General features: G+C 38.6%; 1 protein-coding gene and 1 pseudogene across 1 annotated transcript; both read right to left on the reverse strand.

The window, feature by feature from the left end:
• Nucleotides 1–9,268: 9,268 nt before the first annotated feature.
• Nucleotides 9,269–92,508, reverse strand: BARD1 (BRCA1 associated RING domain 1). The gene is made up of 11 exons (XM_030326622.1): nt 92,296–92,508; nt 80,758–80,814; nt 76,126–76,274; nt 61,531–62,483; nt 53,799–53,879; nt 51,967–52,139; nt 30,937–31,042; nt 23,781–23,913; nt 23,158–23,250; nt 13,023–13,120; nt 9,269–11,709 (listed from the first exon to the last, which is right to left on the reverse strand). Exons 1-11 carry the CDS (start codon nt 92,436–92,438, stop codon nt 11,377–11,379), a joined length of 2,319 nt encoding a protein of 772 aa, XP_030182482.1. The 5' UTR covers nt 92,439–92,508; the 3' UTR covers nt 9,269–11,376.
• A 24,853-nt stretch (nt 92,509–117,361) lies between these two features.
• Nucleotides 117,362–117,781, reverse strand: LOC115521413 (annotated as a pseudogene).
• Nucleotides 117,782–144,179: the final 26,398 nt, after the last annotated feature.

Consider the following 144,179-nt stretch of genomic DNA (forward strand, 5'->3'; position numbering starts at 1 on the left):
TTGTTATTTCCTTCCTTCAACTAATTTCGGGCTTCCTTTGTTCTTTTTTTAAGTTCCATTAGGTATAAAGTTATTTATTTATATATTTATTTATTTTTGAGGTAGACTTGCATCCTGTGAACTTTCCTCTTAGAACTGATTTTGTATAGATTCTCAAAAAAAAAAAATCTTTTGAGTATCTGCGTCTCATACATTTTGGTATGTTGTATTTCCATTTTCATTTGTCTTAAGGTATTTTTCTGATTTCTCCTTTGATTTCTTCATTGACCCATTGGTTATTCAGTAGCATGTTGTTTAATTTCCACATATGTGTGATGTTTCCAGTTTTCTTCTTCTAATTGATTTCTAGTTTCATACTACTGTGGTCAGATAAATGCTTGATATGATTTCAGTCTTAAATTTATTGAGGATTGTTTTGTGGCCTAACGTAGGATCTATCCTAGAGAATGTTCCACGTGCACTTGAGAGGAGGGTGTGTCCTGCTGCTTCTAGATGGAATGTTCTCTTTGTATCTATTAGATCCATCTAATGTGTCACTTAAGGCAAATGTTTATTTATTGATTTTCTGCCTGTATGACCTATCCATTGATGTAAGTTGGGTATTCAAGTCCCCTATTATTATTGTACTGCTGTCAATTTCTCCCTGTAAGTCTGTTAATATTTATTTAGGTATTCTTATGTTTGAATACTTATAGTTACAAATGTAATTTCCTCTTGTTGGATTGACCCCTTTATCATTAAGTAATGCCCTTCTTTGTCTTTTATTACAGTCTTTGTTTTAAAGTCCACTTGTCTGACATACGTATAGCTACCCCAGCTCTCTTTTTGTTTCCATTTGTATGCAATACTTTTTTCTATCCCTTCACTTTGTCTGTGTTTCCTTACATCTGATGTGAGTCTTTTATAGGCACATACACACGAGTCTTGTTTTTGTTTGTTTTTGTTTTTTAATCCATTCAGATATTCTGTGTCTTTGGATTGGAGAATTTAGACCATTTACATTAAAAGTAAGTATTGATAGGGGCACCTGGGTGGCTTATTTGCTTGAGCTTCTGATTTCAGCTCAGGTCATGATCTCGTGGTTAGTGAGTGAGAGCCCCATGTCTCTCTCAAAAATAAATAATTATTAAACAAAATTTTTTTAAGTAATTACTGACAGGTACATACTTATTGCCATTTTGTTCATTTTCTGGCTGTTTTATAGTTCCTCCCTTTTCCTTTCTTCTTCTCTTGCTCTCTTCTCTTGTGGTTTGATGACTTTCTTTAGTTCTATGCTTAGGTTCCTTTCTCATTATATTTTGTGTATCTGCGATAGGTTTTTGCTTTGTGGTAATCATGAACCTATCTATACAACAGTCTCTTTTTAAGTCAATTGTAACTTAGTTTTTATGAGGGAGCTGCTCAGCTAGTTTTCAGGTCTTTTTCAGAGGGAACTGTCCCACACATAGCTGTAGATTCAGTGTGTTCTTGGGAGGCAGTGAGTTCAGAATCTTGCTAGGCTGCCATCTTGGACCACCCCCTCCACATTCTGGATACTTGCCATTTTTTTTTTTTTAATGTTTATTTATCTTTGGGAGACAGAGTGCAAGCAGGGGAGGGGCAGAGAGAGAGGGAGACACAGAATCTGAAGCAGGCTCCAGGCTCTGTGCTGACAGCTCAGAGCCTGACGTGGGCTTGAATGCACGAAGCACAGGATCTTGACCTGGGACGAAGTTGGACACTTAGCTGTCTGAGCCACCCAGCCACCCCTGGATACTTGCCAATTCTTAAGAAATTATTATAGTGTAATATAAAAAGACAAAAAACAATTATTCTAAATATTTTAATTTGTCCTTTCTTCTTCCTCAACCATGGTTATAGGAGATTAATACGGTTTCCACTTAATATTCCACCAGCCAAAATGCCCAATTGGTCATCATCAATTGACCTTATCTTTTTGTGTTATCATTGATAGCTCTTTCTCTTATACTTTTTAAAAACTCCCATTACCTCCCCTACATCTAGATGACTTTCTTTTAGATCTCCTAACTTTTAGATAGATCTTTTAGATCTCCTATCAATACTGCTTTTACTTTTAGGTTAGAAGAGTTATAAATCCCAACAGTTCTACCTAAAGAAAAAAGTCCCTGGCCAAGAGACATTAGATTGAAAGGCTAAAAAGATTATCCATGAAGTACTGATATTTTGTATATAGAGTACTATGAATAGAATCAGTGGGCTTATCAGGGCAGGAAACGATTCAACCATTTAAAGTCATCATTCAAGGGCCCAAATCGCATTCAGAAAAGAAACTGTTTATAAGTTATGTTAGTAAGTTGTCCTAAGCCCCACATGACTAACCTGCCTTTTTTTTTTCATCAAACATTATCTCAAAGGGTCACATTATACCATTTAAGACAGGAGTATGTCCAATTATTTCCAAATGGCATAAGTAAACCGAAGCATCATTTTGTTAACTTTATGTAAAAGGTAGAGTTATATATAATTATATATAAAACGTTTTCAGAAGAATGAGTACAAATGTGCTTGCAGCTACCTCTGGCTAAAATCCACTGAGTAATCTGACTGACCCCTGGACACAACATATGGTAGGTGAAAATGGCTTCATAGATAACAAAGGTCAAAACCAAGTGCCTGCAGACAGGCATAGACAAGAGATGCTAATTCACTTCTCAAAACCTCACTCTGAGGGAAAACAATTGCCACATAAGAATTACTTGCCAAACCAAAGTCAAAATCACGAGGGATAACAGAATGAAAACATTTTCAGTCAAAATATGTGCACATTGTATTCTTTCTCATGAAGCTGCTGGAGGATATGCTTCATCATGATAAATGTGTAAAGCAGTGAACAGGGACCACCCCACCCCACCCCCCGCCCAATAGAGAAGAGAAGCAAAGGGGTTTTCCAGGACCTGGGAAAGCAGGTAAGTCTCAAGATAAAAGCTTTGCAGTAGATTTCATTGGCAAGCAGTCCAGTCCACACTGAAGAGAGAAGACAGAAGCCTTCATGAGGAATGCTTCTGGGAAGAACTGAAGCTAGTCTGTTACCCAAACAAGTTTTTGTCTCAGAGAAAAGTTATATTGTGAGACTTTTTTCAAAGATGTCAGAAAGTAACTGAAGATGTGGACATAGGTTCAAACCTTTAGACAGACATTTAAAAACTTATAAAATTTGGGGCACCTGGGTGGCTCAGTCAGTTAAGCATCCAACTTCAGCTCAGGTCATGATGTCACAGCTTGTGAATTTGAGCCCCATGTCCAGCTCTGTGCTGACAGCTCAGAGCCTGGAGCCTGCTTCAGATTCTGTGTCTCCCTCTCTCTCTGCCCTCCCCCACTTGCATTCTCTTTCTCAAAAATAAATAAACCTTAAAAATTAAAAAAAAAAAAAACTTACAAAAATTTAAGAGAAACAAAAAATATTTATAAAAAGGAAATGCAATCACTATAAAAAACAAAAAAACAAAAAAACTTGGAAATCAGGGAATATGTCCCATAGCCATCATTGTGAAAGTCCAAGAAGAAATTTAAGTTACCTGTTTGGAAAGATTTGGAAAGGAAAGAAGCATCTTGGAGCACAAAAATAAATGAATGAATGAATGAATGAATGAATGAATGAATCAGCTACCATAATAGATCACAGATGTCTAAAATAGATTAATCACAAGAATGCAGTACATACGTACTTACTCATGTAGAAGGTAAATGCCAATATAAACTTCTAAAAGAGTACAAAGTGATTGTTTCTGAGTAGAAACTCAGAAATATAGGAGACTGATGCATTTTAGTCTAAACCTTTTAGTACTACTTCACTTTTTAAAAACTATGTAAACAAATTAATTCCCTATAAAATGGAAAATTTCAAAATAGCAACAATTCATTTAAAAATGTTTTTTACATTAAAAAAGAGAAAATCTTCCTTCTAATGACTACATCTGAATTCATAGAAAACCAGTATGAATATTAAAATGATGCATCTTTTTCAAAAGGTAGATGAAATAAATCTAGAGAGCTTCAACTACTCTTTAAATTATCTTGAGATTAAACTTGCTAACTTAGCAAATTAAACACTGATAGCAAAAAAACTCATTTCCTATTCATGGCTTCAGCAAGCTGCATTTCCTATTTCTGACTTGTCTTCCTAATTAAAGGAAAAAATAATTTAAAAAATCCCTCTAATAAAATATGGATAAAATGTCATTCTCCTCTGCAAAAGACAAGACATATCACTCAAGGGGAATCAAAAAATGCTTAGTGAATATCATGGCAAATATTAAGTCATCTGATCCTAAGAACGAGTCCTCAGTACCCTTTCAAAAAATACTTGATTATGTCCAGAACAAGCACTGGTTGTTTCTTCTGCCAAGTAGGTGAGGTAGACTTTTAGAAGTATGTCCTGGGGCGCCTGGATGACTCAGTCAGTTAAGCTTCCGACTTCTGCCCAGGTCACACGGTTAGTGAGTTTGAGCCCCGCCTCGGGCTCTGTGCTGACAGCTCCGAGCCTGGAGCCTGCTTCAGATTGTGTCTCCCTCTCTCTCTGCCTCTCCCCTGCTCACGCTCTGTCTCTCTCTCTCAAAAATAAACATTGGGGTGCCTGGGTGGCTCAGTCAGTTGAGCATCAGACTTCAGCTCAGGTCATGATCTTGCAGTTCGTGAGTTCAAGCCTGCCATAGGGCTCTGTGCTGACAGCTCAGAACCTGGAGCCAGTTTGGGATTCTGTGTCTCCCTCTCTCTCTGCCCCTCCCCTGCTCGTGCTCGCTCGCGCTTGCTCTCTCTCTCTCTCAAAAGTAAAAACTATAAACAAACAAACATTAAAGAAAAAAAAAGTAGAAGTATGTCCTGACATAGACATGCCCATTGGTGTGCAGGACTCCACCAAGGCGTTTCTCCTGCATAGGTCTCAGGGTCCTGCTTCCCCAAGAGCAATGCCTGTGCAATCTTTACTTTCTACTTTACTCCTTTACTTGTTTGGCTCTCCTGCTAGAGCATAAGCCCCTTAAGGGTTGTAGCCATGTCTTATTCATCTTAGTTGTTCGAAGTGAACAGAGCCTGATATCCAGTAGCTTCCCAATAAATATCCAATGAATCAATGTACACATTAGTGAGTAGACCAGTATCAGACTCTTTTTCAACCTCTTTTGAAAATTTAAAGCCAGATGTATATTTTTTCAAAAAAAGAGAAAAACTCCTGTGCATAATGCCAGTGAATCTTTGCATAGCCCTTTAAATAAGAGGATACTTACTGAAAGTCAACTGCCTACTCTTCATGCTTCTGTCACATAGCTGCAAAAGAAAGGTTAGTAGAAGAAAACCTTCAGACTTGGTTTACTTTTAAGAATGTATTAATTCCCGGGACGCCTGGGTGGCGCAGTCAGTTAAGCGTCCGACTTCAGCCAGGTCACGATCTCGCGGTCCGTGGGTTCGAGCCCCGCGTCGGGCTCTGGGCTGATGGCTCAGAGCCTGGAGCCTGTTTCCGATTCTGTGTCTCCCTCTCTCTCTGCCCCTCGCCCGTTCATGCTCTGTCTCTCTCTGTCCCAAAAATAAATAAACGTTGAAAAAAAAATTTAAGAATGTATTAATTCCCTTTTAAAATAAATTAAATATCACCCTTGCTAACCATTACCTCCACCACCCAGAAAAATAATCCCAACTTACCACCAGCTGTCAGAACATCAGCACTCACAGGAAAAGAAGGCATTATTACGATGGGAACAGTAGCGATGGTGAGGCATATGCATCACTGTATTCTCCATCAAAGTCCACATACCTCAATTTCAGAAATGCTTGTCTTAGGGAATCAGACACATTACATACAAAATATATGGTCACGTTTGGACATACACACACACACACACACACACACACACACACACACACGTTTTGCATTGCACTAGGTGCCTGAATCAGAAATACAATTTTGAAAGGAATTTTCCAACAATAAATGGTGCCAGGCAATGACTTGCAGCTGTGGTAAATGATGGCATTAAAAATCACCTAGAAAGCTTTTTCAAATATATTTCTCCTTCCTACTCTTTCCTTATCTTGGAGTATTTTGTTTTTGTTTTTGTTTTAACCCCTTTAACTCCCAACTAAGAGGACATGCCCTGCCAGTTGAGAACCATTTCTGTACCGAGCCACAATTATTGACTGCAATATGTCCCTATACTTTTGGCATGCTGTGGGGAAAGTAATAAACACATGAAGATCACTTCAATTTTTAAGGCATGGTTCAGTTTAGTGATGGCAAAAACGTCCTCTGATAAACCAACTTCACCAATTGGTTGTGGCTGCCTGAAACACAAGCTAAAAAAGATTTTAAGACTCTTTTTGTTCTCAAAACAGATGTAGTAATTAATAATGTTTGCTGAGGTAAAAGTGGGGGCTGCAGCCCATTTGGGGTAGATGCCATCTCGCCTTCTGGATGTCCAGACCAGCCCAATAAGCTCACTTAAGTACAAGATGACAGGCTCCTATAATAGCAAACACTTCAATCTACTTAAAGCAATGTAGCTTGGGAGGTGGTTTGGCACAATAAAGCGAACACGCACACTTAATCTGGGCCCTGCCAATGAAAGGTTCTTGAGTTCCCCAGGCCTGTTTCCTCATCTTAACACAGGCAAGGTGATCTCTGAGGTCTCTACCGAAAGGCCTAAGATTCCTCTTTTTTTTTTTTCCCCTTCCTTTTTCTGTTTTTGTGTTTTTTTTTTTTTTTAGGTTTTTTAACATTTATTCATTTTTGAGAGAGAGAGAGAGAGAGGGAGAGAGGGAGGGGCAGAGAGAGAGGTAGACACAGAATCTAAAGCAGGCTTCAGGCTCTGAGCTGTCAGCACAGAGCCTGATGTGGCGCTCCAACCCACGAACCACTAGATCATGACCTGAGCCGGAGTCAGACGCTCAACCGAGCCACCCAGGCACCCCTTCTGGTTAGTTTCTAAACCGTAAGAGTGGGAGTGTTTTGAACCTTATGTGTAAAGTCTCAGCAATTCATGAAAATCATAGCAATCAATTAAGGCTCATTTTCTAATTTTTGTATTTTAAGTGTAACTACAGGTCTTAATTTAATTGTGTAGGGTGCGCACTGCATTTTTTAGAGATAGTAACGACAGGTGGTAACTTAGCTTGACATTGTAAAGAAAACCTCCTCCTTCCCCCAGGACCTATGTTTACCACAACAATGTTTATACAGACTTACCTATAACTGAAATAACCCAAATATACAATAGCAGGGATTTAAATTATCATCATCCTGTTGATAGGCTACAACTATTGGAAATTACATACAAGAATATTTAATCACGTGGAAAAATATGGGAAGTCAAAGTATATTCAGGGTTTTATTCCTTAGTTATAAAAGCTGTGTGCACTTGAAAAGGGGGAAAAAAAAAGGTAAGAATGGTAATAGCGATTTTTCTGGGTTGTAGATTAACTTAGTATGTCCAAAACCCAAGTAAATGAATAAAGGGGTGTGTATCTCAAGTGTGGAGACCCAAGCAATCCTGGTACCCAAAATAGACGCATCCACGGGATGAAAGCTAAATCAAGTGTTCGCTGAATGGGCAGGATAGGCCACACAGATGGGGACACTTCAGAGATGGGGAGAGAGGTCAGAGGTGAGAAATTAGACAGGCCAGGTCCTCATTGTTAAGACTAACCCCAGCAACGTGAAGACAGGACAGCAAACAGTAGAGCAGAGGCTGGGGACAACAGGCAGGACTACTCAGGACTGAGATGAGCCTTGCTACCCAAAGCCACCTTTTAATGAGCTGCTTTTAGAGCGGCCTCTGATGTATATTGCTCACCAAGGTTTCAGGAGGTTGATCCTGTGAGTGCCACAAACAAGGTGCTCAATGCTTTTTCCATCTTTACGTCTACGTGAGATGGGGAGCATTTTTCCCACTTCATAAACGCAGACACAGGTTAGCTAAACTAGTAAAGGGATGATACACAAATCCAGGTCTAACAGACTTCAAAGCCTGCACAGGAGTCATGCCCTCTCACCACCCCCCCCATCCACACCCCCCCCCCCAGTATCTTTAATCCAATCTCCAAGCCTGACAGTAGGCTTACTGACCTTCTGGAAGTGGCCTGCACAGGCATATGGGAGCACTGAGGGCCAAAGGAATCCTCCTTGGGTCTGGAGAGTTAGTCATCAACCTTCTAAGCCAGGTCACAGAACAGTCTGGTGCCTTCCCCACTTCTCCCACAATGCCATCCTAATTAACAACTTCCAGTTATCAAAAGGTGCAGTATGTGCCTTAGAAAGGCACACAAATAATCAGCAATCCTTAATTCATAAGACAGTATACAACTAAGTAGCCAAACATAATATGTGTTAGCTGACTGAAAAAAAAAATTATAATTGCTTAGTTTTTACTTATTGGGTGATTTGATGACAAAATCATACGTCAAGTTCACAATTTGTAGGGCAGTCCATCTTCAAACAAAAAAGTGGCTTACAGTCTTAAATATTATTTCCTGTCATTTTAATGTGTTCTGGTTATAGAAGAGAATATACATCTGTGACTGTGATGAGGTCCATGAACTTTCAAATCACAACGGACACTGTTTTTGCCCCAACCTAAGGAGATAATTACAGGTAATGTGCAACGTGACTGCCCCTCCCTGAATCTTCTTAGTCCCACAGGAACATCAAACCTCCCAAAACATACAGAGGTCACCTAATCACCAAATTCACAAAGCAGTCTCTAAAGAAGTCAAGACAGGTAGAGTAAATGGTAAATCTTATCTACAAAATTGAAGTATCTAACTCATGGGTGAATCACCAAAACCCTCACACATTCTTTATCCCCATTTTGCTCGTAATTCTAGTATAGTTCCCACCTGGTTTTCATTCCTTAGCAAGTCAAAAGAAAAAAAAAGTTAGATAGGGTAAAGTATTAACGGGAACAGATAAGTAGTAACAAAGTAGCGGCTGCCAAGGGGGAAAAAAACTACAAAACGCAGGCAGAACTAGAAAGCAGCCATGTGTAATACTGTGGCCAAGCCACCTACCCTCTGGCTTTAACGGAACCATGAAGGAATCATCCTGTAATAACTGATGCCCTTAATGAGGATTCCAACTATCAAGGTTACATTGTATTCAGACAAATTTATGTAACGTAATAAAGTGCCTAATATACTTTAGAAATATTTCTATCCAAAATTAATTGCAATGCATTAATGTCCCAAAAGATAAGCTTTTGTTAGCACAGGTCTTGTAACCTGTGTTGTTCTTCAACGGTGCAGAATGAGCTACTTCTATAGAAGATGCAGAGACACAGAAACACAAGTAACTTTAATGATTTGTAGTAAATAAAAAAGCTGGAATCTATGATCAAAAAATGGAAACAGTTACAAGTGTATCTATACGGAAATCACAAGATTTAACAGCTTAACATCAACCAACTGCTGTCAAAATATATTTAAAGAAACCAAAGAAAAACTACAAAACAACTGCTTACTAGTGGTAGACACAGTAGAACGAAGGGAGAGGGAGGATAAACCCAGAAAATGACTGAAGGAGAGTGAGCGGCAACCATCAAAGTTGTTTCACAAACAGGGATTCAAATCAGAGGAACACACACAAACCTGTCTAGGAAATGTGACCAATGAGGCAATAGAAAGTGACTAAAAGTCAGTTATAAGTCAAAAATGACAACCCAAATCCCAGAGAGTCTTAAATTATGTAATCCAGACATTATCTAACCCCTCAGATTTGTTTGGTGCTATGGTGTTCATCATTCTCCATTAGGATGAAATGTGGGACAAACACATTACTGGTTGGAGAGCTTTTTCAGAGCCGATTCATCCTTGAAGGTCAGGGTCCACAGTTTATCACTGCATTTACATAATGTATTTCTTGATATGGAAAAGTAACATGTCAAAAGAGGAATTACAGTAAAATGTATTTTTAAATAATCCGCAGAATCTCACTTACAAATAAATGAACTTTAATAGGTTTATTAACTTCACACTCTCAGTATTCTCATCCAGGACTTAAACTGTTCTCTAGCCCACCAGGAACCAAACCTGGCCGGGCCCACAGTGTCTCCCTTCCTAGGTCTTTAATATTAGCACTAGATTCAATTTCTAGGGAGACTTACTCAAGAATTCTGCTTCTTAAAGAATATTTTTAAATGATCTCATTTACCTTGTCGATTCATTCACAAATGAGAACACTTCAATCAGAGGAACCTCCCCCAGGCCTCCCGTTCTCAGGTGGTGTCCTGTCCACTCTTCTCATCAAACCTTAACTGTCTTGGTATTAGAAGTAAGTCCTTCCCACTCCTACCCTTAGACTTACTGTTAGAGCCTTATGTATCACATGGACAAAAATCTGTTCTAAATCAAGTAATCCCCCACTTCTGCCTCCACAGCAATCTAAAGTGGAGAAAAAAAAAAAAAAACTTTACAAAAAAAGAAATTAAGACCTTCAAAAACAATTATTTTAGCATATACAGCAAGGTCTACCAGAGAAAGACTGGTTCCTAATTTGTTAATATTTGATTGACAATTTGCTAGTCTAGTAAGACCTTCTAAGCAATATTGATACTAAAATGTGTTAAAGAAAATGCTCTAAGTGTGTATATGTATTTATATATATGTATATATACATTCATATACTCTAAGTGTATCTATACATACATATACTGCAGAGAAACACAGTTACAAAGTGATAGCTAACAATAAGCAAGCATATACAATAAAAATATGTACCATAAGCCCAATGTTTTCACCACCAAAGAATAATGTTATGGTTTAAGTCATGATTTCTTGATGAATAGATAAAAAGGGATAAAAATGTAGGAACTGACATCCACGTACATTATAAGAAACTAAACACAACGTAAGATGACAATTGTAGACAGAAGAATTTAACACCTGTGGTGGTACATTGGGACCAGGTACTCTACTTTCATTACAATAAAGCCAGAATCAATTATTTGACAATATTCCTTGTTCACCAAAGGATGGGAAGTATTTTTGCTGGTGGCAGCAAGTGTGGATTTTTTTTCATCAAAGAACATTAAAAGGCTGAGATGATAATGATACTACTTGTATATTTAACCCATAGTTCTGAAACTCTCTCCTTAATCTTTAATAGCTGATAATCTGAATAAAAAGACATGATGAATCAAAACATACACCAGTTTTAAAAAGAAACATCCTTCAAAGCAATCTCAGCATCTAAATGGCAAACACAGAATGAATTCCTAATCTGGCATAAGTTTTTTTTTTTTTTTTTTTTTTTAATTCAAGGAAAAAACGTGCATGAATGAGTCTACCTATTTGTAAACATGTATATGATGAAAACAGTGCAATGGCTGGTTCTCACACTGTGTAAGTTCAATTTGAAACATTAATCCGGTGCGATATTTAGCTGTCAAGAGGGAGCAACTCAAAGGACATCACACAATCTATAAACCAGCTGGAAGGAGCCATCCAGACTTTGCCCTGCCGCACCCTCTCTGGGCGATGGTTAGACAGATCCTCATAGATGATATACTGCGTGCAGAAGCGCTGATCGGAGTCAGCTTTCGCATGGTACGCGACAGTATTGATGGTCTGAGTCACGTCGCTGTCCGGCTTGGGCTTTCTACTGAGAACCTGGCCCCCAGCTGCAGTGACAAGCTTAACAAGGTTGTCCTTTGGATGGTGTTTGAAGGCTCCCCCAAAATAGAAGTAGCAGCCATCAAACAGCTTTGGCAACTGAAATAACAAGAAAAAACTTGTTAAAAGCAGATGAAAACATTTAAAAACACTGCATAGGAATGAGGAAAATAAAGATAAATAGTCATGAGCAGTTAAGAAGCTGCCTCAAAGAAGTGCTGGGATAAGCTGCATTTCAAGTACACTATTGGGTCAGGAAAAAGACTTCGCTTTATAGATTTCCTATTTATGATTTCTTCCTTGAGTCACCATCTCAGGTAGTTTCCCCCCTTCAGATTTTAGGTGTGCTTCGCGTATGCGTGTGGGAATGAGTGTGTGCGGGTATGTATTTTAAAAAGCAAACAAACAGTGCTCATCACGCTTCTTTTAACAGAATGTTATTCATATTTGGTGGGACTTAAAGCCTCAAGAATTCCTAGGGTATCTGAAATGTGCTTCAGGGATCCTGGGCTACATTTAATAAAATTATAGGAGTAACATCATTTCTCTGGATCTTTATCCAGTTCTGCCCATCCTTACTCAGGTCTCTATATGTTACCAACCTCAGGTCTCCAGGACAGTCCTGGCGGGAGGGTGGCCTCCAGGGTTCCAGATACATATTCCTTGGGGTAGAGTATGTTATGATGCCATGGCTAGGGATCCAATTAGCTATGAAACAAATTTCTTTGTGTTCTATTGAATAAAGAAGTTTCACAGTTGCCTTCTGCGAAAATTCTTCTTTGTCATTTCTTTTTTTTTTTTTTTAATTTTTTTTTTTCAACGTTTATTTATTTTTGGGACAGAGAGAGACACAGCATGAACGGGGGAGGGGCAGAGAGAGAGGGAGACACAGAATCCGAAACAGGCTCCAGGCTCTGAGCCATCAGCCCAGAGCCCGACGCGGGGCTCGAACTCACGGACCGCGAGATCGTGACCTGGCTGAAGTCGGACGCTTAACCGACTGCGCCACCCAGGCGCCCCCGTCATTTCTAATATATATATGTACACAGGATAATGGAATAGCATCCATTAAACCTGCAGTATGTGGCAATAAAGACATATGGGAACTCAATCCAAGCAGCAGCCGTAAGTCTTCTTTCAAGTGACTTTCTGCATCTGAGACTTCTCCCCAGATTCTGAAAGGTTTATGGGAATGTTCAAGATGCCAACAATCCATTAACAGTATGAAATTATCACCTTCTGGATTTTACTGCTCATTGTGATCATCTCTCAGAATCCAGTGCTTGAAATAAGCACAATTAAAATTTTAATCAGTCACCTGTACTTGTTGAAAGGGCAAGAGAAGTTTTTCCTGATGGTGATGATATAAAGTTATAATAAGAACAATGAAAGTAGTAACAAAAGAAAAATACCAGCTGTTCTTTGTTGAGCCTGCTTCGCTGTGGTCCTTCAGGAATCTCATACTTTTCCTCCTGTTCACATGCTTTTCTTTGTAGACATGCTTTCACCCCTAACAAAAAAAAAAAAAAAAAGGATAAAAGGAAAATAAATATCAAGTGAGTATTTGTTTCTTACTGAAACAATTTACCTAGATGACTTTTCTTCTCCATCACTGTTTTAAGTATTGTTCTGAAACAGAAACAGACACCTTATTTATGTTAAAACAAAATATGATTAAAAATGTTTTCCACATAAAGAAAATATAAAAAAATCTTTCCTTCAGAGGACTGAACAATGAAGTAGTACTGAACACGAATTTTAGTTTCTTTTCTGAGAAACCTACATCAATACGCTGTTCACAGCAATTATACAAATCTAAATTTTTATTTATACCAATTACCAAAATGAAGGTGAATAAAAAGTCCCTCATGTAGTGCAACCCACAATGGTTTGAACCTGAGGGCCTACCAGCAGCACCTCTCATTTCCAGTCCTAGGTCTACCCTCCTGTTAGATTCTTCAGTGGGTCCACACACCTAGCTCAGCTGGCCACCCAGTAGGGACACTACAGTGCTTGTCCCAGAGCCTGGGACAGGTCTGGGATTTGACAGGTACACAATTGAAGTCTCCAGTCCACGGACGACTTGGAGAATATGCCAAATGCTTTAGAGATGTTTCAATAGAGATGATCCAAGATGCTGCTTTAATATATAAAAGTCGGAAGATTTTAACAACCGAATTCTCCATCTCTCCAAAAGCAGAGCTCTGTCAAGAGACTGAACTTTTTTCTTAACCTGGGACTATTAATAACGTATATTCAAATTCAACATTCAACTCTGGGATATCTATAATTCCCTATCATGTGATTATTAATTTGTTAGTTTTGCTTATGCTTTGGTGTGCCTTCTCCCAATGTTTTTAATACAAAATTCATATTTAGCCAAGTTTGTTATGATGAATTTCTGAATCTTATTATTCTCACTAACTTATCATAAATATAATGGTTCTATAAAAACTGTTGGGTTTCTGCATTGCATAAAATTGCATTTTAAAAATACTGTAATTTTTAATAATTGCCCACTGAGTAAAAAACTATCTTTCTAATGGAGCTAATATTAAAATATGTACTGTCTATTGAAAAGGAGTCTCAAAAATTTTGACTAGGTCAAAGTATCATACCAGAGACACTGCCAGTGTGCTTACATCATATACTGTTTCTATATTAAAAACCAACCTAAAAAACATTAGCAATCTAAATCGTGGACTTACCTTAAACTCATTATTTTACATGTGAATATTTTTTTTTACTTCTTATGTCTTCAGCATGAGCCACCCCCCCGCTTCCTAAACCTCCTTTCCTATAGCTCTGCAGAACATTCCTATCAGTATCTTTAGATGAACATGCCAGCATATAAAGTCAAGGACTGAATACTCCCATGGTAACTACTGTAACAAGTGAATGGCAAATGTCTAACTACAAGGATAGATAAATGGGCTGTGCCTATGCCGGCTGCTTACCCATTTTGCAAATTTATTTGGTTGATTATTTAAACTGTCAAAAAAGCCTTATTTATTACACTGGTATCTTTTGATCCTGGCACCGTGCTGGCATTAGTATCAATCAGCAGACACAAGAATGTCACAAACTGCCCAGAGCAGTCACAAACAGGGCAGCATGGCCGTTTCAGTGCTTCTGTAGTGGGAAGGTGCCCCAAATCATAAAACTTACAGCTTTATAGCAGATGCTCATACAGTTCTATAGGGTAAGACAGGAAAATCCATTGCTCTAATTAGTGAGTTGAATTAAGAATACATTCCTCTGATGTTCTCTTATTCTAAGCAACAATCTGCCAACTCTCTGTGCCACTTATATCAAGTTAAAGAAGAAAATAAAGCATTTTCCCCCTGAAAATTAAAGAATAGTGTCCAGGTCTTTAATAACATGTTTGAATGATGACTAAGTATTGTTAATTGCTGTCACAGCACAGAAAACATCAATTTTTGAAAGTCAGGAGTGACATCTAGTCCAAGGGTTGCAACTCGAGTGTCTCCGAGGGCCCTCAGATTAGGTAAATGTGTGAGGAACATCATGTTAAGTGGTAGGAAGCTGGGGAGACTGCAACCACTAGGAAATGTACAGGAAACTTGAAACTTGAATGGCTACATGGGACAGAGCTGGTCCACATAAGTCGTATCTGCTCTGGTCCTCAGGCTGCCAATTTGAAACTCTTGATGCTTTTGTCTAATCGACCTCTTCATTTCAGATAGAGACTGAAGTCTTAAGAGATTTAAGCAGTTTTCTCAGTGACACAATGGAGATGAGAACTCTGATATCTTCCAATTCCTAGAGCAGTTTTTTTAATCTTTTTTCTTCTTTAAGCTTTACTCTTTGTTTAAAAAAAAAAAAAAAAATGAAGCATCTAAGGAAATGCCAGGCATTTTCTACACCGATTTAAGGTATTGTACCTCTCTTACAATAAGTCATATAACCACTTAATAGATGACTAAGTAGGAGGATCCATATTTTTTAAGAAATTAGCAAAAAGTATAACAAATGGCAAAAAGTGCCAACTATCCTGGGGGAGGGGGTATGGGGCGAACAATGCATTTGGCTTTGTTTTCAGTGAATCAATGATTTTACTTAATCTGATGCCTAAGTTGCTACTCTTCTCGACATTTACAAAAATTACAAATTCGTATCAATTTTCTAGTGAACCTCTTTTGAGGTAAACCAAGATTTACTAAAAAAAAAAAGAAACTTTCAGCAATTTAAAGTGAGACATTAACATCATCAATGAAATGGAAGAATCTACCAGGCAAAATATGACCTAATTAACAAGTCAAAACAATGGATGGTATTTACAAATTTTTATTTATTCAATAAAAAGTTAAGCAAACTGCAGCAAAAATTCTTAAACCCATCTTCCATGTTAAACAAAGTATCAGAACTTTCATAACATCCACTGACATAAAATCATCCAAAATACAATATATATATATATTGTAATGCTTATTCTCTCTATATGTATGTCAAAATTTAAAAATAGACCACTTTCTGGGGCACATGGGTGGCTCAGTCGGTTGAGCGTCTGACTCTTGATTTCCGCTCTGGTCATGATCTCGCAGTTTGTGGGTTCTAGCCCTGTGTTGGTCTCTGTGCCGATATCGAGAAGCCTGCTTGGGATTCTCTCTCTCACTCTCTCTGCCCCTTCCCTGCTTGCTATCTATCTCAAAAATAATAAACATTAAAAAAATTTTAATAGGCCACTTTCCTCCAATTAAAAGATAGTTCTTAAAATTCAACCAAAAAATGTTTTATGTTTATACCATGTACTTGGCAAAGTCGTCATTATTCCACCATCCATCACTAAAATAGTTCAGCAGAAAGAACTTATCCTTTATCCTCTCTTTTGAAGAAATAAGCAGCATATACAAGACCACTTATTAGCTTTCTCAGCTAATAATTTCCAAACTGAAATAACTAGGTGAATAAGCTATGTTATTTATGTAAACACAGATTTCTACATATGCCGGAATGATAGACACTTTATAATGTGTCCAGCCACTATCCTTATAAAAAGTTTAGATCCTTTCTTCCTTTTCACATGTTCATTGTTTTGGGATTTTGACTGAAACTACCATTTTCAGAAATATAGGAATGAAGTACCGGTTTTATTAAAACTCAGAAATTCTTTTAGCCCAGATATATTCCTGATCATGTCTACCATTTCAGGTAAGCTTTCCTTTGGCCCCGATCGTATTACTTTTTTATATATGGGAAAGCAGCCCAATTCCCCAAGTGCTGCTTAACTCAAAGTCATTAACTCAGTCATTAAGGTAGCTCTGGCTACCTTAGTAAAGCCTGGAATCTTTGCATAGTAATGCAGCCTATGGATTCTGGGCTACAGTGGCATTAAGAGAAGCTTGTACTATACAGAAAAATATTCCTTCATTCTAAATCTCTAGTAACCACTCTTAACCTCCTACATCTCATAACATCACATATATCAATGAATGTGTATTTTCACAAACCGCTGATGATGTTTGTGAATCTATACTAAGCTTAATCAGCTTTATCTTAATCTAGTTTTAGAAGGGGGGAAAATCTAGTTTTACATCATGGAAATGGGAAGGAGTAGGAAAAAAGGGGTCCTTGAAACCACAGCTATACACAAATGATTACAGAATACAATGAAGATGGAATAAAGCTTTGACATGGAGGTCTGTTAAATGTCCAGAGGGGGAAACTACCCCTCCATGAAGGGCTATAGAATCTGCTCTTTTTCTTCAAAACCTAGAGCAGTAAATAAACCCTTATTTTAAAGAACTGCTATTTTTCTGGAGCTATCCATAGCTGAAATAGCACTGAAAATTTCAGAATTAAAGATCACTCTCAGCCAATATGTAATGTCCTAAAAAAATAAACAAATAAAATACAGAATCAAACATCATTCTATGTCAAAATTAAGTCCTAATAAATATGTCATTATATCCAAAGTGGACACTTATGGAACTCAAAATATTAGTAAAATAAATATTGAAGAATTTACCCTCTGACTCTATTAAAAATGAATATCCAAATTGTACAAACAAAATAATTTATTTTTCAAATGCTTTTCAATTGGGCTTTTTAAGCAAAGAGCCTGTGATATCACTAACCTTTAGAAAAAAGGAAATCATCACAGGAAACCTTACACAACTGTGACAAAAAAATGGAAAAACAACTTATGCTCTCCCTGCAATTTCTGAAAACCTGGGTGGCCAGTACAAGAAGAAATAAGTCCCATATTACAAAATGCCACAGAAAAGAGTGGAAGGGCAATGAAATGAAGGCTGAAAATATAAAATAAAAGCTCAGTGTTCCACTCAGGCCATCATCAACATCTAGACTTGGGATATCACAGGAACCACTACTGCAGATCATTAGGTTTTGTAATTCTACATAAATACCAGTTAACAACTGGCTATTTCTGGCTACTTTTTAGGCCAGTATTCTAACTACAAACATATTTATATATAAAAACAGATTTTTTCATGGGATAGTATGCTGAATTTATTTATTTTACTTAATGTATATTGAGAAGCAGGTCAAATTCTATCTTAAAAATGTATTATAGGCTGTATCATAAAATTTTCTTAGGCAAAATATGGGTATCAATTCTAAAACCCTGTATTATTCATAATATCAAAATAATTCCCTTTTTAGAGTTGTGGTTAAAGATCAAACTCAGTCTAATATCCAAAATCTCTTCTTAATAAAATAATTTAAAAATTCATACTTGGTATTCTTTTTTAGTCATATATTTAAAGTTTATGTATGTAGGAATTTCCTCTTTGATTGGCAGGACAATCACCATAACAAAATGTCCTTGGTAGTCTAGAGAACAGGTGTAAAAGATCTGGCATGTTAGACTACAGAAATATACACACAGGTTCTAATTTCCCTGATAAACACTGAAGCTCTTACCTATACAATTAATCTTTGGAAAGTTGAAAAAGAAGATATACTTTCTAATTGCTATTCAAATTTGAGAAGCTAAATTTCTTCCAGAGAGCATGGATTTCACCCAACCGACACACATTGTTTTCAAAAGTGTTACAAATAGGACTCTGCCTATTAATCCACCAGTTTTCTTTTGATTGTTCCTTTGCCTGTATGCTTTCACACATTTACCTAGGGTAAAAGTGAAGATATAATTGTTTTTTGCTTTTTTAAAATGTAAACAATCCTTTTTTATAATACTTCAAATGTAACCATTATCATATAATAACATGATTTTTTTTTCAGAAACTATCTTTAAACTTTTCTTAATTCTTTCATATTTATTCCCCCTATGTCCTGCTATTAGAAATAACAATGAAAATGTTATTTTCCATATTTCTAGCTTAGGACAAATTCTCAGAAGTGGGGCTATTAGATCAAAAGATGTTATTTCTTTTTTTTTTTTTTTTAATGTTTATTTATTTTTGACAGACAGAGAGACAGAGCATGAATGAGGGAGGGGCAGACAGGGAGAGGAGGACACAAAAACCGAGCAGGCTCCAGGCTCCGAGCTGTCAGCACAGAGAGCCCGGTGCAGGGCTCGAACTCACGAGCTGTGAGGTCATGACCTGAGCCGAAGTCAAAGGCTTACCTAACTGGACCACACAGGTGCCCCGAAAGATGTTACTTCTTAAAAAAAATAATCCTCAGAGCATTTTTGGTGAAGGATTTCTGTAAGCATGAAGTTGCCTATCAATCTTAGTTGATAGAATGCTTTGGTATATTTACTTTTTGGTAATTAGCAAACTTTAAATAGAACTGAACAGATTCTATTTTACTGAAGTGAATAAAATTTGAAGAAACATTGTAATGGAAAAGTGTGAGTCTGTTAACCTGACTACGAGGTTATATGATGGTATAAGGATTGTCTTTTAGGCTCCATCATCCTCAACTAAAACAAAAACAAAAGCAAAAACAAAGTACCCTATGTGGTGCCTCCTCACCTCACAGACGCCAGCCCAATGTAAAATGTTGGGCACGTTCCCCGAGCAATGCCCTCTGGTGCTAAGGAATTTCAAACCTTCTCCAGCAGCAACTGTATTTAAACTGAGATGAGAGTGGGCAAGAGAGAGAGATTACTAAAGAAAAGATGACAGCCATCTGCTCTCCTCTTCACACTGAGATGAGAAATGAAGAGGCAAAAGAAATTTTTTTTTTTAAAGGTTAGGCTGGAGGAAATTTTGAAAGCAGGGTACTACAAGGACAGGTCAGTAAAAGATGTTTCCCCCTTTTGAAGGCTAGGTTACATCTTTAGCATGCAGTTCCACCTTACAGTCTAGAAGGACGATAAAAATTACGTATTCACGCATCTTGTGTTTTTTTCATTCTAGACATGTTTTAACAACCTTTGTACAATGATGGTTCTACGTTGCCTGTGAGGAACTGGCACCAGACCAGGGCTTAAGCCCTAAAATTTAATCTTAAGGAACTTTTCCTATCTCTATTTCCCATTTCTACGAAATAAAAACTACAAAACAGATGGCTGGTACAATAGTATCACTATGGCTTAATCTCAGAATCTTTGTTGGTATATGCATTAACTACGACACTGTAATATACTCTCACATATCACATGGAAAAAATAAGAGATGGACCAAGTAAGACAAAACATGGTTAAACAGAAAATATCCAATAATTAAATTTAGCAGTAATTCTTTAGTGTTCGTTTGTTTAAATTTGTTTAATTTGTTAAATGAGTCAATTATCCACAGAGAAAAGTTTAGATAAAATTTCCTCTTGACGACTCTTGGGTAGTTCAGTTGTTAAGCATCTGACTTTGGCTCAGGTCATGATCTCATGGTTTATGAGTTTGAGTCTCACATTGGGAGAGCTCAAGCCCTGTTTTGGATAAGCTTGAGGCCTGCTTTAGGTGTACATGAGCCCTACTTCAGGTGAGCCCTGCTTGCTTTTTTCTCTCTCTTTCTCTTTCTCTTCTCTCCCTCCCGCCCTTGTGCCACTTCCCCTCAAAAAAAAAAAAAAAAACAAAACAAAACAAAACAATCCCACTTGAATCTTCTTGGTTTATGGAAAATCCCATAAAAAGATAATAGTGACATTTCTGTATAGTTAAGCCAATAAAGATTTTGTCTACAAGCAAGCTAATGGATATCTTCAAACACAAGACCTAGTTTTAATAAGTCATAAATCTTTACAATTAATTTTGAAAGCTTTGGTCCACCTCATCTTTCTTCAATGTGGATGTTTTCAGACAGTTTTGAATAGATTTGAACATTTTTAAAAATCAAACTGACGCGTCTGACACTAAGATCAATGTAGTGAGAAATAAAGACTAGAAGAGAAGGTATTTGCAGTTTCTTGCCTTCTGTTGATACACCCAGTGACTATTTACAGTAACTGTCTTAAAATCTGACCCTATTTCTCTTTGGATTCTGTGTTAGAAAGTACAAGCATATGAACTTCAATAAGAGATCCCATGCATCCCTTATCCTACAGAAGCACTGACACTGGAGTGTTATTCACGACTGAGAATCACCAAATAGCACACTATTGAGTCAGTCTGAGTCCATGGTGATTCTATAAAAATGACATGGCTAAGCCATTAAACTGACAAAACTTCCATTTCTTAAAGGCAGATTTTATGGAAACCAATCACGTAGCCTATATATTTAACCAGATGCAAGTTGAACATATTCACAAGAACTAGACTTAACCGGCAATGCCTTAACATTCAAAATTTCACACGACTTCTTCATTGTTAAGACCTTATTATTATGAAAACCCACTCCTTCTGATAACCACTGGCAAAATTTCTGCAGCAGGTTCGGTAAAACAGCATCTACCATCATGGAACCATTTTAAATCAATGTTTTAAAATGACTGAAGCCCAATAAAACTTGCCACAGATTTGAAAGGTAAAAAGAGGTTCAAAAATAAGAGTAAAGCAGAAATTTTTTTTCTATGTACGTAATAACCCAGTCCAATTGCTTATTATACTTCTTAAATTGGCCATGACCAGGAGAGACTAAAGGAGAGACTAGTAACAGTTAGGGACGAGAACAGATGAGTGGCAGTGCTAGTCGTAGCCTCAGCTGGGTCTGACCCCTGGGTGGACACGGGCATCGCAAGGAAAGTGGCGGCTGCCTTTAAAAAGGACATGAATACCAACTGCTAAAGGGAAACTGTTCTACAAACCAAATTAATTTCAAACTGAGATTAAATTAGTAACACAATTAAGATCTTGGTAAATCAAGCATTTCTATCATAAAACCTTCAAAGCACAAAGCCATAACATAAAGTTTCTTAAAGCTAATTCTAATCCATCATTTGCTTCTTACAAAGAAAGTTTCATTTAAAATACTATTCTTTTTTAACTTTTTAACCTGAAATAATTACAGATTCATAGGAGGATGCAGAGATGTCCATGCGCCCTTCCTCCAGTGTCCAATGTTAACACCCCACACACTACAGAAGAATCTGACACTGATACAACCTATAGGGCTTATTCTGATTTCATAGTTATACACGCACTCAGCTACATGCGTGCACACGAGTGTGTGCAGATCTATACAATTTAATCACATGTGTAGCCCTGTGTGATGTACCCACCACTGGGGTCCAGACGCTCAGCTGCATCATCACAAGACTCCCTGGGCAACCTGTTTACAGCCATTACTCTTTTCTAACAAATTAGTTAACAGAAAAGGTATACACATTGTCCTACTTCAGCCATCGTATCAAAAGTAGATACTTTAGCTACTGAAGAATAGGAAGTAACTCCATATGAGCTTTCTTTTTGTCTGAAGTCCTAAGTGAATCCAAGGTCAGGAAAAGCAAACAAGTGAGAGCAGGGGAGGCAGAAGGCAGCTCTGCAGGTGGTGGTGCTGGACCAACCAGAAGCAGGTAAGAGTTTGGATAATGGCTGGTGCAATCGCCCCAAATCAGGGAGTACAAGGCAGTCTAACTCCTAACAGCTTCCTAGAATATACTGGATCACTAAGAAAGCATGCACAGTTTTTAGAAATCATAAGGCAAAAGCAACAAATTATTTCATGTCATGGTAGTATATTTAAAATGTGTTTAAGTTACATATATTGTTGGATTGCTGGAAGCTTAAAACCCATTTACTCTTTATTAAAATAGTTCCTATTGTGAAAAAGAAGACTTTAAAAAAGACTAAAAAATTCTGTGGACACTCACCAAGAACATCTAAACAATACCACCAACATAGGAAGCTTTTTCAAACTGCAGCGACTAACCGGAGGTAAGAAAAATTAGCGTTAAGTTCCTTAAATAATTATTGGCAGTAGTACACCATAAAAAATGAAATTAATTGGGGTGCCCGGGTGGCTCAGTCAGTTGAGCATCCGACTTCAGCTCAGGTCATGATCTCACAGCTCGTGAGTTCGAGCCCCACATCAGGCTCTGTGCTGACAGCTCAGAGCCTGGAGCCTGCTTCTGCTTCTGTGTCTCCCTCTCTCTGCCTCTAACCCACTCACATTCTGTCTCTGTCTCTCTCAAAAATAAATAAACATTAAAAAAAAAATTTTTTTTAATGAAATTAACCTACTCAATTCATTTTGTAGTTCTCCCAAATCTAATACTTACATTCAAATTTTAAGATCCAACATCCATTGAGAATCCCAAGCATACATTTTAGGGTACTTTGAACTGTATCTCCAGGAACAATGACATGAGTTACTAGAATACAAAAAAAGAAGTAACAGAAACAAATATATACCAAAAAAATTCTTCAATGATTATAACTAGTCTGTGCTTCATAAAATTTTCTTCAAAAGCAACCATTTGTATACTTAGATATAAGACTTTTTAAACTAAGTATCACTCTCCATCCTGGCCAACAGCATGAAAAACCAGATCATAAACCATGTATCTTAAAGCCACGTTAACATATATTTTTCTTTTATTTTCAAATTGTAACTAAAGAATTAAAGCATTACATTGTACACAATTTATTTGTCATTAGCAAACACATAAGTTTGCCCTTCTGACACACTGTTCTGTCCTAAAATATGTGCAAAGCTTTAAACTTTACATTTCCTGACTAAATTAGGTCTGTAAAAACATTTTAGATTATAAGATTCAAAGTATACTGCCATTCCCCAATGATTAAAACATGTAATTGATGAGGGGAATTCTACAAATAAAATAGGATTGCCTATTTAAAACTTTTTTCAGACAAAAATAAGTAAGTATATAAAAATCCTCACCTGTACTGTCGAATTCAGCACATTTTTTAGCCTTAAGAATCACTGCAAGCTCACTGAGCATTTTTTGCTGTTCTGAAGAAAGCCCACTGCCTATAAGCACGAGAGGTCCATCCCTACGCTGACCAGTGTTTGTCTATTAATGAAAGGGGAGATACCACAGTGTTAAAATCATTTAAAAACTAAAGAAACCTATTAACTTTCACTTGATAGAAGCTTGAATCTCAGTATTTATCTTCCTCTATCTAGTAATTCCCCATAATTTCCATCGAATTGTGGCTCAGAACCTAATGCTCAATGCATTTGAATAGTTAATTCATAGTCCTTCCTCCCCACCTCACCCCAGAATAAAATGCTAAATAGTAATGTAAACGCAGGGCATCTTGTTTCCTTGATTCTAAACTGGATCTCTCTAGAATTTTATAACTTCATTCTGTCACCAGTAAGCCTTTCTTAAAAAAAATTATTTATAATCTCTGCACCCAACGTGAGGCTCGAACTCACGACCCTGAGATCAAGAGTTGCATATTCTACCGACTAAGCCAGTGAGGAGTTCCACCTTCTTTTCTTAAGTAACCCAAAACACCCACTTAAAATTATTAATTCCTTATCTCCCCTCCACTAACTTATTCTACTAAAGTTAAACTTGGTTTGGTCTTTTTTTTTTTTTTTTAATTTTGAGATAGTGTGTGCAAGCAGGGGAGGGGCAGAGAGAGGGGGACAGAGAATCCAAAGCAGGCTCTGCACTGCAAGCATGAAGCCTGATGCCAGGCACAAACTCACAAACCATGAGATCATGACCTGGGCTGAAACCAAAAGTCAGGGGCTTAACCAACTAAGCCACCCAAGGCACCTCTGGTCTTTTCATTTTAAACTGAGATTATGTAAAAAAAATCAAAGAACACTAGAGGCGCCTGGGTGGTTCAGTCAGTTAAGCGGCCTACTTCGGCTCAGGTCATGATCTCGCTGTTTGTGAGTTCGAGCCCCACGTCAGGCTCTATATTGACAGCTCAGAACCTGGAGTCTGCCTCAGAGTCTGTGTCTCTCCATCTCTCGGCCCCTCGCCTCCTCATGCTCTGTGTCTCCCTGTCTCTCAATAATAATTAATGTTAAAAAAAATAAAAAAATAAATCAAAGAACACTAAAGCGTCTAACAACACTGAGCTCAAAAACAGAAAACAAATTCTTTTTTTTTTTTTAATTCTTTTTAATGTTTATTTCTGAGAGACAGAGGATGAGTGGGGGAGGGGCAGACAGAGCGGGGGACACAATCTGAAGCAGGCTCCAGGCTCCGAGCTGTCAGCACAGGGCCCGCCGCGGGGCTCAAACTCACAGACCACGAGATCATGACCTGAGCCGAAGTTGGACGCTCAACCAACTGAGCCACCCAGGTGTCCCAAGAAAACAAATTCTTAACATCAAAACAGTTACCTATCAAAACCAAGACAATTAAAACAGACAAGAAAATACAGAAGTTAGACCAGATCCACCAACAGTAATAACTCAATGCAGCTATGAAAAAGAATTGCTCTAACAAAGACCAATATTTTCAGTTGTACAGAAAGAACTTCCAGGAGACAAAAACAACAAGTATAAAGAGAAAACACCAATGGATAGCATTAAGTGAAAGATTCAAAGAAACAATGAGCTAATGCCTTCAACAGCAGCCAAGAGAATTTAACAAATGGAATTGGAATGAGAGTCAGCCAAAAGCTACCTGATAAAAGACAAGCAATGTCCCGGCAAAGAAGAAAACAAAAAGTAAATCAGCACTATTGTGTTAAAGAATAAAAAGCCAAACACAGTACTGTAATTTTCAAATACAAGACAGAAGGCCCTCCGATGTGTGTGACTTTGTATGCATGGGATTTTGGGGTTCTCAAAAGCTCTGAAGAACAAAGTGAAACAGTAAGGTCTGATCACCAGTGCAGTTCAACAACTAGATTAGAGAAAGTTAGTGTTTAAATATTCACATATCAATGTAGTGATAATTCATAGTCTGATGCCCTACCATATAACACTAAGCTGTTAGCTACATCTATAAACAGATCGATTCCAATCATTCATTCGCTCAAAATATATTCAATGAAATTCTGCCATGTATTAAGTAAGTACATACACAACATTTTAAAAAAATTTCTATGAAAGGTTTTTCTAATGGCAATATTCAGCACTTGAGTATTGAAACTTGAAAACTATTTGAAAACTGAAAGTTGATGTCCAGTTTCCTGGGGCGCCTGGGTGGCTCAGTCAGTTGGGCATCCAACTTCAGCTCAGTTCATGATCTCATGGTCTGTGGGGTTCGAGCGCCGCGTTGGGATCTGTGCTGACAGCTTGGAGCCTAGAGCCTGCTTCGGATTCTGTGTCTCCCTCTCACTCTGCCCCTCCCGGACTCGCACTCTGTCCTCTCTCTCAAAATAAATAAACATTTTTTTAAAAATTAAAGAAAAAAAAAAGTTCCGTTTCCTAAGTGCACCTGGGTGGCTCAGTTGGTTAAACGTCTCACTCTTGATTTCTGCTCAGGTCATGATCTCATATTCATGAGACTGAGTCCCACATTGCTGAGCATGTAGGCTGCTTAAGAGTCTCTCTCCCTCTTGCTCTGCTTCTCCCTGACTCGCATACACATGCTCGCTCTCTCTCTTTCTCAAAAAAATGTTGTTTCCTGAATTATTCACCTGAGGTTCACGTTGCAAAGGTCTGACTGGACATGCTATACACATCACACACATATTGACATCACATTTCTGTATATGTTATCTTTCCTATTCACTAAGTTATAAGGTGCTTTAACCATGTCTAATCTAAACACTGTAAACATTCCCTAAGATGAAAATAGTGCAGTGCACTTGATGGATCATTCAATTACTAAATAATAGTAAAAAATAGTGATTCAATAATTGTCAGTTATACAAATACATGCCATAAAAATAGCTCCAAATGGAACACATTACTTTCCAGTTTATGTAACTCCACTTCAGCAAAGTGAGTTCTCTGTACAAAATACAAGAGTGAAAAGATATCAATTCTATATATATAGCATATGATACTATCTCCATCAGCCCAAGAAGAGCACCAAAGTGGGTCAAGCATTTTCCTATCGTTTGTAACTCTGAACAAAAAATAGAAACCGACACTAATTTCTCATAGTTAAGGAATACTATTAACAACAACAACAACAACAACAACATAAAGCAAACAGCCACCAAAGCCACACATCTGTTGGGGGCAGGAGGTGCGGGTGAGGAGGCACGTGGTTTGAATAAGCAGAGGTTATTCACCATGAGGTTCAAAAGATGTTCAGAACACATCCAAGGGTTCAATACCCTGATTTTATAGATATTAGTTGCTATGTACATGGCATTAAACTCTTATGAAAATTTTTCTTAAATTCTTAATTAATGTTTATAAAAAATAGGGTTTGAAATTATGAAAAGAAAAAGGATAAAAATGCTACTCAAAAGGATCATGGGCAGAGAAGTAACAAAATGAACACAGCAACAGCCTTTTAAGTCACTAGAGATAGCTTCTCAGATTTCAAACAATGCCTTCCAACAACCATGAAACAAAAATTCTAGATTGGAAGTAAAGACACTCAAACCCCACACACTTATCACCCAATTCCTTCCACATGATGCTCTTCCTGAAGCAGCTCCCAGGACTTGGAAATCACGAATCTGAAGGAATTCAGACTCAGCTACTAAGCACTTATCCTGGTTTTAGGAGCAAGCATGTATCAGGGAGGGCCCTCCAGTACTTTCTCATGCATTTAACATACATTTATTGAGCACCTACTATTTGCCAGACACTGTTCTCAGTACTGAGGTTGCTACATTAACAAAAGAGGCAAGTCCTTGACCTCATGCAGGTTATAGTCTAACTGGAAGGGAGGGTGGAAACCCAATAAAATAAAAATGTATTTTGTCAAATGATCAGTGGTGAGGGAAAATAAAGCAGGGTTGGGAGGATACGAAGCCCTGGGAGGCTGCTACTTGAGAAACAGTAGTACAGAACCCTCTCGGATAGGACGACACCCGAGTGGGATTTAAAGGGAGTGATGCAGAGTGCCACATCTATGTCCAGTTCCCTACAATTGTCCCTGTCAGAGAAAACAGCTGGTGCTGAGGACTTGAAATGGGAGCCATGTTGGTGGATTCTAGAAACAGTAAGGCGGTGCAACGTGGCAGAAAAATGATGAGTGAAAGGGGGTCTGGCAGCAGCTGAGGGAAGACAGATTCCAGAAGGACACAACCCTTTCACCTTAGGACTTACCATATAACCATTATCTTTTCCTTCACCAGAAATCTACCATGAAGATAGTAATAATGATACTGTGAGGCCATGTCCATGAGACATGCAGAAGGTACAGGCTTCTTACACTTTATAAAAACACAGCAGTAACTGGGTAGAACTGAGGGGGGGGTAAACAACTTCCTCTTCTCTGAGGACATCGCCATGTTCACACTCCAAGACCACCATAAAGGTATCTTTGTTTTTGACACATTTGATGTAATTCTTCTCCAGCTTTTCATAAAAGGAACATTGGCAAATGACAACTCAGTTATGCTATGTTCTGCCAGTAGAGTTCAAGTCCAAACGAATAAATACATGCCAATTTACACTGTTAAGTATGGTGGAACGGAATGAGTACTGACCTAAGATTTTAAGAAATTCAAGTTCTCACTGATCCATTAAAAAAAACCCTACTTTCTTTCTTCCGTTTTTTTTTAATGGCTTGTTAACCATGAGCAAATCATACTAGGTTTCAGCTTTCTTCTTTGTAAACTAGTAAATTTCTACTAGTAAAGTAGAAAGATTTCTACTTTCTCCTGCAGTTCATTATGAAAACCACCTTGGTGCACACTTGCAGGGCTGACGTCCAGGAGAAGGCAGGAGATAAACAGTTGTCAGAGCACAAAGGTAACCAGCCTGCGACAGCAGCTATGACCACATCTTTGACCTGAACTCATCCCTTTCTCTCTTCTTCCCCTATCTGAGCAGCTGAGTGCACCCACCACACCCCTCTCTTGAAAAACCCTCTTCTTCTCTCCCTGCCCACATCACACCACCATTTCCCATCAGAGTTCTGTTTACCACACAGCCTCCTAACCAGGTTTTGGTCTTGGCCCACTCTCGGCTGTCCTCTGCAGTCCCAATACACTGAAAATGCACAAGAGTGCCCTGTTGCATAGTAATGTCTAAACTCCTCCTGGGGGGAGCCAAAGCCTTTTACATTCTGAGCCCAACTTCACTCTTGACCTCTGGTTCTTCTCTAATAATATACCTTGTGCTCCTCTCACACTAACTAGTTTCTCAGATTTCAAAGATTCTTTATGCTTCCTTGTCTATGAGTTCTGTTTCCTCAGATTTGGACTGCCATCCCCACTTTGTATACCTGACTGCAGTGCGGCAATGCTCACTTCCTCCACACTAACAGAATCCCATTTTTCCAGATATCCACTCTTCAAGAACCTTCCCTGCCTTCAACCATGAAGTATGTCAACACGAACTGTGTGACCAGTTCTGACCAGTAAGACATAAGGGGAAGTCCGGTGGAAGATTCTAGGAAGGGTTTTAGTCCTTCTTTTAATGGTGGACACAGTCACATGTGCAGTTGTGGCTATCACCCTATAACCACTGGAGGGAGATTGGTGAGGACAAAGCCACCAAGCTGAGGATGGCAAAGCAGAAAGACAAAGAATTTGGGTCTCTAGCGCAGCCATTTAATTGCTGAACTCACCAAAGAAAGCTATTCTAAATTGGGATTACCTTTACATAAAAGAATATATTGCCGTTAGGCATTTGAGTAAATGTTTTGTTATCTGCAGCCAACAGCATTCTATTAGATACCTTGCTAAAACTTTTACCTTTAAAAGTTTACAAGCTTTCTTGTTACCTTCTCTGTGAAGCTCTTCTGATCCCTTCTGGAATCAGCTTCTTCCTTCTCTGTAGATCTCCTGTACATTTTTATGGCTTCTATTATAAATTTATTACAGTATGTAATGAACTTTTTTATATCTATATTCACCATTAAACTGTAAATTCCTATGGAATAAGCATTCTTTTCACTTTCTCTAGCTTGTAGCTCTTTCCTGAACTACAGACTCACGTGCCTGTTCAAGATCTCCATTTGCTGCCTTAGAGGCATAAAATTGGTCAAGAGAATTATTGATTTCCTTCCCCCACAGCAGGAAACGGCCCTACCATCTACTATCCCTTTGCTAGTCATATTAATTCTACTCTTTATCTACACTTCACATATAATCCATCAGAAAGTATGGTACCATTAACCCAAAAACAGACACACAACTTCATACTTCTCGTAATTTCCACTATTAACCTTAATCCAGGAGGTCACGATAACTCATCCTGTCACAATGAAACAGTCCTCAGTGATCTCCCTGCCTCCACTCTTGCCCCACCTCAGTCTCTTTATTACAAAGTAGCCAGAGTGAACTTCCTAAAACATAAACCAAATCATATCATTCCCTTGTTTTAAATCCTCTCAGTGGTTTCCAGTACTCTTAGACACTGACTAGTCAAGTAGGACCTTCTCTCTAACCTTCAAATATGCCACACTCATCCACTAAGGGACCCTATACACTTGCTTGGAACACCTGTCCTCCAGATGTTCACCTGGATACCTCCTCCTCCTCATTCAGGTTTCAAATCAAACATCAGTTCTCTAAAGGCCCTCCAATGACTCCAGCTAATGCAGTGCCTTTTCTGGAGCCCTCAAGCTCCACTCAATTATACTCTACAAAATCTTCAAACCACACAATTTAAGTTCCTGAAATTATTTCATTTACATTAGTTTACATATTTACAGAGTGTCTCTGTAAGAGACATCTGTCTTACAGACATCTTTGTCTTACAGACATCTCTATTAGAATGTGAGTTCCTTGAGAGTAAGAGTTCTGTCACACTGATTGCAGTATGAATGCTCCCTAAAATATATATGGGAGTCAATAAATATTTGTTGATGGATTTATTCTGATTATAATAGTCTTTGAACTCACAGTAGCTAATACAAAGAAAATGTTGAATAATTTTTTGGTGATTGAAAGCAACTTGCTAACTGGAAATTGATGTATTATGTTCCTTTCATAATCAATTTCAATAAAAGACCTAAATTTCCCAAAGCCTAATCCATACTTACTACTGAGCAATGGCGAGTTGATGATGATTCATTCTCCTCTGGTAGCAATAGTGACTTCATATTTTCACCGTCTGCATAATCCACAGGCCGCAAACCAAATATGTTACTGGTAAAATAAGTGCAGATAGGTTTAAGTAAATAGAATGTGTGACTTGATATTTAACTAAATGGATGCACCAGGGGATGAATTTTTTCAACTTCCTTAATAATACACAACTTTTATACTAAAATAAATGACTCAGAATTCATACAAAGCATAAGAATCAAGTATCACAAGCTGTTGAATTCAATGGAAAAAAACATGTGAAATTTCAATTTGACATCACACCATTCTAGGGAGTATTTTAATTGGATATATTGTTACTTACACATGAATTTTTTCACAACTCTGTATTCTTCTGTATTCATATTCACATTTTTAATATAGCTTTATAATCATTAATCACCAAGGGTAGGATGCTTTCAAATGCAAATAAAAATAATTTACCATACTTATTATAGTCTCTGTATTCTATGTCAACAAATACAGAAATTAGATAAATACACAGGACAAGCATTCAGATCCACTAGAAAGAAAACCGTGCCACATGACAAATGAATAAAGTAGTGGACAGGGCACTTTTAAAATTAATTTTAATACGTACGTACATTATATAGTAATCACAGCCATCAAGAGAACCAACTGTGGTTTAGGGAATAAGTGGATGCAGACTTCTCAGCATGTGCTAATTCATAAGTCACTGAATATTACACTGGAAGGGAATTCAGAGACCTGTAGAAATCTGTTATTTCATAGATAAGAAAACAAAAAGGTTCCAGTGACTTAACTAAGGTTGTGTTTTTCCTTGTTTATTCCAATAATATTCAATACTGCCCATCATTCATTTTTTAATTATAAGTAAATTGGTAAAACTGTACAACTTTTGTCTACTATTCCACTTCCTTACACATGGTTTCAAAATAATTTTAATATATTGTATTATGGTAAAAAGTTTTCTAAAATGATAGAGTTAAGATGGCGGAGAAGTAGAGGGGACCCTGGGCTTTCCTTGTCCCTCAAACACAGCTGCTTTGAAGTCAGAGTACTTGGAACACCCCGGAAATTGATCTGCAGAGTGGCAGAAGGACCTTCACAGCTGTAGGGAGACAGCTTGGCAAGTACGAGGTACATGGATGTGAATCAGCAGAGAGAAAAACAGCTTAGCTGTGGAAGAAAAGGGAACCTTTCCATGAAGAGACAGAACAGAGAGGTGTTGAGATAGTGCAGCATTGAGATAGCACAAGAAGAAAACCTCCCATGGACGGGGGAACGAGAAGTACTGAGGTCTCAGTTCTTTTTTGCAAACAGCTTATGGAGCTCAAACTCTGAGGTTGTGGAAGTGCACAGCTCTCTTTGGAGCAGAACTGTGGAGCATGCTCCTGGAGAGAAGGGACGAGGTACTTGAGTGCATAGTGTCGTGTAGTGATCTTTGGGATACACCGGGAGGGAATAGTCCCCTTCCTGGAGTACTTTTGGAAGGGGGTTTACTGCCTCCCTAAGGACAAAAGACCTTGCAGGTGCCAGCCAAGGGCCTTTCTTCAGCAGAGAGGCTCTGCTCTGGAGGAGGAAGAGAGTGAGTCTGAGTGATGCCAGGTCCTTTAAGACTTTGGGTTTTGAGTCCCAGCTGTGCGCCAAAGAAAAAACAGAGGAGAGTTATGATGCAGGGCAATCTGACTGCCCTAGCTATTCTGGGAGGAAACAATCAACAAAACTAAAAGGCAACCGACGGAATGGAAGAAGATATTTGCTAATGACATATCAGATAAAGGGTTAGTATCCAAAATCTATAAAGAACTTATCAAATTCAACACTCAAAAAACAAATAATCCAGTGAAGAAATGGGCAGATGACACGAACAGACATTTTTCCAAAGACATTCGATGACTAACAAACACATGTAAAGATGCTCAACATCACTCATCATCAGAGAAATACAAATTAAAACCACAATGAGATACCATCTCACACCTATCAGAATGGCTAAAATAACTCAGGAAACAGATGTTGGCAAGGGTGTGGAGAAAGGGGAGCCCTCTTGCACTGCTGGTGGGAAAGCAAACTGGTGCAGCAGCTCTAGAAAACAGTATGGAGGTTCCTCAAAAAATTAAAAATAGAACTATCCTACGGCCCAGCAATTGCACTAGTAGGTATTTATCCAAAGGATACAAAAATGCTGATTTGAACGGGCACATGCACCCCAATGTTTACAGCAGCGCTATCAATAGCCAAATTATGGAAAGAGCCCAAATGTTCATTGACTGATAAATGGATAAAGAAGATGTGGAATATATATACAATGGAATACTACTCGGTGATCAAAAAGAGTGAAATCTTGGGGTGCCAGGGTGGCTCAGTCAGTTAAGTGTCTGACTTCGGCTCAGGTCATGATCTCATCGGTCATGAGTTCAAGCCCCACATCAGGCTCTGTCTGGGCTGATGGCTCAGAGCCTGAAATCTGCTTCAGATTCTGTCTCTCCCTCTCTCTCTGCTCCTCCCTCATTAATCCGCTGCCTCTCTCTCTCTCTTTCAAAAATAAATTAAAAAAAAAAAAAAATGAAATTTTGCCATTTGCAACAACATGGATCGAACCAGAGTGTATTATGCTATGCAAAGTAAGTCAGTCCGAGAAAGGTAAATATTATATGATTTCATTCATATGTGGAATTTAAGAAACATAACAGATGAACACAGGGGAAGGGAAGGAAAATCAAGATAAAAACGGAAAGGGAGGCAAACCATACAAAACTTAAATACAGACAACAAATTGAGGGGAGGTGGGTGGGGGGGATGGGCTAAATGGGTGATTGGCATTAAGGAGGGCACTTGTTGGGATGAGCACTGGGTGGTATATGGAAGTGATGAATCACTGGGCTCTATTCCTGAAACCCATAAACACTGCATGTTAACTAACTTGAATTTAAAATAAATAAATTTTTAAAAATAAATTAAAAAAAAATATGCCAACATAAAAAAGTTTTCTTTTTAAAAGAAAAATTTAATATTTATTTATTTTTGAGAGACAGAGAGAGACAGAGCACAAGTGGGAGAGGGGCAAAGAGAGAGACACACACAGAATCCGAAGCAGGCTCCAGGCTCTGAGCTGTCAGCACAGAGCCCGACACAGGGCTTAAACCCACGAACTGTGAGATCATGACCTGAGCCGAAGCTGGACACCCAACTGACTGGGCCACCCAGGAGCCCCCCAGAAAAGTGTCCTAAAATGAGCATTTCTTTTATAAGACTTCATAGTTTTTAAGATTATGGTATGTCTATGCAATGGCCGTTAAAGTGAGCCATGAAAATGCAATGTGTTCAACTAGATATAAAATGGCGAACATGGTACAATACCATCTTTTAAAATTGCACTGAATGTATAGAGAAAGATCTGAAAGGAAACAGAGTGGAAGGAAGAGGGAGGAGGAAGCTGTCAACTCAGATGCTGCATGAAGGGCACATAAATGAGGGACAAAAGCACCAGTTTGGAGACAAGGTCATTAATGACCATGGGGAAAGATGTTTTGATGGCATAGCAGGAAAAGAAAGCTAGTGATCAAGAAAAGAAATGAACCACAGCAAACATTTCTCTAATCACTGTTACTTATCACTATCAGGTTCAGTCACTCTTTCTTTTTGGATTAGCACTGGTAAATATCGATAAATTTGTACTCTCAGATTTCCCTTTAGGCCTAGGTTCAATAACTTGTAACCTTCCTCTGACAACAGTCTTTCTCAACAAGAACTGTATTGTGTTTTGGCTCTCTGATTTACAACAAAGTGACAAGTCATTGTGCTACATTTGGGGTCTTTCCAAATTCCCATACACTTAGAGCAAACAATCTCAGTTTATTTCAAAAGGCAACTAATTTCATCCACTATACTTGATACTTCTCAGTTTCATTCTCTTAAAATACTGTGCTCACATACCAAATAAACAGTCTCCTCACACATATATTCTGTAAGTATGACAATCAAAAAACAGAAATCTGAGATAATGAATCCATATTCTGGGTCTTAAACCACCAAGTGCAAAAATGAATAAACAACAAAAAACCATGTCACACTATAGGCCATCAAAAAAAATCACTGTACACAAAAAGACTTTTTTAACAAAACAACTGAAAATTTCACACTTCACAGACATAAAAGGTAGGAGCCCAATCAAGTGTACTTTAATAAGTAGTAACTATAGCATAGTTGTTTTTACACAGGTATGAATAAAAGTCCATTACGACAACATAGAATAATATTAATGAAAGTACTTCTCAAAGCACCACCATCAGCTTGTGGGCTTCAAACAAAAAGTAACCAGTAAAACAATTGTCTGCACAAGTAAGATGCTTGTACTGAAGTTTTCCTTCATAAAATGACAGGCAGGATTCTAATTTACATTTAGAGTCCTTACTACACAAAGCTTACTATCTCATATGGTCTTTAAACATGCACTTGGATTATGGACAGCTTCTGCTTATACACAGTTCACTAAACCCTGAGCCCTCCTGTATTGCTAATGAACTGGAGAATGGCACATACAAATGCTACAGATTGAAAGATAATCAGTTAAGCCTCAGTCCTGCATCACAGGAGACAGAGCCTATTAAATCCTGTCATGTTTCTCCTTTGTCGTGGACTACTGAAATCTGAAATTAGAGACAAGTTTTTATACGGCACCTTCAAAAAACCAGAGTAAGAGGAGACAGCATATCACATGGGTGATATGGGTACAAGAAAGTCACACCTTTTTCCCCATAATGATATATTTGAATGGACTAACATTTTCTTTACAGACTTAGTGTAAAAAAAATCAGTTTAAAATGTACATAATTGCGGGGCACCTAGGTGGCTCAGTTGGTTAAGCATCCATCCAACTCTTGGTTTCAGTTCAGGCAGTGATCTCATGGTTTGGGAGACCAAGCCTTAAGTTGGGCTATGTGCTGACAGCACAGAGCCTGTTTGGGATTCTCTCTCTCCCTGTTTCTCTCTTCCCCTACTGTGCTCCCGCTATCTCAAAAAAGAACAAACATTAAAGAAAATAAATAAATAAATAAATAAATAAATAAATAAATAAATAAAATTTGAAAAAAAGGTAATACTTGAAGAAAAGTGACATGTCACACGTACAGGAGACTATCACTGTGACTGATTATTAATTGAAGACAGAATAACTCTCCTCACTAGGATTCTTTTTGATCACTAAGACTGATGAGAAGTAAGTTCTTACTAAAGAGTTGAACTGCTGTGTTTAACTATTCAGCTTCACCCCAAAGGCAACAGTTCAGGTCACAGCATTAACCCTTTCATGTCCTTTCTGTCCAAGAATATGGTGGAAACTGCCCATGACTATTCCCAAGAGAAGTCTCACCACTTTTAAAAGGGGAGAAGGAGAGATGGGCAAATTTAGACTTCCATTTGCATACACAGATCATTCAGTCCCAGATACTCATGCAAAAGGCATTTTTACTAATACTAAACCTATCACGCATGACAGGCTACCAAGACAGTCCATGAATGAAATCCTTTATGAATCCTATAAAATTGCAAACACATAGATTTTAATTTTTCAAGTCACTTGGCTTGCTGTGAAGCAGGAAACAGCACAGAAATTCAAAAGAGCAACATTTATTTTTTAAGCTGTACAACATAAATTATCTGTTATAGGAGATTAATTTTTTAAAAAATTAACTAGGGCAATGGGACAATTAATAGGTCCAATGGTCCATATAATATTTTCTAATTACGAATTCTATACGCTTGCAAGGGAAACTATGCTAATGGCAGACCATGTGCCAAATCCTAAACTTTATATATCTCTTAAAAAAAAAAAATGCTATTCTCCATACAGTCAAAATAGTTCTGATGGGATGTAAGAGCTTTGTTTCAGGTTCACATTGGATGCACTGAAGGCAGTAGGGAAGATAGATAGCCACTGAAGTTTTGACCAGTCACCAATATAAATATTCACAGACAAAGAAGAAGCATAGAAGATATGAAACTTTTTATTTGAGGTTAAAACAGAAGTAATTTTCCCTCTTGGGTAATGGACTCTTATTTTAGTACATAAGAGGTAATTTCTCATGCAAAACATAAGTAAAATCAGAGTTAAATGAATTAATATTATATTTAAATGTAAAATGTATTTTTAAAAGTGGCAAAGTTCACATAGCAAAAGGCCAAAGCAAATAAGAAAGTATTGTAAGTAAATTGTGATTTAAAAAACAGTAAGGTATTAGAATAACATTAAGTCTAAACAAAAGATAAAGTTTGAAGTAGATATATATGACCTTCTAGTATACACATATTCCCTCCATTATCATAAAGACTTAGGGCCCCAAAACCTTACAGTAGGAAGTTCACAGCTGAGGATCACAGCTTCCATGAGAAAATACAGGACTAGAAGACTTCACTGGTGAACTTTTAAACGTCCCTGGATTTTTTAAATTAAACAATGAAGACTGTAGATAAAGAATATCAATGATAGTACTATACGTAGTTAATTCCTAGTTACCAAGTCTTACCTTATAAGGTTTCAAGATTTCTTCCACCAGTATTCAACAAATTGCTTTTAAATTCATTTAGCTTTGTGATAAACCATATTCCATTCTTTCTTTTCTCATACCTGGCCTTCCATAAATATTCAATTCCTAATTATATTTCTGAGTTGTTGACTCTTTCCACCGCCTGGGCTATAAAAAGACTTATTTTCACACGTTATAAGCAATACTAAAAAAAAAATGGCTCTTGAGCCTTCTCTCCAAAATTTTAAGTTACATGGTCTTTTTGGTTAATTTTTTTTTTTAATGTTTGTTTATTTTTGATAGAGACAGTGTGAGTAGGGGAGGGGCAGAAAGAGAGGGAGACACAGAAGCTGAAGCAGGCTCCAGGCTCTGAGCTATCAGCACAGAGCTCAACACAAGGCTCGAACTCGCAAACTGTGAGATCATGACCTGAGCCGAAGTCAGATGCTTAACTGACTGAGCCACCCAGGCATGCCAAGTCACATGGTCTTAGCACCATTTATGACAACTTAACAGCAGAACATATCCGAATACAGAACTTTCTAACATGGATCCCTTAGTCCTCATATACAAGCTTTGCTACATTCCAAAGACATCCAAAAATACCCTTAGTCTAAGGCTGGATTTTGTCTCAGGTTTTCTTCTCCCTCCCAAGACTAAATTATAAAAATCTTTTCTCTACAAGTGTGCTTTACACCCAATTGAAATAATTCAAGTTAAATTCCTACAGTAGCAGAAAAGGTATAAAATCAATCAAAATATATCAAATGTCGAGTAAAAAGAACCTACGTTTGGTGTCAAGGACATAAGTCGTTGCTTTCAATAGGAACTATATTAACCACCAATTCCTTGTGTCTATACTACAGTGCAAATCAGTGGACCCAAGGCTGGCTTACATGCCTCCTTAGCTTAAAGGGCCCTGAAGTATGTGGAAATAAAGATAGTATTTTTTAACATTCAGTACTCAAGAACGATCACAGCATTTGACTAAATCATATAAAGGCAGATCCAAACCTTTATGGGTTTGCGATACTCTGCTATACATATAAGAAATATAATAAATACAGTATTTCCTCACAGACCCTGTCTCACTGGTATGCCCTATGCAAAGCATCAGTAAGATGATCTTCATGGGCAGACTCCTAAAAATCACAGTCTCAGATAAAACTGCAAAATAAGTAAACTTTATTTTTATAGTATACAGGGAATATGTAAAGATAAATTTAAAGGGCATCTGGGTGGCTCAGTTGTTAAGCATCTGACTCTTGATTTTGGCTCAGGTCATGATCTTGCCATTTGTGGGTTCAAGCCACATGTCAGGCTCCTTGCTTACAGTGCAGAGCCTGCTTAGGATTCTCTCTCTCTCCCTCTACCTCTGCCCCTCTCCTACTGGCACTCTCTCTCTCTCTCAAAATAAATAAACATTAAAAAAATAAAATATAAAATATATGTAAAGATAAAGTAATGAGACAACAAAAAGTCCATCTTCACTCTAGTTCCTGTATTCTATCAATACGTTACTATTTCAGAGTGGCAACTACTAGTAACAAAACTGGAGAGATTTTCAAATATTATATACTATACAAATTATCAAAATAGATAATGATGTGCCAAATGGAGGGAGAGCTTATTTCTGTAAGATACTCCACGCGTGTTCCAGAGACCAGAGAAGGCAGAAAGCATCCTTGAGTATCTTTCCAGGAAGGGGAAGAGAAGAGGCTGGTAAAATGGAGGAGTAAGAGGACCCTAAGATCACCCTGCCCCACGGATACAACTAGATAACACTCATATCAGTGTAAATAACCCAGAAAACAACCCAAAGCTTGGCAGAACAAACCCCACAATGAGAGAGAAGAGTAGAGGTCACACTTAAGAAGGTAGGAAGGGCATATAAGTGGTAGGAAGCTAATTGGACCACAGCCTCCCTGGGAGGGAGGGAGCCACAGGCACAGAGAAGGACTATCATGGGAGCCTACACAGGTAAGACAAATCCCAAAACATTTGGCTTTGAAAGTGAAAGAAGCTTCACAGTTCTTACAACCAGCAGGACTTAAAGCCGGGAATTTGAATACTCTCCCTCTGGGAGAGCCCAGAGGGCATTAGGAAGTAGAATTCAGGCCTTAAAGAAAGCTCAACATACAGCCTGGGGAGATGCAGCAGCATCTTGCAGCAGCAGTTTGGAAACACCTGGGGGATACGGGAGAGTTATTTACTCATCTCAGAGCAAGGGGTAGGTTTTGTAGGGAGACTACACCGAGAACATTTCCCTCCCCCGTTGCCAGGCATGAACACACAGCCACCTGTGGGCAACAGTGCAGCGCCAACATTTATTAACTTGTCTATAGCAACCCCGCTCCCGCCAGTCAAGCCGGCCTCAGTTCCAGCGCTGTGGGTCCCCTCCCCCAGAAGACCCATGCAAGCCTTGCTAATACCACATCTCCCTACCTGCAGACTTCACAGGGCCTTGGTTGTGGTAGTGGTAGAGGGTCCTCATGGAATATCACGCATCCTGTTAAAACTGTGCACCCCACCCTTGCCAGGGACCCAACACTGCCCACAACTGGCAAAGAGAACCACTGCAGATGACTAGATTGAAGGAAAAAGCAGTCAGGACACAATAGCCGGGCTCACACAACACACACAGGAGACACCCATGAAGTGCCATGTTCTGGTGAACAGGGGACACTGCACTGCAAGACACTACAGGACCTCTTCTTCATAAGGCCATCACTTCACAAGGTAGGAGACTTGGCTGACTTTCCTAACACACAGAAACAGACACAGAGAAGGACACCTGGGTGGTTCAGATGGTTAAGCATCCAACTTTGGCTCAGGTCATGATCTCACAGTTCATGGGTTCGAGCCCAATGCTTTGGATTCTGTCTCTCTCTCTCTCTGTCCTTTCCCCACTCACACTCTGTCTCTGTCTCCCTCTCTCAAAAATAAACAAACATTAAAAAAAAAAAAAAAAAGAAAGAAACAGACAAAATGATGAAACAGAGGAATATGTCTCAAATGAAAAAACAGGACAAAATCACAGCAAGAGAGCTCAATAAAATGGAGATAAAAAAAATGCCTAATAAAGAATTTAAAGTAATGATAATAAAGACATTCACTGGACTTGAGGAAAAGGTGGAGGACATCAGTGAGACCCTTAAAAAGAGCCAGAGATGAAGAATAAAATAAATGAAATTAAAATTAAAAATAAAGTACACAGAATAAATAGTAAGCTACAGGAAGCAGAAAAATGAATTAGTGACTGAGAGTACAGAGTAATGGAAAGTAATCAAGTGACCAGGGGCGAGAAAAAAAATTATACAAATTGAAAACAGACTAAAAGAATTCAGGGACTCCATCAAGTGTAATATAATGCAAATATTAGAGAGACCCCAGAAGAAGAAAAAAAGAGAAAAAAATGAGGCAGAAAATTTAATTGAAGAAATAACTGCTAAAAACTTTCCTAATCTGGGGAAGTAAAAAAGATATCTAGATCCAGGAGGCACAGAGATTCCTACAACAAAATCAAGCCAGGAAGGTCCACACCAAGGTACATAGTAACTAAAACAGCAAAAAGTAATGATAAAGACAGAATTTGAAAAGCAGCAAGAGAAAAGAAGATAGTTACACATAAGAAACTCCATACAACTATCAGCGGATTTTTCAGCAGAAACTTTGCAGGTCAGAAGGGAATGGCATGATATATGCACAGCGCTGAAAGGAAAAATCTGCAGCCAAGAATACTTTACACAGCAAGGCTATTATTCAGAATAGGAGGGGGAAAAAAAAAGTTTCCTAGACAAATAAAAGCTAAAGGAATACATAACCATTAAGCCAGCCCTGCAAGAAACATTAAATGGAACGAAGTGGGAAGAAAAGACCATAAGTAAGGGTAAGAAAAGTAGGAAGCACAAAAGCAGTAAAAATAAGCATGTCTATAAAAGTCAAGGGATTCACAAAATAAAAGGATGTAAAGTATGACACCATATACCTAAAACATGGGGCAAGATAAGTAGAGAAGAGATTCAGACTTAAACGACTATCAATTTAATATAGACTGCTATATGCAGAAGACATTATATACAAAACTAATGGTAACCACAAATCAAAAACCAGTGACATGCAAAAAATAAAAACAAAGGTGTCCAAATATATCACTAAAGAAAGACAGAAAACTGTGAGAAGAGAGCAAGAAAAGATCAGAGAATTATAAAAACAACAGCAAAATAAGTAACAAAATGGCAATAATACATACCTAGCTATAATTACTTCGAAAGCAAATGGACTAAACATTCAAATCAAAAGACACAGGATGACATGATGGCAAGGCTAAAGAAACAAGAGCCATCCATATGCTGACTACAAGAGATTCACTTCAGACCTAAAGACACGTGCAGATAGAAAGTGAGAGAATGAAGAAACATTTATCATGCAAATGGATGTCAACAGAAAGCCTAGGTAGCAATACTTACATAGGACAAAACAGACTTTAAAACAAAGACTGTAACACAAGACAAAGAACACTATATAATTAGTAAGAGGACAATCCAACAAGAAGACAGAACAAATATAGGGGCACCTGGGTGGCTCAGTCGGTTGAGCATCCGACTTTGGCTCAGGTTATGATCTCACAGTTCGTGGGTTCAAGCCTGCATCAGGCTCTGTGTGTCCACTTGCTCAGAGCCTGGAACCTGCTTCAGATTTTGTGTCTCCCTCTCTCTCTGCCCCTCCCCTGCTCATGCTTTGTCTCACTCTGTATCTCAAAAATAAATAAATGTAAAGAAAAAAAAATTATTTTTTAAAAGATAGAATACAAATATTTATGCATTCAACATGGGAGTACATAAAACAGTTAATAACAAACATAAAGGAAACAATCAACAGTGATACAACAGTAGGGAACTTTAATACCCCACTTACATAAATTGACCCATATCAAAAGAGAAAATCAACAAGAAAACAGGGGCCTTGAATGACATACTGGTCAGATGGATTTAACACATATATTCAAAATATTCCATCCAAAAACAGCAGAATACACATTTCTTTCAAGTGCACACAGAACATTGTCCCAAATAGATCACATAGGTCACAATACAAGTCTCAACAAATTAAAAAAGATCAAAGTCATACCATGCATCTTTTCAGACAGTAACACAATGAAACTAAAAATCAACCACAAGAAAAAATCTGGAAAGAGCACAAATATAAGAAGATTAAATAACATGCTACTAAACAATGACTGGGAATCAAAGAAGAAATCGAAGAAGAAAGCAAAAAATGCATGGAGACAAACGACAATGAAAACACAATGGTCTGAGGACCTGGGTGGCTCAGTCAGTTGAGCATCTGACTTCAACTCAGGTCATAATCTCACAGTTAAATCTGAGTCCCATAATGGGCTCACTGCTGTCAGCACAGAGCCTCCTTCAGATCCTCTGTCCCCCTCTCTCCCTTTCTGTCCCTCCCTCACTTGGGCTCTTCCAAAAATAAGTAAACATTTAAAAAAAAAAAAACAAAACAAAAACACAAAGGTCCAAAATCTTTGGAATGCATCAAAAGGGGTTCTAAGAGGGAAGATTATAACAATACATGCCTACCTCAAGAAAAAAGAAAAATCTCAAATAAACAACTTAATCTTATACCTAAGGAGCTAGAAAAAGAAAAACAAATAAAACCCCAAACGAGAAAGCATAAAGACGAGAGCAGAAAGAAATGATACAGAAACTAAAAATGAATACGTAAATGAAAAAGCAAATCAATGAAACCAAAAGATGGCTCTTTGAAAAGATCAACAAAGTTGATAAGCCTCTAGCCAGACTCATCAAAAAACAAAAGACAGTACTCAAAGAAAAAAAAAAAAATCACAAATGAAAGAGGATAAATAGCAATCAACACCACAGAAATACAAAGGACTGTAAGAGAATATTATGAAACAAACTGGACAAACTGGAAGTCATGGATAAGTTCCTAGAAACATGTAACATACCAAAACTGAAGCAGGAGGAAATACAAAACCTGAATAGACCAATTACCAACAATGAGGTTGAATGAGTAATCAAAAAAACTCCCACCAAACAAAAGTCCATGACTAGACAGATTCACAGATGAACTCTACCAAACATTTAAAAGAGTTAATACCCATTATTTTCAAAGTTCTCCAAAACATAAAAGAGAAAGAAAAACTTCCATTTTCATTCTATGAGGCCAGCATTACCATGATAGCAAAACCACATAAAGACATCAAGAGAAATACAGGCCAGTATCTCTTAAGAACACTGACAAAGTATCAGCAAACTGAATCCAACAATACATTAAAAAAAAAATCAACTCCTACAATCAAGGAGGATTTATTCCTGGGATGCAAAGGTAATTCAATGTTCACAAGTAAATCAATTTGATACATCATATCAAAACAAAAAAGATAAAAAACATATGATCATTTCAATAGATGCAGAAAAAGCATGTGAAAAAGTACAACATCCATTCATGATAAAAATCCTCAACAAAGTAGGTTTCAAGGAAACATACCTCAACATAATAAAAGCTTTACATGAAAAACACAGCTAACATTATACTTAATGGGGAAAAACAGAGCTTTCCCCTAAAGTCAGGAACAAGTCAAGGATGTCCAATCTCACCATGTTTATTCAACATAGCACCAGAAGCCCTAGCCACAGCAATCAGACAACAAAAAGAAATAAAAGGCATGCAAATTGGTAACTTTCACTATTTGCAGATGACATGATACCATATAAAGAAAACCCAAAAGACTCAACCAAAAAACTACTAGAACTGAAAAATGAATTCAGGAAGGTCAGAGGATATAAAATCAATGTGCACAAATCTATTGCACATCTATAACACTAATAATTAAACAGCATAAAGTGAAATTAAGACAACAATCCCATTCACAACTGCACCAAAAATAGTAAGATACCTAGGAATAAACCTCACCAAAGAGGTGAAAGACATGTACTTTGAAAAGTATAAAATACTGATGAAAGAAATTGAAGACAACACGAATGGAAAATAAGAAGGCATCCCATGCTCACTGATTGGAAGAACAAATAATGTTAAAATGTCTGTACTAGCTACCCAAAGCAATCTACAGATTTTTAAAAAAATTTTTTTTAATTTATTTATTTTTAAGAGAGAAAGAGCATGAATAGGGGAGGGGCAGAGAGAGAGGGAGACACAGAATTTGAAGCAGGCTCCAGGTTCTGAGCTGTCAGTACAGAGCCTGACGCTGGGCTCAAACCCACAAGTGGTGAGATCATGACCTGAGCCGAAATTGACACTCAACTGACTGAGCCACCCAGGAGCCCCAGCAATCTACAGATTTAATGCAACCCCTATCAAAATACCAACAGCATTTTTCACGAAACTAGAATAAACAATCCTAAAATTTGTATGAAATCATAGAAGACTCAAAGAGCCAAAGCAACTTTGAAAAGGAAAACAAAGCTGGAGGCATCACAATTTCGGACTTCAAGTATATTGCAAAGCTATAGTCATCAAAAGAATATGGTACTGGCACAAAAACAGCCACATAAATCACTGGAACAGAATATAAACCTCAGAAATAAACCCACAATTATATGGTCAATTAATCTTTGACAAAGCAGGGAAGAATATCCAGTGAAAAGAGACAATCTTTTCAACAAATGGTGTTGAGAAAACTAGACAGCAACATGCAAAAGAATGAAACTGGACCACTTTCTCAAATCACACACAAAAAATAATCTCAAAATAGATAAAGATCTAAATATGAGACCTGAAACCATAAAAATCCTCTAAGAGAGCACAGGCAGTACTGTGTCAGACATCAGCCATAGCAACATCTTTCTAGATCTCCTGAGGCAAGGGAAACAAAAGAAAAATAAACTATTGTGACTACACCAAAATAAAAAGCTTCTGCATATTGAAAGAAACAACCAACAAAACTAAAAGACAACCTACAGAATGGGAGAAGATATTTGCAAAGGACATAGCAATAAAAGGTTAGTATCCAAAATATATAAAGAACTTCTACAACTCAACAACAAAAAACACCCACAAATAATCCAATTAAAGGGGGGCCTGGGTGGCTCAGTCGGTTAGGCGTCCGACTTCAGCTCAGGTCACGATCTCGCGGTCCGTGAGTTCGAGCCCCGCGTCAGGCTCTGGGCTGATGGCTCAGAGCCTGGAGCCTGTTTCCGATTCTGTGTCTCCCTCTCTCTCTGCCCCTCCCCCGTTCATGCTCTGTCTCTCTCTGTCCCAAAAATAAATAAACGTTGGAAAAAAAAAAAAAATTAAAAATGGGCAGAAGACATGCACAGACATTTCTGCAAAGAAGACAACCAGATGGCAAACATACATATGAAAAGATGTTCGACATCACTAATCATCAGGGAAATGGAAATCAAAACCACAATGAGCTATCACTGTCAGAATGGCTAAAATCAACAACACAAGACACACACATGTTGAGGAGGATGTGGAGAAAAAGGAACCCTCTTGCATTGATGGTAGAAATGCAAACTGGTGCAGCCCCTGTGTAAAACAGTATGGAGGTTCCTCAAAAAATTAAAAATAGAAGGGTTCCTGAGTGGCTCAGTCAGTTAAGTATCTGACTTCGGCTCAGGTCATGATCTCGTGGTCCATGAGTTCAAGCCCCATGTCAGGCTCTGTGCTGACAGCTCAGAGCCTGGTGCCTGCTTCAGATTCTGTGTCTCCCTAGCTCTCTGCCCCTCCCCTGCTCAAGCTCTGGTGTCTCCCTCTCTCTCTCAAAAACAAACATTAAAAAAATTTTTTTTAATTAAAAGTAGAATTACCCTATGATACACTAATTGCACTACTGGGTATTTATCCAAAGAATACAAAAACATCAAGTTGAAGGGATACATACACCCTGATGTTTACTGCAGCATTATTTACAATAGCCAAACTATGGGAAGCAGTCCAAAGGTCCGTCATTTGATGAATGAATAATGATGCAGTATATGTATGTGTACACACACACGTACATGTACACACTCTCACACACACACACACACACACACACACACACACAGTGGAGTATTATTCAGCCATAAAAAAGAATATAATTTTGCCATTTGCAACAACATGGATGGATCTAGAGAGTAAATGCTATGTGAAACAAGCCAAAGAAAGACAAATAACAAATGATTTCACTCACATATAAAATTTAAGAAACAAAACAAATGAACAAAGGAAGAAAAAAAAAGGGGAAGAGACACAAACCAAAAATCGACTCTCAACTGTAGAGAACAAACAGACGATTACTGGAGGGGATGTGTGGAGATGGGTGAAATAGGTGAAAAGGATTAAGAGTACACTTACCTTGATGAGCACTGAGTAATGTATGGAATTGCTAAATCATTATATTGTACACCTGATACTAATATAACAGTATGTTAACCATACTGAATTAAAAATTTTTAAATAAATTTTTAAAAAGAAACTATGAATATAATTTTAATATAAAAATCTGCGGGCAAAAAAATTAAAAATAAAAAAACAGATAATTTCAACTTATAACTAGAAATGCAAAAATACTAAATAAAATCCTAGCAAACTGATGTAAAGTATTTGCTTAAAGAATAGCACAGTATATTTAAGTTTATCACAGAAATACAACATGGTTTAATATTTTAAAATGTAGGGGTGCCTAGGTGGCTCAGTAGTTAAGAATCTGACTTCGGCTCAGGTCATGATCTCATGGTTCCTGAGTTCAAGCCCCGCATCAGGCTCTGCGCTGACAGTGAGGAGCCCGCTTGGGATTCTCTCTCCTCTCTCTGCATCTCCCCAACTCATGCTGGCATTCTCTCTCTCTCTCTCTCTCTCTCTCTCTCTCAATTAAATAAAAAGATATTTTAAAATGTATTAATGATACCAACAGGCAAAAGGTCTAAGATCACCTCATTATAAGCTAAAAATCATTTAATAAGGTATAGTCTTCTTAAAAAATAGCAAAATAAATAGAATATCTTTATTTTTTAATATTGATTTTAATACTGACTGTAAACCTAGAGTCAATATTTTTGAAAAATGAGAATAAAACAAGTATGCCAACTATCACCATTATTTTATAATATTGTTCCAGAAACACTGGCAAATGCAATAAGAAGTTAGAATTGATAAATGATAATCAGATCCTTAGAATTAGGTGTTGGCTAGATATAAGTGAAATGTACTAAAATCAACAGCTTCCCTATACATCAGGAATGACAAGTTGTATTTATTAACAGAACATCCAGTTAACCAGAGCAACAAAAGAATCAAATGCCTAGAAAAATCTAATAGTTAAGTGCATGCATAAATGCAGATACATATAAAATAGATGAAAAACTTTACTAAGATGTGTAACAGAAGGCTCAAATAAATGGAAAAACATACTGTTTCTCAATGAAAAATCAAATTCCACTATAATCCACACCTTTACCCAATTTTAATCACAACCCTAGTAAGATATTTCTTAACTTATCAGACTTCACTTGAAGGAAGAAGCTGATGAAAAGAGTGAATTCTCTCCCTCCCCCCCCCCCCACCCCCAACACTGCTCACTGTCACTACCTCAGCTCAGACTCACCTCTCCAGGTTATTGGACACACCTCTTCACTGAGGTCCTGGCCCATGAGCAGGAAGAACTTTCCAATGTAACATTTGAACCCTGTGGCACACTATGCCTCTGTCTGCCTCTGCCACCTTCTCCAGCCTCTTATCATTGTCCCTTTAATACCAGTCTTACCATCACTAATCGAAGCTCCTAGAACTGAATAGACAAGCAGTCTTGGCCGTACACCCACCATCTCTTTCTGAAAAGCCCATCCCCCTATTCTTCAAAATTCAGTAGAAGTGCTCCTTCCCCTAAAAAGTCTTTCATGACTTCCTCTAGTCTCACTTACAGTCCCTACTCTAGATTTTCACACAATCTTGTGCACTGGCCTATGAAGGCATGTGTCACATGGCTCTGTAATCAGTTTACTCCACTAGAACAGAAGGAGCAGATAACCAACTGGGGGATGAGGAAGTAAAGGAGCAGGGCAAGAGTAGGAGAAAACCTAACAGGATGTCACTGAAGAACCAGGAAATGAAGGCATCTAAGTAAAACAGACTACTTGAACCTTGAGGGAATGAAGAAGACTGCCAAAATGTTACGGAGCTGAAGACTGCCATTTAGAAACACAGATGAAGCAGAAAGACCCTACCCACCTACAACTTCGAGCAAAGAACTAAGCCATAAAAAGCAAAGGACAAACAACAGCCTTTGCCCTTTCCAGTTCCAAACCTTCTTCCTAGTCCTGGTTATTGAGAGAAAAGTTCCATTCCGTGTAAAAGAGATACAAGCAAACTGATGGTTGGGGAGTGGGACACACAGGCTGCCAGTTATGGAACGAGTAAGTCACGGGAACATGGGAAACAGCACAGGGAATACAGTCAGTGGCACTGCAGTAGCACTATATGGTGACAGATGGCAGCTAGACTTGTGGCGAGCGTAGTGTAATATGCAAACTAGTTGAATCCGTATGTTGTACACCCGAAACTAAAGTAACGTGGTATGTCAACTATTCCTCAAAAAAAAAAAAAAGAGTAAAAGAGATATAATAAGCAGAGAAAATAAAAGTAATATACTTGTGAGTGATGAATCACTGAATTGCACTCCTGAAACCAATATTGCACAGTATGTTAATTAACTAAAATTTAAATTAAAAAAAACAACAGAAAGTATTATGCTTGCCAACTCAGATTCCAGAGTCTGAGATATTAATGGCTTATAAGGTGGCATTAAGGAGCCATCTTACCAGAGAAGAGCTTCAGGAGAAAGGGGGAAAAAAAAAAAAAAAGAGTACTAAGAAGCCCATACAGTTCCCATGCCCCTCCCCATGCTCCTCTTAAATGGAGGAAGTCAAGGAATGAATTTCATCTATAGTCACTTGTCAGTACTTAATTCAAAAAGACAATATATAGAACTCTGGCAGAAAAACAGATCTTAAAAACACCAAGGCTACAGGAATTACTTTGGAAAGCCATGAACCTACAAAAGGTAACATGCTATGGATTATGGATGCCCAGTGGACAAGAGACTAACAATTCTGCCCGGGGAGCACATAGGAAACCAGTTCTACCACCCCTAGCAAAGGTGCAGCTTATGGAAACATGGCTTTAGACTTTCACTCCACACTTATAGTGAATTAGGGAGCAGAGGGAAGCAATTCCTGTTGTCATCTCATAGGACCCTTTTTCAAAAGAGAGGAAAAAATATACCATCTTTTCATGCATTCAAATACTTACTAACTTGCACCACAAATGAATGTCTGAAAGTTTTGAAAAACAATAAGAGGTGCCAATGAAGGGTTTTAAGCTAGTAAGTGATTTGGCCAGACTTGTGTTATTTATTTATTTATTTATTTTTTCAAGTTCTTAGGTTGCAGTAATGGGGAATGAACAAAAGAAAAGCCATCTGAAAAGAAGGAGACCAGTTAGGAAACGGGTGAAGTCAATTCGGTGAACAACCACTACTAGGAAATAAAACAGCAAAAAACACAGCAAATACTTAAGGATGATGACCACCAACCAGTCTGGAAAAAAAGGAATAACAGTATTTAGAAACAGCTATCACACTCTTAAACCCTAGATTCAATCTACTGCTGCATTCTCTCCATGGTTCCCTAACCGTCCTCTACCTAATGTTATTCCCAGCCTTTCCCCAAATAAATCCTTCTTCCCCACTATCCTAACTATATCAACCAGCTGTCCAATTCAGTGGCCACTTGGCACATGTGGCTATTCAATTAAAACAAAATACATTTCCAAATTTAGTTCCTCAGTAGCAACAGCCACATTTTAAGTCTTCAACAGCAGCAGATGGCTAGTGGCTACTGAGTGCTCAGCACAGATATACAGCATTTCCATCAATACAGAAAGATCTACTGGATGGTGCTGGGCTACAGATATACCTAAATCTGCCACTTCGCTAGGTAAGCCTATTTAAAAACAACATATTTATCTGAGGGGCACCTGTGAAGGCAGACTAGGCTCACTGTCTCATGCCCACACCTTGTATATTAATAAGCTTCACAGTATAGTGAAGAATCATGGTGTACAAACCACAAGACAGGCCCTGTGTTTTGGCTCATTAATCCTCACTATACTCTGAAAAAAACAGAAAAGCAGCAGGCATCACCCATGTTTTATAGGTGAGGACACCAAGGCACAGAAATTAACCTGCCTGAGGCTATAAAGTCAATAATGGAGTCACAAATAAAAGCTGAATTCCCTAACGCCCTGACCAGTGCTCCATTCATTAAAGTAGTCATGGCTGATTTAAGAACCCACGGATGGAAACTATTCAGTTTCACCTGACCCAAGTAACCATTTGCTTTATCAAATGGCTGGCTATCCCCCCAGGAGGGTCATATCTGTTAGGTCCATGTGTATATATATATAATGTGTGTGTGTGTGTGTGTGTGTGTGTGTGTGTGTGCACGCACGCGCATGAGCACACACACTCACAAACCAGAAAAATAAAAATACATAAAAATATGTATCCCTTGAGTTTGCCCCAACTATCTCATCACATGTGATAGACACAAAGGATATTAGACACACTTACCAAAACTAACAGCACCAAGATATGGTACATTCCTGCATTATTTATTAATTTGTTTTTCAATTATGCTATAAAAAAATTACAACCTAGAAGTTCTGCATTTTGTAATTCTTATTTGCCTCTGTAACCACAGTAAGCCTGATCTTCAGGTGCTCTTTCTAAACCTATTGAAGCAACGGGGACATGAAGAGGCAATTCTTCTATTTCCATTTCAACTACCTCATTAACTGAAAAGAATAAAATAATATATAGGGAGACATGAACCAAGTTATAGATTAAAGATATAAAATCCACATATGGCAATTGCTTGTGACACTGTTGACAATAGCGATTTTAAAATGCAGCCGCCAGCATTCACTAATGCATCTCTGTGCCCTGACATTGCAAAACAATTTACCCACAGCTTCATTTGAATGATGTGAAAAATCTAAGAAATAACTCAATAGCACTTGCCCAACATCAAAATTCTTACATATTTTAACTAAATATGCAGGAAAATCATAAAAAAATAGAATATTTAAAACAAATTCTGAAATACTGGGAAGCATACAAAACAGTTATTTCTGTGCTTCTAATTCTTTTCTTATTAATAAGTATGACTCAATCTACAGACTCTAAGCAAGTGAATTTGTCCAAAATTACCTTGGCAATTGTTTCTGAATTAAAGGAGCAAATCTCCCTCAAATATGTAAGTATCACAAAGGAAAAGAGCATGAGTGCTGATTTTAAATACAGAATATAATGGTCATGTCTAACCTCAGTTGTAAAAGACAAGAAAGACAGCCACCAACTTCGGTATTCAAGTCCTTGCTTCCTCACAAGAACACAAGTCAACTAAAAACCAGGTTTTAAGTTGAACAACTTACACGGCGTTCCTGGAGGCTCCATAAGAAAGTAAGAGCTTGACTATATCCATGTGCCCATTCTTGGCAGCGTCATGAAGTGGTGAATCATTCTGATACCCAGTGGAGTTCACCAACGCCTTGTGCTGTAGCAACAATTCCACCACCTTCAGGTGCCCATGGTTGCAGGCTTCGTGCTGATTAAATAAGAAGTAAAAAAAGTGATGAGGAAGAATAATGCATCATATCATAATAAAATTGCACTTTAGAAAAATAAATGTGAACTTCAGTCAGTAAATTGGTCTAACCTAAATATTCATACAGACCGTAAGTGTCGGCCCGGAGCAAAAGCCCTATTACCAATCTTAGTGATGACATACATGATGATCAAGATGTATGCAATTCATGGAAAAAGATGGTATTTATTTGAGCCTTCAGTCAACTGCTCATTTTTTAAGAAGAAAATGTAGCTATAAACCAACTCTAGCTCCTCAACTGTTCCACAGTAAAAAATTAAAAACAAGAAACTTAGAAAGTATTTAACAACTAGATCATGCATAAAAGGTGAAATTCTCCAAGGCTGATAGAATCTACTAAATCAGGTACCTAGCCATACCCTAAGTGGTGCACCCGCATGTATACATAACCACCCCACAAAGTGAGTATCCTGGAGAGAGTATTTACAAGACAAGACTATTTGCTGAAGCTACAGATTACTGTATGGCTGGTGTCGATGATAACACAAATAACGTAGAGTAAAAAGAGCTTACTGACGTTAACAGGGCATTCATTCAAGGCATTCAAAGATGCCTCGTGTGCAAATCTTTCCTTATGTCTAATGAACTGTTAAAAATGCCACTATACTATATTCTAATAAACCACTGACATACTGTGCTTTTTAAGAACATCTATTCAATTCATAATGGGCAATACCCCACCGAATATCTGTAGGTCTATTTCCAGGAGAAAATAACAGAAATTAGACATCAGGTGCTCGAATAAATCACTCACCAATCTTTTTTACAACTTGCCTTACTGGCTTTAAAAAAAAAAAAAAAAAATTGACCTTTCTTTGAAAAGGTTAACTAGCCTGCAGAGTCAAAAACAACAAAGTGACTCTGATTCAGACTAAACCCTCCCAGCTTAAAAATTTGGCAAGGAGAAGTCATTCTCTACAACTTTAAACCTTTTTTACACCTGGCTTAATAAGACTCTCTCAATTTTATGATAAATTTCCAGCTTACAGGGTAAGGGCTTCTACCTCCTCTGTTGACACTTCTATAGCTGTCTTCAAATTGCATGCAATTAGCTCACACAGCACTTGTTCCCATGTATTTGTGCTATTCGTTTTCCAGACTATACTCCACATTGCAGTTTTAGTAATAATAAGCAGATTTTTAAAAACGTTCAATGTAAGCAAAGATTTCTACTGCCTCTATATATTTGCGATTGGGTAGGGTATAAATGAGGCTACAATAGATCTTCAGTAAGAATCACTGCCTTATGATATAATCCTATACCCAGTCCCTCTGACCTCTCTTTGTTCCAAGAAATCTGGTTCCAATAATTTGGAATGTGGCAAAATGAGGCCTGATGTCGGCTCCAATAGTTACCTCCATGTTATTAGCTATATTCAGCAATGTGGTGTAACTGGATTCCTAAATCTAAAGGTAGTCAGTGAAAAGGCAGCCAATTTCTTCCCTGTCACAATTGAAAAGCTAGATGAAAAGTAATCATTTTCTCTTGCTTAGTGAAATGTATGTTCTTCAGATTAAAAAGAGAGTGTATAGACAACTGCATACAGTATAATAACTATAAGACATAAAACAAGAATGAAAAAACAAATAGAAAACTACCAATGGTGTCCATCCAGCATGGTCTTTAACATTTGGGTCACTTCCATTTTGTAAGAGGTATTCCACAGAAGGTAGGTCGCCCTAATAGAATGAAAAAATAAAAAGAAATTAAAAATCATCAATAAAAAAAGAAGATATTGAGATTTGAGTTCTGTTTTATTTTTAAAATTTTGTCTTCTTAAAGATAGAATCAAATTTAAATCTCTTCTCTAACGCCTACTGCTCATGAGTAATAAATAATAAGTCATGTATAGATGAAATGTTCTAAGGTACCAAGAAGTCATGAAGTCATATGGTCCATCCTTGAATATCAAGTTCAAAATCTCTAAGATTAGCAACCCTTATCAAAAGTCATTTCAAAATACCAAATAAAGGGCACTAACCAAAAATCAACGGATGATAATGAAGTATTTAAACTCATCACTTCATTTGTGAAAAACATCCTTTTTGAGCATGCATTAAAATGATTTCCAAGTACTGTTTAAAACAAAATCAAGGTCAAGAAGGCCACTCAGTTGAAACTTCCAAATTGTTTTTTTATCGACAGTTACTCCATTTATCCTTAATACATTAATTTAGTTTATATTCGCCTTATTTGCTATAAGATATTTTTCTAGGTAAAAGCAAGGCTATTTTCTCCAAATATTACTGACAGAGTTTACTCTGAAAAAGGCTGAATAAATAAATTACATATGGCAAATGGGGCACCTGGGTGGCTCAGTCGGTTAAGTGTCCAAGTCTTGGTTTCCGCTCAGGTCATGATCTCACAAGCCCCGCATCAGGCTCTGCGCTGACAGGGAGGAGCCTGCTCAGGATTCTCTCTCTCCCCCCCTCTCTCTGCCCCTCTCCTTTTTGTGCTCTCTCTCGAAATAAACTTTAAAAATTTTTTTTTTTTAAATTACATATAGCAAAAGTTACCTATGACACATAGGTGTTCAACTGGTTTTGTGAAGAGCTTCTTTAGGGAGAAGGAAATCTCTCCTCTCTCACCCCCATCCTCAATATTCTAAAATGAGTTTTTCCCCTATTGGTTTGATTATATGTAGAAGTCACTAAGTCTCCTAAAAACAGTAACATTTGCTTTCATTTGATTGTTTTGGGCTGCTGCCTCTCAAGCACAACAAATCTTAAGATGGTAGCTTACTTAGTTTTCTAAAAAATAAAAATAAAAATAAATAATCCATTTGCTTGGGCACCTTGGTGGCTCAGTTAAGCATTATGACTTGATCCAGCCAGGCTCAGGTCATGATCCCAGGGTTGTGGGATAGAGTCCCATGTTGAGTTCTGCACCGACAGCACAGAGCCTGCCTGGGATTTTTTCTCACCTTCTCTCTCTCTGCTCCTCCCACCACACATGCTCTCTCTCTCTCTCAAAATAAACTAAGAAAAAATCCATTTGCAACATACTTTTTTAAGTTCCTAAATTACCAAAATGACCCTAAATATTTAATGGATCTAAAAAATAAACATTATATATGTTTCAAATCAATTGTCCCAGTCCCAATAAAAACATATTTTCCCACAGTTTCTTAGGGGTGCAAATTCTATATTAGTAGTACAAATTACCATTTATTTAGCAACCTTTGCTCTATATTTAAGTCCATTCCCAATGAAACTAGGAATGTCTGTCAAGATACTTGAATTTTTTTAAACAATCCCATGATTATTGGGGCAGATGAACTGCCAGAACCACACACACTTCCAACCTTCAACATGAAAGTATCCACACACAAAACTACACAAAAAGCCTTCTGAAAGATTTCCCCATTCTAATTCTACATAGTAATCACAAAAACACATTAACCTAACAAAGCCCATAAATATAAATACAACTGTGGAATGAAAAGTCACATGAGAACACTCACATAGAAACAGAGACATTTAGAAACTAAAAGCAGATTCTCTTGGAAAGATGCTACACAGTGGTATTTTTCTTTCTTGTAATCTTGCCAAACTACCAAAGGGTCTTCTATTACAAAGCACCCCTATACTTCCCTGGAACATATAGCCCATTTGCAAACTGCTTGTTTTTCATACTCAATATGCTTTCTCTTCCCTAGTACTTAAAAGTTTGTCACATTTTCATTGTTCTACTTTATGTAAATTTAATGTCATGCACATAAATAAAATTATGAAAATTAGACAGAGTTCACAGTAACGGAGTAAGCTTGAACCAATATGGAGTTTCTGGGAAATAAATGAACTTTTGCTTCTAATTTCTTTAAATTACTTTCTTCACTAAAAAAATATTCTCTGAGTAATAAGCACTCACTTTCAGACTCTCCACAACTTAAAAGAGTAACTGAGAGTTTCTTAAACCACAGCAAGAAAAAAAAAAAAAAAAATCATCCAAGGAAAGTATTTACCAAGGCTTACAAGAAATTTTAAATGGATTTGGTATTTTCAAGTAATACCTTAAAGGCTGAAAACAAACGGAACGTGTGTGCCACAATGAATTTTCTAATTGCTAATCTTTCATTCAAAAACAGATTCTTCACACATCCGTTCATATTACAGCAATATAAATTAACTTTCCAACACACACACATTTTTTTTCCTTATTATAAAGGTTAGCTCTTCTAAAATACAATTAAGAATAAATATCTTGATAAAAAAGGTACAGGGCATTACAATGACAATGACTTATCCCAAATGGTTAAGCTTTTCCACATATATGAACTAATCAGTTACCTAGAACTTTTCCTTTGGCAAGTAGATATTGTTTAATTTTTTTTTTTTTTGTCATCCAGAATGAAGCTCTAAAATATATTAAACATTTCCCTAGCTTTCAAGAGTTTACTGAATAAAATAACTTCACAGAAGCTTCTGACAACCTAGTCTGTGTAATGTTAAGCTACTGGTATTAAGAAGGTTCAGTATTATAAAGGTGGTGGTTGACAGAGGGAAAAATGGATACTGCCTCCAAGAGATGTTCTAGAAATTACAATCTTGAAAATATCATAGATGCCAGTTTGCTCGGGAGTCCTCTGCAACTTTCTCAGGAAGCTGGTATGAAGGACGAGCAGTAAACGGGGTTCACACAATGTGACTGCCTTAAAATACGATGAATGACAAAGTCAGACCCTGAAGGAGACTCTTCACAAGGGATGTTCTTTCCACCCAGGAGATCCTCATCACCTTTGCTATGTTAAGTGTATCATGCCTTATAAGTTGCCTGAAAAATATGATTCGTTCTGTCTGCATCAAAAAATATATCATGACATGTCAACGTCAAGCCTTCTATATCATGATACATTCAATGCTGTGGCATGAATTATGAGCAATCATTACCATTTGAAGAATCTGTGCTAGAAATCTGAGGCTAATTCCAGCAACCACAAATCCTACATGATAAAATAACAAATCAAAATTTTCTTTATGTCTAGAGAAATATCAAATACTAAGTTTTCAAAAATTAAATCAGAAGAATAAATGAGTGTTTATCTTAGTTTCCACCTAGGCACAGTAACACTTTCTCATAAAATCTCTCATTTATAACAAAATGTTCTCAGTAGCATTTTAACCATAGGTGACATCCACATTCGAATAGAAACACGGGCAATAAAAAGAGCCAACTGAATCTCAAATTTGTTCTGATTACATGAGAATACGCACAATATCCCAGACATCATATTAATGAATATTCTGCTTGAAATTCTGCAGTATAATAAAATGAAAGTATAAATAAGGAATTCAAGAAGAATCCTGTAGGGTCTGTAGGGTTTGTATTCATACAGGGCTGAATGTCCAAAAAGTAGAATGGCTCACCTGTAAATCCAGGATCCTGAAGGAAAAAAGGATTTGAGAACTGACAGTACAAACAGTATCTGCCGGTGACATAGTAGTGGTCCAACATCCAGCAGCCTGAATTTAGGCAGTCTGGATATTTACCAAGACCCTTCTATTGCCAGGTATGGAGGTTATCAGGGTAAATAAGGTAAGGGATGCTCTACATTAACCCAGAAGTCGACTTCTAGGAGTTTATCCTAAAAATATACCTGGTCACATATGAAACAAAGATTCCTTGCCACAGCACTGTTTATAAAAGCAAAAGAATGGAAACAAACAGACATCCATTAGTAAGGACTAGTCAAATAATAAAAATGTACAGGGGCGCCTGGGTGGCGCAGTCGGTTGAGCGTCCGACTTCAGCCAGGTCACGATCTCGCGGTTCGGGAGTTCGAGCCCCGCGTCAGGCTCTGGGCTGATGGCTCGGAGCCTGGAGCCTGTTTCCAATTCTGTGTCTCCCTCTCTCTCTGCCCCTCCCCCGTTCATGCTCTGTCTCTCTCTGTCCCAAAAATAAATAAACGTTGAAAAAAAAAAAAATTAAAAAAAAATAAATAAATAAAAATGTACAGAAGGCAATGCTACTATAAAAACATACAGAAAGCTGTGTACCAATATGGAATAGACTTGCTTATATTTACATAAAGAAATTCACAAAGGACACACTAGTAAGGTGGTTAAGCAAAAAGGGCTTGTCAGTAATAGTGCAGCTAGGGGCAGAAACAGGAGTGAGGTTTTCTACTATAAATACTTTTATTCGTATTTTTGAAACCTGCAGTTATTACTCATTTTGAAATTAAATTTTAAATGAAGAATATATTCTGGATAACCACAGAAAGCTAAATGAATATAAATGCAAACAAAATAATGTCACCATAGAGGAGAAACTAACTCTAGGAATCCTGAGAAAGACTTATTAAGAAAGTAGGATGTAAACTGGATTTTTAAGGTTACATACAAAGAGCCAGGAAGGAAAAGGGAAGCCGTAGAGGAAAGAATATAAATCAGAGAAAAGAACACGTGCAAAGTATTGGTAGCATTAATGAACATACTGAATAGTTCATAAGGCTAAATAAAGTTCAGTGTGACAGGAGAATGGGGTTCAGATCATGACTGAGTGGAAAATTTGCTCATTTATTCATCAAATTCATCTGCTATGTTCTAGGCAATGTTCTAGATCCTGGAGATCTAACAGTGAAGAAACAGAATTCTTGCTCTCATTCTAAAGAGAGAAGCAAGAAACTAAGAGATCTATAATAATAATGTCAGGAAATAGAGGGACCCAGGTGGTTCAGTCAGTTAAGTGTCCAATTCTTGATTTTGGCTCAAGTCATGATCCCAGGTCAAGGGACTGAGCCCCACACAGAGTGGAGCCTATCTGGGATTCTGTCTCTCTCCCCCCGCCCCTCTCCCTTACTTGCACTCAAAAAATAAAATAAATCTTAAAAAAATAAAACATGTCAGGAAATAACTGAAAGAAAACAAAACAAGCAGGACTGCTTGGTTAGGTAAGCGAGAAAGTCTCTCTGAAGACGTGGCATTTGAGCAGAAGCCTGAAGGAGGAGGATCATACAGGGCTGTGTAGACCATAGGAAGGACTGTGGATTTTATTTTCAGTGGGCTAGGCTTGGCTGCCTGAAAGGTCATCAAATCTACATTCTGTTCAGCAGCAGTAACTTTTATTTCCCTGTTTCTTGTTCCATTTTTAGTATTTTAACTTCAGAGCCACCTCAAATCTTTTTCTAAAGTAGGTGGACACAAAAAATAAAATAGCAGAATCACAATATTTGGTTTTCTAGTATACATTTGCAGCCGCAAATGAGAAAATTAGAGCAGAAAATGAAATGAATACTACTTATAAAAAGACAAATATACTGACAAATCAACTGTTTTTTCACACGTATTTGTTCTACGAAAATCAACCTGGGTGGGGGTTTACATTCAACTCATAACATATTTTTAAAAGAGAGCACTCTTATTAAACAGTGATTTAAAAAAAAACAATAGAAATCAATTACCTTGTCTTAAATGTACTGTATCAGAATCTGCCAACTAATGACAATAACAGTATTTGATAAGTGCAAAAGAATCAAATGGGTAACTTTAATGCTGGCAAGAAGACTCTTCCTAGGTAAACTAGTTAATACGACAAAACTTGTATGAAGCAATCTTCACTAGAGAAAATTCACAAGACGCATCTTATTTTTCCTGTCTTAAGATTCTTTGTCTTTTTTCCACTGCTGAGGCCAAGGGTAGGCAAACTATGGCCTGTAGACCAGATGCATGATTTTGTATGTCAACTTTTATTGGTTTATATATTGTCTATGGCTGCTTTTGAACTATGGGCAGACATGAATAGTTGTAGAGACTACATGGCCTGGGAAGCTAAAAATATTTGCCCCTTTAAGAAACAGTTTGTCAAACCATGGCCTAGGTCTTAGAGATCTTCATTAGTAAACATATGGTTAAAAGAAAAATTCTCTACCCATGTAAATGGAATCCTGCCTGGTAGTCTGAAAATAATTCCCAGAAAGGAAAATGTAGAAACTAAAGCAGTCTACATTCTTATATATTAGTCAGAAATGAAAACATCATTATTATGCTAGCTACTGTGTCTATGAAGCATTTATAGCAATATAAAGTTAAGATTATAATAGCTTATTCGCATATCTATTATTTACATAACAAATAGGACAAAAATATAGTCTGGTTTTTTAAATCAATGCTTTGCAAAAAAAAAATAAATAAATATAACAGGGACCAACTGAAAATTCAAGTTGTTCAAAGGATATGTGTGCAGAAACCGGCATGTAGTCATGTTGCAGTTTCCCTCCTCACTGGTATCAGATATAGAGTACTCTATAGTCATCATTTATTGGAAGATAAAGCAAGAAAAAAAATAAAATTAAAGCCCTAACAGTTAGGGAAGCTCGTTTTTGTGCTTTTCCCTTTCACCATACAAAAATACAGGAATGTCTGGACTCAATGTCTATTCCATATTCTTCCCAGATGTTGCCTGATGCTCATCAGCCTTATATGCGGGGGCCTCCAATGGGTTCCTTCCAGATCTTCCAAAGATCTCTATCTGCGCAAAACACCCAAGGATCTCCTGGTGAACTTATTAAAAGATCATAAAAGCTATCCTAATTTAGTACTAAGCTCACCTGTATTTGATTCGTATAACACTTGCATGAAATCACAAAGTCTGTAAAGCTGTGGTGCTAACTGCTCCCCTCTATGTGCAGTTCTTGAGTCAGTTCCAAAGGTTAACCCTTGCACGTATACTCATGCTTGACAAATGGGCTAGTTTCCAAAAAAACTAACACTGCCATAGCCCTAGGGTTGAGGCAGTAAATAAAGAGAGGTAACTTTAATGAACACACTATTAAAAGAAATGTCTGGCTGTGGGATACAGACACGTTCCTTCAGGGTCAACCACGGGAGCCATTTTTGATAATCAAATTTCCAGGTCATTGGAAAAATGTACAGACCACATCTTTCAACCTTGCAAATTCTGGCAGTGCCCACTACAAGTGTCAAACATACAGAAGTCTGTCATCTCCCACACTGTCCCTAGCTCTTTGGCTGGGTAACAATGTGTTGCCAGCAGTAACTTGGCCCTTGTCTATATTCCTAAAGCATGAGAAACTGGTGAAAACTGAACAAAATCATTATGGAATAGAGAAATGAAAGCCCTTGGCAAAGGAGAAGCTGAAATACTGAAATACTGGTTTTCTCTTACAAGATTATGTTCCTCAGGCCCAGGGGCCACTGCTCTGAGGTAGGGACACAGTCCCTACGAATTCTGCTTCTCTGGTTCAAAGGAGGTATCACATGAGCAGGTTAATTATCCTAGTAATCTCATGTCACTGTTCACAGGCTCCACAGAAATTGTTTCTTATAGTCGGTCTCATTCTAAAATTGTATTTCACAGCAAGCATCCTACCTTAATTGAAGCAATATGAAGCAAAGTCTCTCCTCTATGATTTCTTTTCACAGCTGTAAGACTACCGGGAGACAGCTTCATTGCTGAAGGGCTGAACATCATCCGTCTGTAACTTGGACTATTCAGTGTAGAAGGTGGTGTACCTGGTGAAAGGCTCATGGATTCGTCTGATATATTACTGTTTTTCCTCCTTAATGTGTCACCAACTTTACGTTTGCTTGGAGGTGGTGAAGAGCAGCCAGGCAGTGGTTTGTTTTCTGAAAGCAGCATTTGCTGCCCACTCGTGCCAGGAATGCTGCTTCTGCATCTCTTAGAAATGGGACTGGACCGTCTGCTGCGACGTCCAGGTCGCCCATTATGACCTGATGGCAAGGGCTGCTTAGATGTAAGATGATTCACACAAGCATTCTTCTCGGGAGTCGCGTCTTCATTCCTGCTCTCTGTTTCTGGAGACTCTATTTGCTCAGCCAATGGTAAAGAGACTTCAGTTAAGCTTCTAGAACACTCCGATTCGGTTACAGAGTCACTTGCTAGTAAGTCTATGTCACCATTTGTCTGAGGACTAGCGATAACAGATGGCTGGCTACAGAAAGACACCAGCTTTTCCTTAAATTCCTCTTTGGAGTCAGGTTCACCATCTTCTTTTTCTGCCTCGAAATTCCATTCTTGGTTGATTTCAGCTAAAGTTTTCTTTTTTTGTTTTTTTCCGGACCTCGTGGAAGCCTTTTTAGCCCTCTCAGGAACACTTGTTGGAGGACTTGTAGAGACAAATTTGTACACTGAGGCCTGCTGAGCGTTCCCATCATCTATCACTTGAGGCTGGGTTTGCACTGAAACTTTAGTCACAACATATCTGACCTTCTTACTTCGAGGACTAAACCACATTTTTATTGAATTCTTCTTATTTTCTGCATCATTGAATACATTTTGCCTAGATGTGTCTTCTTTCAAATCTGATAGAAAAAAGGAAAAGAAATCTGTTACACAAACTTAATCTCCCCCATCTTGAGCTCCCAAAGGATTTTGTTCATAGTTCTCCTAAGGTGTATCACACTTCATTTGTGTACCTTTCCCTTGTCCTAGGCTATGAACTCCTTGAGAGGAGATATTCACTCATTCAACAAGTATATACAGAATCCTACTTTAATTCCAGACAACATTCTAGGGACTGGAGATACAGCAGAGAACAAAATATGGAACTTCTATTCCACTGAGGATGGGCAGAACATACAAGTAAATTAGTAGAACATACAGCATGCTGGTGACAATAAGAGCCATGGAGAAAAGATATGCCAGATAGATAGATAGACAGGCAGGCAGGCAGATATGGGATTTAATAAGCAGTAGTAAAAAAAATTAACACTTGTTCATTGAGACTTCTGAAAACCAATCAATAACCAACAATTCATTACAACAATAATTCACTACATCAACAAACTAAAGGAAAACCATGTGATTTTGTGAACAGATACAGAAAAAAATGACAAAATCTAACATTCATTTATGACTTTATAAAAAGACCAACTAACAAGGGACAAAAAGGAACTTCTTCAACCTGATGAAGGGCAAAAATACACACAGCTAATATCATGCTAAATGGTAAAATACTGCAACTACCATTTTGTTCCTATTGTCAAGAACAAGGCAAAGATGTCTGTTCTCACCACTCCTAGTCAACATATACTGAAATTCCTAGATAGCACCCCAAGGAACAGATATAAAAGGCACACCAATATAAAACCATCTATTTATAATTAACCTGAATCACTACATAGAATATCTCAAGAAAAATTTTTTTTAAAAAATTAATGAAACTAACAGGTAACTTTAACTTAACAAAGCCTCAGAATACAAGGTCAATATACCAAGTTCAACTTCAACTATGTTTCTATATGATATATAACAAAAAAATGCAGAATTAAAAAACATTAGTACCATTTATAAAAGTACCAAAAAAGCCCATAAAATACTTAACATAAATCTCACAAAATACATACAAGTTCTGAAAATTATAAAATATTTATGAAAGAAATCCATACAAATGGAAAGACATTCCATGCTCATGAATAATAAGACTCAATCTTGAGACATTGATTCTCCCCAATAGAACTACAGACTGTAATATAATCCAATAAAAATCTTAGTTGTTTTTTTTTTGTAAAAATAGACAAGCTGATTCTAAAATTTACATAAGAAAGCAAAGGAGCTATAATATGGAAAGGCACAAGACCTAGAAAGCTAAATCAATAATGAAGAAAAACAAAATTGGAGGACTCACACAACATGACTTCAACTTATTTCAAACAAAATGAATCTAGGGGATTGAAGACAGTCACAACTCTTTAGGTGTCATCTCATATAATCTTGAGCTATGTAAACAAGAAACTAATGCGAATGAATGAACTTTAACTACATACTGAAATATACGCTTGAGCAAAAGAAGCCAGATACAAAACAATACATAAAACCAGCTGAAACTAATATGATGTGTTAAGTCAAAATACTGACTATCCGATAACTATGGGGAAAGGAGTTAGTGACTAAAAAGGGGCAACAAGAGGCTTCTAGAATAGTGTTTATTCTTCTAGGATACTTGTATTGTTTATTGGGTGAGTTCAGTTTGTGAAAATTCATTAAGCTATACAGTTACAATATATGTACTATAAGAATTTCTTCAACTTTTTACTAATAATCCGAAATTAAGGGCATCTGGGTGGCTCAGTCGGTTGACCACCCAAACCCTTTATTTCAGCTCAGGTCATGACTTCACGGTAAATGAGTTTGAGCCCTGCATGAGTTGAGCCCTGCAAGCCCTGCTTGGGATTCTCTCTCTCCTCTCTCTGCCCCTCCTCAGCTTGCACTCTCTTTCTCTCTTTCAAAATAAATAAACTTAAAAATAAATAAAAATAATTTAAAAAAGTAAAAATAAATAATCAGAAATTAAAACACAAAGAATCAGTAGACTTTAAAAAAGAAAAGAATCACTGTCCCCAAGTAGATAAGGTGCCACAATTTGTGGGTGAGTACTCGTACAAACACTTTGCTGCGTTAGCTCAGGTCACCAAGGAAGGCCTCTCTGTAAAACTCACTTTTGAGTTGAGACCTCATGACAAATTACAAAAGGGAAGCAGTAACATAAATATCTAGGAAAGTGGTTCCCAAGTAGAAGGTAGAACAAGTGCCAAGGTCTTAAGGTAGAAATGAGTTTAGCATATTCAATTGATAAAAAGCAACGTGGCTAGAGCTTAGCATATAAAGAGCTCAGCATATAAAGCACATAAAGAGTTCAGCCACAAGTATTACTTCTGGTGTTCCTCATTCCATCAATCTCTGAGGTGGGAGGGCTTGAGACTTCTTCACCTGCAATCACCTCCTTGGTAATCTTATATATATACATACATACATACACACACACACACACACACACACACACACACACACACATATATATGTAAGATATATATATGTGAACAGATATATCTGTTTATATATATATGTATGTGAACAGATATATCTGTTTATATATATATATGTATGTGAACACATATACATATATATGTTTATATACATATATATATCTGTGAACATATATATGTGACCTCTCCCCTCAACTTCAGACTAATATTCAACTGCCTACTCAACAACTCTTAACATGCACGTCTACTCCTAATAAGTATCTCACACAGAACATGACCAAAACTGAGTTCCTGATCCACATCTTCCCAAACCTGCTCCTCTTATAGTTGTCCCCATTTCAGTAAATGGCATATCATGAATCCAGTAGCCTAGGGCAAAAACCTTAGAATCAAACTTGCCTCTCCTATCTCTTTCATGCCTTATACGCAAAATGCAAGTTCTATAGCTCCAACTGCAAAATACACCGAAAATCTGACTACTTCTTAACTGCCTCCATTCCTGCCAGCATGGTATAGGACACCATCATCATGCACTAGATTAGTAATAATAACCTCCTAAATCATCTCCCTGATTCTGTACTTGCTTCCTCCGCCATAAGTCTATTCTCAACAGAGCAGTCAGCGATCCCTTTATAACTCATCAAATGATGTCACTAAAACCCTCCAGACTTCCACTCTGGCTCTGAAAAAAAGCCAAAATCTTAGTAGCCACCTAACAGGCCAGAAACAACCTGATCTTCCACTACCCTCCTGATCTCCTGTTCTCTCCTTACTTGCCATTCCAGCCACTGGACCTCCTCGCTGCTCTTCAAACCAATAAAATGTTTTATGTAAGTCAGATGGCATGAGTGCATCTGTGTTTTACAAAATCAGTCTTGAGTGGAGCGAGAGAAAAGAGATTGGAAGAAGGCAATCGTTAAGAGGCCAGAATAGGAGTGTAAGTAGAAGGTAACAAGACTGGAGAGGTGGTAGGAGGGAAAAAAAAGAAATCTTTGAAAAGTATTTAGGAGATAAAATTTATAAAATTTGGTGATGAAGTGAATACAAGAAGGTGGAGGTGACAAGGATGAGTCACGTGCTTCAGGCTTACACCACTGAAGGCAACTAGAGAAGAAACACTGATGGGGGGAAGGGGGGAACACGAGCTGCCAGGGGTTCTGAGTGTCCTGCATGTGTCTGCAGGGTGTGCCAAGAAGGCAAGGCCCTGGCTGCTCTGTACCCAGACACTTCTCAGGACTGTGTTTGCAGCGCGCATATCTGAGGGACTGGGCAGTGTCTCCCAGCAGGAAAAAAAAAGCAAGCCCATTTGGGCTTACCACAAAAAGTCAATTCCCTAAGCTTACAGTTCATGTCCTGTATCGCAACCCACTCTGTATATGCAGGAATCCACGATGGACCTTTTGCCAATTACAATCAAAGTTGCAAAACTGCCAAATAAAACATCAGCAAATCAAATCCAGGAATTTCAAAGGCAATATGGTAAAATACTTGCAAATTTTAAATGTATACACCCTTTCACAAAGCAATTTGGCCTCTAGTCATCTATCTTACCAAATAGAAAATATCCATGCATGTACCTGCAAACATAAATGTGTAAGAATGTTAACTGCAGCAATATTCCTAATAGCATAAATCAGGGGGGGAAATCAGTGTTCATCAATCGGCAATGAATTAACTATGGATCATTTACACTACAAGATCTTATGTGGCCACTTCAAGACACTTGTTAAGTGTAGCACAATCTCATTTATGTTCTAAAAATTCTATTGCGGGCGCCTGGGTGGCTCAGTCGGTTGAGCATCCGACTTCGGCTCAAGTCATGATCTCACGGTCCGTGAGTTCGAGCCCCGCGTCGGGCTCTGGGCTGACAGCTCAGAGCCTGGAGCCTGCTTCCGATTCTGTGTCTCCCTCTCTCTCTGACCCTCCCCCATTCATGCTCTGTCTCTCTCTGTCTCAAAAATAAAAATAAACATTAAAAAAAATAAATAAATAAAAATTCTATTGCATTTATGTCCAAATATCTTCATAAATTCATGGAACTAGAAAACTAAACAATGAAAACAGCACCTCTGTAAAAGAAAGCAATTTCTACTTTTCAGTTGAGGTAAAATGGTGGAGGAGGACTTTCACACTTTACTTTTATATAGCTTAATCTGTTGTAAAAAGAATGCTCTCTTATATTTCTTATATAAATTGAACAGAAAACAAAACTTGTTTAAGGTCATACACCTAGTTGCTGAAAGGGCTGGCATTTGAACTCATACCTATTTTCACAAAACATTAAAACTTTTCACCAAGTATCACTACATGCGATATTGTAATTTAAAGTAATAAAATATATTAGGTCTTCATCTACAGTTCTTGGTACAAAGGTCCAAAAACCTTTGTAATTTTCCAAGAGAACCTATAGGGGCATCTTTTGTTATAAATATTTAGTTATGTTTCCAGTTTCTAAAATAGTATGAGTGATAAAGAGAAAATGGGTGTCTTTTCTTCGTAACTGCTTCTTTCAACCACACCTAAGCTTACATTAATGAGGTGACTTCTCGGAGTCCCTCTAAGGATAAAGGCTGGTTGCCAGGGGAACCAATCAAGATGAGAAAGTTAAAGCTTTCAGTCCCACTCCCAACCTTCAAGAGGAGAGAGGAGTTGCAAGTTGAACTAATCACTAGAAGCCAATGATTTAATCAATTATGCCCAAAAGGAAGGGTTTAGGAAGCTTCCAAGTTGATGAACATATGGAGGTCTTGGGAGAGCAGCACACCCAGAGAGGGCAATAAAGCTTCACACCCCTTCCCACACTCCTTGCCCTATGAATCTCCTCTATTTGGCTGTTCCTGAGTTACATCCACTTATAGGAAACAGTAATCTAGTTAAGTAAAACATTTTCCTGAGTTCTGTGAGTCACTCTAGCAAATTAATCAAACTCAAGGAGGTCCTGGGAACCTCCAAGATACAGCCAGGTAGCATCTGAAGGGCGGTGGGGGGCAGACTTGTGGGACTGAGCTCTTAACCTGTGTTGGCTCTTAATGCTATCTCCAGACAGGCAGTGTCAGAACAGAGTGAAACTGTAGGACACCCAGCCAGTGTCACGGAACAACTTAATGTATGGAAAACCCACACATCTAGTGAAGTAGAGGAGGCACACAGGAAAAGTGAGCTTTTCTTTCCTCTCTATATATTATCATCTCTATATGTATTGTATTTTTTTAGACCTACCAATCTTGTCCATTAACAGATGAGTAAGAAATAGTCAGTGAATGAGTTGTATAGTGATCTACTTTCGGATTCTGTCAGTGATCCTCCTTCAAGTTGTCTGTCTTATTTAGTTTTTGCCTTTCAGCCCATTTGTTTTTCTTTAAAAAAATATTCCCAGGGCACCTGGGTGGCTCAGTTGGTTAAGCCTCCAACTCTTGGTTTCAGCTCAGGTCATGATCTCACAGGTTTGCAAGATCAAGCCCCACATTGGGCTCTAAGCTGACAGCAAGAAGCCTGCTTGGGATTCTCTCTCCCTCTCTCTCTGCCCCTCCCCAATTTGTGTTCCCCTTTTCTCTCAAAAATAAAAAAATGTTTAAAAAATATATATATTCCCTCAAAATTCTTTCCTCCCACCCCACACAGGGGTGGTAAAACCAACCCAGGTCAGCCCAGCACAGTGGTGAGCACAATCAGTGGTGCTCGAAAAATACTGGCGAATAAATTATTTGATATCTGCTCTTAAATCTTGAGAAGCATTTATATAAGAGAGGTTACGTTTTAAAGGCTAGAAGAAAACTTGAGAGTCACTCAATTCTCTCACTTAAAGAATTAAAGCTAAAAAGAGAGGAGAGGCAGGGAGGTCACCCAATCCTGCATTCCTCTCCACAGGAACTGGATTACCAAGATGCTGTTTCAGGTATAGGAAAGAACCCAGGAAAGGCAGGGAAACTGGAAAAACTACCACCACCACCTGACAAGGTTAACAATGCCTAACAAATAATTTCCTACTGCCTGAACTCATTCTCCAAATTGACAGAATTAGTAATCTCCTTTGACCAACAAAGGTACTTGGAGTATGTTTTATTTGTCCTAAGAAAGAAAGAAAAGCAAGAAAAGCAAGAAAAGAAAGAAAGAGCAAGCTATCATATTAACGTTTTTTTCCTGAGAAGTCACTCCTCATTCAAGATGAAGAGAACTGTTTATTTATAAGACTTTTCTTCCATTACAGACTCTAAAGCAAAATTTTAACAAACTTCGTTCTAACACTATGCTACTTTAAAAAGAAAACCAGTGGTATCTTTTTCCTAAGAACTGGTAACATCTGCTATGTAGGAAATAAATGTGTCTGATGCTACTAAGGTGTTATATAAAATTGCCAAGTGTGCTTATTCCTGAAAAGTTTGAATACTTAAGAGATACAACATAATTTTAGTTTCATTTTTCTTATTTGTTTCTGGGAATAGATTTCTTCTCAACATTCTCATGCCTTAAAATATTAACAAGAGAAAAGGAAATTATGAAAGAAGTTATTTTTAAATTCCTTTTAAGTATTTTTTATTCACACAGAACATTTTTTTATTTTATCATTTAAAATTATTAATACACCAGAGGATGAGTAAACTAAAATCTCCAATCTCTTTAGTTCAACGTTTATTTATTTTTTTGGGACAGAGAGAGACAGAGCATGAACGGGGGAGGGGCAGAGAGAGAGGGAGACACAGAATGGGAAACAGGCTCCAGGCTCTGAGCCATCAACCCAGAGCCCGACGCGGGGCTCGAACTCACGGACCGCGAGATCGTGACCTGGCTGAAAGTCGGACGCTTAACCGACTGCGCCACCCAGGCGCCCCCAATCTCTTTAGTTCAAAACTGATTTTTCTATTCCTCTTTCACCTCCTATTTCGTGAGCATAAAGCTCCTATGTTTATAAATAGATCCGTAAAGACAGCACTTTAAACAGGTAAGAAAAATGAAAAATAGATTTTAAAAAACAAATAATTCGTATTTAGCTCTGTAGAAATTTCATAGACATGTCTCTAGCGAAGGAATTCAGTCAAACTCCATTCTATTCCAAAGAAGCCATCCCTTCCTCCTGGTGCAAATGGTAGCATTATACTGGCCAGAGAGTAAACCAACAAACCCAGCTGAAGCCAGGAGTGTGTAGCTGAGTAACGTCAGACTCTCTGGCATCCTTCTTACATCCTAGCTGAACATCACTTGGTCCACAAAGTGTTATTATATTAGGATCTTGGAAATAAAAACAATCAAGATGAGGTATCTTGGAAATAAAAACAATCAGAGGAGGTATCCATTCACACAGAAGACTTAATGCCTAATTTCTAACAAGGTCCTTCCTCTGCAGTGATTGGTAGATTTCAAAAACAAGTCATTTCTGATATAATTTCACGTCTAGAGGAAAGGTCAACACGAAATGTTACCAGTGTTACTTTTTAAGAATCTAGATTACAAAGACTTAACGGTTAATCCTCTGGTAGTCTGTAAAAACTTGTATTTGATTTTCCAAAATTTCTTTTAAAGATAGATGATGACATTTTCAATTAAAAACAAGTCAAATGCTAGGACCCTTGGGTGGCTCAGTTGGTTAAGTGTCCAACTCTTGGTTTCAGCTCAGATCATGATCTCAAGGTTCATGAGTTCAAGCCCTGCATGGGCTCTGTGCTGACAGTACGGAGTTTGCTTGGGTTTCTGTCTCCCTCCCTCTCTCTGCCCCTCCCCCACAGGCACACTGTCTCTCTGGGTGTCAAAATAAATACATTAAAATTTTTTTAAAGTCCTTAATGCTTATAAAATTTACAAAATGTAGAATTTCAGGGTGCCTGGTTGGCTTGGTCAGTGGAGTGTGCGACTATTGATCTTGAGATTGTCAGTCAGAGCCCCATGTTGGGTATAGAGATTACTTAAAAATAAAATCTTTACAAAACAAACAAAACACAATTTCATACTCAGGTCTATGTATCCCTTAAATTACAAAGAAGTGAATGAAAAGAGCATATATTCATGTAATTTATACATACACAATAATCTCACTAACCATCCAGTAGCAATAAATACTCTCAGGAAGATTTCATTTTGACCTTTTTTCTAGACTTGCAATTGTATCAGAAATGACTTGTTTTTGAAATTACACATCTTGTCCTAACTAAGCAAGGACCACAGCAGCAAACATGATTGTAAATTCTGCATTTTACACAGCATTTCTAAGTTTAACCTGTAAAAAGCAAAACCCCCACCTTGCTGGAACATAAATCACAATATTAACAGCTACAACAATTTTTATGAGTGAATGCTTCTAAGCATTATAAACTGTCATATTCATTTCATGAAGAAAAATATTGGTCCTTCCTCCACATAGTAAATTTCTTAATGATGACATTTTTAAAAATTCTATCCCTGAATATAAATATTTCTGAGGACACCACAAGATATCGAGGAACAGAGATGCACATGTTGCTAAGAAGCAGCTTTGCCAAGTTTTTTCTTAAAATTTAATAATAAACTATAGAAAAAAGAGGCAATTAGAAAATGTGATTTAGCTATCATTAATCTACATCAAAGGATTATAATGATGTACATTGTGTGCCTTTCAAATTATTCTCTATTATAGGTTTCACAACAGAAGTTGAGAAATCTCTTTGACAAACTAGTCCCTTATTAAAAATCAAAGGAAAGTACTTTGCTACCATCTGTGCAACATTAACGCCTTCAACCGCAAGAATGATTATTTTGTAAGTTAAGAAGTATTCAGTTCTATTTTTAAAAAACAACAGCAACACAACTATTCAAATGTTCATCTTCATCTATTATAAGAAAGTCATAACATATATGAAATACTATGTAATTCACTATAGAAAGACAAGCATCTCTTTGGAAGCCAGAAAACAGAAAAGGAAATTGTGATCCCATGAAAGCATAATCAAAATGTTTTTTTTTTTTTTTAGACGTCACCACCAATACCAACAAATGCTTCACAGAGCCTAACCAGCACCTGCAAGGTCTGATTTAATATGATGGGAAGCAATATAAAATACAAACTTTTAAATTTAACTCCATTGGTAGAAAACAGATTATGTTATAAAGAATAAGGTAAAATTATCCATAAATGGTTTTCAGAAAAATTTGTGACAATCTTTTCTCTTGAAAATACACTGAACTGAGGAAAACCTGTTCAAGTATTTAGAAGCTCATTTTAAAAAGCATTACTATAAATCAGGCTTCTTTATCTCTAGTATATCATATACCATGTCCATGATTTGACAAGTTCTTCCTAATTACCCACCTTAATTACAGTAATTATATATTTCATAGTAAATGCAACTAACAAGGTTCTTTTGAAAGATAAATTGTGAACTACAGGGCTTAAAAAAAATAGAGATGTAGATATCTGACCATCCCACTTAATTCATCATCGTCAACACCCATTTAACAGAACTAGATGATTTTCAAGCTACACCTTGGGATCACTTAATCTAACACCCTTATTTCATGAGATCTGTTTCCAATTTCCTCATTATAAAGAGGATAAACCAGGATGCCTGGATGGCTCGGCGGGTTAAGCATCCAATTCTTGGTTTTGGCTCGGGTCATGATCTCATGGTTTGGGGCATCAAGCCCTGTGTTGGGCTCTGCACTGACAGCATGGGCCTACTTGGGATTCTCTCTCTCTCCCTCTCTCTCTCTCTCTCTGCCCCTCCCCGCCCCACACACCTGTGTTCTCTCTCCCCAAATAAACAAACATTAAAAAAAAAAAGAGGATAAAACATAATTTGTCCCCAACTGTTAGTTCCCTCTACCTAGTAACCTAGTACACCTTATACCACTTTAATTTTAGAGGTACTTGCTACGTAAACTAACATAAGGTACTACATAAAATATCGAATACACTATAAAGAAACAGAGAAATACCCTCAAAAAAACTCCAATGCCCTTTGAGGCTAGTTTGTTTTGGCAGAACCTCAGGAGGAAAAGTTAATGCGATGCCACTAATCAGCAGAATAAGCTTGGCACCATGTAAATTATAGCTCTGGACAGAGATTTATATTTCAATATGTTTATACTCTAGATTTACCATCTTCTGTAAAAGGAGAAAAGGAAGATGTTACCATTATAAAATGAATTGTTGAAATCAAAACCTGAGAATTTGTTTTAAAATTGTTTTGGGGATGCCTGGGTGGCTGAGTCAGTTAAGCGTCCAAATTCGGCTCGGGTCATGATCTCATGGTTCATGAGTTCAAGCCCTACACAGGGCTCTCTGCTGTCAGCCCAGAGCCCACATCAGATCCTGTTCTCCTCCCTCTCTCTCTCTCTCTCCCTCTCTCTCTGCCCCTCCCCCGCTCATGTGCACTCATGCACATGCTCTCTCTCTCAAAAATAAATACACATTAAAAAAAGTTTTTTAAATTAAATAGCTTTAATTAAGTTTAGTCTCTGGGGTATGAATTAACCCTTACCACTGCCAATTTGTCTCCAATTCAACAAGTATAATGAACACCTATACACCTAACCAAAGCATTGTGCTAAATGTACAGTGTAAGTAAGTAAACAAACTCACACTGTGACGTTCCTGCATAACCTAAGTCCTCAATTTCCTCACCTACAGAATAAGTGATTTAGGATGACCTTCCTGCTCCTAAAATTTTGATTGTATGTTATCCAAACTGTGAAATTTCAATTCATGCTAAAATAAGTAATGATAAAGCCAGCACTGCTGAAGTCTGGTCAGACAAAAGTAGTTACTAGTCACTATAATAAGGAAAATGAACACAAAACGGCTTTCGAAAAATGAATCACCATAATCCTCTCCTCAAACTCCCAATCTATTTTTACATGACAAAGACAACATTCTAAACGGCCTCTGGCCCCATGCAAAAACTTATTCTAAACCTGATAATTTTTATAAATATCCTTAGCAGTGATTAAATATGGAGACATTTCATACATGGTCCACAAAATATGAAAACCATACTAAAGACTCAACCATCATTAATGACAGTAGAATTTCTGGAGAAGTCCCCTACCTTATTCTTCTTTGCACCCCAAGGCACTATACCCATACCCCACTATGCTATAATTCACTACCCATCAAGAGTTACTCCGCTCCCTTTTTATTAGCATTAAAAAGGTCACATTACACATTACATTGTTATGGGTTAAACTGTGTTCCTCATAAAATTCATCTATCCAAGTCCTACTCCCAGTACCTCAGGATGTGACCTCAGGAAACAGGGTCATTACAGATATAGTTAGTAAAAACTAGTAGAGTGGGACTCTATAGTGCAAAAAAAGACTGGTGTCTTTATAAATATGGGGAAATTTAACATAAACACGCATGCAGGGAGAACACCATGTAACACGAAGACTGCTATCTACAAACCAAGCAGAGAGGCCCTCCTCTCACAGACCTCCCTCACAGACAACCTTCCCTGACAGACATCCTTCCCTCACAGACTATGACGGCACTAACTATACCAACACCTCAATCTAGAACTCCTAGCCTCCAGAACTGTGAGATCATAAATTTGTATTATTTAAGCCACACAGTTTGTGGTGTTTTGTTACAGCAGCCTGAGCAAGCTAATATATTACTACACAGAAACTGGAGAAGAATCACATCAAACCATCACGACAGACAGAATTCTCAGAATAGCACCTCAGATGTCAATGCATGGCCAATGTTCCTAAGAGACCACACATCTTGAAGATCTGACAAAAGCCACTTTCAGGCAGACATGAACATTTTTCATATTGTACACTTAAATCAAGAGTTTAAGGGCACCTGGAAGACTCAGTCTGTAGAGAATGCAACTCTTGATCTCAGGGTTGTAAGTTTGAGGCCCACAGTGGGTGTAGAGATTACTTAAAAATTAGAAAATCTTAAAAAAAAAAAAAAAAAAAAAAAAAAAAAAAAAAAAACCAAAGATTTTAATCCTCCCCCTCAACTCCCTCCAAAGATGCATGAACTCTCTTTAATCAATGGTATCTGTATGGGGGGGGGGGGGGGGTAGGGAGGGGCATATCATACACTAATCATTTTAATTAGAAAATTAAACACTATCAGCCCTACCTCTGAGTAAGAAGGAAAAAAATACAGATGACAATAATGAAGTTTCTTCATTATGCTCTTAAAGAGATTTATAATGCAGTATTATTTTTTCAAAAAGGTAAATACTTTTTGAAATGTATACGAGTATATAATTACATCTGAAAACATGTAAAACTTTATCACATAGCATATTATATCCTAAAAGAATAGTCTAATACAATGATGAGATGAAGAAAACTTTTCATAGGTAGACTATGATTTAAATTCTTCTTAAAAATATGGACCTAGTCAATAAGACAAAGTATTTGCCTTGTTTCTTTAATTTGTCTAATCAACTTCACCTTTAGTAGCTGACAATAACACAGCTTGTCAGAAATCTAAGATCAGAAGATTTAGAAATGGAAATTCAACCATTTTATGTGAGCATTATCAATCATTCACAGCATCCTGCCAATCAAGAAAAGGTTATCCTATAAACATAAGCTAAAATGACATGATCTGATCAATAAAAAGACAATTCCAGTATCTAATTATGAAGATTCAAAACCTTTAACTTTCTTTCCACAGCTAATTAGTTCCCAGCAGAAAGCACAATGGGAAGATATATAGTTAATACACACAGTCTAAGAACAATTTGAAAAACATTAACCCCCATTTAAATAGAAAAGAAAATGAATATTAGATTTTTGCTCTTTCAAAATGTGCTCATCTAATTAATTCAGTCTAGAAAAGCGATGCACAGAAGGTTGTATTCTATCTTGTAAAAGTGTATTTAAGTGAATTTAAGGACAAAATCACTTTTCCATGTATATTATTCAGAAATTATTATAAGTGTAAAAAGCAGGCAATGTAGGTGGTGCAAAGTGTCTGGACTGACAATCAGAAGAAATGGGCTCTATTTCTCATTTCCAGTACTAACTACACATGCGATGTTAGGTGAGATCATTTAACCTCTTTGGACCCTGCTTTCTCTAAGTGATCTCTAAGTTATCTGTCACTTCTCAAAATAATTGCAAACGCTGTCAATCTTCAAATCTGAAATATGCCATCAGAATTCCTGACAGATCTTTACATACTTTCTGCGATCAATATGAATTCATCATCAGATATTTCATGAAGAGAGAGAGTGATCTTTCTCACCTGATAGCTTTTTGTCATGCAGCAAATTCCGGAGCTTACTACAAAGCTGGATCATGCTGTCCAACTGTCTATTTATCTTCACATCTTGTATCCAGGCTGGGGTGTAACACACTGGACATCCGGTTCCAATGCAGTCACTTACACAATTACTTTAAAAATGTTAAAATATATATATATATATACATATCAATGCATTCAGCAGAATTTTAATTCCAAAAGATAAACATAAACAGTTTGAACAGAAGTAAATAAAGGTTGTCTTAACAAGCAATGGGCAATCATATAATATTTGTTACAATGATGTTTTTGAAAGAGTATGATACACACATACAAATCTGTACCTAAAGTCGCTTAGGCCATTTGATATGAAGAGATTTTACTTAGACATTACTCTGCAAATCTTTTTCATGCAAATAAATCTATAGCTTCTAAGGGGTAAGAGTACAGAAAGGGACATAAAGAAACATATTTAGTACCAAATGCAAAATAGCCATGCATTTCAACCTTTTCTATCCTAAATCTTAACACTATGTTTCATGGAAAATTCCTGCAAAGAGACTGGAAAAGGTAATTTTTGTTTTGTGTGCAGACAAGTGTCTAAAGGTTTTAAAGTAGTTTCTGAGAAAAGATACTTGATTCTTTCAGACATTTTTATAACCTGTAGACTCAAATCATCTCAGGTTATCTGTCTAGGAGTTAGTCTCACAGTTAGGGGGATTTTCTTAACTTTAGGGGTTACAAACCCTTTGCAAATCTGAAGATATACATAAGCTCTTGTAGAAAAAAAGGGGGGGTCACAATCCCCCTCCAAAGCTTATCTGTGGATTCAGAAATAAGAAACCTAACAATCCACTCTTCCCTTAGCCTCACCAAAGGAGCTCCAACAAGACTGGGTAACCTAACTGATAAAAACCACATCTCTCCCAAATACCACATTCCTTTTCATGTGACCCACTCATTTGTAGACACAGAGGATTCTTATGAGATCCTTCCAGAAAAAGCCTGTGGTTAGTTCTATTATTTGTATCTTCGATTCTGGCATGATTTCTGATGCAAAGTAACTCAATAAATGTTATAAAACAAATCTGTAATCCATACCTGGGCTAAGAGAGAGTTTCCAGATGAATGTCAAATTTCTTTAGCAAAGAAAGGGACTTCTTTGAGTTTCTTTGCTTGTACTTAAGAACCCTTAACTTAAAACTCCAACAGAGAAAATAGGGAAACTGATTGTACAGGGGACTGAAATCATCAATTGTTATGTAATACTTAAGTATTTGAGGAACACTATTGACAAGAGTCACAATCCAGTCATCAGGAAATCATTACCTTATTTTCAGATAAAGAAAATGAGATCCAATTAGGTGAGACACTTACCCAGCACCACACCAGTACTCAGTCTATTTTACACATTCTATAATGTTCATCTTATAAATGTTCTCAAATTATTTTGTGAACATTAATCTAGAATTCTGGGGAAAGATATTATTTCTCAATAGATCTGTATAACTCAGTAAGCCAGTATTTTCCAAATGACCGACAGATGTGGTCAGGAAATCATGCTGGGTGAAAGATCCATTCACAGCATAGGATAAGTCAATGAAATTTATTGGAACAGAATACAAAAAGTTCACTGGTATCCTTTTAAAGTCCACACTGTAACAAATCTAAAGAAACTAGCACTTGCTAAGTAATGGTGTCGTATCAAAGAAGAATATCCATAATTATCTAAAAAGTCTATTTAAAAATCCTTCTTTTTTCCAACTATGCATATGTATAATACAAGATCTTCCTCACTCACATACTGCAATCAAAACATTAGATCACAACAGAATGATTACATAAGTAGATACGAGAATCTACAGTCTTCTATTCATCAAAGCAACGAAGAGATTTGCACAAATATAACACAGTGTCACTCTCACTAGTTTTTCTTTGGTTTATAAAATGGTTATTTTTCCTTAAAACAGTGTGACTTATGTTACTACGTAATGTGTTTATTACTGTTATTTTTAAGTGAATGGTATTTTTTAAATGTCTCAGTTTTACATGGTAAATACACACATACAAACAAAACTGCTTTGGGATCCTCAATTTTTAAAGGTGTAAAATGATCCAAAGCCAAAAAGTCTGCATATGTCTGCCATATGTTTTAAATGATTTCTACCTTAGAGAATACATGGACTACTTTTATCAGGGATTGACACGAAAGTACCTTGGAACTACCATAACACTGTCGATGACATAAAAATCTGTGCCCCTCCAACCAGCACCCCTCCACTTCAATGCTTCAACTAGACTGGTATATATCAAACCATCTTTTAAAACTGCATGGTATTTACGGGGTGCCTGGGTGGCTCAGTCGGTTAAGTGTCTAACTTCGACTCAGGTCACGATCTCACGGTGTGTGAGTTTGAGTCCCATGTTGGGCTCTGTGCTAACATCTCAGAGCCTAGAGCCTGCTTCAGATTCTTTGTTTCCCTCTCTCTCTGGTCCTCCCTCCCTCCCTCCGTCTCTTTCTCTCTCTCAAAAGTAAATAAACATTAAAAAACTGCATGGTATTTACAACATTGGTTAGCAGTTTTACACAGCTGCAAATCTGCAAAGAATACAGTTACCCAATTCTTGGCATCACATAATCAAAATTTGTCACCGATCTATTACATACAGCGAGTACATCAGCTGAAACAAAATCAATCTGCTTACTACCAAGTAAGGACAGGAAGTGGGCATATTTCATAAGGGCATCATGGGAGGTCTTTTGGAGGTGGTGACATCTGAGTTGAAATGTAACTGATGAAAAGTTAGCCTCACAAAAATTTGGCAGTACATTCTAGAAGGAGGAAATAACAAGTGCAAAAGTTCTGAGGCGGGAATGACTTTGGTGTGTTTAATGAACTAAAAGGAGAAGGTAGCTAGCTAGACAGGGTGAGCTAGAAAGAAGTGTGGCTGGAGACAGGCAGGAATTGGGTCCTGTACAGGTCTTCCAGACCTTATAGTGAAGAGTAAGGATTTTATTCTAACTGTAAAAGAAGCCACTAGAGGACTTTAAGGAAGGTAAGGATATGGATGTGATTTACATTTTTAAAAGATCACTATTAAGAATGTAGAAAATGAGGAAGGGGAGCAGTTAAGAACTTATTATACTAGTCTGAGGAGAGATAATACAATGGTGGCTTGGATCAAATAAACAGTAGTAAATACAGAGAAGAGTGGGAAAATTCAAGATTCAAGGCACATTGTGAGGTGGAGGTGACAGAACTTAATGATGTGACAAGGAAGAAAAGAGCAGTTGGGTATTACTTGTGGTTTCTGCCTTGAGCAGCTCTGTAGTCGGCAGTCCGCTTTATTGCCATGAAGATCTCTGACGTGGGCACAGGGGAAAGGAGGATGACTGACGCACGTGCCCTGCCCATGTGAAGTCCTTGTCATCATCCAAACGGAGAGTGGATGGGCAACATGTACTATTCCCTATCCCAGCCTCCAGCTGGATATGCCCCATATATCAAATCCATGTTTCCAGAAGGAAAACTGGGACCCCAAGCATAGTCACTTCCCACACATCAGCCCACAGCAGTCACACAGTAAATTATTTTCTTGTGTGCTTAAACTTCATGCCGAAGTCATTCATGCCAGATAGTCATGCGTCATTACTGAAGTCATTAAAAAACTGATGCAAAGGAGGCTACATGGACCCTGTCTCAGAGACAATTAAACCAAGACATTCAGTCCTTTAATTGATTTCTCCAGAATAAGAAATAGAATGAGATGAAAATCTAATATTCTAATCTATATGCCAGGGCTTTCATACTATAACATGAACATAATTCCATAGTAACTATTATGGCTTGAACTGTGTCCCCCAAAAAGATGTTGAAGTCCTAACCCCCGGTACCTAATCTTATTTGGAAATAGGGTCTTTCTCGAGATCAAATTAACATGAGATTATCGAGGTGAGCCTTACTCCAGGAAAGCTGCCATTCTTACAAAAAGGGCAGGTTTGGACACAGAGACAAACATGCACACTAAAGAGAAGGCTGTGTGAACATGAAGGTCAAAATCAGTGATAGACCTAAATCCAAGGAAGGACAAAGATTGCCAGAAGACAAAGGTTCTCCACCACCAGAAGGTAGGACAGAATCATGGGACAGGATTTTCCTCACAGCCCTCAGAAACAACCACCCTGCTGACACCTTGCTGTTGGACTTGTAGCCTCCACAGCTGTGAGACAATACATTTCTGTCATTCCAAACCACTCAGTCTTTGGTACTTTGTTACAGAAGCCCCAGAAAATTAATCCAGAGCAAGATTTTCACAGTCTGGAAGGTCTAGACTCCAAAATAACCAGAAGGGAAAAAAAAAAAAAGAGCTGTATTTCAATTACATAACAGATTTTTCTCCCCAAGCTACTTGCTAAGCTATGCAACTCTGAACAAGTCACCCCCTTTGAGCTTTGATGCTCTTATTTGTAAAGTAAGACAGTTTTATGCATCAAAATGAGACAATGTACAGTAAGTTATTTGTAGCCTATGAGAGTTACACAAACATAACACACAACATATTACTAATATGGTTACAGGAGGATGACCTAGTAAAAAATATAGTTACACTATGGATCAAGTCATAATTACTTACCTACAGAAGATGTGCTCACATCCCCCTAAACACACAGGCTCCCTCAGAATATTAGTGCTGTTTGAAGAAAGGAAGACAATCAAGACTTAGGTCATTGTGAGATAAACACTTATTACCCAACATTTCATAAATCCAAGGGCCAACACTACTGTATTTCTCTTTCCAAAGCAGAAGATTAGGATATATTTATTTGAAAGGCTGTTACTCCCTGATTAAATATTGTATCATCACACATCTGCTGAATTCAAATAGCTACTAGCAAACTCAGTACAAACTGTAACATTTTTTATAATGCATGTAGTGGGAATTCAGAAAGAAGGAACTTTGTGTAAGTATCCCTATACCTTTATAGAGGATGGCAAAACCGACCACTGACTGCTTCTTTCAATTACTAAGATACATCTTCGCTTAATGATTCAAAGTATAGACCATAAATTTCAAAATAAGGCCTAAAAGGCAGAATGACCATATAACATATCGTCCAAATGAGAACATTTCTGGGAGTGACAGGGCATGACAACTAAACAGGACACTGGGATAGCAGGTGTAAACCAGAACTGACCCAGGAAAATCAGAACATCTGACCACCTTGACCGTAAGCATTCATGGTTTCCCATAGGAATGCACTGGTTTCTGGCTATTGTTAAGAGGCAATTTATTTTACATAGATGCCTTGTCAAAAATACAGCCATTCTTTCAGTTCACAATTAACTGACTGTTTTGTTCGTTAAGCAACTGCAAACAGGAATCATCAGGTTGACATTCTACGGACTGAATGAGAGTCATGGCATTGGGGAAAGAGAGAGAGAAACACAATTACTGTGCATCAAAATACCTGCTACATTTGATAATCCTCAGAAAGTAACAGTACGTACTTATTAATAAACACATCAAGTCATTGTATTCAGAGAGCGTAATGCAGCAAGAGCAAACAGGAGAAAATAAAGCTTTTGAAGGATGAATATTTTTTGTGCTTGGTTTATTACACTAACCTTAGGACCTTTAGGTATTTACAGCATTATTATCCAATTACCTCTGTATATGTACCACATATCAATAAAAACAGTTTTCCACATTTCTTGAAAGATCAAAAGTATCAAATAGCACATTTAATAGATGTGAACATTAAAGTGAAATTGAGCTTTCAGAAAGAATGCTAAAAACAGAGTACACACCTATAATGTTATCCTCAAGATACCAAAAATGGTGCTCACTGACATTATAAAACCCATTGCTTTTTAAAAACTCACAATGTCTGAGTTTTCTATCCCACCACACAGATCACAGTGTAAAAATATGACTTGTGAAGTGCCAGGCACTTTTGTGACTCTGGCAATGAAGATGATCTCTGCTACAATGCTCACGCTCCTCCTATAATTTCTGCTCACTATTTCACCCACCAAATCTAATCTGATCTCTCCTAATCAAGTGTGTTGAATTCTACTTCATCACAAGTTTGGCTCTAAGATCTCAGAAGTGATGTATCTCACTTCCTCCTATCATTATATACTCCCTATATTTTTTTTTATTCCACCACTCTGACCAAACCTCCACCTTCAGTTGCTCTCTGCCTTCAGACAAGGCCATTCAGTTCATTAGCTCCTTGGATTCCCAGGCCACAATTACTACTTCACGGACATCTCCACCACCACCCTATTTGCACTGACCTTTTAGACACTCACAGATGCCAGTAGTACCAGATAGGCCCCACAGTCCACTCCTTCCTTGCCTACTCTCAGGGGATGAATAACAATGATAAAAAGACAGATATATACAGACAGATATATACACGGGTCTCTATAAATTCAGTTGGTACTTTCTTCACCTTTGTATAACAAATGCTTGAATAGATGGCTATTCAAAACAATCTCCATGCTCCTAAATCCCATTAACCTGACTGTGAGCTTTTCACCACCTGGGCCTATTCCTTCCTCTTCACCCATAACCCTGTCCCTCCCTCTGGGCTCAGGGGGAAAGATGTCCTGCAGTCATTCTTCCTTCTTAAAATGTGCTGCTCTCCCTGTCCCTAGAGCCAGTATCTTCCCTGTCTCCTAAAGTAGTCGATTCTCATCATTATACTCAGCAAAATTTCTTCTTCTATCTGCAACTAAACACGCACAGGTACTCTCTCCTCCACCCTAAAAAGTAGCCCTTTCTTCAGCTCCTGCCTCACTCTACCTTCAGCCCCAGCTCTTCCCCTCTCTGTGGATGTAAAGTCCTCAGAAAGTGCTCTACATGGTTCTCTCCATCTCCTTATCTCCCTAGCTTGAACTCCCAACTCTGCTGAAACTGTTCCCTAAAGCATTTTTAGGCCTCGTTCTCCCTGACTTCTCTGTGAGGCAACATTGATCTCACATTCTTTCCTGAAACCTTTCCTTCTGTTGAGTTTTAATTTTCTTATAGCACATTTATCCGCCTATTCCAGCATTTCGTCAGCTGCTTCTTTTCCTGTCTCTCAATTGTAGGCTTATCCCCAGGATGCAGTTCACAGTCTTCTGGCTTTCTATGGCAGTACTCGACTCAATGCCTTGATTCTATTTCTAAACTTAAATTTCCTTTTTATGATAACTCTGAACCCTTTATCTCTGGTTCTGACCCTTCACCCTAGCACTGAGATGCTATAGTGTGATTAGCAATGATTCCAGTATCTATGAATAATTGATAAATTATACTAATTCTAATTAGTGAGCTAGAATATATTTTTTGGTGCTGTTAGCAGATGAGGAAGGACACTGGAAGACTGACAGAGAAGTATGTGCACGTGCAGAAAAGTATGTATGCATGCATAGTGGAAGGAGCAGTGAGAGGGGTGTTATACCCAAGACTGGGAGAGGGAGGTGTGGTGTCAAGTTCAAAAAATTGTTAATGAAGAGCTCACAGAGCAGATAAAGAGTGGCACTGATCTCTGTCAAAGCCAGGCTTTCAGACAATGGCTAGAGCTTAGAGGAGAAGATACTCTGCAATAAAACAATTTTTATTACAATCAGACAGTAAGTATCAAAATTTTAAATGCATCCACTTTTAATTCAACTATTCCTGTGTCAGGAATTTATCCTTCAGAGATACTCAGGTGCTTGCAAAACTGAAACTCTAAAATACCAAAGATGTCTGTCTAGACAGGATAATAAAGAGATTCCAGAGATTAAGAAATAAAACGTTATATATATATGTCTGTATACACACACACATATACATACATACATACACATATATACATATGCACATATATATACATATATGCATATAAATATTATTTGTTTTAAGGATCCAGAACAGCATATGACATCCCAAGGGTGACAAGGGATACCCAGCCTTCAAAATAATGATTGAAAATTATTTTGTCCTTCAAATTTTATACCCAGTCATCTCCCACAGTAGAAAGTGAAGAGATAATAGTAAGAAAACTGATCTTTTAGTGCAGGAAGTTAGAAAGTTAATAAATAATGTCTAAAATGGAAAAAAATCAAGAGGTAGCAATAGAAACCTATTATTTGGAAATGTAGATGTAAACCATGAAGAACTAAGAGATGAAAGAGGTTGTATCTGGAGTACAGATGAAGCAAATGAATATTTTTATTATGTCTCTGACTTAATGACTTTGTTGATTATAGTCATGCGTAATTTTATTTTTTTAAGTTTTTTTTAAGTACTCTCTACACCCAACATGGGGCTTGAACTCACAACCCTGAGATCAAGAGTTGCAGGCTCCACTGACTGAGCCAGCCAGGCACCCTGTTCACAAATAATTTCAACTAAAACTTTGTAAAGGCCATGGACAAGGATATTCACTCCAGCACAGCTTATTAAAGCCAAAGACCAGAAACAATCTAAATTTTAACAAGAAAATGGTTAAATAAATCATGATACATCTCCCTGATGTATAGTATCTTCTCATCTGAGGCTTACAATGCTTATACAAACACAGAGAACCTCTTAAAGGACACATAATAAATTGATCATAGTAGGTTCTTAAAGAAAAGGATTCAGGCCCACCTGTCATTCCCTTAAATATTTAATCACCATATACCTTAATATTTTAATGCATGTATTATTTCAATTTTTAAAAACTTAATATTAGAAAGTTCTTCACAATCCAGTTAACTCCAAAGCAAGCAACATTTTCTTGCACTGCTCCTCCACAAAAAAAAACCTCTGCTCTCAGCAGGCCAGTGTCTGTAACATTTCTCAAATAATACCCAAGATCCAAAACCAGACTGCTCAGGCTGTTCTCCCATCCTAGAATACACTTCCTCCTCACAACTCCCAAAACTATTCAAGCCCAACACATTATCCAAATATTATACAGGATGATATAATAAAAATGACACTAAACAAAGCACAGAAATTCTTGAATTTTAGTTTCCATACCATCACTCATGCAAAATCTGTACCTTACACCATACATGTAAAGAACACAAGGTTGACTGCAATACAATCTATATAAAGGAGCTTATAATCTAACTAGGTAATCTGATAAGCAAAGTTAGTGTATGATTTAAGAGAATTACAAAATGTTCTCAAGTTCCAGAGAGATGGCATCTAGTTGGAGCCCTGGAAATCAATGCTGAAAGCTAAATTATTTTGTATTTTATCTGCTTGATTCCTTATTTTTCCCCCCGGTCTCCAAATAGATTCTGGCCCTACAAACAAGAGATCTTGACTTTCATTTTTTCTGAGCTCCCCACCACTACCTCCCTAGCATGGTGCTATACGAACAGCAGAATTTCGATAAATCCTCAGTGAATGAAGCAAATGGAAGAGTACATGCAAAAATGAATTTATATTAAGAATTCTATTTTATCTTTACCCTATTCTTTGTTTGATATACATATATATTAGAAAGAAAAAAGTCCAGAAGAATAAGAAAAGACATTTGCATGGTAACAGGATTTTTGTACCTTGAAAATTCAGCTACTCTACTTTTTCCAATCTGCAGTCATACTTCTGTTACTTCACATGTAGTTGATTTGGAAAGATCAGCGCAGTCAGAGGATTATAACTTGGGGAAGAACTAAGTAGGGAGAACAAACAATTTTTTTTTTTTTTAAAAAGGGCCTATTGATATAAAAATTTCTTTGCAAAGAAGAAAAGGAAAGTAAATTCAGTTGAGATTACAATACTGAGGCAGACCTATTTCTTAACAGAATGGCTCCCTAAGCTTACTGAGATAAACTGCTACTTAACATTAGGCAAGATAGCTACCACAATGCTCTTACATTTTAGAAAATCGCCAAGTTATTTTTAAGTGTGGACCAACACATTTAACACCAAAATGCACAGGATCTTCAAGCCAATTAAACAATCTGTTGTATTTGTCTTCAGAATAAACAAAACTGTTAACAAGGGATATGAATAATGACACAAAGGCATCTTATTCTGTGTATTTTGTATGCCAGATTCAAGTAAATCACATGGGAAAAAAATTTTTTTTAATCATGTCTAATTATTTAGTGTTGATAAATATTGAATAAATCAAGGAGCCAATATCCCAAAAGCCAAATGGGCAATAGACTCCTGTCTATTAATGACTGATTATAATGGGATCTATTGTTATGAGACAGATGAGCACAGAGAATATTATGCATACCTGCCTCAAATACTTCTGGTTATTCTGTCCTCTATTTCTTTTCTTCCAAAGCAAAGCAGTATCTAAGTAACTGTCCTTAAAGCTTTACCTCTTCCACCTAATGCTCAAATGTTGATTTTAAGGCTCTTTATATTCTCTTCCCTGCTCACTTCCAGAAGTGTGCTTTCAAACATCTAATGCAGATGACTGTCAAGAGTGCACTCCCAGCCTAAAATCTCTCCTCAAAGTCCCAGGTTCACATTAACAAGAACTTCACTTGTAAGACCATCCCCAATGCTATGGGGAACAGGTGCTCAATGTCTGTGGTAAGTTTCTCTGGCAGACACAAGCACTATAGAACACCAGGTATGTGGAGGCCTATAATGGGTCTGTGTAACTCATGGTTCTACCTTTACCTCCCAGGGCGAAAGACCTTGGCTTCTACAACTGCTCAAGACCCTAGTCATTGTTTACTATGAGTAACTAACCCCAGGAACCTACAGAGGATTCTAGGTGAGTCAAGTGAAATTAACCAGGCCCTTATGGTATTTCCACTTGCAAAGACTCCTTAAATGTGATCCTAACTTAACCTAAATTCTTTCATCCACTAATTTAACAAACACTAAGAAACCATGAATTCAGCACTGTGGCCACAAATGTGAACCTGTCTTTATGAAATGTGTATCAAAGAATCAAAATACCACATAAGTAAATACATTCTACATTTAGAAGAGATATAGGATACATGCTGAACACCAATGATTTGTGCCCTTTTCTGGATGTATGTTAAAAGTCAATAGAAAGTTTTAAACAATAATTTGTATCCAAAGGAAACTCATAATTATGTAATCTGCAGAACTAGAGGGAGTCTTACAAAGCCCTTTGTCCATTTTCCTCATTTTATAGATGAGGACATCAGAGTGACAGGAAAGTTACACAAATTGCTCTACTTAGGAATTATGTGAACCAATTGAACAGTCAGTTAGGCTACCAATTACTCTCTGCCCATCTGACTCACTTCCCCTTTATTCTACAGTACCTTTTAGCATATTGTGATTAGCATACTCCACCAGTCTCCATCTACGAAACTCTTTCCGAGGCCCAATTCAAAAGCCATGAAGCTTTCCTCCACTGGCACCATCCAAGTATACTTCTCTACATCTCCTTGGGCTCCATCATAATTTACCCTGAACTCTGTGTGCATTTTACCCCTTATAGTTAAGCGTGTGCTCCTTAAAGGTAAAAAATGTCTCACCATGTCACCACTAATGTTGTCCATCAGTGATCACTTATGGTCCTAAAGAAGAACCAGCATCAGAGCAAGCTAAAGGAGTAATCATCCCACTTAAGGATCACTGGCCTATTAAAGTGCTTCTGAGCAAAGCTAATGAAGACAAAAGCTTAATGCTGGGGTCAGGAAATCCATCCTTTATTTTACAAACATCCATATAGCACATAGAACATAAAAGGCACTGCTCTAAGAATCTTACAGATATTAACTCATTTAATTCTGGTAACCTCATAAGATAGAAACTACTACTAATTCATTTTCACAAATGAGAAAAGGAAGCATACAAGATAAACTAATTTACCCAAAAATCACTGAAGCAGGATTTCAAGCCAGGGTTCAAAATTAATGTTCTTAATCACTAAGCGATGCAATAAGAGAAAATAATCTTGATCGCCTTTAAAATGACAAAAAATAATTTAGAAAAATAAAATCATCTATGCCCAAAATCACAAGATTGCTTTTTTACTTTTTACTAAAAGTTGATTTAAAAAGTGCTACGGGGCGCCTGGGTGGCGCAGTCGGTTAAGCGTCCGACTTCAGCCAGGTCACGATCTTGCGGTCCGTGAGTTCGAGCCCCGCATCGGGCTCTGGGCTGATGGCTCAGAGCCTGGAGCCTGTTTCCGATTCTGTGTCTCCCTCTCTCTCTGCCCCTCCCCCGTTCATGCTCTGTCTCTCTCTGTCCCAAAAATAAATAAACGTTGAAAAAAAAATTTTTTTTAATAAAAAAAAAAAAAAAAAAAAAGTGCTAGAACTCCAGGGGCGCCTGAGTGGCTCGGTCGGTTGAGGGTCCAACTTCAGCTCAGGTCATGACCTCATGGTCTGTGGGTTCGAGCCCCGTGTTGGGCTCTGTGCTGACAGCTCAGAGCCTATAGCCTGCTTCGGATTCTGTGTCTCCCTCTCTCTCTGCCCCTCCCCCACTCTCACTTTGTCTCACTCTGTCTCTCAAAAATAAATAAATGTAAAAAAAAATTTTTTTTAAATGCTATAACTCCAAATTACACTATAGTAGAGGTCAACCTGCACACACCCAAAAATGTCAAGAGGTACCTAATTTTAACTCACAAAATAGTGTCATATGACACTTGGGGTTTACATTACAGCCCTTATTATTTTTTCCTACTTCCTTTAGGAACACATTATTACTATGCTTTCTGTCAGCCTCTCAAATGATATGGTCTTCCTGTCTCATTTTTCCAAATCTTTAAATAGCTTCTATCTGGTTGTGGGGCTTGGACCTAACACAAATGTCACATCTGGCCTCTTGAAAAAATTTCATCAGCTTCACCTTGGAGTCCTACTTATGTTAAAGGTCAAGAAAGGATGCCCTGTAATGTAGCCAATCCACCCTCAGCCACAAGCAGTGCTTCCCGTAAAACAGATGCAATATGCTGTATAAGACAGGTGACACCTGGGAACACAATATAGATGACAGCTGCAAGCTGAATGTGAGGGTAATCGGGGTAATCACTAGTCCACTGGGTAGAACTTTGAAACTCTGTAAAAGGGCATACTGACACACAATTTCAAGTAACAGGACACTGCCAGGAATGGTAGGTAGCAAAGCAAGAAGCAGACCATCCTGAGTTGTTCTTTGAAGCAATGGCGTCAGGCAGCTACAGGGAAAGGCGCGGGTGGGGAAAAAGGGGTTATCTTCCTGGGGTAAGAAGAAACGGGCCACGCTTTATACACTGTAGACAGTGCCAAGACATACAGAGACACCAACAGGAATGCAAAGTCACTTCTAAATATTAAATCCCATGTCATATAAAATTTTACACTAGGATTTTTAAACTTAAGACATTCTATCTATTAAAACAGTTCAGCAAACTATAGCTTATGCACCAAATCAAGTCAGTAGACTGTTTCTGTATAGACTTGAGCTAAGAATGCTTTTTATGTTGTTAAGGGTTGTAAAAGACAAAAAATAGTAAGAACACAGATGGTGGTCAGCATCAGTTATTATATGACTCTTTACAGAAGAAGTTTGCCAAGCCCTGGTGAAAATCTGCAAAGACACCATTGAGATTTAGTTGTTATTCCATCAGTGGTTCATATATTAACTTTTTAAGAAAATTCACTAGAGTTCAGTATTATTCTCCAGCCAACAGGATAAGTTGTAATAAAAGTCTGGACCTAGTTACTGATGTCTACTTTCAGTCCTCTGGCTCTTATTGTCTGCTCACTTTTGTTAGAAACTAGAAAAATATTTGGCAGGGATAAAAACTGAAACTGGCAGGATGCATGGATGGCTCAGTTGGTTAAACGTCTGACTTCAGATCAGGTCACGATCTCACGGTTCATGGGTTCGAGCCCCGCATCGGACTCTGTGCTGACAGATAGGAGCTTGGAGCCTGAAGCCTGCTTTGGATTTTGTGTCTCGCTCTCTCTCTGCCCCTGCCCGCTCACACTCTGTCTCTCTCTTAAAAACAAACAAACATTACGGGGCACCTGGGTGGCGCAGTCAGGTAAGCATCCGGACTCTTGGTCTCCACTCAGGTCATGGTCTCACAGTTTGAGTTCAAGCCCTGCATCTGCCTCCGCACTGATGTTGCAGAGCCTGCTTGGGATTCTCTCTCTACTTCTCTTTGACCCTCCCCCACCTGTGCTCTCTCTTTCTCAAAATAAATAAAATTAAAAAACATAAAAAATTTAAAAACAACTTAAAAATAAATAAAAATAAACATTAAAAAAAATTTTTTAAGTGAAATTGGCTGTATTATAATTATAGTTCAGGACAACCTACGGATTATTCTTCTTTTTATAAAGCACCTATTTTGCCTTCACCAAACCATTCAGCAAGCAGGCTATGCTTTTTTTGTATTTTTATAAGACACCTATTACTTATCACTTATTCTATAACAACCACCATACTCAACACTTTACACACATAATTTCATTTCGTTTCCCCCCTCCCACAGAATGTTAGCTTCCTAAAGACTGAGGTTTTTGCCTGCTCTGTTCACTAACGAATCCCCAACGCCAAAATAGCACTTTGCAGGTGTTCAATAGTATCTTTTATTAGTAATGAATCCCCATAGGTGGATGAGCAGAGCACTATTATCACTCAGATGGGGAAACTGAGGCACAGAAATTAAATTACTGGAGACATGGTATGCCTGGATGGCTCAGGCGTTAAGGGTCAGACTCTTGATTTCAGCTCATGATCAAAGGGTTGTTGGGAGCAAGCCCCGCCATAGGGCTCTGTGCTGACAGCACAAGCCTGCTTGGGATTCTCTGTCCCTCTCTCTCTCTCTCTCTCTGCCCTTCTCCCCACCTCATGCATTCTCTCTCTCTCAAAATAAATTTAAGAAAAAAAAAATTTTAATAAATAAATAAATGACTTGGGCCATGTCAAAGCTGGAACCTGAACTCAGGCATCCTGACTACACTCTAAGTGAAGCACTATGATGTTGCCTTAGGGCCTTCCATACAGAAATGTCCCATCTGAATGTCTAACTTTTGTTTAACTACTAAGGTGTTATTATAATTGCTTCTATTATAGCAACTAGCAGAGCTAGTTTTAAATTTCTTATTCTCAGATGGAGGACCCCTGTGTTATTAAAAAACACACACAACTCAGAATGTCTCCATGTATTCTAGCAAAAGTGCCGCTTTTCTAAGGAGCGCGGTGATTTTTTAAGTTTTTGTAAAACCAAATGTAAGTGCAAAACTCGGTGACAAACATTAAGTCCTCATTTTTAAAGAAACAGCTGCGGTAACTTGTGCTTTATGTAAGTTCTGCAGGTTGGAAATCGGGGGGGGGGGGGGGGTCAAAACAAAGTCCAAAAAAGACATAGGCCGGCTACAAGCGGAGAGAAAACCTGAGTTATATCCATGCAGAAACATAGAGCTGTGCACACAGCAGGTGCTCAATCAATGCTCTTGGAAGAAATGATAAGGGTGACAAGCCCTTCTTGGTTTGTATACTAGGAAGAGCTACAGGAAAAGCATGGAGTACCAGTCATGAACATGATGTCTTCAGATATAATGAAAACCTTGAAGTGAGAGCGCTCCCATGGTGCAACAGCATGAAGGAAAATAAGAAGCAAAAAATGATAATAAATAGCATCTCTAAGAGCCGGAACCCCAAGCCATACAGCCTTTTGACTAAACCAAGGAAATGAGAAACTGAATGAGAAATAGAATGGCGGTGTCCATCACACTGCCATCTTCAATCTACCTCCAGCAAGGGTCCCCCAAACTCTCCTCTCCCAAGAAAGAGCTGCTACGGAGTAATGGTCAAAGGGTCAGCTCAGCAAGGAGTGACAGCTGCTTGAAACTTAGCGGGCCCCTTCAAACTTGCGCAGCCCTGGGCAGGAGGGATCCCAAGCCCAGTAAAAAGTCCCGATGCCTTAGCCCCACCCCAGCCCTACAGATTCAAAGTATGGAGGCGGGGCCTGAAATCTGCATTTTTTTAACCACACCTCCAGACGAGTCTTCGGCCCGCTAAAGTTCGACAACTACCACCTTAGTCCGGTTAGACGAAGAAAAGACAAGCAAGCAGCTCGGAAAGGAAGGGGATGGGAGCGAGGGAGGGGACAACTAACACCAGATCCCTGGGCAAGCACAAAGTCTGCTCGCCGACCCGACTGCGGGGCAGGAATGGAAGGAGAGAACCGGGGGTTTGAAAAGATCCCCTCCCCCCGCCCTCGCGGCAACTCGCCCGAGGGTCCATCTTTACCAACGCGAGCAGCGCAGCAGCTTCTCCAACCGGTCGAACGCGGCGCGGCTGTGGGCCCAGGCCCCGCGCCCCTCCGGCTCCATGGCGGGCGCGGGACGAGGCTCGTTCCCGGACCGGACTCTCGGCTGCCGGTTCCCCGGCATCGCCCCGCCTTCGCCGGAAGGGCTCTTCCCAGAGCTGGAGACGCGGCGGGCTCGGCGGGCTCGGGCAACGACCGAGACGCGACCAACCTCCGACCCGACCCCAGCCCGAACGGTCCCAGTTTCTGTGCCGGCCGGGTCGCTGGAAGGGCGGGGCCCTGGGAGGCGGAGCCCCGGAAACGCGCCAAAAGTCCCGCGCGCGGGGCCGGAGGGGTGGGGCTTGCAGTTGGCGGGAAAGGGGACGGGTCCAGGCAACCTGGAGGGAAGAAGACGTGAAAAAGCGAGTCCTTGACTTCTCTGAGCCGTGGGTTTTAGGGACCTCAAAGCGAGGAACTTTTAGTAGAGACTAATCTCTGAGGAGTGCTGTTTTGACTACCATAGAACTTGTAAAAGTTTTGGTCCTGACACTGAATGTGCCACCTTCTTCACTCCTAACAAAGTTAACTTTCTCCTTCCCCTCCCCCTTCCAGGTTTTTTTGTTTTGTTAAAGATATGATGAGGGAGCTTGGGGAAAGCTAAAGGCAAAATACAGGCTGGCCACCACCCACCCCCAGGCGCAGGTGGAAAACATGATAATCCTCAGACACTTCCTGGCTACCCAGAACAAAAGGAAGGGGTTTATGTGCTTGCGTGGTAATGTGGGAAACTAAGGCAAATGAAAAATTAAATTCTTTTACTGCCCATTGACAAGTCTTTAAACCAGCAGTGACCTCCCTCTATGAGCTCAGCTGCTTCAAGGATGACACTTTGGGGGGCAAAAGAGAACATTAACACTGTCCCAAACTCCAGGATCCTGTAAGTCAACTTCCTTTATATCAGCTACCCCAAGATATATGCTGGCAATCATACTCCAAGTTTGTGCCCCGCCCCCCATGTATATCTAAAGGGTCTCATGGCTGAAGTTTTATTAAATGGTAATAAATAGTGTTTCCCTAGCAACAGCTAGCCCCTCAAGGTCCTGGAAACCTTGTTTCCAAAATTCCTTAAAGACTTACTCTATCCCTGACCCCCTCCCAACCTGAGGATATATAATGAGCTACCTGTCAGGACCCCAGTGCAGCTCTTCCTGCCCATGGGTCTTGTCCCCATGCTTTAATAAAATCACATTTTTGCACCAAAGACATCTTCAAGAATTCTTACTTGGCTGTCGGCTTCGAACCACCCCACCATCACCCCAAAACTTCATCAGATCCGCACAATGATCTTTCATTGCTCACCATATTTTATGGACAACACATACTGAGCACCTTCACCCTCTCCATCCAATCCGCTGCCAAATCATTGCATTTTCCCCTCTGACTTATTCTCAAATCTACCCACTTCTCTGTCTTCACTCCACCACAGACCCCTTGTCTCATTTTTTACTTAGATTGTTGCTGTAGCCTTGTGGCTGATATCCCTGTGTCCACCCAAGTCCCCTCCAATCCTTAGGCTACACTGTAGCCATCTAAAACATTGCCAAATAACCACTTGGTTAGTGGAAACGGAATAGGTAAAACAAAGGAAGATCGTAGAGGGTGTTTTAACTGACCTATAATAGCATATTGAACTAACCAAATATTTTCTTAAACTCACAGGCAGTCAAGAAATTGATTTTGATTATTAACCCTGTTAAGCCATTGCTTACTCTTTGCAGAGCCTCAGAGAAATCAAACTCTAGAAAAGTTAAAACATTAAATACACTTAGAGATGCTATGGTATATAATGGAGTAAATTGGGGATTTCAGGAGCCAGACATCCCTACTTCTAATCCCACTTCCTCTTCTAAATAATTGTGTGATTTAAATCAAGTCTTACGTCCTCTGAACATTAGTTTCCCTATCTGTAAAGTGGGAATATTTATTTTGTAGATCTGGAGGATTATTATATGAGATAAATGTAAAATCACCTACATCATAAGTGTTCAATATATGGTAGGTAATATGAAGATGATTACATATATAACCAGTACTTTTTAAAAAAATGTTTACTTATTTTTGAGCGAGAGAGAGGGAGACATACATAACCAGTACTGTTAATGGTTTACTTACCACAGAATAACACTGAATATTTTTATCAGATGCTTTTGTAATTAGGACATAATGTAACTGAGCAGAGTAAATGCAAATTTCACACTTTGGACCAAACAGTTGTTAGTGAACTATCTGTACAGTGCTGTTAAATGAGTTGTGGTGCAGGGGCAGTGAGGTTTTCCTGCTGTTAGTTTCCTCTTCTTTCCCTCTGCCATTGCCCCATCACCTCTTGCTACATCTCATGAAATTCTCAGCAGCTGGTTGATGGCAGCCGTAGTAAACTCATCAAGAGAATAAGCAAGGTTACTCTCTCATCTGCAGCTTCCCCTTCCATTGCCTTCCTCTGGTGCTGCTCTGTCATTATTTTTAAGAGACAGAGACAGAGTGCAAGCAGAGGAGGGGCAGGCACAGAATCCAAGGCAGGCTCCAGGATTTGAGCTGTCATCACAGAGCCTGATGTGGGGCTTGAACTCACAGACTGCAAGATCCTGACCTGAACTGAAGTAGGCCGCTTAACCGACTGAGCTGCCCAGGTGCTCCCCCCAAAATTTTTTTTTAAAGAGAGAGCACACAAGCAGAAAAGAGGGGCAGAGGGAGAGAGGAGAGAATCCCAAGCAGGCTCCACACTCAGCACAGAGCCTGACTCAGGGCTCAATCCCAGGATGCTGGGATCATGACGTGAGCCAAAATTAAGACTCAGACGCTCAACCAACTGAGCTACCCAGGCACCCCACTTTACCTTTCCTTTTAAATTTTTTTTTAATGTTTATTTATTTTTGAGACAGAGAGAGACAGAACGGGAGAGGGTCAGAGAGAGAGGGAGACACAGGATCGGAAGCAGGCTCCAGGCTCTGAGCTGTCAGCACAGAGCCCCACGTGGGGCTCAGACTCATAGACCATGAGATCATGACCTGAGCCGAAGTCGGATGCTTAAGCGACTGAGCCACCCAGACGCCCCCTACCTTTCCTTTTTAATTCCAGTATAATTAGCACAGTGTTATATTAGTTCCAGATGTGCAATATAGTGATTCAACAATTCTACATATTATTCAATGCTTATCACAATTAGTGTACTCTTAATCTCGTTCATTTATTTCACCCACCCACCTCCCCTCTGGTAACCACCAGTTCTCTATTAATAAGACTATTTCTCAGTTTCTCTCTTTTTTTCTGTGTTCATTTGTTCTGTTTCTTAAATTCTGCATATGACTAAAATCATATGCTGTTTATCTTTCTCTGACTTACTTATTTCACTTAGCATCATACCCTCTAGATTGATCCATGCTGTTGCAAATGGCAAGATTTCATTCTTTTTTTATGGCTGAGTAGTGTTATACTGTGTGTGTGTGTGTGTGTGTGTGTGTGTGTAGATAGAGATAGACACGTAGATAGATAGATGATAGATCAATCTTCTTTATACATTCATCTATGGATGGACACTTGGCTACTTTGGCAACTGCAAATAATGCAGCAATAAACATAGGGGTACATATATCTTTTCTAATTAGTGTTTTGGTACTCTTTGGGTTAAATATCCTGTAGTGGACTTACTGGATCATATGATAATTCTGTTTTTCATTTTTTGGGAAAACTTCATACTGTATTCCACAGTGACTGCACCAGTTTGCATTCCCACCAACAGTGCATGAGAACTCCTTTTTCTCCACATCCTTACCAACACTTATGCTTTCTTCTATTTTTGATTTTAGCTATTCTGACAGGTGTGAGATGGTATGGGATATGTGTTTTTTAATCAACCTTTCCTCCCAGGCTTAGATCCTGAATTTTAAAAGCTAGTCCTTTAGGCGTGCCTGGGTGTCTCAGTCGATTAAGTGTCTGACTTCGGCTCAGGTCATGATCTTGCGGTTTGTGAGTTCGAGCCCCTCATCGGGCAGTGTGCTGATAGCTCAGAGCCTGGAGCCTGCTTCTGATTCTGTGTCTCTCTCTCTCTTTGCCCCTCCCCTGTTCACGTTCTGTCTCTTAATAATAAATAAACATTAAAAAAAATTTTAAACATAAAAAATAAAAGCCAGTCCTTTCTCCCATGTGCATTTATGTGTACAAAAGATGGGCCAGTCCAGGATGAGGTACAGCAAGAATGCCTAAGATCCTGTAACTCTGCTTCCAGAGAAAAACTTCCCAGGAAATTCCATTCCATCTATGGGGTCTTGGTAAAGCCTTAGCTTAGTGTATTAGCAATATCCTGTCTCCAGTTTAAAAGGGACTAAAATGTCTTAATTCCCTTTTTGTGTCCCTGCAAGGACCTCCCGAGTACATCAGAGTTTGCTAAGCAGTACCTTAGACTCTTCCAAAATTATTCAGCCCACCCAGTGTAACATTTGGTTCCTACGGGCATTGTGAGGCAGACAAATTGGTTTGCTTTAGCCTGTTTATATATCCTTCTCTCTTCATGCCCTTCCTAACTGCATTGATTACCATCTGTAGTGCTGTTTATACTCCAAAGGCATCTCGGTCTGGTCTCTTTCCTGATCTTCAGGCTCAATATAACAGTTTGCTGAAAACAAACTGTCTAAATGCTAATTTCTTTCTTCTGTTGTGTTGTGAAGGATTTCACATAGTAAATCTCCCTCCTATGCACTTGGATAAACATATTTAACAAGCAAAATGGGACAGACATAATGGCAAGGCTCTCCTCCCGTGGAATGCGAAGCTACCTCACAAATTCAGCATGTACCCAAATTCTTCTCTGACTTTTAATTATGGTGTCACACGGTGGAATCAACTGCTTTGACTCTTTTGAGTGCATTGTCTTTTTCAGATATAAATTTGGTTTGCAAGGACCTCTATGAAACCTACACCCTCCCCCCTGTCCCTGCCAAAAATGCAGTTTGAGAACAATCGATAAGGAACCCTTGAATGGAACAAACCTCCACAGCATCCAGGAGGGTGGTCTGTGCTCTCTACATTTGACTCACCTGGCCTTCCTGCGTGAAAATGCTCTTAACCTAAGTTAAAGTCATAAGCTCTGTGCTATTTTTTTCTGGAATCCAATGTGGCATAATGATTAAGTGCATAGAGCTCTGGAGTGAAGCAAAACTGGGTTATAAACCAAGTCCTGCCATTTCCTACGATTGTACCCAGGGGCCCGTTGTGTTAACCTGTTTTGAAACTTAGTTTCATCTCTTCTAAATTTAGGATTGACATCTCCCAACCTCACACTGGTAGGGTTGTGGTGAGAAAGGAATTACAAATTGTGAAAATGTTCTAAACCAGTAGTGTAGCTCAACCAATGGAAATCCCTTCATGATGGACTGGACTAAACTTTAATAATACATCAAAGCTTAATTCACAATAGGCATTGAATACATTTTCCCAATTATAGGACTGGTTCTGGCATTGTTGAGCTGCACTAAGCCAGTTATACTTGCTTTAAAATCCTCTTAAGAGGGGTGCCTGGGTGGCTCAGTCGGTGAAGCGTCCAGCTTCGGCTCAGGTCTTGATCTTGCGGTTCGTGGGTTCAAGCCCCGCATCTGGTTCTGTGCTGTCAGCTCAGAGACTGGAGCCTGCTTTCGGATTCTGTGTCTACCTCTCTCTCTGCCCCTCCCCTGCTCATGCTCTCTCTCTCTCTCTCTCTCTCTCAAAAATAAATAAACAATTAAAAAATTTAAATTCTCTTAAGAAAGAGTGCATATTCTGAATAAGAAGGAGCCACTTATTTCATGACTGTTGGATCAGAGATGCTTGCTGGAGTAATTGCTTTGCAAATATGACTCAATAACTCTGAAAGGGAGCTTGAATTTTGTTTAACGATCCTAATCTCTTTCAGTATCATCTCAAATGAAGTGTCCACTGGATTTCTAACACCATCCATGGAATGATGTTAGTACTAGATAATAAAAAAATCTTTATAGTGTTTGTTCTATTAAGTTGGAAATTGTTTACAACATTTTATTCATCCTCTAAGAGCAAAACATCCTCAGCAATTAAAAACAGTAACTTTGTTCTGTGTGCTATTGATACAGAACACACTTTTTGTTCTGTATGTGGCCAAACAAAACACAGAAGTGTGTGGCCAAACAAAAAAGTGTGGCCAAAACTAATCAGGACCCACCACTCATACATGCCATCATGACCAATGTGGATCTCTTCTTGATTGGCACAATTGTGCATATGATCAAGTTATTGGCTGCAATGGATTATACCGAACTTTTCTGACATGCTGCCGTCTCAGACTTGCAGTTAAGACAGAGTCTGAACGTCACATAGACCTTGACATTTACTGAAAAATTACCCAAGTCTCTAGAAGCATCTAGATATTCTGAGATGGTGTTTGAAAGAGTGTTAACTCCATTCTTGTGGGCATCTGCCAAATTTCTGTCACAGGCTCAAAAGTAGTCTAAGGACATAGTTACATTAATGTGTCCCTATAGCAGTGGTTTTAAAGGTTTTGGTATCTTCTGTATTTCCTGACCATTTATCAAATTTAGCCTGACACAGATATTTCACTGGTCATTGTTTTTTGTTCAATAGACTTCAGAGTTCAGCCCATTCCACTGCCTTTTATTGCTTGCTATTTTTAAGGAGACACCTCAGTAGAAACCCCCTTTTTCTGTACAGTGTAATTACTGAAGCACATAAAGTGGTTATAGCAGGAATTTATCACTTTCAGGTGGAAATACTCCCAGCCAAATAAAAGATAGAGTAGGAATGCCAGAAGCAATTTATAACAGGCTCACTGACATTTTGTGTTGAGAAGCTCTACCACTGAATAAGCATCAAGTCATAAATCTCTGTAAACGTGATTAAAGCAGCAAGTTATTCTTCAAGGGGACATGATAATAAAAAAATGCTGCGATGCAAAGCAGGAAAATTCTGTTGACAAAAATCACCAAAAACAGCTGTCAGTAAAATTTACAAACAGCTTGTTTTAAATTCTGTTGAATTCCAGCAGCTGTTTGTTTGCACATAAAATGTTCATTTAGGAAATGAGCATTGGCCTTAGTTTGGGTTCCATTGTGTTTCAAAATTTTGTAATCAGCTTAATCAACATCCATACAATAATTTAAATTTCTTTCAATGGACAAGTAAGAGGTAACTAGTATGTTTAAGTATGCCTCGTATACAGTATGTGTTCAATAAAAAGAAGAATAAATGAGTGAATGACTATATACTATTATCCCTGAAAGCAATGGTCATTACAAAGTTTTATTTTTTTCCATCTATATATACTGCTTTAGAAATTATGCCTTGTTCATATTGGATTCACTTTACTAGTATTGGTAATAACCCTTAATAGCCCTTCAGCAATACATTCTAGAGTTTTAGAAAGCTGAATTAAAATTTAGTTACTGTTGTAAAGTCACTCTCTGTGAGAGATAGTTCATTAAATCTCTCCTCATATTTTTGCAAATCCCTTCATTTAGTTACTTTTCTCACTATAGCAAAAGATAGATTAGATATTTTTTCATCTGTGAAGTAAGGATAATAGAAAATATTTTATTGCTGTTGTATGAATACAATAAGCTAATACACTTAGTAAAGTCCTTAGAACATAGTAAATTCTTAATAAATGCTGGCACTTATTACTGTACAAAAGCCTCAATGTTTGGGGTGCCTGGGTGGCTCAGTCAGTTGAGTGTCGGTTTCTTGATTTCAGGCTCAGGTCATGACCCCAGAGTTGTGGGATCAAGCCCAGCATCCAGAGCCTTACTGGGCAGGGAGCCTGCTTGGGATTCTCTCTCTCTCTCTCTCTCTCTCTCTCTGCCCCTCTCCCCTGCTTGCCTACTCTCTCTCCAAAATCAAAGCAAAAGAAAAAACTCCAGGTTCAAGAATGATATAATGATGAGAGTTTTATTCTTAGGTAATAAGAGACATAATATCATCCTGTGTACTCAACTAGACAGGAATCCAGTGTGTTTCAACTTTTAAAAATGTCTGTGCCCCTCACTCCCCCGAAATCTATCTATCTATCTATCTATCTATCTATGTACCTACCTATCTATACATCTATCTATGCCATTTTTAGGTATCAATTTGGAAGCTTGGGAAGTTGAGTCAAACCAAAAAGCATTACCTTTAAAATAACTATAACAATACTTTTCATTCTTAACCCAGAATTACACAATGATAATCTTACCTTTCCTGGAATCACTCAAAATATTAAAAATACATTGCATTTATATTAAATTTCCAAAAAAGAGTCTATAGCCCTAACATCACCCAACAGTGTTGACATCATTATCTCTCCATTTGACAGAGGAACAAATGGGGCTTCATATTGTTAGTAACTATCCCAAGGGCATACATCTTATAATTGAAAGGGCAAGGAAATAGACCCAAGTCTACCTAACTCTAAAGTTCAACTTTTAAGCACCTACATAAACCTAGGTTTAATTAAGGTCAACTTTGAAGGATGTTAAGTCCAAATCAGTTGAAATACCGGAGGACATATTGATTTTCAGCACAATTATTCATTGAAAGGCTACAGAAGAAGCTTAAACTTATAGTTTCTCCCCTCAGAGAATTGACTGTCTAGTTACAGACAAGATTAATGTGAGAAACAATACAAATAATATGAGACAGATCATAATTGTGTTCAGTTATGTGGTGTACATAGAAGTATCACAAAAGGTCAGGGGAGAGAATGCTTAAAATTGCTTAATGAAGATTTGAGTGATCATAGCTACGTTTGTGGGAGAGGTGAAAGTAGGAGATAAGTATCAGAAGATGAGAGGTTTGAAGTAGTAGGAGGGAGGAGAAAGATTATTTCTGATGGGAAAAATCGCGTGAACACAGACACAAATGACAGGGAACATCGGCACCGGTTTGACTGGAGCAAAGATATTAGAGTGAGGCGTATGAAATTACTGTTTTTCTAGGTCAAAAATGGTTGGATAACAGTGATTCCATCTGGCTCAACCTAATACATATTAGACAGTAGTGATTATAGATACTACCTAGCTGAATGCAATAAAGAACTCCTAGAATTTGGGGAGTCATCAGTGAAAAGTCACCTTCTTGAGAGGAAAGCTAGCAGGAAACAACAAATAATGGTTGAGATTATTATCTGCTCATTTATGTAACTTAAGAGAGATTTGGAAATCTGTTGCTTAGATATTCAAAGAAAAGCCCCAGTGCAATCAAAGCAAGCAGAGTAAAATTAAAGGACTAAAGCATTTTTTTTTAAACTTGACTTTTCAGAGCACTTTGAGCCTGAGAATAAAAATTAAGTCACATTATGAATAATAGCCTATATTTATATAGTTTGCCATCTATGAGTGGCGTGTGATAGCTGGCTTGTATTGGCCTGCAAGAGCCAATATTAACCCTGCAGAAATTTTATTAGCTGCTTGTTAAACATAGCCACTATTAAGAACCATATTGTGGGGGTGTCTGAGTGGTTCAGTCAGTTGAGCGTTAGACTCTTGATTTCAGCTCACGTTATGATTTCATGGTCACAAGATTGAGCCCCAAGTTAGGTTCCGTGCTAAGCATGAAGCCTGCTTGGTACTCTCTCTCTCCCTTTTCCTCTGAACCTCCCCTGCTTGTGCTCTCATGCCTTGCTCTCATGCACCTACTCTGTCTCTCTCTCTCTCTCTCTCTCAAAAACAAACAAATAAATAATCAACCATATTGTGTAAGCTTAGAATTAAATATATTATTTCTTAAAGCAAAGGTAGTAAATATTAAAAACTCATCACCTCCTAAGTACTTTACCACCTTTCTTTTATTATCTATCCTCTTGATGTGATTGACATTTTTTCATCTCTACGGTGGAAATGCTATAGTATATAGCAGTGCGTTTTTGCATATTTCTTGCTGACTCCATGTTCCTTGGTAGTTTGAAATCAACCATGGTGAGAATTTTTACAAGTATTTACACCATGGATATTGGCCAATGCTACAAATTAGGGTTTGATATATTGTTTTGCTGGTTTTTTATACTTAGATGAAGAAGATGCTAATAATGCAGATTACTATGTCAAGTCCATAGCTTTTATCTTGTGAAGAAGAACAAAAAATTTGATTCTTCCAATATTCAAAACTTATTCAGCAAACAATTCACCCACATCATTGGCAAACAAGTTACTTTTGTCTAACTCATGAATTTAACACCTGTATCAACTAACATATGTGTCAGACCTATACTCAAAAGCCAGCTGTTCAACATATACCAGCACATCAGTGCATCTACGCATCTACCAGATATCAGACCTGGTGTCTCTTCTGCCTGCTCCCCTGTGGAAGTCTACAGGCTGTGACTGACATTTACTCACAACCCCAGTGCCATTGGCTACAATATGGCATCCAGGCTCTGATTCTGAGCCCCACAGTGACCTCTGCTGCCTCACTCAGAAGCCTGGCATACTCTGAAGTCTTAAGATCTTCACGCCTTTGAGCTCCACAACACTTCCAAGTCCCAAACTCACTCTAGCTGCTGCCTTTGGAACGCACTCCATGTCAACACTGCTCTACTCAAACAGAATTCCTATTCCCCTATTTTTCTGTACTTACTCTGAACTAATTGGTGTTGACTTGTGCCCTACGTATCTCAGAATTATTGTATGAAATTGGCTCTTTTTGTTCTGCTGTGCTTTTTACAATTCACATCACAAGTCCATGAGAAGCCTGTCTGAGGAACACTTGCAACCCTACTTCACTTCCTTTATGTTTTTCTAGCAGGTATCATTAGCTAACACGTTATATATTTAACTTACTTATCTAATTTATTATCTGTATTTCCTTATGGAATGCATGTTCCAAGGGATTTTTGTCTATTTTTTGCTCTATCCCCAGCATCCAGAACAGCACCAGGGCCATAGTAAGTATTCACATGAATGAATGAATGAGCGAATGAACGAATGAATGAGGACAAAATGTCAGACGTGTTGTAGTCGGTACCAGATTGACCCTTTGATGGGGGGGCATTATTTCTGGACCAAACTTGCTCTACTTTCTCTGAACTTAAAATAAGGTAGTTTGGTTTTTTTTTCCCCCTAGAGATCTCTAAATCAATTGTGCCTCACAAGCTCTCTATTCCTAAATTCTTCTTTGTTGTGGGTGCTATTTAGATTCCCCTCCCCCCACCAACCCCCAACCACACCCAAAGTGGTGACTAGAACATTATAATATAACAGAACTGTTTGAAGGAAAATAAAACCTTTAAGTATGTAAAATCAAAATGTAAAATGCATTTTCAGACCAGATTTCATCTGAAAGCGTTTGAGAAAATTCTTGATGAGATGTTTGGCTGAGAGGGGTATTAGCAAAAGCCAGAGCAGCAATGGACAATGTTTAAACTACTTTCCATGGGACAAGGAGAGAGACGTTAGATTTGGGGCCTGGAAAGGAGGAAGGGAGAACAAAAGGAGAAGAGACAGGGAGAGGAGCCAACAACATTGTTGTGAGATTGGACTTACAAGAAAATGCAGCCAGTGAAAAGTCTCAGGAGTTGGGTGGTTGAGAACCTTTAAGAACAACTCTTTAACTCTGGACTGCTTTTAGCTGGATGTAGGACTTTTATGGAAACAAACCTGGTCTGTGGATTTATGGGGACTGGCTCCCTCGAACATGTCACATAAGCTCTGTAACTGAATGTAAAGAAGAAGATATTTCTTGTCTGAACAGGTAGGTGTCTCTTGTCTGAACATGTAGTGAAGTACATGTACATGCTGTTTTTTATATATCAGAGCCAGAGCACATCATTATGTGGACAAAAAAAAGTGTATGGCAGTGGGGGGTTAGCAAACTCAGATCTTTAAATGATTAGAAACGTATGAATTATTAGCAAAGATGGTAAGAGCTCAGATTTGTGAAAGTCTGGTTTGAAATCTCATCTTTTGTTTTTCCTCTGTAGGGCTAAGTAAGAAAGTCTTCTGGGTTTTTTATTTGTTTTGTTGTGTTGTGTTTTGTTACATAAGCTACTTCCTGCCCCCCAAGGGGAAATATTTTGCTACCAGAACAGGATGGGCAAAGGCCTTGGGGCTAGAAGGGCTAGAAGGTATTTCAGGTTTCTATCACCTCAAAAGTGTCCAAATAACCCAGGAAATGCAGGCTTTTCCTTCCAGAGCAAGAAATGACAGTCCTTGTGGGTAAAATATATTGCCTGAAATTTTTTCTGATCATATTATCTTCTCAATAGAGTTCTATTTTCACACTCAGTGACTTGATGTCAAATATTTTCACATCTTTCAGCCTTATTGCTTTGGGTGAATGTGGATGCTGTGATAGCAGTAATTATCAAAACTGAGAAAGAACAGAAAAAGAAAAAATACCCTTTGTTTCCCAGTTATTTTTATTGGCTAAGAGTATTTAAACCTAAAGGAAGAAATATATTTTTAATGTACACAGAGTTTTGAAAGCATTCATAAGCATCTATTGGGAGCCGGGGAGCAGGAAGGAGAAAACAAGAGGGAAGGGATAACTACTAATGAATAGGCAAACAAAATCAAAAACAAAAAGGGCAGTGTCCTTGGAACTAGAAGGCATATGTTCATGCCCTGGCCTTCCATTTACTACATTTTTTTAAACCTTACTGAAGCCATTTAATGCACCCTTCCAATTATTGTCATGCATCAATTGGTTCTTGAGAGCTTATCATATGCCAGTCCCTATCTTAGGTGCTGGAAATAAAGGGGTGAATAAGACCAACCTGACCCTGTCCTCATAGAGTTTACAATCTGCGCTTCTCTTTTATAGACTCTAAAATGAGGAAATAATAATTGCCTTCTCTTCATGTTGCCATGAGGATCAAATGAGAAGAGTTTATGTAAAAGCAGTTTGTAACCCATCCATGTGAGAGCTTATTATTATACTTCTCTTGGTCCAAACTCAAATTAACAGGTACTTAGCCAACCCCACATTTGTTAACATTAAAACAAAATCATTAACTTCAATTGTCAGTGCACAATTGCCTCTGTAGAAGAAAATACCTTCTTTAAAAAAAACCTATCAAGGTTTTGTCCAACTCCTAATTACGATCGTAGACAATGCAGCTTGCTTTGAAAGTTTTCCTCTATATTTCATTTCCAAGTAGTAAATTTCCTTTCTTGAATCATAGGGTGCCAGAATAAACAGTTGAAACATTGGGTGAGAATCACAAAATCTCACTTACTCTTGTTCCTGAATCTGAACCACAGACTAAAACAACAACAAAAACAAAACACAAACAAACAAAAAACTCATTTGAATAGAGATATTCTCAGACTTCAGGTTATTTTTTATTATGCAACAGTACAACAGAGGGATAAATGCATTCCTAAAGATAATTTTTAAAAAACTTTAACTTTATTTATCCATTTGGGGAGGTCGGGGGAGCACACACATGCACACAGCAGGGGAGGGGCAGAGAGGAGAAGGAGAATCCCAGTCAGGCTCTGCATCATCAGCGCAGAACCCAGGAACCATGAGATCATGACCCTACCGAGATCAAGAGTCAGACGCTCAACCAGCTGCACCACCCAGGCACCCCTAAAGATAATTTTTTAAATACTGAATTAACATGGTGCCTGGGTGGCTCAGGCAGTTAAGTGTCCAACTTCGGCTCAGGTCATGATCTCGCGGTGTGTGGGTTCAAAGCCTGCATGGGGCTCTGTGCTGACAGCTCAGAGCCTGGAGCCTGCTTTGGATTCTGTGTCTCTCCTTCTGTCTGTCCCTCCCCTGTTCATTCTCTCACTTCTCTCAAAAGTAAATAAAAAATTTTTTTTTAATTTTTACATACTGAATTAACTAATCTGTTCACTCAGAGAATAAATTTAACATCAAACCAAACACAACCACAGCCCTATATCTCCTCTTATTCTCATTTAAATCCTCTATCTCTTTCAATAAAATTCTAGCACTAACACACAGATCAAGCAATCTTGACATGCAATCTTGACTCAGCTTTGCTAAGTGTTTTATAATTATTCAAAAATCATAAGTATTACTTGAAATGAGTATTTCTTGTATTTCAAGTATTGTTTGTTCATAAGCATACCCATTTTGAAGTCGTGGTAATACCAACTTAAAACAGTATTTGATCCATTGGTTTCCTAAATAAAGTTGCCATTAAGTTTTGAAAACAAAGGATACCCATATAGACCTCATAAGACAATAAAATAGAAAAATACATCATCTTCTCTTCCTTAAACTGAAATATGTTTACAGTCTTTGTCAATAAATCAGGATGTGTATGCGTTTCTCTGTTGTGCTGTACTTAAATTTACAGCCAAGTAAGCGTAGAACAAACCTCTATACATTACAACTAAGATCCAATGTCTATGAATATAACAGCACATACATTAAATAAATTATTGTCGTAAGATATAAGCTTAAACTGACTCACTCTTAAATTCATAAGGTAAAAGAGTTACAGATTCTAGAAAGAGAGGAAAGAGTTTTTTCAGCAGTAAATTATTGCAGACAATTGGACATTGGGAAGTGCAAACAAGTTGGGCCATGCAAGCATGAAGAATAAACAGATCACTAAATTTGGTTTATGTGGTGTTTAAACACAGGCAATGCAGTTTTTGCCTTTATAAGGCAAATGTATTTTAAAATCAATTTGTAATGTGACAGAAAGCCAGTAAAATAGTTTCAGTAGTGGTGTGATATACTGTGATAGTTTAGTTCTATGCAAACATGAATCAAGACCTCCATATCCTGTCAAAACAACAAAGAACCTGACCTTGCTAAGGGAATAATATGAATTCCAAACAATGCACTCCTTAAAGGAAAAACTTAAGGTGAAAAATGGCACCATGCTTCTTGGAAGAGAAGCACAATCATATTCCAAGTAGATGTGACTACAGCCTCTGTATTTTAAAGTACCTTAACATGTTCTCTCCTTCTCCATGTACTACTTAGTACAAACGGTTTGTATATCACACTGCCAAGAAGAAATCTTGAATCAAAATATAATAAATTATTTTGCAAGGTTTGGTATGTTTTCTTTCTTTCTTTTTTTGTAATACAGTGAAAGTTAAAAATGTTCACGTTTGTGAAAATCAGTATTTTAATTCACTGGAATAGAAGTGCAGGAAGAACAACTTTAAAATTGTGAATTTGTAGGGGCGCCTGGGTGGCGCAGTCGGTTAAGCGTCCGACTTCAGCCAGGTCACGATCTCGCGGTCTGTGAGTTCGAGCCCCGCGTCAGGCTCTGGGCCCCGCGTCGGGCTCTGGGCTGATGGCTCAGAGCCTGAAGCCTGTTTCCGATTCTGTGTCTCCCTCTCTCTCTGCCCCTCCCCCGTTCATGCTCTGTCTCTCTCTGTCCCAAAAATAAAAAATAAATAAACATTGAAAAAAAAAATAAAATTGTGAATTTGTTTTTATTTTCATTTTTTTTTTTTTTTAGTTTTATTTACTTACTTGTTTTGAGGGAAAGAGAGCATGAGTGCAAGCTGGGAAGGGACAGAGAGACCGGGAGAGGGAGAGAGAATTCCAAATAGGTTCCGTGCCATCAGTGTGGAGCCCGATGCAGGGCTAGAACCCACTGACCGTGAGACCATGACCTGAGCCGAAACCAAGACTTGGACACTTAACCGACTGAGCCACCTAGGCACCCTCTGAATTTGTTTTTTAAATACTAAGCCTTGGGGCACCTGGGTGGCTCAATCGGTTGAGCATCCAACTTCAGCTCAGGTCATGATCTCACAAGTCCTGAGTTTGAGCCCCATGTCAGGCTCTGTGCTGCCAGCTCAGAGCCTGGAGCCTCCTTCAGATTCTGTGTCTCCCTCTCTCTCTGCCCCTGTCCTGCTCACACTCTGTGTCTCTCTCTCTCTCTCTCTCTCTCTCAAACATAAATAAAGATTAAAAAAACAATAATAAAAATTAAAAAATAGAATAGTAAGCCTTTTTGTATTGCTTCCCAACATGACTTTAGAGGGGTAACAGCTCCTTACTATAATATATTACTCATACTCTGTGTAAATGAAATGAAGAATATCATGAAATAATTTATAAAATTTATAATAATCAATGAACCACAATTTATCTAATACCTATTTAAGCGAAATATAATAAAATCTTGTATAAAGCATGTTCTTGCAAAGAAAAACCATTTCACATTTAATTTTTTAAGTTCATTTATTTTGAGAGAGAGAGAGAAAAAACTAGTTGGGGAGGGGCAGAGAGAGGGAGAGACTGAATCCCAAGCTTTCCATGCAGAGCCCGAAGCTGGGTCCTAACTCACAAACTGTGAGATCTTGATCTGAGCCGAGATCATTGCAAATATGGATAGCCTCTTCAGATTCTAACTCAACCTATAACACACACCTAATACTTCTATTGTGCACCTATTCTAGAACTAGGGGTGACCCAAAGATCCAGAAATAATTACCTGAGATTCATTAGAATGCACCAGCAGGGAAAGTACCAATATTTCTTATTTCTCACTGGTATGGATGTTCTTGGCTGAATCATAATGAGCAAGACAGTTCAGTCATATTTCCTTTTCAATTACTGAAGCAGGGAAGAAACTGAAATTTTATTCTGGTGATGGCATTATCTGATAGTTGGAATTAACAAAAAGAATACATTACATAGGAAGAGATCCAGTTTCAAATCCAGAATAAAACACTGCAGAACAGTAATACCAGAACAACCTCCTGAGATGTTATATATCTTACCTGTCCCATGTGGTAGAACCTGATTTCCATGTGGAAAAAAAAAAAATATTTATTTTTGGGCCATAAAAGTATTTGTAAAGATCTCGAAAACATACCTGTTTACTAGGTAATAAAGAAAGCAATTTAAAAACATGATCCCTAATTTCCAGAACATTCAAGGGAAAGCATTGAGGAAAAGAGGGATAGGCACCTTAGGGAACACCTATATTTAGGAATCTAAGTGAATAAGGTGGAAATAGGGAGGAAAAGACTGCAAATTATAATTGATCACATTCTGCTTTTTAAAAGACTTTCTCCTCCAGGGATGCCTGGGTGGCTTAGTCAGTTAAGCATCCAGTTCTCGGTTTTGGCTCAGGTCATGATCTCACAGTTTTGTGAGTTCAAGCCCCACATCAGGCTCTGTATAGACAGTGTGGAGCCTGCTTGGGATTCTCTCTCTCTCTCTCTCTCTCTCTCTCTCTCTCTCTTCCTCTCTCTTCCTCTCTCTCTCTCCCCCTCTCTCTCTACCCCTCCTCTGCTTGTGCTGTCTCTGTCTCTCTCAAAATAAATAAATAAACTTAAAAAAAATTTTTTTTAAAGACTCTCCTCCAGCACTGAGAGGTTAAGGCCTGAGGACCTAGGAAGTTCACAGAATTAGCATATCTGCCTCCAAAAGATGATGACATTCCAGAACAAGTATCATTACCTCTATTACATTCTTTTTCAGATTACTGAGATTTGAAATGACCCAGCTTATTCCTTTTTGTTTCTGCTCAAAAGGTTCTCATGATCTGACATTATTTGGTAGGAGGAAAAATCCACTGAAGGTGGATCCTCTTAACCCAGGAGGCCAAAATTTCATAACACATACTCCAGAAGGAGAATGAAAAAGAGAGAGAGAGAGAGAGAGAGAGAAGGAAGAGGAAGAAGAGAAGGAAAAGGAGAAAGTCAAAGAGATTCGATGGATCTTTAGCATGAAAAATGAAATAGAAATTGTGAAAATAAATGATCACAGTTAACATTTAGGTTACAACTTGTAATTGTGTATTGATCTTTAGAATGAACAGAGAATGAGCCAAAAATTCATTGCTTTGGGGTGTAACATTACAAACAAATGTTTTCGAGAGTAAGACCTGATATCTTCAACCCACATTTTCCCTCAGGTCCCTCTAAATTGTATAATGTTCAAAGAATTCTCTTTTGAAGCTTTGACTTTGTCATCACTCCCCCTGTTGTTGCCTCCTCTGGTAGTTGAATGGTTTAACTGGCATTTCCCTATTGTTTTAGAAATTCTCCATCTTCACTTTCTGCAACTTCATGAAAGTTCGAATCTTGGGGGATATTTGCATTTTCACTTTGCTTTGCATTACATTTTACATCATACTGTCCAGATACTGATGCTTTAAGTCATGGGGAATATAAAGGCTAATGTTAGAGGTGCCTGGTTGGCTCGGTCGGTTAATAGTCCAACTTCAGCTCAGATTATTATTTTTGGCTCGTCGAGGCCCACGTTGGGCTCTGTGCTGACAGCTCAGAGCCTGGAGCCTGCTTCAGATTCTGTGTCTCCTTCTCTCTTTGCCCCTCCCCCTCTCCCTTTCCCTCTCTCTCTCTTTCTCCTCTCTCCCTCTCATATATAAATAAATTAAAAATGTTTTTAATTTAAAAAAGTAAAAATAAATAAAGGCTAATGTTAGGCATCGAGGATTCTGTATTATTTGAGTGGGGTCTAATTTTAGAAATGGCCAGTTTTGTATTACGTGTTTGCAAATATTTTGTATTTTGCTTTCCTATAGGATCTAATATAAATGCAGGAATTTGATCATGAAAGCTCAGACGAAAGACCTTTCTGACCTCTGAATAATCAAGAATGGCCTGTCTTTCCAAACATCCCATAGATGACTAAACTTTGGTACAAAGGAAATATAACCATTGAGAAATGTGTTTTATTTCACCTTCTGAAATCTTGTTGTGTTATCCTTCAGCCATAATAATATATTTGGGAAATATACACCTAGTCTTTAGCAAGACAACTGTTCATCTTAAAATTTAACTTAGAAAAAATCTGGGTGCCTGACTGGCTGTGTCAGTAGAGCATGTGACTCTTGATCTTGGGGTCAAGAGTTCGAGCCCACAGGTGCAGAGATTACTTTAAAAAAATTAACTTAAAAGAAAAAGCAAAAATAATAATTGCTTACTCATTGTCTAAGTATGACTGGTGAGCTATTATTAATAATGAAAGGGGCTCCTGGGTGACTCTGTTGGTTAAATGGCTGACTCTTGATTTTGGCTCAGGACATGATCTCACAGTTGGTGAGATCGAGCCCTGCTTCAGGCTCTGGGCTATCCATGGAGCCTGCTTGGGATTCTCTGACTCTCTCTTGATACCTCTCTCTCTCGAAAATAAATAAATAAACTTAAAAAAAATGAAAGATTCTCTACTTTAATTGCTTTTCACTATGGCATTTTAAATTGGTAAAAATTTTTAGTCAGTTTGTTAGGTTTGACTCTAATTTTGTTGTTTGTATATGTAGGAAAATAGCTATACATTATGACAGTTTGAAATGTAATTATAATCTTATGATACAATGCATATTCACAGTCAGAAAAATATAACATTGGTATGAGACTTGTTACTAGGAAATGAAGCTATCTCTACCAATTTGTATTTCTAGAAATTTCCTATATAAAGGCAGGTATTGATTCATGTAGAAAGCTTCTCTGGAAAAAAATAAAGTTTCTCTGGATTCATTTGAATTTTCAAATCAGGTTAACACAATGAATTAAGATGATAATATAAATCAAACTTAAGTCTATTCAATGGTTTTCAAAAAATCATTAATAATAAATAATTTGACAAAATTCCATTCTTATTTTTAAATCTCCACATTCTATTTTTACTACTGGTATGGGAGGGAGAAACCTCATAATGTATCATAAAATTCATTTGTTTGGCTTTGCAAAAAAGATTTGCTTTTTGAAGAAGCATCTTTGTTGTCCGTATTGTTTTGCCTTTGGTTGTATTAGAAGCCAAGTCAGTGTCCAAGAGGCAATCAGTAAATGAAAAGTTATAGATAGAGATGCACCACCTTTATGCCATCTTTAATGCTTTTCTATTCCAGTAATTTGATCCATATTGTGCTCCTTTTGAAACATCCATTTTAATCATTTCTTTATTTAGAATTCTGTGAACCTTCCCATCGCTGTAAACAGTAAGGGCCGGTTCTGAAAACAGACTTGTTGACTTCACTTTTCCCTTACTGTTGGCCGCAAACATGCTGTAGCAATTGTGAGAAGTGGCCAACCAATTTCCCTAGGATAGTGGCCATAAGATTTTTTTAGATCTTGGTCTACAGCAGAGACAAAAAACTCTGTGTCTCATACACATTACTCCTCTCATTTTTCAATTAATGAGTAACAAAGAAGTGTCATCATGTAAGGTTGGGTCAGGGAAATCCTATAAACAACAATGCTGTCTTAAGATGATTCTCAATTATTGTTAGTCTTGTTTTGAAGTAAATTTTTCTTTTCTTTAAAGTTTATTGATTTATTTTTGAGAGAGAGGGTGAGAACGATAAGGGGAGGGGCAGAGAGAGAGGGAGAGAGAAAATCCCAAGCAGGCTCTGCACTGTCAGCATGGAGACTGATACAGGGCTCAAACTCAGGAACCGTATGATCATGACCTGAGCCAAAGCTGGACACTTAACTGACTGAGCCACCCAGACTCCCCGAATTAAAATTTTCAATAAATCCAGTTACATAGCAATTTTAGTTCATACAATCAAAATTTAGTAAGTTCCTAGGAACTTAGTAGTATGTAAAAATTACCAAATGATTTAAAATTTCCCAAGGAGGTTTTAAAAGTTATACATTTCTGCAAAAAGTGCATGAAAAAAAAAGATTATACAAAGGTTGGACTATGGTAACTGCTGTATTTTTCCTCCAAACAATCTCTGCGGAAACTGCAAACATCATCTGTCATCTTACCTCTCTGAAGCTTTCAAACTCATGACAATATAAATGACAGACATCAAATTATGGTAGAAAAACCCTGAATTGTGAGTCTGGTTGCCAGAGTTTTAAATAGGGCTCCCACTCACAAGCGAAGTCACAATACTCGTAAATTTAAATTTCAATTGAATCCCCTCATCTGCTTGCTGCAACTTAACTTGTCTGCTTAAGGCAGACAAATTGCTGCTTGGTCTTGCATATGTGATTCTCTCACTTTGACTCCTTCTACGTTTATTTCCACCCCCTTTCTTCCAAACAGAAGAACCTTTTCTCATGCAAGAAATCAGTAAAGATAGAACTCATGGGCAGGTTTCTCAAATTCCCCTTTGTCCTAAGCATTTAGCAATCCTTTTAGCTTTGTGTACAGCTGTGACTGATAATGAAAATGACTTAATGAGTTTGAATAGTCTCCCTTGAATGTACCATATCTCCTCAATTATAGCTATGTAGTTACTGTCATTATTCCATAGTTCATAGAATCCTGGAATCTGTTCTCCTTTTACTAAAGAAATTATGCAGTTAAACTTGCAATTAGGGTGCCCTTTGAGGAACTGCCTGCCATGCCCAGAGCCTCTTTTTGAGAGGAGCTTCTGTAGGAAGTGCCTTATGCATCCCTGGACCTGTAGATGCTTCTCCCATAACTGACTGACAAGGGCTGGGGAACCTGCCATGAAAGCTCTGTCCAAAGGAGATGACCCGTAAGAAGCTTCAGCGTTGACCAATTGGATCCTTTCCTTGGGGGAAGTCAACACTCAAGCTGGAAAGAGCTGAATCACCATGAAGATGGACAAGTAGACCAGAAAGATACTGTGTGCTGAAAAATGTGATTGTCTGAAACAATAAACTGATACATGACACCTGCACGGATCACTGGAATGGCCATCTAATATCTGAATGCCATCATGCTATTCCATGCTTGTGTCGATACTGCATTCGCATTTTATGTACCGAGCAAAGGCCAACTAAAGTAAATACCAGCTTCTCAGTAATGGAACTTGAGAACAGTGTTGGGAATATCGAGTGATCCCACAACATACTGAACTCAAGAAAAGCCTTTGCCCAGCAATCAGTCCCACCATACTTGGGTTGTGAGGAGATTGTGGTAGGCTAAATACTGGCCCCCAAAGACAGGCAGGTCCACATCCCTGGCACCCGTGAAAGTTGCTCTACAGAGCAAAAGAGACACTGCAGATGTGATTAAAGTAAGGATTTTGAGACCGGGAGATTATCTGGATTACCTAAATGCAGTCACAAGTGTCCTGAGAGGGAGGCAGATGAAAAGATGGTACATGATGAAGCAAAGAGAGATTTGAAAATGTAACATTGCCAACCATGAAGATGGGGGAAGGGGCCATGAGCCAAGAAATGCATCTCTAGAAACTGGAAAAGGCAAGGACATAGATTCTCCCCTAGAGCCTCCTGAGGGAGCGTGGCCCTGCCAACACCTTTCTTTCAGCCCAGCAAAACTGATTTTGGACTCTTGACTCCAAGAACTGACTGTAAGAGAGTAAGTAGGAGTTGTTTTATGTCACCAAGTGTGCCACGAATTGGGCAGTAAGAAACTAGCATCAAGGTGTGTGTGCATATTCCATTTCTGAATGTAGTAAACAGGAGATACACACTAAAGATTTTTCTTTTCCTCATCAATAACTAGATTCACATACCAATTTAATGTAAAATTCAACAAATTGACAATTAGGCATTGTTCCTGGCCAAATTGTGGTTAAGTATGACATCTGATTATCTTCAACTAACAAGTAATTTCTTGAAATTATTAATACTAATGTGAATTGGCATGCTCTGTATTAGTATTACTGAGGTCAAAAAAATGTATACATAGGAGCACCTGGGTGGCTCAGTCAGTTAAGCACCAGACATCATGATCTCACGGATTGTGGGTTCGAGCCCCGCATCTGGCTCTGCGCTGGCAGCTCAGAGCCTGGAGCCTGCTTCAGATTCTGTGTCTCCTCCTCTGCTCCTCCCCCACTTGCACGCAACCTCTCTCTCTCTCTCAAAAATAAATAAACATTAAAAAATTTTAAAAAAATGTATACATAAATATAAAATCTGACTGAGACCATATCTTTGAAATCTTTTCATTATTTAGTTTTACCAAAATAGTAGCACAAATCACATTAAGTTGATGTTTTAATTTAAATTAGTTTTATACTGATTTATATTTAACTTGAAATTTTGTTCATTTTCTTTTTCATTAAAGTTTATTTATTTTGAGAGAGAGAGAGGGAGAGAGAGCGAGAGAGTACACATGTGTGCAAGTGGGGGAGGGGCAGAGAGAGAGGGAAAGAGAGAATCCCAAGCAGGCTCCATGCTGTCAGTGCAGAGCCCTACGTGGGGCTTGATCTCACAAACCATGAAATCATGACCTGAACCAAAATCAAGAGTCAGATGCTTCACCAACTGAGCCACCCAGGTGCCCCAAAATTTTGTTAATTTCTATCTGTATATTTATTTAAATTTATAGGAGCTGTTAACCTGAGGAGGGTAGGTTTATTCTCCTCTCCTCCTTATCTTTGTATGTGTTTAAGTCAACATCAGACTCTGAAACATTTTTTTTCAAGCTACTATTTTAATGTTTATTTATTTTTGAGAGAGAGTGTGAGCAGGGGAGGGGCAAAGAGAGAAGGAGACAGGATCTGAAGCAGGCTCTGTGTTAACAGCAGAAAGCCCTATGTGGGGCTTGAACTCACAAACTATGAGATCCTGAGATCATGACCTGAGCCAAAGTCAGATGCTTAACTGACTGAGCCACCCAGGTGCCCCAGTTAAGCTACTATTTTATTATTATTTTTTTATTTTTAAAGTGTTTTTATTTATTTTTGAGAGAAAGAGAGACAGAGCACAAGGGGGGGGGGCAGAGAGAGAGGGAGAGACAGAATCAGAAGCAGGCTCCAGGCTCTGAGCTGTCAGCACAGAGCCAGATGTGGGGCTTGAACTCATGAACTGTGAGATCATGACCTGAGCTGAAGTCGGGTGTGTAACCAACTGAGCTACCTAGGTGCCCCAAGCTTCTATTTTAAAAGCTACTAGAGTGAGAAACATTATTCAAAACTTTGTGAAGCTTACTAGTAGGCAATGGCTTTCTATTCCATCATACCATTAAAAGATAAACTGAGGGGTGCCTGGTTGACTCAGTTGGTTGAGTGTCCAACTTTGGCTCAGGTCATGATCTCATGATTTGTGGGTTGGAGCCCCGCGTTGGGCTCTGTGCTGACAGCTCAGAGCCTGGAGCCTGCTTTGGATTCCCTCTCTCTCTCTCTGCCCCTCCCTCACTAGTGCTCTATGTCTCAAAACTAAATAAATGTAAAAAATTAAAAAAAAAATTTTTTAAAGGTAAACTGAGGCAGGGGTGCCCAGTTGGCTCAGTTGGTTAAGCAGCCAACTCTTGATTTCGGCTCAGGTCATGATCTCATGGTTCGTAGATGGAGCCTTGTGTGAAAACTGGGATTCTCTTTCCCTCTCTCTCTGTTCCTCCTCGGCTCACACACATAATCTCTCTCTCTCTCTCTCTCTCTCTCATTCTCTCTGTGTTTCTCAAAATAAAGAAACTTTGGGGCACCTGGGTGGCTCAGTCAGGTAAGCATCCAACTTCAGCCTAGGTCATGATTTCACCCTTCCTAAGTACAAGCCCCACATTGGGTTCTGTGCTGACAGCTCAGAGCCTGGACCCTGTTTTGGATTCTGTGTCTCCCTCCCTCCCCCACTCGCACTCTGCCTCTCTCTCTCTCAAAAATAAATAAATAAATAAATAAATACTCTCAAAAATAAACACTATAAATAAATAAATAAACCAACTTTTTAAAAAGGGAAACTGAGGCATATTAAAATTTCAAGAGTTTGAGCAAAGAGCGATTCCTTCCAACCAAGCAGTGCCAGGCTGGAAGTGGTTGGAGCCCTCCACCACCAGGAACCAAGAAGACTCATATAAGAAGGCGTGGAAGCAAAGAAAGGGAACTATTTGATGGGCTAAAACTCAAAGACTAGTTGGCTGCTTGTGACTGGTTATTCTTAGTGTTTTCATTTCATAACCTCAAGGCATTTATAGGCTTATATTTCGGTTTGCTTACGTAGACAATCCTGGCATCAGAGCCACTCAGTCTAATGGACTCCCTGCTTAATTAATTTAATAATACTTTCCCAATAAACTTCCAGAAATAGAATATGTCTCTTGAGGCCTAAGATATGTCATAATGCCCCTACGTATGTACATCTTATCATTAAAGGTATTTCCTGATATTTTGGGATGTAATGAGACAAATGCAGTCTTTATACCAAATTCACCAGTTGGGTGAGTGAAACATAGTTGTTGTTTTTTGTTTTTTTTGTTTTTTTTTACAAGAGAACAAATCTACACCTTTATTTATTTACTTTTCTGTTAGTTTAAATCATTGAGGGGCACATCATCACACGGATTCTGTGGCCAGTGGCTTCAGCAGGAAGGTTGCTTTGGAATATGGCACGAACCATGCCACTGTTTCCATGAGCACGAGTTACTTTTCCCCAGATCTCTCCAATTTTATTCGGCTTGCCACCAGGAGTCACTGTGTTACTCTTTGCTTTGTACACATAAGCACATCTCTTGCCTAGATAGAATTCAGTTTCATCTCAAGCATAAACAGCTTCAATGTTCAGAAGAGCTGTGTGCTCCCTCTGGTTCCGGAGACCTCGCTTATAGCCACCAAAAATGGCTTTGGACCACAGCCTTCCAGACATATTTGTCATTTCAGGAGTCCTGTTCCCAGCAGGCCTCCACAGGTTCCAAGCCGGCCTGAGGAGCTGAAGCACAGTTTTCAACATAACCGCACACTCACTCTGGTTAGAACTCTTGTAAGTTGGAATACACGGTCTCAGTTAAGACGATATTAATCCTTAGATGACAACTTATACGATACAAATTAAACAAGTAGGAAACCGTGGACAGTGAATAGATGGTGATTGATGTCGGCAATGTAAACCCCTGAAGTCTTACTCAGTATCTCTGAACACTCAGCTGCTTTGTTATTTCTTCCAGGAAGGCTTCATGGGCCCCTGGTGCCCACTGGTAAGCACAGTACTATTCCTTCATACTTTCAGGTTGCCTATTCTTGTTGTGCTGTCTCCCCATTCAACAGTGGGGAGAAGGCAAGGGCAGGTGTTTGTTTTATTAATGTCCGTATCTCTGTTGTCTCAAAGGTAGGGACTCCTTTGCCCCCACACCAGCATACCTAGTATAGTAGACACCCAATTAATGTCTGCTCAATGAGTCTAGTGTCTACATGTGCTATGTTCGGGAGGAGGAGCACTTTCTCAGGGGCCACCCAGCAAATGTCAAGCCTTTTAAACTGTTGCCTAGAAATATCTGACACTGGCAACATTAACCTTTAGAAGCCATCTTAGCATTTATTTAAAGGCTATATTTTGCAATGAGTAACAGGCTACATCTAAAGTCACCTAATGTTCTCCAATAACAGATTTAATAAAAATGTAAAATGGATTGAGAAATTATCAAAAACCATAAACTCACAGCTTATTACTCTATAGCAAAGAACATATTCTCCGGTTAATCTTCTTCTATGTCCTAAAGATCTATGACCGCTTAATCGGCCTTAGAATCCAGTCAAATCAATTACCATATTAGTTCTTACAGCTTCCAGACAGGAATATCCTTCATCCGCCCAAATCCTCATGCTCCCCTGTGAATCTGGGTTTCATTGCATCACCAGGTGAAAGCTCATTTTAAAAATGACATGTGCTTCGAGTGATTTGCCCTATTTACAAAAAGAAATGGAAAAATAGAGGGCTTTGAAATCAAGAGCAGTACAATTGAACTTAATCTATGTCTGCTGAGGCTGTATCTATTCTCACTACTCTGTTAAATGCTGTGGGGTGTATAAGAGGGGGGCAAAACATGAGACTTTATGCAGCCCTGTGGCACAGTCATGTGAAACATTTAATAACATTAAAAAGCAAGAGTATGATTAAGTGTCAAAATGAGATATGCAGTCTGTAAGTGCTTTTGAAGTTCTGCTGAAAGACATCCTCAGGGGTCTAAGGGAGTTGGCCCAAGGCAGATTCAAGACAGACCTCTAGGGTGGACAACAGATTTGGGAAAGGGCAGCTGTAGAGGTTTCTGAGCAGCCAGGGTAGCATGAGCACAATCAGGAGGTGAGGGGAGAGGAGTGACCAACAAGGGGAAAATGAGAGAAGAAAAAGAAATAGAAGACATTTTAGAAGGTCAAGACCAAGGAGAAAAACCAAACTGAAAAGTAGACATAAAATTTTACAGTTAGACCTGGGTTTGAGCTTTCTGACAGTTGAAGAAGAGATATCATTATAACATTTTAATTTTTACATTTGTTTAAGCCAGGGATTCTCTTTTCAAAATTTTAATTAATTTATTTAAATTCAAGTTAGTTAACATACGGTGTAGTATTGGTTTCATTTGTAGAACCCAGTGATTCATCACTTACATATGACACCCAGTGTTCATCCCAACAAGTGACCTCCTTAATGCCCATCACCCATTTAGCCCATCCCCCCCCACACACACCTCCCCTCTAGCAGCTCTCAGTTTGTTCTCTGTATTTAAGAGTCTCTTATGGGTTGTCTCCCTCTCCATTTTTATCTTATTTTTCCTTTCTTTCCCCTATTATCATCTGTTGTGTTTTTTAAATTCCACATGAGTGAAATCATATGATTCTTGTATTTCTCTGACTGACTTATTTTACTTAGCGTAATATACTCTAGCTCCATCCATGTTATTGCAAACAGCAAGATTTCATTCTTTTTGATTGCCAGTTAGTATTCCATTACATACACACACACACACACACACACACACACACACACACACACACATAACATCTTCTTTATCCACTCATCCATCAATGAACATTTGGGCTCTTTCCATACTTTGGCTATTGTTGATAGCACTGCTATAAACATTGGGGTGCATGTCCCCCTTCAAATCAACATTTTTGTATCCTTTGGATAAATACCTAGTAGTGCAATTGCTGAGTCATAGGGTAGTTCTATTTTTAATCTTTTGAGGAAACTCCATACTGTGTTTCAGAGTGTAAGCCAGGGATTCTTAAACGGTGTCCATGGAATCCTTTATGAATTACTTTCAGGGAGTCCATGAACATACTGACATGTTTTGTAAAATATCATTCATATGGAGATTATGGAAGGTTTCCATAATTTCATCAGATTCTTACCTTCTTAAAGGAACTTGTGAATGAAAATGTTAAGGACCACTGAGAAAATGTTAGTAAGTTTACATGCCACTATCGCAGAATTATCTCATCTGAGGCCCACAGAGATTAAGTCCAAGGTCAAAATTAAGATTCCCCAGAGCCAAATTTGGCCTATTGACATGTTTTGCTTGCCCCCCACAGCATCTTCTAAAAACTGTAATTGCCAACATTTATAAGTGTTGAAAAATTGAAAAATCTGTCAAGATGAGACTCTCACTCCAGAGCAATAGTGTCAGAGCTGAGAAAGGGCCGCCCCTTGGAAACAGGTAAGTATCCTCAAGTTTATCCCCTGACCACCACTCCCGATACCTCTAGACCCTTTTGTTCACTGATTTGATGCCTGGCTACTGTAGAAGTATGTGTTTGAGGGTCCCACATTGAATAATGTGTGCAGAAGCTGATAGCAGGGTTCAGTTTTGGTCACGATTCAGAATGAAGTCTACTATGCCAGGGGTTCTCAAACTAAGTGCCTACTGGAACCTGGCTGTTATGTGTTCAGCTTTGCTTTTTGCTACCATTTGTCTAACAAGCAAGTGTCTACAAACACATCTTTAAGCAGTTTGTGATGACTTTTTTTCAAAAGCACATGTAACATAATTACTGTATGTTGTTATAAGTGCATTCATTCCAGCAGATATTTCTTAAGCATAAGATACTATGGTATTATAGTATAGTATATTATTATACTATAGTAATAGTATAGTAATATACCAACTACTTTTCAAGTTCTATTACATATATATATGTAAATCTGCTAGTAAGGTGTTTTCTAACTTATATGATGAAATTAAATATATCAATATTTTATAATGTTCTATAAAAAGTGCTGTAAATCCATGTGTTCTGCATCTAAATACAATCACTGCCCTCCCCAAGCTACAGCCCATTAAATTGTCTATTGCTTAGTCTTCTTCCAAGCACAAAAAAGGTAACTCTAGAAGAACATTTTTCTTTCCTCGTTAATTGCAGTTCAGTAACATTGATTGATGTAACCTGATAAATACATTATTCCGATATGTTACTTTCTCCTACCTGGGCTTCATGCTCTTCATAGAACTGTGCATCAACAATGTATTCCTCCCGGGGCTCCTGGGTGGCTCAGTCTATTGAGCGTCCAACTTTGGCTCAGATCATGATCTCATAGTTTGTGAGTTCAAGCCCTGCATTGGGCTGGCAGCTGTCAGCATTGGGCTCGCAGCTGTCAGCCCAGAGCCTGCTGGATCATCTGCCCCTCCCCTGCTTACACTCTCTCTCAAAAAATAAATAAACCTTAAAAAAAAGTGTATTCCTCCCTTAGCCTTTCAATATCAGTAAATGGCACTGCCATCAACACAGTGCACCATTTCAAAAATTTAGGAGATATCCTTGATGTCCCTTTTCCCTCATCCTTTCCTCGGTATTTACTCTAATCAACTGTTTGCTAACTATACCACAAATGTACACCTTCAAATGTACCACAGATCCATTAACTTCTATCTCCACTGCCCTGACTCTGATCCTTCGGCATCTCTCACCTAGAGAAGTGCAGTAATCTCACTATTTGCTTTTCTACTTCTATTCTTGCAATTTTCTAATTCGGCCACTGCAGACAAGCCAGAGCAGTACTTTTAATGTAAAATAGACCCTTTTACTTCACTGTTTAGAACTCCCCTATGCCTTCTTCTTCCACTTGGAATAAAACACAAACCCCTTAATTTGGTCTTCTTGAGATTCATGATGTAGCCCCCTAAATCAAATCAATTTTCACTGAAAATGAAGAAATGAGTGCATGTCCTACCATTTTCCCCTCTGTTCACTAAACTGCAGCCACCCTGGCTTCTTGAAGAAATACTGAGAAGGCCAAGTCTAGTCCATTTTTAGGGACTTCGCGTTTCTGTTCTCTGGGCCAGGAACACTCTTCTCCTAGTTCTTTGTATGATTGCTTCCCTCTATTCCTCAGATCTTTAAACAAAGTTCATGTCCTCACAGAGGGCTTCGTGGCCAGCCAATCTAAATGAGTGGCCCTCCCTTCCCATGCTAATCAGTCTCACTCATTAACCTTCATGATCTCATTTTATACACTTGTTTATTATCTGCTTCTACCCACTTGATCATAATCTCCGTGAAAGCAGGGGATCCTGTCTTTCCTAGTCATCTGAATGCCTGGATTAAACACTTGTTCACCTAAATGGGTACCCAGCACAGAAGGGCTCTAAAATATTTATTGGATAAATGAGTGAATGAATACGTGAATGAAAATAAAGGAAAAAATGGCCAACACTCTCAGAGTCTAAAAGTGCTGATGCAGGGAATTGCAGTCTACTTTTCTGATCCTGAGAACAATGTGCTACATAAGTGATCAAATGAGGTAGGTAGTTGAGTTTGAGGATGGGTGGATGTTTGGATGGATGTTTGGATGGATGGATGGATTTGTTTATTTATGTGTTTGTTTGGTTACTGTGCTTTAGTGCATGGATGTGAGCAAGCCTCAGTGGCTCATTTGATTTTGCTTGAGAGGGCCTTGCCTCTGGCCTAGGCACATGAGCAGCCAAACTCTTACCTAGTGTATATCACTTTTAACAGAAAAAAAAACAGATGCTTTTGTTTCTTTTTTCAAACTAGCATAATTCACTGCCTTCTTTTTGAAACTCTTTTCTGACTTCAGAGAAAAACAGATTCACAAAGACCACTTTAAACAATGACCAATCTTTGAAAAAAAATTTTAAGGGGCACCTGGGTGGCTCACTCCATTAAGCGTCCGACTTCAGCTCAGGTCATGATCTCACGGTTCGTGGTTACAGCCCTGCATCAGGCTCTGTGGAGACAGCTCAGAGCCTGCAGCCTGCTTGGGATTCTGTGTCCCTTCTTTCTCCGTCCCCCGCCTCCCACTCATGCTCTGTCTCTCTGTCTCTCTGTCTCTCTCTCTCTCTAAAATAAAAAAAACAGGAAAAAATTTTTTTTTTAATTTTTGATATGGGTAGACAATAATCATTTTTAATGATGCAAATTCATAATACTTGACAAATGGAAAAATATAGTGCCTTAGTGATATGATAAACATGAAATTTATGCTAATGTTTGAACTGCACACATTTGGCTTGGCAGAAAAAAAAGTAGGTTTTTTAAAAGATAAGCTTTGGGGCACCTGGGTGGTTCAGTTGGTTAAGCTTCCAACTCTTGATTTCAGCTCAGGTCATGATCTCACTCTTTCATGAGTTTGAGTTCCGTATGGGGCTCTGTGCTGGCCACTCAGAGCTTGCTTGGGATTCTCTCTCCCTCTCTCTCTGTCCCTCCTCCTCTCATGCTCTCTCTTTCTGAAAATAAATAAATAAACTTTAAAAAAATTTAAAGACAAACATCTATAGACCTGTGTAATTCACTTATAAGACATGGTAAATTTTTAAAAATTAATTAGGAGGTAATGGAGGATCTAATCAATTTTTACTGAAAATGAAGAAATGAATTATTTTAATAAATACCAAAGCTCAGCTCTTAGATCAGCCAGAAAAAAAAAAAAATTTCAAGTCACATAGGAAAATAAAATGTTCTTCCGGGGTTAAAGTGAAGAAAGGTCAGAAGATTCTCAATGAGACAAAAGAGAACATTTACAAATATCTTTTAAATGTTTATTTATTTTTTAGAGAGAGAGAAAGAGGGAGAGAGAGAGCGCGCGTGCACGCACACAAACGGGGAGGGGCAGAGAGTGAGAGGGAGATACGGAACTCAAAGCAGGCTCCAGGCTCCAAGCTGCCAGCCCAGAGCCCGATGCAGGGCTCAAACTCATGAACCGCAAGATCATGACCTGAGCCAAAGTCAGACATTCAACCAACTGAGCCACCCAGGCACCCCTATATCATTTTTTTTTCCTTAAGGAAAAATGCTTCCTTGCTTTATGAAAATATTCAGAACCTGTCCCTAAATCTACCTGGAACTCCAAGCTCTACTGAATGCAGAACAGAACTCAGCAACTTTGAGAGATCTGGGACTTATGAATAACAAATCTCCAGATTTGTCTTGAATGCCAATGAATAGTTAATTTGTAAAACTTACTAATAATAGCACTAACATTTGTGTAATACTTTATAGTTTATGGACACTTTGAAATACATTATCTCATTTGGTTTGCAAAATAACCGTCGGGAAAATTGGAATACATTTAGTGTTATTTTACTGATAGGGAGAAGTGAGGGCAGCCCCAAAGTCCCTAGTTTTGTACTGAAATAAGTAAAATCCTCTCTGCTGCATAACATCACTTTCCTGTCATTCCACAAGGGTACCTAGGTTCAATCTGCAAATGACCTGGGAGACTTAACACGTCAATTTACATTTTCTCTTAGATGTAAACCAGTGATTCCAGATCCTTGGGAAAGGATGAAGGAAGGCTCCTTGACAAGGTGGTTGTCCTTCAGTGGAGGAAGTTGCAGGAAGGAAGCTGGAGCCCATGAAGAGAACCTTATTCACAGATCATCTGAGGCCACACTGTTTTCACTTTAAGTTATGCTAGTGCGCATCACATAGGAAAGTATATTTATGTTCTTGAAATTTTCAGTATGTTGATTTTTAAAAATAAAGAATCAAGGCATAGTTTAAGTTTGCTAAGTGTTGTTTAAACTAAGACAGGAAGAGTGAGTAGGAAGAGTTTGCCAGGTAAGGAGGAAACCCTACATATTCCAGGCAGAGAAAGCAACATGTGTGAAGGCCAGAGGCAAGAGACAGTATGGCCCATTTGATGATGTGCTGGAATAATTCACTGAGATAAAAACTTGAGTTTCATTTGTACAGCTGTAGATGGACCAGAAGCATAAGAGCTATTTTTATTTCTTCTTAAATCTTTCTTAGTCACAGGTAGGTTTTCGGTGGAATGGGGACAAGGGGCTTGTCATGCAGAGTTAAGGACATTTTCTTTTGTGGAAGAGTCCAAGAAGGAGAATGGGCTCTGAGACTCTGCAATCAGGAACCAGATGTGACAAAAACTGAAAGGTGCTCTTAGAAGGGTTGGTGACTGAATCACTGAAGCTCCCTTAGGATCTCAGTGCTCATGTTAACGACTGTGAGAAATAAGCCCGCTGACCCCATCAAAGGAGGGACACAGAGACTCAGAGCACAGTGAAGTGAGGCTTTAATCAATGTTCTTGCAAGAGCAGGTGTCTGACAGGCACACTCGGGGCACTTACAGCAGACAATTTATTTCCTAGCATGCAAGTCCCTCCCCTGGTTCTCACTGGCCACAGAGATTATAGCCTTACCCCGATACCACCGATGCCCACGTAAGGTAAAAAATAGTCTGATTGGAACAAATGTACATCCCCTGAGGTGATGCAGAGACTTTCAGTCCCTCCTCCCTTTGTTCTTTGGCACATGCTCATTGCAAAGCCCGCAAAAATAAGCCAGTGAAATGGAGAGGGGAAGAAGAACATGGAAGTGAAGTGTCTAAGGGTTTGGGAATCCATTTTTGGGGGTGGGGGGGTTTTACACATTTCCAATAGGTTGTTAACTAGACAGCACAGCTTTTATTTGGTATTTCTGAAAATGAATCATCTCTCTTCTCACACCAACAAAGCCTCCTTACGAAGAAAATTCAGCTGTGGACAGTAAGCATTGACCCACATGAACCAAGCATGACCTGTTGAGTCTGAGATGGCATGGAGTTGGCAGAAAGATATTCATCTTAATTTTCTTAGAAGTATGCAATTGCCATAATGACTCATTTAGCATATGTCATTGCTTATCTTAGTCTCAGAGATCTTAAGATTCCAAGGTCTGATTCAGGCCTTTGGAAGAAGAATGGCTCATACTCCTCTTTGTCTTCAGAATTTGTAGGGTTTCTGACAGTTGCACGATCATCATTTCTGGCACATTCATATATTTTAGAATTAGAAGTATTCATCATCACAATGATTTGATAAGTTCTATATTTTACAATTGGTCATAGTCACATGTCCTAGGAATCCATGTAAAGGTAGGCAATGAAAAGATGGCACCTTTGCTATATAAAGCTAAAAATAAGAGGTAACATTTAGCACACATTCGTTCCCTGGTACTTTTCTAAATGATTTCCTAGATTAAATCACATGATCCTTCACAACCCTAGAGGTAGATACTATTTTTATCTCAAGTGCAACTATTGTCAAGAGAAGGATAGTGGAGGAAGAAATGCAAACATCAAGTAGGCAGCATTTTCCATCAGGAGAGATGATGTTGGGCACTGGTAAAGTAAGCTAAAGGGAGTTCCTGGACCAAATTCAAATGCTATCACAAGAGAAAGAAAAATCCATCCTTTGAACCAAAGTTAGAACTAGACACAGGACAACTTTTTGCCATGTAGAAAATGGATAAAATGATCACGTGGTCTTGTTTTGCCCCCTACCTTCTGAGAGTCAGTTGCTTTTTATGAGTGAGGCCTGTTAGCATTATTCCTCCCGGATTCACATTGAACAATTGAGGCTTACTGTTGGATGACTTCCAGCATTATCATCAGGGAGCTGTACCATCCTGAACCAAGCCATCATTTCCAGAGTATCTAGGGGCCTCCCATTGATTATAATAAGCCAAAACCACTCTGAGATTAGAAATTGTAGGTACCACTGTTCAATAGAATCTACTATCCAATTTATTTTACAGCAAAATCTATCACAAAAGCATTCAGTAAATTAATCTAGCTTGACTGCCAGGAGATTCTAGTATTATTGTATTTCCCCTGCCCCAGTCCCCCAGGGCAGCGAGGGGATTTTGTTCATTTGCCATTCATATTCCTCCCAATGTTTTATTGTTAATGGCATGGCTGACCCCAGGCAAAATCGCAAAGTAGCCAAAATTCATTTTAAAAATCCTTCCTTCCTTCTTTTCATACATATCCTCCCCATTTTCCTGAGGCAGGCTGGATTGTATTCAGCCCCAGGAATGCTCAGATACCCACTGAAACTCATTGAATTTATGAAGTGTTTTAGGCATCAAAAATTTGTCATCAGGTTCAAAATGATCTTCCCATTGCTAAACACATTCATAAATACTCAGTCCTTATTTTCCCTGACTTATCAGCAGGATTTAATATAGGTGATCATTCTCTCCTCCTCGATGTACTATTTTTTTTTTTTTTTTTAATTTCACTGTCCTCCTGGATATCTCATTCTCTGAGTTTCCTTTCTAGGCCACTAATAGCTTCTTTTCAATCTCCTTTTTTCCTTCTCTTTTCTCTATAGCCTGTTAACACTGAGGGGATGCAGTACTTATGCCTTGTTCCTGTACTCCTTCTCTTTATATTCACTCTTCTGGTGATCTCACTGCTTGAAATAGCATCTATATACCAATGACTCTCTCGTTATATCTCTTCTGTGAGCCTTCCTCATGAACTCTAGACTCATGTATCCAACTGCTTATTTCACAGCGTCTCTTGAATATTTACTAGGTATCTCAATGTTAAGCTGATGAAAATTGAGCTCTGTATCTTCCCCAGAAAGTCTACTCCTCCTGAAGTTTCTTCTGTCTCACTGGAAAGAAACTCAATTACTCTAGTTAATACAGGCAACATTTTTGGAGACATCCTGGATTCCTTCTTTACCTCATATGATACATCCAACTTTATTCATCAAACTTCAAAATACATCCAGAATTCAACCACTCCTGATCATATCCAATTACTTATACTGCTGCCATTCTGAACCATCATCATCTTCTGTCTGGATTATTGCAATGGCTTTGTAACTACTTTCCTTGTTTCTACTCTTGTCTTGGTTCGGGTCCCTTCAATAGCAGATCCTACTATTGGGTGTAATTTTTTTAGGAGGTGATGCTAGGAAGCATTGTAGGGCATGTTGCAGAGAGAAGGGAAAGGAGAAAAGCCAATTAAAGATTTACTCTTGTGGACGATGGGGATCAATCCTGCTTGGGATCCTCGGAGACACCAAGTGGAAAGTGTCTCTGAATTTTTCCACCAGGGAGCAAGGAATCTGTGCTAGTTAACCAAACTGATAGGATATCTCCTAAATTCAAAGAAGGCTAAGTGTTGTGCCTTTTTCCTTGTTATTGGACAATGCTTTCTTGTCCTTTACCACTGAAGGAATGTCCTGGCATTCCTCAAAACATTGGACCGTAAAAATATCACCGATGTACCATGAATTTTTCTAAGGTTTATCTAATTTCCAATTCACATACGACTTACCAGAGCATCCAGAGCATTTGCCACTTCATGCTCACTAGTTCGATTAATATGATGTCATTTGCCAGTGGACCAACATGATGTTCTGTGCAGTGTCCCTTTAGAATCTATTGTCATAGCGAGCAGGAGGATTAACAAAGACCTAGGGCAAGACTCAGAATGTGCACTGCTCTCCATCCAAGTGCTTACAGAGTGTTTTTGATCCTCTTTTCTGATAATGATTTAAAAAAAAAAAAAATCATTTTCCAGGTCAGATTTGTTCTCATAGCAACACCACATGCAACACAGCAGCTGTGAATAAAGCTACCACTTGGTCAATTTTGTGGTAGTTCACTATCATTTGCTGCGATCAACCTGATTTTTGTAGGAGCCATACCAGTGAATTAAATGAGAATATAATGGGGTCCATCTTTTAAGACTTTTGAGGATGGCACAAATTTCCACTATTCTAACTGGGCTATAGATGGCTTTAAATTTACTCTTTGGGCTTTTGTTACTGAACTCAGGTCCTTGGACCCACAATGGTGGAAACAAGGCTGGACTCAAGATGTAAAGGTGCAGGCGAGGCTTCATTCGGGCAACACCTGCAGCTGAAGGAAAATACAGCCACGACAAAGGTGTGAGACTAGCTCCCAGAACAACATCCAGGGGAAGTTTTAAAGGACCCAAGGTGGGCAGGACTCTAAGCAGGGAGATGTTGGGAAATACAGGAAATTGGGCATGTAGGTGCAGTTGACAGAACAGGCTTCTTTGTACATCCTATGCTTCATTTGCATATTAAGTCTCCACCTCTGGGTGTGATTTTTAGCATTATAATTAGGGGGAAAGGTGGTTAAAGGTTAACTTTTGTGGCCATTATGTCTCAGACTAATTTGAGCCAGCCTTGGCTTGCTCCTTGGTCTGTCCTCCACTCTGCAAGAAAAGCGGTAAGAGCCAGCAGAGAGTGTCTCGTGCACAGGGGCTGAGTTCCCAAGGTCCCTGACTGCGTCAGCTGAATGCAGGGGTAGTTTCAGAAATTTATTTGGCTTTTCCAACCACCATGGCTTAGGAGATTCCAAAAGGATTTTACTAGAGAATTGTCACCATGGCTGTGATAAAAGTTGCAGAACTTAGAAAAGAGAAATAGTCTGCTCTGAACTTTAGTTCCTCTTGCTGCATGATCCTGACCTGTGTTTCACTAGATGGCTGTCCTTCATGGCACACCACTGGGTTATGCAGGAGAGCATTGATATTTTCCACCTCTGTACTCCATTAACAGCAGCAACTTGCCCCTACTCAGTCTCTATAAAGAGAAAGATACCATAGTAAATGACTCAGCTCTCCACTTCTTGGTTCCCCCCGCCCCCTTTTTGGACTCTGAAAGTCATACGTTAGCAAGATAAACTTCCCAGAGGCATGATTAAGATCAGTGAATCTGTCCAAAGCAAAGCACAAAAAGGGTACGAGAGTCCCCATCAAATATCTTGAAAGAAGTCCCAGCTATTATTTGTTTCTTGTCCTTGGATATCCCTGAGGCTGCCTATTGTGTCCTTACTTCAAAACACCCAGTGGGATGCCAGAGCCTTGCTTCCCTGCACTTGCAGGCTGTGTACATCTTTTCCCAACTCTGCAGCCAGTAACATCACCACTGGTAATTTGAAATCAGCCAAAGGTAAAAAGTATTTACACCATGGAAACAAATCCTGGGTTTTTTTTCTCCGTTAGAGAGCTAATTGTTACCATTTCCCAGTACACTACTGACACCTTTTGTTTAGCAAGTATGAATACGTTTTGACTCCTTGTAACCAAAAATTCATTGACGAGAATCATAGTCCAAGACCACAGAAAGACATGGAGGAATCTTAAATATTTATTACTACGGAAAAGAAGCCAATCTGAAAAGTCTACATACAATATGAGTCAAATTATATGACATTCTGGAAAAGACAAAACTGACGTGGAGAACAAAGGCAAAAGAAATACAGAAAAAATAAAACTTCCTTACAATTTATAGCCTATTGACAAGTACTTGAGACCAGGCATAGTGACCTTCCTCCAGGACCTCAACTGTCAATGTGAATGCTTTGCTGGAGGCCAAAGGACCTCCAGGATCCTCTCAGTCTTTAACATATAAAAAATCTCTTTGGAAACTTCGTTTATCTCTACCCCGCCCTCCACAAGATACACTGTCAGCAATCATCCTCCAAGCATATGGCCCACTGATACACATCTGAAGGGTCTCATGGCTGAGGGTTTACTAGGTAGTAGTAAATGACCTGATCCTTACAGCAGCTAGGTCCTCAAGGTCCTTGCTTCTAAATTCCTTAGAGACTTACTCTATCCCTAACCCCCTCCTAACTTGAACTATACAATCAGCCACTCCTCACAACCCCAGTGCAGCTATTTCTGCCGACAGTCCTGTTCCCATGCTTTAATAAAAGCACCCTTATTACACTGAAGAATTCTTTCTTGGCTGTTTGCTCCCAGACCCCAACATTTCACATCAAAACTATGGAGACAGTCAAAAGATCAGTAGTTGCTGGAGAGTAGGGTTGGTGGATATGAACAGGAGGGCACCGAAGATTTGTAGGGCAGCGAAAATACTCAGTATGATATTATAGTGATGGATGCATGTCATTATACATTTGTCCAAACTCACAGAATGTGCAATGCCAAGAGAGTACCCTAATGTGAACTATGGATTTTAGGTGATTATGATTTTCAATGTAGGTTCATCAATTATTGAAAGAGAACTTCAACTACCACCATTTTGACCTTAGTCTAATAGACTCCAATTGATTAAATTCTTCCTTCCAGCTTCTCTCTTAACTCGGGCAAAACACCCTAGGGGCAAAGCATCCTCTGGTGGGAACTGGAGTAAAAAGGACTGCCCTGAGCCAGCAAGACCCCACCCATGATTGCCTCCAAGACGATGATTTGACCTTCACCACCCATCTGCACATACCCACCCACCTTTGCCCCACATTCTCCTTATATAAATCTGAAGGAATTTGGGGCATTTTAGAGACTGTCTTTGCGACATCCACTGTCTTCCCAGTGTTGCTTTCGTTGAAATACATTCCTTTCTTGTTTCACCACCACTGGTTTCTCTGCCTTTGGATTCTGTCAGCTGCTAGTGGCCAAATCTGGTCTCTTTGGGACCCTGGGAGTGAGGTGCTCTTGCACTCCTGCACCTAGACTATATTGTGATAAATGTACCATTCTGGCAAGAGCTGTTTATAATGGGAGAGGATGTGCATATGAGGGACCATAAGGCAAGCTGAGAGCCAAGCACAAGCTAGCACAACCCCACCCCACCCCCAACCAAGGTGACATATGTGTGATATTCCTCAGGCACTCCTGGCTGCCCAAGAACAAAGAAAAGGACAGAAAACAGTTAAACTGATAGTCTCCATCAGTTTACAAATACCTCATCTGATAGCCTAATCTCCAGGAACTCCCTACTATCTTAAAGATACTGCTTCCTAGAGGGAAAAACAATCTTAGCTTGATAATAGCTAGGCTTCCAGTAATCTATAAATCCTCTTTAGCATACAGAAATCCCTTTAAGAAACTTTCTGTTAACTTTGCTCCTCCTCCCCTGCCCAACTCCACAGTATATAAGCAGTCACTCTAACACTACCCCAGTGCAGCTCTTTCTGCCATTGGGTTCTGTCCCCATGCTTTAATGAAATCATATTTTTGCATCAAAGACATCTTCAAGAATTCTTTCTTGGCCATTGGCTCCAAACCTCACCATCACCCCAAAACCCGATTAAGGCGTATATGGGAAATCTCTGTACCTTCCACTGAGTTTTGCTATGAACCTGTAACAACTCTAAAAAATAAAGTCATTAAAAAATTCAGCAAATACCCTAATAAGAAAAAAAAAAAGAATAAAAGTTGCAGTTTTCACTTGGCCAAGTTACTTTCTCTGTGATTCCCAGTTACTCCTGCAAAATGGAAAGTATGATACTGCCCTGTTTACAGACAATAATGATTTTATGAGAACATTTTTATTTTTTTTATTTTTTTTTTTTAAATTTTTTTTTTTTTCAACGTTTATTTATTTTTGCGACAGAGAGAGACAGAGCATGAACGGGGGAGGGACAGAGAGAGAGGGAGACACAGAATCGGAAACAGGTTCCAGGCTCTGAGCCATCAGCCCAGAGCCCGACGCGGGGCTCGAACTCATGGACCGCGAGATCGTGACCTGGCTGAAGTCGGACGCTTAACCGACTGCGCCACCCAGGCGCCCCGAGAACATTTTTAAACTACAAGGAATTTTATAAGCGTTTCATGACGGGGATCAACGGCTGTATTTCTGAAACATTTTATTCTTCCTGTGCTAACTCAAGTGCCCAACAGACGAGTTCCTCTGAGCTTCTCCCACAAAAAAAAAAAACAAAACCAAACCCCCATGAAGGCATTAGCAAGAAATGTAAGATTTATGTGTAATTTCACAGCAGAGGTGGAGGAATTTTACTCCGTATGTTACTTAGCCAAGGATTTAGCAATATTTCCCCCAAACTTGTTAGGTTGGGCCACTGAATGTGTTTGTCTTCCTTCTGGAAACTTGCTGCTCCCAGGACCTATGTCTGCCCCTCTCCTCCCTTCATATTATGTAAATTACTTCCCTCTTTGAGAATCTTGGGACAAACAGGAAGCTTTTGGGGGCCTTGCTTCTGGCATCTGTTTAACAAATCTGTCTTTTCCTACAAAGGAATTCTCTTGCAAGCTGCAAAGAAAAGAGCATATATTCCAGGTACTATATATTCCCCTAAGAAAATCTTTCTATCCTGACATTTATATAAAATCTGTCCCTGTAAGTGGAATGAATGGAAGAAAAATACAAGATGTCTATGGGCTTCTCAAGCCTCGGGGTTCAGCCACTCTGTGCTAGGATGGCTGAGGTTGTAGATACAGAAAACATTTTCACCTCTTCCCGGAGGGCATCTCCTCTACCCCAGCCCCCCTTGCAATCTGGAGATTCTGTAGTTCTTGCAGAAGTGGATAAGAAGTGGATAATCAGTATGGTTTCACTGGTTCCTTATAGGAGCCCAGGGACATACAGGTGCCTGGGAGAACAGGCGTAAAGCCCATTCTGGATTCTCAGTTACCCCAAATCTGGATGCCTGACTCTGTGCTTGTTTCCTTTACCCCACGATATCGTCCGTGAGGGCTATACTGGGCTGGATCACCCCTCCTCTCAGGCTCCCTGCCCCCAGGAAGGGGAGAAGGAACTGGGAAAGTAGGTAAGCCCAGCCAGCAGGAATACTTATGAATTCCTAGCAAACTAGAGGGACTTCCTGCCTTATTTCTTGGTCTCAGTTTCTGGAAGACCAGGATAGAGTTTGCCTCATTGATATACTCTATTTTGAGATACCTGTCCTTTCCACAATAGAAATAAAGCTGGTTGTTTCTCTCTCTGCAGAGTCCTGGCACTCTTTTGTTTTCTGTTCGGTTCATGAATAGGTAGCCTGCACCACCTGGACATTAGTGGGTAGAATTTAACCAAGGCCTTAAGCTTTTTCTCTGCATCCTCTGGGGGGCACTGGGTTTTCCCGTCTTTGGGAATTCTTCTTTTTTTTTTTTTTTTCCTTTGGATTGTTTTTATTTTTTTTTTTTTGGTTTTTTTTTTTTTTTGGTTTTTTTTTTTATATATATGAAATTTATTGACAAATTGGTTTCCATACAACACCCAATGCTCATCCCAAAAGGTGCCCTCCTCAATACCCATCACCCACCCTCCCCTCCCTCCCTTTGGGAATTCTTCTTGTGGGGAACTTGCCTGGAGCTGGGGCCGCTGAATGATAAGAAGTCACTTTAGTTTCCCGAGTTTGAAGTGGACCGTCCCTGCGCAAACTCCCTTTTTGATTTACTTGTAAACTGAAAGCAGCCAAATCTCTCCCTTTCTTCCTCATTCTAAAGTATCTTTACCGATAGCAACATTTTGGCAAATTTCTTATCTAGCTTGCTTTCATCTCTTAGCCATCTGAGCTTCCTCGGAAAACTCTTACTGTAAATTGTTCCTGAAACTCCTCACAGCAATCTGGATTGTCTCTCTGACTTTGTCCCAGAGCATCTTGTTTGAATCCATTCTGGCACAGTTTCTCCAGTCCTGGTACCTGGGCTGAGACCTTGTCCCCCCTGTAACTATGTGGTCAGAACGGATATGCCAGCCCTGGCAAATCCCTGTCTTCCTGACTATCCATATTCTCAGGTACTTGTTTGAGGTCGCTGGAGACATTCGTGGCCTTGAAACCTTGAGTAGTTCTGAATGCCAGGCCTTGAAATTTATGTTTCATCCCCAAATCTCTTCCCCGCCACCAGTCCTTAGCACTGGCTGCCTTAAAAATACTCTATTTCCTAGGGGTGCCTGGCCCGCTCAGTCAGTGGAACATGGGACTCTTGATCTCAGGGTTGTGAGCTCAAGCCCCAGGTTGGGTGAGGAGATTACTTAAAAATTTTTAAAATCTTTAAAGACATGCTTATATTTTCTAGTAGTACGTAGCTTTCACTTGATAGACCCCTGCTGCATAGTCCTAGTTCAGCTGCTGAAGGACAGAAAATCCCCTGATTTAGCCTGTTATTCTCTACCTTAGGCCTCTGATCTTCCTTGAGATGCACCCCCATTTTCTACAAAACATCCATGGACACTGGGTTAACCATCAATTTCTAGCCTGCTACTTCATGGGGTTGTTTCTTGGACTTAAGCTTGACCCATTCACCTGATGCTGTATTCATCTGCTTCCCAGTTGAACAGGTATAAACGTGAAGCTTCATCATTCCCCCAAGACTAGATTGCCAATCTCATTATAGTTTCCACATTCTCTTGTGGAATTTGGAAGGGTGTGCCAAGAACTGACAATCTCCTTGAACTCTGCATTGAAGAGCTTAGAGTTCAGCTGAAGGGGTAATGTTCCCAGCTCAGTTCTTTGAAAATATCAGGACTCATGAAATAGAGAAGCCAAGAATTCTATGACAGACACAAAAACACTCAGTGCCAGCCTTAGCTTTGTCACTAATTAAATGAGGTAACTAAAAACAAGTCACTTAAACTTTTGGTGCTTCATTTTCCTTATATATCAAAAGGGAAATAATAATAACTAGATTTGTTGTGGGACAAGATTCAATAATGGGAAAGAGCTTTGAAAAATATGAAACTGTACCAGGGTAAGGTAATTTTATTATTATATAGCCTAAGATGCTTTGGTCTTCCAATTTCAGTTGAAATTAAACAATTGAACATGAAATATCAATTTCATAAAGGGAATATAGCAGAATGAACAGTAGTAAAAAGATCAATTTAATCTAGACTTCATGTTTTTATTATATGAAATCATTTTAAAAGAAATGGCATTTTTACTCATAATTTCGGTTTAAGAAAGAAAATATATTGGAACAATCGCAAAGAATTGGGCCATTAATTTTATTAGATTTGACATCATTTAAATATGCTTCTAGTAAAGGTTATGTTTGTTTCATGCTACAGAAATGGTAAACTCAAATGATAACACCGTATAAGCAAAATTAAAAGGGCCTTTATCTTTTTTTTCTTTAAGTTTACTTATTTATTTTGAGAGAGAGAGAGAGAGAGAGAGAGAGAGAGACCGCGCGCGCGGTTGAGGGGGAGGGGTAGAGAGAGAGGGAGAGAGGGAGAGAGGGAATCTCAAAAAGCTCTACACTGTCAGCAGGGAATCTGATGACCTCAAACTCATGAACTGAACCATAAGATCATGACTTGAAACACTTAACCAACTGAGACACCCAGGTGCCCCTAAAAGGGTCCTTATATTATGTGTAAAAAGAAAAAAAAAAAGAGGGGGATGTTTCATGAAAAATATTAATATCGTAAATAGATCTTATTTTTTGCCTCTGGATTATCATGTTGCAGCAAGTAATTTTTTTCACTTACAATTCATTATGACCCAAGATTTTAGGTTCAGAGTAAAATTTGTATCATTAGAAATTTTGGCAGAATTTTTAACCTCTTGACCCTCCTAGTCGTTGCTGTCCATTTGCAAGGTAACATTCAAGGTGATTCAGCAACCCCTCTGCTTGCTTAAGAAGATTTGAATTCCATTCACAATCACGAGGGTGAACAATCACAGGACAAAGAAACCCCCAAACAATCTTTTATTTTCAGACAGCCTTCCCATCTTAATGCCTTATATCCCTGAATCAGAACACCTCCTTGGAGCAGACTGGACATATTGTGCTATACTTGGGCTTTTCTATCAGGCAGGTCCGTTTTTCCAAATGGAATTTAAAGTAGTTTCCAAATCTGATGTCAAGAGCACTAATCTTTTTTGAAAAAAAAAAAAAAAAAAAAAAAGCACTGATCTTTAGAGTGAGGTGAGTAAAAAATATATATATACTTAGTCCCCTCTCTGGGTATTAGTAGGTATGTATTTGGCATGCTATTGCTAATAAGGTTTTTTCCCCAAGTGTTTACATTTGCAGTTCTCCTTGATTTGTAAACATGTGTTTTCTATCGTCAGGGAGGAAAATCTTTTCTCTACACATTTAGACTCAATACCGGGGGACTTGAATTTTACTGACCAAAGATTAGTTGGAGAAAAGAAATAAATGTATTAATATTTTTACATGTGTGAGTGTTCACAGAAAAGAAATGAAACGCAAAGTAGTTAGACTTGGGAGTTATATACTTTTCTTAACAAAGGAAGGAGGGTTTTGGCTTCCGGGATGCTAAATTGTGGGGAAGTGACCAGGCAATACATGGGAGAACTAGTGGAAGATAAGGGCTATTTTGGGAAGCTTCTTCTATGTAGATTTTCTTGGTGCTGGTTCTCCATCTCTTTTGATGAGTGTTCCTCTTTTCTCCCGGTCCAGGTCAGGGGGTAAATTTATGTCGGTCTTTCAGGCAGATAAGGAGAGGGCAGAAGCTCTTCCTGTATTTGTTGATCCTTAATTGCCTTCTACTCGAAATAATCCTTATGCTAACCAAGATTGCTTATTTTGGGGTGGCATATTTGGATCCCTTCACTACCAACATCTATAGTGAGTCATCATCTTTAGCGTTTGTAGTAGACATGCTACTTGGATGATCCACTGTCATTACCAAACCCCTTCTCCCTTGCCTTCTTCCATATAGGGGTGGTAAAAGCTAAATATTCTTTTTCCAGGTTCCCTTCCAGCTGGAAGTGGCCACATGATATGATTCGAGGCCAATAAAATATACTAGAAACCATCTCTGACTTTCTTAATAAGAGGGACAGAAATGACTTGTCATCCACCCTTTTGTGGCTACCATCAATGTGGCTATACCATCAGGAGCCACAGCAGGCATCTTTGCAACCATGAGATGCTAAGCTTGAGAGAAAGGCTGAGACAATTGTAGAGGCAACCATCCTGACCTATCATCAAACTTCTAGACCAATATCTAGAAGCTTTTCTCCAGAATTGTTATGAGAAAAATATATCTCTCTGTGAGTTGGATTTCTCTATTACTTGAAACTAAATGCATTTCATAACCATGAAACCTCCTCCTGAACAAGACAACAATAGTTTGCTTGCAGTTATACACTTCAGTCCTTTCTCACCATTTCCCCCGGTTAGATTAGCTTTAGTTAAATATTGTACATGAACAAATCAGATGTCTTTGTTTACTTCTGTTGATTGGATTTTTTCTTATTGGAGTTTAACTCTAGAAATTCTTTCTAAAAGGAGTTATAGACAGTAGCCATTGTGAGCCTCGTATCTTTGGGAAAAAAAAATCTTTATTTTGCTCTCCCACTAAATGAACTGGATATAGAATTTTCAAATTGAGTTAATTTTCTCTCAGGACTTTGAAATGCTTGCCCCACCATTTTCTAGCTTATATCATTAGCAGTGACAAGTGTGGCCAGGGCACTGCTGCCAGAAGGACCATCTATTCTTCTGTCTTCTATGACTGGCCCTTCAGGAGCAGAGCGGAAATTGTTCCCTCTGGGACAGAAAAAATATGGGAGCCCTGAGTCTGACACTAATTTGTTTTTCATCCCTTCATAGTTACATGGTTTTTATTTTTTGTTTGTTTTTGTTTTGTTTTCCTTTCTGACAGTCTTTAGACACTTGCTCTTTATCCTTTGGGCTCTGAACCATTTGTACGATGTGTCTGCAATGTGTCTGTGTGTGGGTCTTTTTACATCAGAACTCAGGCAGTGGTGGGCCTTTTGGCTCTGGTAAATTATCTTCTACTGGACTCCCTCCCTCCCCCTACTTACTTTTCTTTCTTCCTTCTCTCTTCTCCCTCCCTCTCCCCTCTCCTTCAATTTCCTCCCTTCATTTCCTCTGCTCTCTCTTTTAGGAATGCTATGGGAACAGTTGAATGTATTCTGTAGTATCAACTTTTCTGTTGGACTTTCTGCCTCTTTCTTCTCCTGAGCTGCATTCTCGGAGAACCTTCTGAGCTCAGTTGGCCCTGTCCCTAAGTCAGCCTTCCATTACTTCCAGCCTGCCTGGATACTGTATTGCAGGGCTCACGTCTTCATTTCTTTTTTTCTTTTTTAAAATGTTTTTAAACATTTAATGTTTATTTATTTTGAGAGAGAGAGAGACAGCATGAGCAGGGGAGGGGCAGAGAGAGAGAGACACAGAATCTGAAGCAGGCTCCAGGCTCTGAGCTGTCAGCACAGAGCCCAACAGAGGGCTCCAACTCACTAGCCGTGAGATCATGACCTGGGCCAAAGTCAGACGCTCAACCGACTGAGCCACCCAGGAGCCCTTACAGTCTTCGTTTCTGTAATGTCTAGTCATTCCTCACATAGTTGCTTAGTCTTGTTTTCTCCATTAACTGTTTCCTTTGATGTGGGTTTCCTGTTGAGTTTGATACCTCTATTTCGTAGTTTTTCCATAAGTGTTTGGGGATTTTGTTTTTTCTTTATATGAATGTATTAAAAATTCTTATTTCTGTCTTGGTGACTCTAGGTTCTGTTTACAGCATCTTGCCCCTGGTGATTATAGGAGGGGATAGGGCATGAAGTCAGACAGGGTACGTGGGGATGGTTTGGACTCAGGTCATTTGTGTCCTCCTTCCTTTCAGAGATCCTAAGTTACCAGGGCATTGGCCTCCTTCTCCAATTCTAGCACCCTATCTGTGTGCCTTGTATAGGAGCATTTCTATAGAAATGCTTTAGAAAATCATATTCATGGTGCAGTTTCGTTGAGGGAGGAGTCAGATTGTCTTGCCTTCTCTCTAGTCCTGTTGTTCTTATGGAGGTCTGTAGAGAACCCGGAGTCTACTCTGATTCTCTCTCCAAACCTAGCTCTCATGCCAAGAGACCTTAAAGGCAGATGTTCACTGGGTTTAGAAAGCAGTTATCAAAGTGTTACCATATCCATACTTTCCACTGCTATTCTAAATAATTAATGAATATCCTGATGATATTTCAATGCCTTGTAAGCTTTTTGCATTTGTTCACTTTGAGCTTGAAACATCTCTGGACTTCCTCTTATTCCTCCAGTCACTTCCTCATGTGCACATTTTCTTCCAATCTTATTCTCGTCCATATGATTCCATCTGTTTTCTATTACTGGGGACTCTCTGCTCCACAGATGGCATCCTTGTTTTCTAGCATATGATGGAAATACTCTTTTAAAGACATATTTTCAGTTATCTAAAATAATTCTGGACAGGAAGGTGGGTTGATGCTGTGATTGGTCTTGATTTTCATAGTAATGTTTTCTGGTTGTTACTTACAAATTTGAAAATGAAATTTAAGCCAAATATAAAAATCACATAACCACACTATCCAGAGATGATCAGGATTAGTATCTTGATATTTATCTTTTTTGGGTTTTCTTTTGATATTTGTTGAAACAAAAATGGGATCATTGAAAATGGATTTATCTTTATGTAAAATGAGCATCTAATAAATAGCCAGGACCACTATCTAAGGGTTTGCATAATGTTTGTTCCATTCATGTGGCATCCTACATACATTTTATAAGACTAAGGGATCCATTTGATGACAAAGAGAGTATGGAAGTAAGTACATGACCAATGGACCCACTGGGCACATCGTATCCTGTACCACCCAGAAAGCTAACAACACAGCTAGAATGCCAGCTCAGAGGCAATATCTTGAAATGATGGAACATCATCCTCCAATACATACCCCCAGTATATACTTTATTTAGTGCTTCACAACCTGGGGCAATTTTGCTCGTCTAGACATTTGGCAAAGTCTAGAAATACTTTCGGTTGTCACCACTAGGGGGTTGCTGTTAGCGTTTGTGGATAGAGGCCAGGGATACTGCTACACATGTTACATGTGGACATTACACAGGACAGCCCCTACAACAAAGAATTATCCAGCCCCAAATGTCAATAGACTAAGGTTGAGAAATCTTGCTTTAATTGATGACCTTTATAGGGTGCTATTTACCTGTAGGTTTGGGACCCATTAGGTAGAAGCAGAAGTGCCCTACTTACCATTGCTACCAGCTATCTGCTTGGGGAGGAACTTCTATTTCCACAATTCTCAGTTTTATGAGTTTAGAGATCCTGGCTCCTAAAAAGATAACTCTACAGTGAAAATATGTAAGACTCCTATTGGTCTAGAAGCTACAGCTGTTGCCTTTAGGCTCCTTGTACCAAGGAACCATTAGGCACAAAAAGGAGTCACTCTCTTGGCAGGAGTAACCGGCCATAATAATGAGAATGTAGGGCTGTTTTTACCTTACAGGCAGGGAATAATATATTTGGCACCCAGTTATCCACTTGAGCATCTCTTGGTACCCCCTTCCCCTGTTTTGATGTTGAAAGGGCAAGTGCATCATTTGGGTCCAAAGAAAAGCATGGTTACCACAGTCTCACACCCCTGGCAATGAGAGTTTGTGTTATACCAGCAGGAAAGACATGGAGGCCAACAGAAGTGCAGCTGAAGGTACACGTAATAGAGAAGAGAGGCATTGAGTGTCAGTTGTGGACTGGAGACCAACTGCAGAGGCGAAGGTTATGTTTTGTTCTACTAATCCTCCTCTTATATGTTCCTTCAGGAAAATAGCCTCCATGGAATCCTAGACCTTATGTGAAGAAACAGATCTGAGCACTGAAAAGGATGGACTTTAGTGGATGCTGTGATATACCCAAATCTCCCTTTAGAACTGAAAAAATGTATTCTCCTGTCTGGGAATGCTGCCAGCAGACAGCCCTTAGATTCCAGACATCTTAGAAATTACACAAGCTGAAGAGTGGCCTCTCCCAAGGCTACACTCTTTGCCCAGGCCATGTTCGAAGACTTGTGCAGACGTATGAAGGCCTCATGCTCTTCTCCCAATTTAATGTAACTCCAAATGGCCATGTCAGTTTTATTTATTTATTTATTTATTTATTTATTTATTTATTTTTTATATATATATGAAATTTATTGACAAATTGGTTTCCATACAACACCCAGTGATCATCCCAAAAGGTGCCCTCCTCAATACCCATTACCCACCCTCCCCTCCCTCCCACCCCCCATCAACCCTCAGTTTGTTCTCAGTTTTTAACAGTCTCTTATGCTTTGGCTCTCTCCCACTCTAACCTCTTTTTTTTTTTTTTTTTCTTCCCCTCCCCCATGGGTTCCTGTTAAGTTTCTCAGGATCCACATAAGAGTGAAACCATATGGTATCTGTCTTTCTCTGTATGGCTTATTTCACTTAGCATCACACTCTCCAGTTCCATCCACGTTGCTACAAAAGGCCATGTCAGTTTTAAACTCCTTATGGGTCTGCTGGAGGTTTTCTTGAGGGGGCCTCACAGCCCAACTTTTCTTTCTGCTTAGTTCTTCTTTCTTCTCTTCCCTTAGATGAGTTGCAATGTCAAGACTACTCCCGAATCTATCTTTTGCATGTCACGTCTATCTCAGATAGCTTCCTGGGGAGCCCTACCTATAACAGATTACAAATTGAAGCAAGGCAGCAGCGGTGGTGATGGAGGCTGTATAGACATTTTGGATGTTTTAAGGAAAGACAGAGAGTTCATTATCATTTGGGTATAAAAGGAGAGGAAGATGGATGACTTAATCATAACTTCCAGGTTTACTTGGACAACTGGGTAGTCAATGGTGCACTCATCAAGATGAGGAATATAGAAATAGGCGCAGAGTTTGAAGGAGAAAATGACCAATTTCTTGTACATTTTCATCATGTGTATAAAGGAAAATGCAGTAACATAATATATATAAAGTTATTAGGCTGAATCGTATGAAATTGCCATTCTTATAGGTCAAAAATTGTCAAATGCTGGCAATTTCAAATAGATTAACCTAATTACATACTAGCTTCTATCAGAGAAAGTTTACTATTTTTATTAAAACTTATGTAAGCCATGTAAGATTTTATAAAGGTAATATCTGTCAGATTCAAAAGATAATCTTTGGGATAATGATATATAATTTACATTTAAACTTCCAAAGCAAGAATATAAGTCACATGTTATTGCTTTAAGGTACATTAGAGGATCTTGATGAGATTGGGAACTCTGTTTTATATCACTTTTCTTGTGGAAGTTGAGATATAATTGCCATAAATAGACCCAGGAAAGGTCACAGATAACTTAATTTCTATTTTGAAGCTTTCACAAACATACTATCATCTGTCATAAGAGAAAAAAAAAATCAAAGACAAATGTGGCACACTATGGCATTTGTTGCCTATCAACGGGTTCATTTCCAGAACACAAAATGTCGACAGTGCCATTTTAGGTGAGGCCAAAACTGAACTCCCAGACAAGCCTCACATCACCTTTATGAGCTGAAAAGTATACTCTTAATATATCATGTTCTATCAAGGTTGTAACGTGCAGTGCTGATGGATACAGACACCCAAATATTAGAGATATAATGGATTCCAAGTGGTGGCTGAAGGTATGGCACTTGAAACAAACTTTGTGCTCACCTGAGAACTTCATTTCCACTCTTTTTGAATAGAGAAGGAATCCATTGGATGTATATTAATCTGATCAAGGAAAGATAAATAATCATAACTAATATCGCATCAAACCACCGACCTGGAGAAAGAGAAAACTAGAATGCATACATACAGATAGAAAAACAACAGCAACCCTCTTTTAAAATATAAGGCATAGGTTCCAGGACAGAGGCAGTGACGTCATTGCAATAGGTAGGTTAGAGAATGTAAGTGGGAAATGTAGTAAGGACTATCAATACACCTATCAATCTGAATGCGCTGGGTTATTCTGAGGCAAACAAAAAAACCCAAAACAGACAAGAAGACAAAACACCCTGAAAATCTTAGTGACTTGAAACCACTAAGTTTATTTCTGGTTCACATTAAATGTCCATGGCAAGTTGGCTGTGGGCTCTGCTCCCCATTGTCCTGACTCCAGGAGCAGCCAAGGTGGGACAAGAAACCACTACCTGGAACACTGCAAGTTACTCAAAGTGAACAGAGAGTGTGATGAATTGCACACTGGCTTTTAAAGCTTATGTCCAGAGTCATATACATCACCTGCTTACTTTCCACTCACACTTTGTTGTTCAAAGCAGGTCCAAAGCCACAAATAACTTCAAGGGGGATGAGAAAGAACAATACTATAACATACCTGGGAGGGAAAAATGAAAATATTTGGTCAACAGCACTAATGACACACTAAGATTGCCGCTTTTCTAGACTGTAGTTGAGACCAAGGGCTTACGGTGTTGGGAGATAAAGAGCCAGGAGTCTTGGATAGAACAGAACAAGGGGGTAGAATAATGGTAGGGGCCTGAGGCCAGAATGCGGTGAACCACATAGGCTTTGAAATGGCAGACGCAGGACAGCCTTTTCTAGAGATGCAAGAGGAATTATTTCTCCCTTAC

The sequence above is a fragment of the Lynx canadensis genome, chromosome C1, assembly GCF_007474595.2.
Source record: "Lynx canadensis isolate LIC74 chromosome C1, mLynCan4.pri.v2, whole genome shotgun sequence".
Classification (NCBI taxonomy): Eukaryota; Metazoa; Chordata; class Mammalia; order Carnivora; family Felidae; genus Lynx; species Lynx canadensis.

Coding starts and splice junctions, on each gene's coding strand:
- BARD1 (XM_030326622.1), bottom strand. CDS start 92,438: ATGCCGGGGAACCGGCAGCCGAGAGTCCGGTCCGGGAACGAGCCTCGT. Junction 76,275..80,757: donor TGTGAGCACATCTTCTGTAG/GTAAGTAATTAT, acceptor ACATTTTTAAAG/TAATTGTGTAAGTGACTGCA. Junction 23,251..23,780: donor TGCTGAATTCGACAGTACAG/GTGAGGATTTTT, acceptor TTTGTATTCTAG/TAACTCATGTCATTGTTCCT.